The sequence below is a fragment of the Amblyomma mixtum genome, chromosome 9, assembly GCF_055824585.1.
Source record: "Amblyomma mixtum isolate Tamu chromosome 9, ASM5582458v1, whole genome shotgun sequence".
Taxonomy (NCBI): domain Eukaryota; kingdom Metazoa; phylum Arthropoda; class Arachnida; order Ixodida; family Ixodidae; genus Amblyomma; species Amblyomma mixtum.
In genome coordinates, this window is record NC_143020.1 from 101175209 (window position 1) to 101283057 (window position 107849).

The window sequence follows — 107849 nt, forward strand, 5'->3', positions numbered from 1 at the left end:
GCCTGCTTGGTAGAGTCCTTTGTGTACAGCATTTGTATAGGTTTTCTTTGCGATTTTAACGGCGCTTGCTACTGCGCCTGCCCAGAATGTCCCCTTTAGAGCCCTTTTAGAATCCCTCGCTGTAATTGATGGATCATAACTCCAAGATGTAGAGTTACTCGCTTCGGAAGTGCGTACCCCATAAACTAATTTGTTGCCACGAGCAACTACGTCTCTCCAGACATCCACGAAACATGTCTACCTATAGAAAGGCCCAGCTAGCGGACAAAACACCTTCTTTTTATAAATAAATAGTAATAAATAATAAACGCCTTATGTAGCCGACGTCTGATTATTTCTGCTGTGCTTCTCAGGAGCAAAGACTACGCTTTCTTGTACGGTCGGCGTGAAAAAAGCATAATGTGAACACTACGTTGGCGTGTATGTGTAGAGCACATGGAATTGTATTCACTTTCGTAACCATAATTCTCGCGAAATTTCAGCTAACAAATGAGAAGCAGCAATAAAATTGCGGGTACTGCCACTTTCGACATACCAACGCTTTTTCTTATTGTTATTATTATTAGGAGAAATCTCATATGCACTCGCAGCTTTATTGTTCCCTTGCTTCTTTTTATGTTTTTCCTTGTTTCCGAAGATAGTTCAGGTGTTTTTCCGGCTCTGCCAGCAGAGTGAATGAATAATAAATGAGTAAAGCTCGCAGAACACAGACAGAAATGCCTCACCCGCTAGGTTGCGCTAAAAGAAGAAAAAAAAACACACTCTGTTAGATAATGAACCGTCAACAGAGACCGTGCTGTCAGAATGACTGACTTTTTTTCCCCCAAAGAGTAATTAACTGTCATGAGTGAGTATAAATTTGCTTCTGCAGCATTAAAATGAAACTTTTAGAGACATGATTATAAACCATGTGTCAAAACAGGTCTGGCATTCAGCGTTGTCCGACTAAGCGCGGTACTGCGCACATTGAAACCGGAAATTCCAGACAGCCCTGACACATAACCATGATATCGTCATGCATATTTCTGGTACCTCCACTTTAGGAAAGACAAAGATAAGAAATAATTAAAAAACCTAAGATTACGGTTGCCTTTTGGCCGATGAGACAGTTTGGACGGAGTACCACGGCTATGTTTACGACATGTGACATTCCAGAGTCATCTCAAAAGCCTAGTTATGTCAGTTGAACCTGACAGCTTGATCTCTACTTCGTCGGCCACTCTGGCATTGATTAGACAAGTTGAAGTCCACGTGTTCTCGAAATCTGTGGCCTTTATCAAGTGAACAAATATTATGTTCTTGATGCGGACGTTGTTCTGTGGTTTAAAAGCCGGTTCGAAGGAGCTACGCCTTTCTACCAAAGAACCGCATCTGAAATGCTCGCCATAACAATTTTTGTCCTTGCGACTGTTCTTCAATCGGCGGTAGCCGACGTACAGTTCCCTCCGGTGACGCAATGCCCTGGTAACTAGTAATATAATCTTTTCAGCAGCTTTCAATCCTAGCCGCCGCGAGTAAAGCTTAGCTTCCTGGTTGTTTTAAAGTAGTTAAAGTGCGGGTCTGTATGCCCTTAACCTTATGTGCAATGACGCGCGTTGATGGCTGTTTACGCTGTTTATTTTGTTCGTGACATAGTTCGGCTTATTTCATGAGTTATCCGTTATATGAGTTATCCGTTATAAGAGTTATCCGTTAGAAGAGTTCCCTCTTCTAGACTTCCAAATGTTGTTAGTCTCACTGTTTTGAACACGCAACTTTCTTGTAATAGTGTCCAGCGATCAAAGATTCTTTTACACACATACAGATCGAAGCATTCTCAATCGAAAAAGTAACTTCCCTAGAATATTTGGAATCCTTCGTGGCAGTGAAAAAATTTGACTTTGATTGATACTGTTAGGAAGGGCTGAACTACAGCATGTAAGCTTTGTGGGCTTGCATGACAAGAGGATGCTTTGATATAGCTTCTCACGTAGTGTTCAGGGTAACTTTAGCGTTTAGGGCATCGAGTTTAGAACCCCCAAAGTCAATGCTCGCAATCCGCACACCTGCGGACTTCGGGTAACTTTCCACGAGTACGGATACCAAAGCAAATTTGTGGCTCCATGTATGGCCAAGAGAATTCTCATCAGTTTGCTTTCCTGGTCCTACCGTCATCGGCTTTAAAAAGAATTTGGTTCAGCTTCACAGCTGTTTGGCGTTTGCTTTACCTCTGTTAATGATGCCCTCGACAAAGTGAATATCAGAAAGTAAAAATATATAATGCAACGAAGCCTCCGTCGGGATTTGCATTTAACTCCAAAACTGTGGCACAACCTACGGCAAAAATCGTGTCAATAGAAATCGTGTCTGCTAGAAAAAGATGCAATAACATCAAAAAAAGTTCGCTATCCTTTATGTTCGCCATGAGACATATCTTCGAATAGTGAACTTTTCAGAGCCAATAGTGAAGGTAAGGATAACTTATTTTAAAAAGTGTCTTAAAGAGACACTGAGAAGAAATTGATGTTAGCCTGTATCTTAATATTAGGGCTTTCAAAAGACAAAGACACTACTTTAGCTCGAAACGAAGATTTTGTGAGCTAGGCAATGCCATAAATGCAACAGTTGTAGTTACCAGCGGCATATTTTCCAAGTAAACTGCAGTGCATCGAAGCAGTTTTTTCCGTTCAGATCCCAGGTGCTTGGCTACATGGCCGTTCACTTTTAAGCGCTGATCTCGAGATTGAATCAAGTGGTGGGAAAATTTTTTAAACTGAATTTCCTCAGCCACGACTTTATTTTTCGATGTTGGGCAAACACCAACATAAACAAAGCAAGCCATGACTCGATTTTCCCTGCATACAAAAAATAGGATTAAGTTTTCCTCGAAGTAGCTTTTTAAGTTTATCGGCAATTGCATTCAACATAGTAAAACTATACTGACCAGCTTGTCAGGAGACTTGGGTTACTACGTACAAGAAGTTTCAATAAATTTAGCCTTCTTTGATGTAACGTTTTATTGAGCAGGAGAATTCATGTTGCATTAGATATAAAAGTTGCAGCTCCTGCTTTCTCGCGTGCCTATCACTTGGCAATACATATCTGAAGAAAACATACTCGAATTTTATGAATTACTAACAATGTTAGAGTAGAACAGACAAAGCCTATTGAGCACCAATTTAGTCCCCTGCAAGAGCTGTAAGAGCCGAGTTCTGGGTTAATAACACTGCTTTTGTTTCAATGACCAGCCTATTTCGCGAATAACTGAACCATACGTATTTCGCCCTCCTTTTCAGGGCAGGACAAGCCTGTCGTGATCCTGGCCATCACTGTCAAAGGTGCAAAGCTCGGCGAGGAGCTTGAAATGTATGGTTTGGTTCTCATCAAGGTAGTTGTTGGCCAGCACCCGGTCTTGCAGGTGTCCTTCGCCAAGCCTGACGGCGAAAAGCTGCCATGCGATCCGAGCGCCATGCCATGGTAAGTGAGCTACCATGCTATGCTTGAAGCAGCCAGCCACGACTCTCACGGGAAGCGCTTTTTGTGCAGCGATAACGGAGTACAAAACTTACTACCGGTCAAACCACGTGACCACTACTGAAGGGGTAGTATTAGGAATGGTACTGGTAATATAAGGAAAAGCAGCGTAAGAGACAGTAGTAGTAATAGCAGTACTAGCATGGTAATAGGGGCCAATTAGTGAAATATAACTGCAGTTGCGCACAGTTCACTTTTACAGTGCCTTGTTCCTCCTACTGTTTGTACTCAGAAATATTAGGCATAAAAACAGTAACCGTATTTGAAGTAATTAGTATTAAATGTAGTGGCAATAAATGCATGGTATGGGACTATGCTGGTTGGTGGAATATACTGATACATGACTCACATCTTCTGTTCCTCTTCTATGCTGCCTAGCATAAACAGACTAAGATTTCTTGAAATTTGGAACATATTTCGGTCAATTCTGCAGGATCATTTGAAGGTTCTCATATCAGTCGCGAGGAGTTCGGACAAAAGCCCAACCAAAGCCTCGAGTGGACGCTCAGAGGCCCTTTAGTGCTTAAGCACTGATCCAATGGGTACCAACCCCGAGCGAAATAGACCGCGGGCACTTCCTTTGTCTGTTCGGAGCCTGCCTAGCGCGAGCGCTGAGTCCCGCGGCACTGCCGCTTATCGTTGTCTTTTACGTAGTACAAATCCATGCTTTCGCATTGATACGAATGTAGTAATCATTCTGTGTACTTTTTTATCAGGAGGACCAAAAAACACAAGATATTTTAATTACGTTACGCACATGTAATTTCAGACCGCAGGGAGAGGCGCGTTCACGAGAAAATTCACACAAGATAGCTCCTTGGAGTCTACATCACAAGTCCACACTGCGACGAATGCATGCAAACACACAAACAACGGATCCACACACTGACGCCAGGCGCGGGCTTTATATATTGTGGAGTACCTCCCTAGAGTTCCTAGGAGTGCCTATGTCGAAACCGGTTAGTGCATTTGCTTGTGACGACAAGGTATAGAGGCGGTGTGCTCATGGTCGAGGAGGACGGCATATTCTTGGGCCGTAGTCGACGCCATGCTGCTGGCACACGCCTCGCATGCCGCTGTTGGACACTTATATATTGTACCTTTCTCTCCCTATCATTTCTGCCTGTCTCCTCACCTCTTTCATTTCATTTTATGCGAAGCATACTACTTTAGCTACCACTTCAGCCCTTCACCGTGGTTATGCGCCTCCAAATCACGTGATACATGACGTCACGACAGTAGAGAAACGGGGGCCCACCTCGCGCCGTCGCTGTGGTTGTGCGCCTCCAAATCACGTGATACATGACGTCACACCACGTGACACGATGGCGTCACGACAGTGGAGAAACGGGGGCCCACCTCGCGCCGTCGCTGTGATTGTGCGCCTCCAAATCACGTGATACATGACCTCACACCACGTTACACGATGACGTCACGGCAGTGGAGAAACGGGGGCCCACCTCGCGCCGTCGCTGTGGTTGTGCGCCTCCAAATCACGTGACACGATGATGCCACACCACGTGACACGATGACGTCACGACAGTGGAGAAACGGGGTCCCACCTCGCGCCGTCGCTGTGGTTGTGCGCCTCCAAATTACGCGACACGATGATGCTTCGCATTCTCCAGGCTTAACCAAGTTAAGCCTCAGCCATTTTTTTCCAGTCTGCCTGCTATCTCTTTATTTCCGCTGCCCCAGCTCAGGTGTTTCCCGTAGCGATGGCCGATGCCGAGATTAGCAAAAATCTTTTCCTTCCTTTTCTTATTATTCTTAAATGAATCACAACTACTGCTGTCTGCAGTAGGCGACAGTGTCGTGGGTTCCGTGCGCATAAGGCGAACGGCTCCACCCGGGCTTCCATGGCTGGCCCGGTAGTAACGCTTCTTACGTCTCCTTAATCACATCCTGCTTGCAGCCAGTTGAAGCTATGTGACGTCACGACAGAACAGGAGAAGGAACTAAGCAAAGGATGGCGCAGCATCTGTCCTGTGGAACCAGGCGTTTACCCGACATACTTGTCGTTCCTCCTGCCCAAGGGCCAAGACGCCAAGAACTATTTTGGGGTGAGTGCAGCCGAGGATAAGCACAAGATTTAATTTAAGGCAAAAGGGTTGGTGAACCGAAAATGGAGCACTCTCACACGACATTCTGAAAGTGTGCCTGAGGTCAACACTGTGTAAACCTTGCTTGCTTGTAACAAGCCGGTCCGAGGACACCCCGTTAAGCGTTGAAGTAAAACTGATTTCTTCTGGCTGGAAATATATTGTAGTTTATTTTTAATGTTTGCGAAAAAAATAGAAACTCAACCTCATGGGGTTGGCCTATGCAAGGACACATTTTATCTGCTTGTTGACAATAAGCACTAAAAATAATCCTTCGCGCCCAACGCATTTGAGGAGTCAATGGAAATGATTAAATTCCAATGCACTGCAAAAATTCGACAATGCACCTCTTTTTAAATAAATTAAAATGTTCGCGCACTTAGCTTCCAGCTAAGGCTTTGAAGAGATGTGTAGACAATGAGGTTTAGGCGCGTTTAAACTTAAGCATACGGTGGCGCCACTGTACCAATGGTTTGGCAACTATTTGTGGGTTATTCGGTCGCAAAGATAACTGCAAAGCTACCCAAACTCGCTTAAGGGCCGCATTGAGTAGTGGTCTGTGGAGCATGATCGCCAACTTGAATCTCGAGTGTATCCTTATCTCAGGCGCATCTTCATGCCGTGTTTGCCGCCAGATTTTTTTCACGACACTGACTTCGTGCATGCAGTGGCCTTCCTGTAGTTCTTTTTGTCCAGACTTTAGACATCACAGAATGGTTGACGGAAAATGATAATACAGACAGCAGTCCCTCAAGCGCTTTTGCTTCCCTTGACCACCTCACTTACTTGTTTTTCAAAATTTCATTTCCTGTTTTCAGGATGGCGACGTTGTAATCACCTTCAACATCGTGGACGGGAGTGAAGTTCTTGGCTGCGCGTCCATCCCTGTATCTATTGACGTTGACTAAGACACAGCGGTCCGTAACGAATGATGGCACCGTTGGACGCTAAGTACATGGATGACTTTAAAGACGAAGATCGAAGCGTATTGAAACCTACCACGGATCTTTGATGTCCACTTGTAGTCCTCGTACATTTGAGCACTAATAAATACCTCTTGCATGCAAGGCTGGAACTACATTTCCACTGCGGCTGCCTAGGAGACTTCCTTCGAGGTAAACGGACACGTTGTTGCAAGCCGCAATGAAAAACTCTGGCTCACATCCTCGTCAACGAAAATTACACCAAGATTGCAGACGATACAGGGGCAATTAAGGACGGTCAGTAAGGAGGTAAGCATAGAATGAAGATATATAATGCAAGAAGAATTAAGGATGCCATCAGGACTAGTTCATGGGTGCTTCCTATTATGGGTCACCTGGGGTCGTTCACAACCCTGAGCCTTCGCGGCGGTTATTGCGAGAGGAATAACATTTTCGGTTCTGTTACAAAATGGCAATTGTCTCCTAATCTTCTGAGGTTGTAACACGCCTGAAGTTTCTATTTAAACTCTGATTACGAATGACGGCAATGTAATAATTTCAAAACTGTCTTTGGCTTCTCTCAGTCATGTTACGCATTCGTCTAAAGCATGTTTTTAAGGCACCTGCTCTTTAGCGTTAGACGCAACATTAGCCCATGTCAGCAAACATGATTGTTTGTTGTAGAACGTTTACTGCGCACATTACACTAAGGAGCAACGTGTCTGACGACGATTTTGGGAATTGGAATGTATTAATTTGTTAGTCTTCAATGATATATATATATATATATACAGGGTGTCCCAGCTAAAAGTAAGCAAGCTTTTAAAAAAGACGAAGTGTCCTAGCCCTGTGAGACCAACTGAGGGTTGTTGCCAGTCGCGTGTCCTAGTCTGCGGTATTTTTTTTATTGTGCAAACGTAATTAATTAGCACAGATTGATTAGCTAACTTTTTAATTATTGCCTTTAGGAAGAAAGTGTCAAAGCAGGAATTGTAGATCCCATAGAAAAATAACCGGTTGCGGTGTTTCCAACCAAGTACCACTGATACAGCTTCTTTTATTTTCCTTAAAAGAAAGCCCGCGAAATACAAAAAGAACCACGTGATAGGGAAGCAGTTTCAGCGCTCCCAGACGACCGATAAACAACGACATTCGCTTATCTTTGCAACGCTGTCGCGAACGGGGTTCGGCGTTTTGCGATGGTTGCGAGATATGCGCCAGCAACTCTCGCATGGGCGCTAGGGCGACCGCTCCTTCAGCGCGTGACGGTGCTAGTTAGGCGGCACGGCCACATGCCTATCACTCGAGGCGAGGTTTCGCGTGAAAAAGGGCTCCATGCGAGCCACGCTTCACTTCCTTGAAAAGCAGAGCCCGCTTACTTTTCATGACGCATATCTCGCCACCACCTCAAAACGCCGAACCCTGTTAGGGGCAGCGTAGCAAACATAAGCATATGTCGTTGCTTGACCGGTCGTTTGGGAGCGCTGAAACTGCTTCCGTATCACGTGGCTCTTTTTGTATTTCGCGGGCTTTCTTTTAAGGCAAATAAAAGAAGCTGTATCAGTGATACTTGGTTGGAAACACCGCAACCGGTTATTTTCCTATGGGATCTACAATTCCTGCATTGACACTTTCTTCCTAAAGACAATAATTAAAAAGTTAGCCAATCAGTCTCTGCTAATTAATTATGTTTGCACAATAAAAAAAATACCGCGGACTAGGACACGCGACTGGCAACAACCCTCAGTTGGTCTCACAGGGCTAGGACACTTCGTCTTTTTTAAAAGCTTGGTTACTTTTAGCTGGGACGCCCTGTATATATATATATACATATATATATATTTATATATATATATATATATATATATATATATATATATAGTATTCAGTAGGGGTTCCAATGGCCCAGTTTACTAGTTTAGGTACAGTATTACGACAAACGCGACTGTTCTTTTAACGTTTATTTTGCCAACAGTTTCGGGAATGGTATTCCCTTCGTCAGGGCAGGCTTACAATGAATCCGTTTCGTCAATATAAGGACACAGAACAAGCGAGGAGGTATAATCTCCGCCCTCTAAACAAACTTGAGAATGAGGGCAGGGGACCGTATAATAGGCAGCACGACAAGTCTCAAACGGGCCGCGGCTGAACAACAACCAGAAAAAACAAACCGGGAGGTGGAAATGGTAAAGTAGTAGCAAAGAACGAGCCTGAACAGCACAGCGATAGAAGGGGCAAAAGAGCGTTAGACCCGGCTCTCGGCGCACACGGAAGCCGCTACCCCCCCCCCCCCCGCCCCCCCTTTCCAAATACGCGCACACCCCCGCAAGACGCCGCCGGGTCCGAGCGGGCGGCCCGTATCAGGTATCCTGAGACGCTTGCAAGGGACGCGTTCGAGAGACGGCCAACACACACTTGTTAACCGCTGCAACGGCAACTTGCGACTGTGCCCTCTGTGTATTTTTGCTTCATTTCGTCGCTTTGCTCTGCTGTCGGGCCTTTCTACCAGACAATCTGGCGCCCCTTTTCCCATAAATATACTAGGCGGTCCAAAACCGTGTCCCGCAGTGAGCTTCCCGTGAAAAAACAGCGTCCGTCGGGTAAAATACTGAGCTAGCCCGAGCGCGTAATGGGAAGGCAAAAATGAATTTGGGGGGAACAAAACAAAAGAAGGGAAGAGCAGAAAAAAATAGCTCTAGAAATGTTTAAAGAAAATGTAACACAGAAAATGTTAACGCACACACAGGAAGAGAAAAGAGAAAAAGAAAAACTTCTGTTTAAATGTGGCGCCAAACAAGTATGACATGGTGAGAGCACTTTGATAAAGTTGGGCGCAGTGCATGTGGTTTCGAGATTTGCATGCACACGCAGGTTAAATCATTCTGAGATTATCGAGTTGAGTCGATGTTGGTGTAAGTAAATAACAAATGACAAGAAATGAAAATAAAAATGGCACGGAGAATAAAAAATTGAGCACAAGAAGTTATACAAAGGTTAACAAATTAAAAATAATAATAATACATGTGTGCGGAAAACGCGAAAGGTCTGCGGCCCGCGGAGCTGCCGCGTGGTCCCAATGGTCTAGGTGATATATCAAAGGTGTCTATTTGGAATGGAACGTGGATGCTGGCAGGAGGTTGGACAAAAAAGTACTCAGCAAAAAAAGGGGGGGCGGGGGGGGGGGTAGCGGCTTCCGTGTGCGCCGAGAGCCGGGTCTAACGCTCTTTTGCCCCTTCTATCGCTGTGCTGTTCAGGCTCGTTCTTTGCTACTACTTTACCATTTCCACCTCCCGGTTTGTTTTTTCTGGTTGTTGTTCAGCCGCGGCCCGTTTGAGACTTGTCGTGCTGCCTATTATACGGTCCCCTGCCCTCATTCTCAAGTTTGTTTAGAGGGCGGAGATTATACCTCCTCGCTTGTTCTGTGTCCTTATATTGACGAAACGGATTCATTGTAAGCCTGCCCTGACGAAGGGAATACCATTCCCGAAACTGTTGGCAAAATAAACGTTAAAAGAACAGTCGCGTTTGTCGTAATACTGTACCTAAACTAGTAAACTGGGCCATTGGAACCCCTACTGAATACAATTTCTCAACATGGCTGCCAGGAACCCAACGACAGAGCGTCTGATTCGTCATTATCCAAGGCATCCGATCAACAGTGCCATCATCGGTGACTCCCTTACTAAGTACGTACACAACCACTTCACGCCAAGTGACCCAGAGGCCCCCTGCTTCATCTCTTACTGTGGCGCCACGTATGCTGACGTCCCCATGCTGCTGCAATACGTCCCTGCGAGCGTGAACACCCTGATCGTACACGTCGGGACAGTTGACATCGCAAGAAATGGGTCGTCCTCGTCCCTGGAGAGACTGACACTACTCATTGAAGAGATTCGCCAGAACCGACCGGCAATTAAGAAGATAGGCGTCAGCCTTCCTCTTTCCCGTGCCCCAAATCGCCGAAGCAGAGGATCAAATCACCGCTTCGTGAGATGGTTTAACATCCAGTTGTCGAAATTCAAGACCGGAGTTCGTCAGCTATGCAGGCGCAGAGAACTCGGCCCCGGTGTGCGATACATCGAACATGGTTTTACATCGTTGCCTCTGTGGCGCTTCCTCGCCGTGGACGGACTGCACACCAGTTTTGAGGGCGTCGGTTTGCTGGCCCAACATTTCAAAGCGGAGCTCAACTACCCGCTTCACCATTGGCAGCCGACTCCGTTCGTGCCACGCAGCAGAATCCCTGGGCGCCGCTCGGGAGACGCGGCCCCGTCAACACCACCACCCAGTATCCCTCCACCGCCACCCCCAGTGCCGGAGCGACGCTACAACACCCGCCGGACGTACGCCATGGCTGCCCAGCAGGCGGCTTCTGGACAGAGCAACTGACTGCCTGTTACAAAAGGTACGGCCCGCGGAGAGCAGACGTGGTCCCAGGCGTTCCTCTCAGTGAGGAAGATTATTGATAAACGCGTGAGATTTGAGCTTCATGCATCTCACCTAACGTCCTACCTGTCGCAGGGTACTGTTCCAAAAGGTCTTCGTCTGGGCTGTACACTTTCCATGTCCACATTCAGTGAGAGAGAAAAAGAGGACTGGGATAATATATTATTAGAAGCATCGCAAAAGCTCACAGAAACGGTCGTCAATCATAGCAAACGGAAAGTTGCCGAACTTAGAGATGTCGAGGAAGAGCAGAGACGCCTACATGCTCTCTCTACTGCCGAACTGAGCGAACTAAAAAACTACGAGGCAAAAAGAAGAGAGGAAGTAACCAGGGATAAGACCAAAAAGCTAGAACGTGACCGAATTCCGCTGGCTTCAAACAGATATACAGAAACCAAACCGTCCGAGCTAAGCGCTAATGGTAGGTTGGAAACTGTCGACCGTGAGACTGCTGTCCGAGCTCCAGGGAATGACACAACTGCTCATATTTCTCGGGGTGTTGTCGATACGAGGTCCGCGGCTGAGAACTATGAAACAGCTGGTGGAAACACAAACGTGGTTAATTTTTCACAAAAGATTCTCACACCTGCCGAACTCAGCCTCCTTTCCAAAGGTTTAACTTTTTGTCCAGCATCTGGTGGGTTCAATGAGTTTCAACTTTTTCAGGATCTGGACAATTTCGCGCGAAACCTCCGGCTTAGGGAGTATTTCCACGAAAACACCAGCGACAGACAACAAACGATTCCCACCGTGTCAGAGAAGTTGTGGACACCGAGCGAACAACGTGACAGACACCTTGATATGTATATATCTGCGGTGCAGAAGGACATAATAAGGGCGTATGGAAAACAACGTCCGGTTCGCAACAATCTCTCGAACGAAGAACGACAGGCTTTGGAAACGTTGCGTAAAGACGAAAACATAGTAATAAAACCGGCTGACAAGGGTGGAGCTATAGTAATCCTGGACAAATCAGAATATTTAAAAGAAGGCCACCGCCAGCTCAATGATCCTCAGTTTTACAGAAAGCTTCCGAACGACCCCACACGCCAACTGGGGACAGAAATAGAGGACTCTCTTGCTGGACTCGCTAAGGACGGTAGAATAACTCAGGCAATGTTAAAATCAATGTCGCCGAGCAATCCAGCTCCAGGCCGGTTTTATCTCCTCCCTAAAATACATAAAGTTAACCATCCTGGCCGTCCAATTGTGTCCAGCAACGGGGCAGTGACGGAGAACATATCAAATTTCATTAGTTTTCTCATCAAGGACATCCCTCCCCGTTTTCCCTCGTACATCAAAGACACAAGCCATTTCCTTCGGGAGATTTCAAACTTGACCATCCCCACAGGAGGCCTTCTGGCGACCATGGATGTTTGCTCCCTGTATACAAATATTCCGCACGCAGACGGCATAGCAGCAACGCTGGCAGCATTCGAAAGCTCAAACTCTTTGGTTGATTTGGACGGTGGAACCCTTTCTGGCCTTCTTGAACTGGTCCTAAATTCCAACAATTTTGAATTTGATGGCGAGCACTACCTCCAAACAAGCGGTACTGCGATGGGCACAAAAATGGCCCCTAGCTATGCCAGCATCTTTATGGCGTCACTAGAAATTCCCTTCCTTGAGGAACAGCCAAAAAAACCACTTTTCTACAAGCGTTTCCTAGACGACATCTTTCTTGTATGGGAACATGATGAAGCGAGCCTGCTGGACTTCATTGCGCACTTTAATACCCTGCATCCCTCCATTAGGTTTACCCACTGTATCTCCGACTCAAAGATTAACTTTCTCGACGTGGAAATATCGGTAGACGGCAACTGCCTTTCGACTACCCTATACAGAAAACCAACGGATAGGCAGCAGTATCTCCATTTTCACAGTAGCCACCCGAAGCACTGCAAAACAAGTATTCCATATTCTCAGGCTCACAGATACCGAAGAATATGTTCTACAACCGAGGAATTTGATCAGCATACGGGGACTCTCAAGGACGCTTTGTCACGACAAAAATACCCGGGGGAAATAGTCGAAGACGCGATTCAACGCGCTCGCAGCCTAGATCGTTCTTCCATCTTGGCAGAGAACAAGGTGAAAAAAGACAGCAAAACAAACCTAATCCTTACTTACTCCGCAACTGCTCCCAGGGTAAACAACATACTAAGCCGTCATTTTAATATAATCCGACAGAGTAATAGGCTGTCACTAATATTCCAGGAACCACCCCGAGTGGTGTACCGCAGGGACAAGAATTTGAGAGACTTGCTTGTCAACGCGAAAACTAAGAAGACCGCTGCCCGAGGTGGATGCCACCCATGCGGAAAACCCCGTTGCAAGGTGTGTCCGCACATTTGCGACACCAAACTGGCAAAATCCAAGTCCGATGGCTTTACGTTTCACATAAATGAAGACCTCGACTGCGATTCGAGCAATGTTATCTACAAACTTCAATGCGAGGTGTGTGGGGAGGGGTACATTGGTCAGACCAAGACAACATTTCGTTTCCACTTCAACAACCACAAAGCGCATGCGTCATCCCTGCCCAACTTGCCCCTTTCCAGGCACCTGCGTCTGCCCCTGCACAGTTTTGAAAACATCCGTGTAATCCTTCTCCAGTCCGGGTTCCCTAACACATATTACAGGGAACAAAGGGAATCGTACTTCATTCATAAATTCGGCACGTTCTCTCATGGCATGAACGCTACTCCCGGGAGACTTTCCTGCTTAAAGGAGCCAACGTAGGAAATTCCGAAGGTCATAGGCCTTGGACAGCGTTATTATCAGAATACGCCTGAACTTGTTTTTTCTTGACAACTGCAGACACACTTTGAAATGGCAGGGAATCTGGCAGTTTATTTGCTGAGTACTTTTTTGTCCAACCTCCTGCCAGCATCCACGTTCCATTCCAAATAGACACCTTTGATATATCACCTAGACCATTGGGACCACGCGGCAGCTCCGCGGGCCGCAGACCTTTCGCGTTTTCCGCACACATGTATTATTATTATTTTTAATTTGTTAACCTTTGTATAACTTCTTGTGCTCAATTTTTTATTCTCCGTGCCATTTTTATTTTCATTTCTTGTCATTTGTTATTTACTTACACCAACATCGACTCAACTCGATAATCTCAGAATGATTTAACCTGCGTGTGCATGCAAATCTCGAAACCACATGCACTGCGCCCAACTTTATCAAAGTGCTCTCACCATGTCATACTTGTTTGGCGCCACATTTAATCAGAAGTTTTTCTTTTTCTCTTTTCTCTTCCTGTGTGTGCGTTAACATTTTCTGTGTTACATTTTCTTTAAACATTTCTAGAGCTATTTTTTTCTGCTCTTCCCTTCTTTTGTTTTGTTCCCCCCAAATTCATTTTTGCCTTCCCATTACGCGCTCGGGCTAGCTCAGTATTTTACCCGACGGACGCTGTTTTTTCACGGGAAGCTCACTGCGGGACACGGTTTTGGACCGCCTAGTATATTTATGGGAAAAGGGGCGCCAGATTGTCTGGTAGAAAGGCCCGACAGCAGAGCAAAGCGACGAAATGAAGCAAAAATACACAGAGGGCACAGTCGCAAGTTGCCGTTGCAGCGGTTAACAAGTGTGTGTTGGCCGTCTCTCGAACGCGTCCCTTGCAAGCGTCTCAGGATACCTGATACGGGCCGCCCGCTCGGACCCGGCGGCGTCTTGCGGGGGTGTGCGCGTATTTGGAAACGGGGGGCGGGGGGGGGGGGGGGGGGTAGCGGCTTCCGTGTGCGCCGAGAGCCGGGTCTAACGCTCTTTTGCCCCTTCTATCGCTCTGCTGTTCAGGCTCGTTCTTTGCTACTACTTTACCATTTCCACCTCCCGGTTTGTTTTTTCTGGTTGTTGTTCAGCCGCGGCCCGTTTGAGACTTGTCGTGCTGCCTATTATACGGTCCCCTGCCCTCATTCTCAAGTTTGTTTAGAGGGCGGAGATTATACCTCCTCGCTTGTTCTGTGTCCTTATATTGACGAAACGGATTCATTGTAAGCCTGCCCTGACGAAGGGAATACCATTCCCGAAACTGTTGGCAAAATAAACGTTAAAAGAACAGTCGCGTTTGTCGTAATACTGTACCTATATATATATATATATATATATATATATATATATATATATATATATATATATATATATATATATATATATATATATATATATGTATATATATATATATATATACGTGATAACGACGTTGCGTCATGTGATTCAATTCACAGTTATAACGTCAGGTATGGGGTATGTAACCAAAGCTCGACTTAGACGCTATGGAGGAAGGAGAGTGCGCTGACGAGCGCACGTATAGTGAACTACACCTTCGAACATTACATGAAACTAGGTTGGGCAGAGTTGAACCGCTGCCTAACTTTTATGCGTAGCATATTGCAATCACTCAGTTCAGCCCTTGGGCGCGGCCGGGCAGCCACCAAATCACGTGAAAAAAAGAAAGAAAAAGAGAAAAAGTAAAAAAAAAAACAAAAAAATAAAAAAAAATAAAAAGAAACGAAAGAAAAAAGGACGGCTGAGCATGGTGGCGGTTGCCAGCGCCCCGTTTCAAAGGGGGCGCTCCTATCCATCCATCCATCCATCCATACGTCACGGAGGAAAAGCTGCTGAGAAAATCGAGTGCCGCCAAGCAATACCTCGTGCAAAAAGACCGCGCAATATGCAACGCATTCTTGGCTTAACCAAGCTAAGCCTGGGCATCTTTTTTATTGCCAGGATCGACTGCAACATTCTCCTTCGGCGACAGCAAAAATTTTCATTGTTTTAGCTCTTCAAAAAGATAATTTTTCAATTTCCTCTATTTGCCGCGAGGAATACTCATGTCAACCGGTCAACAACCTCTTCGCTATAGGTGCACTGCTAAAAAGAGTAGAAACTCCTCGTAGAATGGTTCTCTATCACCACTCAGTGGACACCGCTGGCCACCGCTCAGCCCAGGTAGTGTCAAAATCACGCATGTCAGAAACATGTTGCTGTGCAGCCTCAACGCAGTCAATAATATTTATGGCGCAAATATGAGCTTGGACTGGCATTTAAAAAAACGTTTAAAAATCGCAGCGGTAAAGAAGGAATGTTTAGCAAGATTTTTTTTGCCACTGTGCGCCTGCTGACCTAAAGTAAAATCTACAGATACAAATCTATAAATTTGTTATAATCAGCTTCTTCCCCCAATGTCTACCTACCATGCTGCTGCTTCTTAGACCACGCATTTCAATGGAAATGCATGAAGAGTGATACCGATAGGAACAGAGACTCTGGAGGAATTATCCTATTACAGAACATTTTTGTCCGTTACTGAGGGTCGAACGAAGTATTTATGCTGTATTGTCAAAGGACGCCTCTAGGGTCGAAACGGTTAATAAACTCATACAAATTTAAGAGGTTCAACCCCCATTAATTGTACCATACCACATTCGTCGGATCTTGACAACTTCAACAGCGGATGCTGCCAGGAACGCACGAAATGAGATGGACGACTTCTTGAAAGTCATAAAACTGTTTTGAAAGAATGGGTGATCCAGGTAAGAGTAAAAAGTATGTGCGGCGGCATTGTTAAGCTGTTCGTTTTTTTTTTCTCGTCTGTATATGAGGCAGTTCGTACATGCAGTAGAAGTGGTTTAAAAAGCAGACACTTTGGCCGCTACCATAGCGCTGTCCTGGTCGGCAGTGAAAGCGGAGATGTTCGTCGTTACTTTTGCCGGCTCTCTGGCTGTTTTCCATCTAGCTGCCTCTTCTACCCAGAATCCTCCTGTGACACCATGTCCTTGTAAGCCCCCGGCCATTTTCAGGGGTATCTCAGAGTCCCGTGAATTAGCAGCAATGCCTCATTATATTCATAGCAAGAGCTACACTGCAGAATTATATTAGGGCAAACAACTTCAGCATCTTTGTAGCTTTGTCACATCTTAAAACTGCTGTGTTCATCTGAGTCTCTATTTCGGAAGTGTTCACTAACTGGGAACTTTCAAATAGTTATCGCTTGAATAGAATTTTTAATGCGCCAATGAGCTGTCTTTGGCCGCATTAGTTGCGCAACAGTTCCCAGCACACAGTTGAGGTCAGGCACAGCCACTTAATGCTGCTGCCTTGGAGCATTGAAATGCGCTTTAATATAAGATGCAAATATTTATACCACACGCTATGCAGTATTTGCTACTGCGCTACAATTATTGATGAAATGATCCGCAGAGTTTCGGCCGAGGGGACGCAACAAAAAAAGGCGAGTCAGTTCTGGGCAACTCCGAATTCGGGACTCCTGTAAATTGCCGCAGACCGTACTGAAATGTCCACTTAGGGCGCTATTCTTTTCGTTTCAGTTCATTTCATTTATTTTACCCTCAAGGCCCGAGGGCATTGAAGAGGGGAGTGGTTGTATACAGGGGTTTAGTACAAAGCATTTGATTTCTAACTATACAGTGACAGCTAAGGCGGAACAAAAACGCTCATGGTCGATGATGGACGCTGTACTTCCGGGAAGGTGGTTCCAGTCCTTTGCTGTTCTCGGAAGGAAAGACTCAGCTGCGGATTTTGTTTTAAAGAAAGGAATGCCGATTTTATGCGCATGATCAACTCGTGATGAAACATATGACGGAGGAAGTATAAGATCGCGGTGCAGTCTGGGGTTATGATACATTATTTTATGAATTAAGCAAAGGCGAGCGTGCTTTCGACGGCTAGTAAGAGATGGTAACTGTAATGTATTCTTCATAGAGGTTACGCTAGCGGTACGGTTATAGTTCTGAAGGATGAAACGTGCCGAGTTATTCTGAATTATTTCGAGGGAACTGATCAGGTTTTCCGTGAAGGGATCCCAAATGGACGCAGCATATTCCAACTTACTACGAACGACAGATTTATAGAGGAAAAGTTTCAAGGAAGTGGGGGCAGAGAAAAAGTTACGGCGAAGGTAGCCGAGGGCACGGTTGGCGTTGTTAATCATTGAATTGATGTGAAAAGACCAAGTTAGATCACTTGTTATGTGAACGCCTAAATAACTGTATGAAGACACTTGTTCTAGTTCGATGTTATCTAGATGATAAGAGGTGGGGTGTGTAGAAATGCGTGACACACGTAGTACTTTACATTTGGTTCTGTCAAGTTCCATTGACCACGTTTTACACCACTCAAGAATTCCATTATGTCTTGTTGCAAAAGAAGAGTGTCGTTAGAGTCGTTAATTTCACGAAATAGTACGCAGTCATCTGCAAATAAATGAATGTGGGAGGTAACAGAAATAGCGGCTTGCGGCTACAAACGCCAATTATGTCAACACGGGTTGCAAAGTAGGCGGTCCTTGAAATATGGTCTTTCGTTGACGTATTATTGTCCGCATGGGGGGTTGACGGAGGGCGTGAGACAGTGTTTGTAAAATTTTCAAAATTATTAGGGACATGTGAAGATTACACGGAAAGAATTCACTGAGAATGATTTAGGTTACTGTTCGATTTATTCATATGATAAGAAGGGTGAAGTTTGGGGACAATAAGAAGAAAATCATAATAACTTTGACATGCGGTGGCCACCGTTAGTCAACCGGCAGAAGCTTTAACGGTAGCCGGCCAGCTATATGATTAATAAGAATAAAAAGATCATACCTAGCGTAGGAAATGAAGTAAATTTCAGCAATAAAAAGGCTTCTTTTCCACTGCTGACATCAGCTGCTGATATACTGCGGTCACGATTTGTGGAGTAACCTGAAATGAAGGTTGATTTGTTCATATTACTTCATTAAAGCGTTTTCAGTCCTATGCAATGAAAAAAAAAACTGCCTTGAAAGACGTTCTAGGGCATTTTTAAAGATATTGGTACCATTGTTCTACAAAATAAATTCAAGCTTTCTCATAATCCTATCCGCTTTTCATGAGCAAAAACTGAATTGCTTCCCAGTTATTTTACCTGTTCCTAAATGTAAGGTATGTAAACTGTTAAGAGATTTCTACCCGGCACATCTTTTGTGTTGCTCTGAGAGGTTTCTTGTTTTAACAAGCAGCCTACTTCATTTTTTCAAAATACATTTTTCTTTTGTTCTGTTAGGTTTGGATGACCCTCCCTTCGAAATCACGAACGTGACCATCAAGAATGCAAAGCTCGGCAAGAAAGTAAAAATTGATGCAACCATAGTTGTGAACGAAGTTTTCGGTGATAGCCCGGTCCTGCAAATCTCCTTTACGAGTTCCGACGGCAAGAAACTTCCCTGCGTCAAGAGCGTGCTTCCTTGGTAAGATTACTAAGCGTCATTCAAATGCATTCGATTTTCAGGAATAATCGATCACGAGACACCCCATGCTATTTATTTAATGCGACATGCATGGTTCCGTGGCGAGTATGACAGACAACCGGTGAGTTTGTCCTTTCAGCGCGGAATATGCCAAACCAGTGGTCTTAGCTCTGTACGGCAGTGACGCACACAAGTGCAGGCTCTCCGCGTTTTGCAAATTACAAAATACCGTTGCCCCACCTCAGTGTGACTTCATCGTGCGTCTATTTGAACTGTACCTTTCTTTTTATGTGAGGAGATCTGAATTTTCACAGTTTTAAGGTTATTTTTTAATTTTATGATGTTGCCTATGATGTTTTTGCTCATCATTGATTTGGCTGCCCCAAAACATCATACCCTCACTTTGATAGCTTAACTCCACATTGAAAGGAAATCAGCGGTAAGCATAGGTTATATTACATTATGAATTTGGGTTCAAAAGTCATGTTACTTGCATTTGCGCATTACTTCCGTATTTTCCTTCTACTTACAAAAATACCCAGCAGTTCTGGACAGAAACATTTCAAACCAGAAAGAGTGCATGATCGCAATTGTTTGGGGTATTCTAAGATTTTTACTATAACAGTCATATACCGCAGACCTCCCGTCGCCAGACTTCTATTTGTATGCTATTAACGTTTTTCCATCGTTCAAAGCGTTCCCATTGTTATTCTATGGCAGTCTTAACTGTTGCATGTGAACAATGGAAGAATGCAACGAAAGAATGTACCATTACCATCAGTGTTTTTATAACCGTACTTTACAATTACAATATTTTTCTCCAAAAATGCCGATCATGTGCCAGAACGACGATACAAATTTTGCCAGTTTTGATTCCTTGGGCAGCAAAAGATAGCTACCGCGCAAATGCAACCTTCACCGCTCGATGGCGCTTCAAGCGGCAAGTACGATGTGACAGAGCTTTCGACGCCCATCAATGAGGCTCGGTACGGCAGTTGTGAACACTGTCAACGTTAGACTGCACGTAACACAAATACACAGTAGACGGTCTCACAGTGCCCATGTAATTACATGGTGGGACAACGTAGAAAATGTGAGTAGGAGGGCACGTGATATCCTTTTGCTGTTGTTTCTGTTAAACCACTTTCCATCTATATAACCATTAGGTCAGAATTTCTGACATCGATAACATGTAGCTTTTTAAAAATATTCCGTGTGCGTTGCTTGATTTCAGTTACTGTAGGCTTCTTTTAAAATGCAAATATCGCAATATTTTGCATTTATTACCAGCTCGTTATAAAAGCAGTCTGTAATTACAAAACACACAAAAATAATGGAAAAGTGGCTTGCGGCCGCGACAATTGCTACCCACTATATTAAGCTCCTGAGCTGCTTCCGGAGCTTGTAGCCCCACTCGTCGCATTCGACACAGCTCATCATCGGAATAATGAAACTCCTATTTTAACATGCATAATAATTGATACATTCGGGCAACTCTTATTGCCGCCTCCCGCCTGATATTTATTTGCATGTCAGTGTGGGACGGTGGAATCTTTTTTAATATCTCTACTCGTGTCCAGAACTGCATCACCACCGGACGTCTTGTGCGCTACTTTCCAAATCTCCGTTCTCAACAATGCGAAGACCTTGGTGTTGCTTGACTTAATTAAAAATGTGATTATTTAAGAGAAATTCTTCGGTGTGTGCGCATCATCTCTCTGCTTTACCCTACTCGCAGTGAATTGAAGACCTGTGGCGGTACCACTCGTACAGAGAAGATACTCAACGCAGAATGGGGCAACAAATGTCCCGTTCAACCGGGTACTTACACCTCGCGTTTGGCTTTCCGTCTACCTAACAACCAGGCGGCGAGAGACTATTTTGGGGTCAGTGGACGTTTCAATTGCCCACCGCCATCTGGGACGTCCGTCTCATTTGATATATGTGCCTGCCATACAGCTGTAAATTTCGCAGAGGACCGAATGGAGTCACTGACATTACCTTAAATAAAAAAATAATTTATGTCATCATGCTTTCAGTTTTACCGGTCGCTCCTTCGGGCTTATTTTACACTGCCAGGCTTGCCTTACATCTTTTGACAGAAGTTAAAAGGCACTAAAAAGTATTCTTTGTAGTCTTAATGGAACACAGTGCTCAAAGATTAATGTTTCTAAAATGAAACACTATAAGGTAAAGATATTAAGCAAACGTAAGCAATACTAAGTAAAGGTTGCTACAAAAAATCAGCACACACTACCGACAACGTGCAAGTTGATGTTGATGCAGCGTTTACTTTCTTTGCTCATATTAACCCCACTTGTCATTCACCCTATAATAATCGTTTCATTCCTTGGCCAAACAAAGGCTCTGAAAATGACGTTGTCTTCATATCCTTTATGCACAACTAGGGCCTCAACTTGAGGAAAGGGTGAAGATGGAGCTTCCCACACAGTTATACGCCATTTCTCTTCTTTGTTATCTTCCCTAGTCTCACTGTCATTTTCATTGTTTTTCAGGACGGGAATCTCGAAGCCACACTAAATGTTGTAGACAACGGCAGAGTCCTCGACTGTGTGTCCCTCCCTTTAAAAGTTGACGTCCAGTAGAATGTCGTGGTCTTCAAAGCCGCAGAACTGCACGGGTGTCCGGCCATCTGAACATTGAATAAACTCTCCTTTTAACGGCGCAATTTTCTGCAATTCGTATTCATTGTTTCTGCCATGGAACTAAGCTAATAAATACGTCACGCTTACTAGGCGGCGTTCTCATAACTTCGAACACTGCGTTGCAGAATTAACCTCCTTGAACTACTTTCTACGTATGCACGGTTGTTGTGCGGTTCCTACATATTGTACCAATTTCTAGAAAAAGAGCGCTGCGTTACACTACATTCCAAAATAAGTAGTTATACGCTTGATTAATTCTAGTAATATCTTTCAGCAGTAACTATTACTTTGGCGAAGTTTAAGAGCAACATTTTTTTGTTATGAACTGACGTCCAGTGCATGCAGCATCTACCCTGAATACCCTGAATAGCCAATATTCCCAAGCATGCTCTTCAGCTCTTTTCAGGTTTGGTATCCTATAATTCGGGTTTCCTGTTTGGACGAGAAACTATATCGCGAACATGTGTGCAGAAGCAGTAGGACCGCGAAAAAATATAGTGCATACATAAAAGAAAGTAGTCATATACACAAGCTTATAAACTTGTGCTTAAAGTGTTTAGCACATTCACTTTAAACGACAGTGAAAAGGTATTAGAATTTATGCGTTTTCCATTGGTAATATATTGTTGACATTAGATAGTGCATGAGTTTGTGTAGAATGAGTGTTACAGTATTGCGTTTATAGCTTATTGTTTCTATCAGCAAAAAACGTTCAAATATGCCAGAAAAAACTTTCCGTGTGTCAAGTTGGCCATTTTTTGGAAAGTATAATTTTGAAACCCTCAGTAATGACTGGACTAAATCCCAATATAAATGCTATTTGGAATTTTTGGAGCAACTCCTCCCAACATATAATAAGTAAATCGTAACCAAAGTTAGCAAAAACAGAAGTGCATTTAGGCAGCCAACCTCATTGTGCTCAAGAATTTATCGTGCGTGGAAATATTTTGGGCACAGAAGTATCTATTCGCTTTATCTCTTCTGAAAAAACGAAGATGAAGAACGAAAACGCAAACTCGAGAAAAAACAGGCAAAAAGCACGCTAACAACTCGTTAGTAAATATGGAAATGTGCCATTTTTACGCAGTGCAAATGCGTGCATGTCGATCAAAACGCAGAAGATACATGCCTTGAAAACAAAAAGCCTCAAGACAAGAGGAAAGATGAAAAAAATTGGTGGAGAGATTTATGCAGCGCCTTAAGGGTATGGAGCAATAGTTAATGGCTTAATGGTCATATATGGAGAATTGGGCATTCTCTACTTAACGCCATTGATCTCTGGGGGTCACCATACCACTCCAAGCGCAGTGGTGCAAACGTTAAGCGATGCGCCACTGTCCTGCGATGGCAGGTGCTGCCCTCTTGTGGGGCTTGTGCGGCCCAGGTTGCTCTTCCCAGCAACCCCTTGCCACCAATGATTAGTTTAACTGCCATCAGCCACGGTGGCAACATCAGCAGGTTGTGATGACTCCATTAGGTTCACGTAACCAAGCTGGCCCCTCTACCTGCTAGGCTGCCTCTCTGCTGATTTTTCGGGGGATTTTTCTGTCACGGTCCACGACGAAGATGCCATCGACGAAGCCGAATTTGCTGTGACACGAACTAATTAGCGCTGTCGCGCTAAAAGATTAGGCTCCGATTCGACTTCGCCGAACCGAGTTAACCGCAACGAAAGCTGCGGCGCGAAGCTCTCCGTTAGAGGTCTCTCGACGCTGACGTCATACCCACACTCCATCACGCCCCAATCACGTGGTATCACGCGCAGTTCACATGACTTCTTTCACACCTCCACAGCAACTCTGAGGTCAAAAGTCAAGGTCAATGGTCAAATGTCAAGGCGAAACGTCAAAGGGCAACCACCACATCAAGTGGTGGTTGGTAATGTGGTCAAGTACAGGCCACATTACTGTGGTCTGTACTTATGTGGCACTTGCCTGTAACTACAGAGAGTTATGCTGTTACTACAAAATTTTCTGTGGTTACTGGAACTGTTTGGTCAAAAACATTACAGATAATGTGTTGTTAGGACAGAAAATTTTCAGTTGTGTTTTTAGAGTGCGCACAGACACTCTAATACGTTGACGTGGTGGAACGAGCGAGGTAGTTTTACTGTTGCACGAACGAAAACTAAAAAATCGCTAGAGAGGCGAAACTGCCACGTATTCCAATAGAACATGCATAATTTTTTTCCGCCCTCAGCGCAATAGTCTATGGGTTAAGGCATAGAATACTGGTCAAGTACGACACATAGTAGTGACATCAGGGCAAAGATATCCACAGTCACTGTTATAACATTGGGAGTATTAATACTCCCTTGACAAAGGAAAACGCTCAGGTTACGAACGCTCGTAAGCGGGTGGGTGGGTAGTGACCGGGGAGTTTAAAACCTGACATGTGAGTTATTTTATAATGCTTGCCCAGTCCGTTGACCCTACGGCTTTAGTGCATTTCGTGAACCAGACCTGCAATAAAGTGTCAAAGAGACAAGCATGTGTTCTCAAAAACTCTGACCCAGGGCTCGTTGACCTATTGTATACGCGAGAAAAACAATGCTTCCGACAAAGTCTTCATAAATAATCATTTGTCGCTACTAAGGGTAATGTATATAGCCTCCTTGACGCGCACTGTATCCGGAGGCACCACGGCATAAAAGGAGGTACCAACTTGTTTCGAGGCAGTACCTGAGTACCACATCAGAAATGTTTGTGCCAACATTCTTCGCCCTCTTGGTTGTTCTTCATCTGGCGGTCGCCGAAAAGCAGTCTCCTCCGGTGACTCAATGCCCTGGTAACAAAGCATAGTTTCGTTTTAATAGCGTTTGAGCTTAATCATCGTGGGCAGTGCTTAGATTCTTCATTATTCGATATTCGCGATAGTGCAACTTGTAACCGCTAGCAGTGCAACGACGTGCATCCATGGCCTTGTAGTTGGCCTTCACTTACGCCATAGAAGCCTGTAGCGATGATAATGTACTATGACGTGCATTGATGGCCTTATACTCAGTTTAGCTGATCAGCAAAATAGTTCAGTAATGTCTTTCTTTACTGCCACCGAAAAGGGATCAAGCTTTGTCTTCATGAGCTCGTCAAGTTCCCCAATCTCTCGATATTTCATACAAAGCCCTCATCGCAGGTTTTTTTTTTTTTATAAAGCAAGCAAACTCTTTATTTGCGCACATTAAGTTCGCACCACCTCTTTGTCGAAGCAGCTAATATGCAGAACAAGGCCGCGAATCTTTCCTCTATATAAAAATTAATGATTTAATATTTAAAATACTTGAAGAACATTGTCGTTCCAATAATTACGAAGAGCAGGTATAAAGCAAACGCACTTTTCATGCTTACATGGCTCATAAGTGCCAATGTGGCAGAACGACCTCGTTAGTTTAAGTGCCACTTTAGAGTCTGCATCATACAGCACAGAACTCTCCAACATCCCTGCATATGCAGTTGGCTGCTAGAAACACTGTTGAAAGACTGAATGCACCTGCGGTTTCGCCGTTCCTTGTATGCCGAGCAAACACTGAAATGGAGCTCTTAATATTAAAGGGTTAAAACAAAAGTCACCTGACGTTTGTTTTGCAGATGCTGTATCTAAGCCACTTTGGTACAAAACAACGCTCGTCAAAGAACATATTGATTTTAATGAAGTCTGCGCAGGTTAAATTTGTTCACCTTAAAATTCGGGCTAAGCTTTGAGTAAAGCTCTTGTCTCTAGAAATATTGCACTTGAAAAAACACCGGAAAATCAAACAGAAGTAAATCTTCAGTGCTATTGTGCAGAGAATGTTTATTTGTGAAGCATTTAAGGTGGAAAGCTGGGCTAGTTGGTGTTTGGATTTGTGAATATTTTCGAAGTTAAGGTTAGAGCAAGTATGCGCTCATTGTCAGTGGTTCTTTGAATTCATCTACGATTCTCTTAAAAAACAGTAAAACATTGTACATCGATTCATGTGCCTCAGAAGTGCGAGACGACACAGAAACAAAGAGCAAGAAAAATAAGTGCTATGCATAGAATATGGCTAAACAGGCCTGCCGCCTTTGACACATTGTTTTATCAGGCAAAAAAAAATTGCTAGGCGTGAAGTTCAAATGAAAGTTTTCAACAGCTCGCCCAATTCTCAACCCTTTTCAACAGCTGCTTTCTTACTGGAGAGCACTTATTAAAAACCTTCAGGCCACAGCGCTTGCATTGAGGTCTCTGTGAAGCTGTAATGCACCTCTGAAACTAGCAGTGGTCTCGGAAGTGCGGACGGAAGCAATCCTCACCTTCTAAAACTCTCGAGATTGAGGGGCTTGAAATGCTTTAATAAAAGGCTTAGAAGAAGACCATGTGACGCGAGGAATTTTGAGCAATGTTGCGCACAACTTTTTAGTACAAATTAAAAGACATTAGCTCTCGATCACAACACTAACTAAAGTTGTACCAGTCTAGGGAGGCAAAACCTATTGAAAGCCTAAGCAGTGATGTACTGAAAGGGTCGTATTCCCAACGAAGCTGTGGCGGGCGATTTGTGTGCTAGCTGATTATGTTGTCTGTAACACAAAAAATATCGTAAATAATAGAATAAAAGGTATTAATCTTTTATTTCTCAGGGAACAATAAAACCATCGTCGAGATCCAGAGCGTCGACGTAAAAGGCGCAAAGCTCGGCAAGAAGATAAAACTCGACGGCACTGTTCTCGTCAAGCAAGTTGTCGACCAACACCCAGTGCTCCAATTGTCTTTCTCCAAGCCTAACGGCAAGAAGCTGCCCTGCGATCCGAGTGTCTTACCATGGTAAGCATACAAGCTTTGAGTAACCGCGCAGGCTAGGCTGTGTGAGATATGTTCTTGTAGCACAGCTCATCGCTTTGGTTCCGGCGTAGTACACCACATTTTTCCTATTTATCGTAGTAATAGGAGTAGCTATAGTTCTAGAGATAATAGAATCAGCTACAGTTGTAGTAAACGTGTTATTTAGCAGTAGTTTTTTTATGGTACAGAAAAAGAATTGTCGTACATTGTGGGCACGACAATTTTACCACGTATAGGTTGTCGCCTAAATTATTGGTTCCTAGAAAGGAAGAAAGCTAATTAGTGTTACGTGGAATCCAGTATCTAGAAAAAAAAGAAAACAAAATCAATAGTTCACGAAGAGGGCACGGAAAGAGGCACATTGAAAATACTCCCGCTCCTACGTACAGACAGGTGAGAAAAATATTCAGGTTGACCGGCGAGCAGCTGCTATAGAAAATGCGATCTGTGCAGCGCGTTCATGTGATCCTTATGGAGTGTAGTTAATGCTGCCTTTCAGAGGGGAGAGGCGAAGATGTTCGAGCTTTCTAAACCAAGTCGCGCTGAGTGGAAATTTAATTAAACGGGTCTGAGAGGTAAGTGTCGCTCATAACATTAAAAGTTGTCCCAAACCTTCAAGTGGCGGACGTGTCCACATTGAACACCGCCTGTAATTAACACATCCATGCACAATGCCGCGTACATGAGGGCGCAGCAACAGGTCAAGAAAACGTCATTATCGAGAAAGGCTATTTCATGGCCAACAATTTTATTCCTGCAATGTTTTCTCATCCCACTCTTAAAATACGCAGTAAGTTTACCGAAGCTGTTTAATTTTGTGCTCATCTGTTTTATAGAAATCTCTTTGAGTTTAAATAGATCCCGTAAGCTCCAAACTCATAAGAGAAAACTTTTCTTACAATTTCATATATATTGATTTTAGGGTACGGAGATTAGTCATCATTAACACTGGCTCACCAACTGGGTAATGGGGCCATGCGATGTGATAACCCGGGACAATTTTGGGTGGGCAGAAAAAAAGCACAATCTCACACATCTTCTGCATCAGAACACAAAAAAACAATCAACGATAAGTTTACATTTGATACAATCTCATGTATATAAATTTTTAGCGTACGGATGTTCGTCATCGTTAATACTGGTTCACCAACCAGGTAACGACGTCATGTGATGTGATTATCCTGGACAGCTTTTATGTGTGCGTGAAAACGCACGATCCGACACTCGGTCAGCACCACAATACGAAAGTACAATCACTGAGCATTTTACACTTGATAGAAAACGATAGAGTAGATAATTCAAGTCAGTTTTATGTGTGCATAAAAACGCACAATCTTACACTAGGTCAGTACCAGAAAACGAAAGTACAATCAGTGAGCAGTTTATATTTCATATAAAACGAAAGAGTATCTGCCTCCAACACGTGCCATAACATTCAGAAGATGATGATCGCTTATGGGTAAAAAATTATTCTACCCAGCAGGTACAATTTCCGCGCATTCTAAGGGCAGCATCCACAGTCACCCAGGCTATAACGAATACTACATTCTTTATCCCATGCACTTTTACCTACGAAAATTTAAAGTTTTGCTCTACAACCACTAAAATAATACGCACTAAATTCGATCCCTCTGCGCTAATAATCTCGTCCGGTTGGCATGCCGCTTTGACACGCAACCCAGTAAAACTGTTCACGCCTATCGAACCTGTCCTTCAATCGTCGGCTTCGACTCTTGTCTACCCTAGCGAGATGCGTGTGAAGCGCGTTTATTCTCAGTCAGTGCCATCAATGCCACGTTTACGCCACGACAGGCACGACGTAATTTAGCGTGGCTTAGATTACTGAGAGCAGCAACCAATGCCAACAAGCCAAAAAATGAAAATGAAATGAATTATCACAGCATACGGCCCCTGGTGACGAATATGAATGTACCCAAATATTTCCGCAAGCCCTATTTCCTTCAATGTTTCTTAATTTTTTTTTCTCCCCTCCAACTTGCAGCGAGCTGAACCTTTGTGACGGCACAACACGCCAGGAGAAAGCACTTAACAAAGACTGGCAGAACACGTGCCCCGTGCAGCCAGGAACATATTCAACGCACCTCTCTTTCCGTCTACCCAAAGGTGACGAGGCTAAGGAGTTATTTGGGGTGAGTGCACTGTGCGCATCAAGTGTATGTATTTGGTTGGTGTCCGCCCATTGTCTACACAGTATGTGATGCTGAAGATGGTGCCCTGGCATGTAACATTCCGAATCGAACGCAGCACGTCAGTCCAGAACCAACTTTATATGCGCAGTATTGCCTCCCTGAAGCCTTACCCAAAAAATTCGAGGGGGCTAGAGCTTCGCCTTTAAAAGCAGAACGTGATATCGTTATTGGGTGCCTTTCGTATCGCCTTTTCAATTATGTAATTCCTATCAAAGTACTCATAATCACTAATGTGCGCATCAGTACACATCACTAGGACGCTTCACCAAGTCGAAGGCCAAATTGAATTCACTGATCCATCTTCGTACAAGTTGATCCAATGGGCCTTCGTGGTCTATGGGTAACTGGTAGTCAGGCCGTCTCGCAATACGAAGGTCGTGAGCTCGATTCCCACTGTAACCGAAGCTAACCTGATTTTCTTTTTAGCTAAGTTGTATTAGCTCTGTACTTCCACCTCGATTTTTCGTTCACGGTTAGCGACGCCGACTATGAACGCAACGACGCTTATTTGTGGTTGAAAAGGGAAACTTAACCCTGTGGCGTTAAAATGCGCGAAAATGTAAAAGTGATGTCCCCATACTGGTGATAATTTCGGCTAGTTATTTACGTTTACGTCTACAAAGCGAAGATGGAAAGTTAACAGGCGATCTCTCGACGAAAAACAGCAACGCTGACCCTTGCCGTAGAAACGTGAGCCATATGTATTAAGCATTGCACCCGCTTAAATAAGAATCCCATCAGAAACAGTAAGGCTGGTCTAATTCACATATGGGTCCTATTTAATTCTACTAGGCTTGTGGTGCCCGAAATACTGACACCTAGCCTTTTCCTACAGAAACCTTCTAAACACAACAGGCCTCACTTCAAATGTATTTGCATAATTGCCAGATTGAAGGTTCAGCATGAAATTTCTGCTATTATTTACCGAAAAGCGTACTATTACTCCGTTCTCCCTCGGTTTAAGCAAGTATGCAGAAGACTTGTGCATTATTTTTTTTACGGCTGACTTTATGACGGTACTTGTGATTTGATGCAAAATTTTACATAACGAAGCCACGTGAACCATGGCTCAGCCTGTTGTACTGTGGGATGTCATTCGCCATGCCTGTGGAGAGCCTTTCCTTGAGCAGCCCTTATTTACTCATTCTGACCTACCACTAAAAAATTCTGTATTATTTTTTATGGCAAATCTTTTAGAAAGAATTTGGCATTGCATGTCACGGTGCTGCGTTCATCAGCTAAAGAAAACGGTCACCATACTTTGTTTCATTACATCTTGGGACAATGCAGCCTGCACACAAATGAGCATGCCAATGGAAAATGAAAGAGCGGCTCCAGCAATGCCGTCTGAATCGTACTGCCGTTTCAAAACCAGACACCACTCGCCATCTTTCCGCTTTTATGAGGAGTGCGACTGCGAGACACTGGACTAAACGAGACACCCGACATATCCACCTTAAAAGGCTGGATCTGACCGCCACCTTTCCCATTACGAGTGGCAGTTCGGGCAACCGTGCACGCCTCTTTCCTAAGCTCAGATTAGGCGTAGCTTTTAAGCAGAAGACCCTGAGTGTAATTTAGCTTGCGTAGTCTTCGGAGGGCTTTTTTGTAACGTCAGTAAAACTGGGGAGCATGTAATTGCTATACAACAGTCATGCGCTACCGAAATATTGGTCTTGACCGCTTAATAGCCGCGTTTTTAGGGCAGGCCACTTTCCGAAGACCATGGCTTGGCAGGAGAGTTTGAACCCAGGCGAAGCAAGCGCTTGTGAATTATTTGCGCAACATGGCCCTCAACCAGCACTTTTGATTACGTGCACTCCTGACGTTCCTCTATATATATATATATATATATATATATATATATATATATATATATATATATATATACATACATACATCGCTGGCCATCATGAGTCTTTTCGTATTCCACACCACCTTTCGCACTGCATAGTAGCAAGCAAGACAATGATCTCACAGGTTGTAAACCGCTCTGGGTTTCTCTCAAGATAAGCCTCTCTTTCGCCTTTGTGCGCCTGAAGTTTGAGAGTTCTACTTTAAAAAAGTTGGTTGTTTTGGTTGGTTTGGTTTATGGGGTTTAACGTCCCAAAGCGGCTAAGGCTATGAGAGACGCCGTAGTGGAGGGCTCCGGAAATTTCGACCACCTGGGTTTCTTGAATAACTGGTGATGTGCTTTCGCTCATGTGGGATTTTTTTTACTTCTTTTCCGATTTTCAGGATGGCAACGTCATAGTCACATTCAAGATAGTGACCGGGAACAAAGTTATTGGTTGCGCATCTATACCTATAGCTATCGACGTCAGCTAAGGAAACAAAGGCCCTATTCTTGACATCGCTGGATGAGCCCCATATGCACGACGTCATGAATAAAGCTCAATGCATCATTGCTTTCCACCTGTTACGGGTTATTGCGGTTTGATTAAAGCAATTGTACTCGTAATCGCCAAGAAGACGCGTTTCTTTTCATGTGATCGCTGCATGGATATGTATACCTACAAGACAAAAGACACCGTTGACGCGTGTTCTCGCCGATTACTCGGCCATTGATCACTTGGTTAAGGACGATTTTAGCTTAATTAGCCAGATGTGACAAGGTCCCAAAAGATGATCACTATGCCGAAAAAGTTCAATTGGAGACAACGTAATGAGATAAGGTTTAAGAATGCCGTGCGCAGTAGTTCTTGGATGAATCCTTCTGGAGCCATCTATGGTGATTTAGCCACTTGGTCCTCAACTTTTAAGAATGCCGTGCGCATTAGTTCTTGGATGAATCCTTCTGGAGCCATCTAAGGTCATTTATCTGCTTGGTCCTCAACTTCGGGCCCATGGCGGTAAAGCTAGGACGCTGCCAGTATTTGTGCCAGCAGAATTCCTGTGATGCATGCGGCGGAGAGCTCTCAAGTGCCACGTTGTGAGCGAGTCACACTTTTTACAATTTCATTTCTGCTCTCCTTCAACTGAAAGATGTCCGGGGGCCTAGGTGCGTAAACTTTCAAGTTCGTTCGTGACATAAGATTTGAATTTGGCAAATAAACACTGCTCGATTTACAATTGGAACTGTGCTGCATCTTTTGAGAGTACAGCCTTGTGAAACCACCATTCGTGTAGTACACCAGGGTACACGACAATGCTAAAAATCAAAGTACAAGCAGTGGCCGAAGAAACAATTTTTGCTCAAGACTTCCCACAGGCGACTTCTTAACGTACTTACGTTGAAATGAAACAGCGGTGCATTTGATTTGACACTCACCTCACTGATCACAGATACCATAAAATTCTGGGCAAGTACCGTTGTGAACAGAAAATATTTTAAGAACGGATTATTTTATGTATATATCATAAGCCTTCACTATAACCACCAATATAACCATAGTTCTGTCCTCGGCAGACGCAATTTTTTGCTATTAACGTTTTTGCTATCATAAAAAAAATGGCCATTTGGTTTTCTATAAGCCAGTTGGACTGGATATGAGCAGTGGACAAACTTTGAAAGAAAAATTTAAAGAAAAACCTAGAGTGCATACGCACCTATACGCGAATATATAGTACACACGCTACTTACACCATATACTATGATAATTTAGTTATTCTGAAAATTGATCGTAAGCAAGCATACAGCTCCCGGAATTATTGCAGTTTTAATATGCCAGTGAAAGGCGGCACAGGAAATGATGGCTTTTAGCCAAAACTTAAAAGCTTATTGTAGCCCAGGTTTCAGTCAGACTTCCTTTGTTCGACGCGTCTTGATATATACTCGTATGTCCTCCCCCGCCGCCATTCCTCAGCAGCCATGGTGTACACCTGCTGGGCCCTATTACAAGCTGGTTAATTACAAGCCGTAGCCGCCACATTTCGGTGAAGGTTAAGCGCTAAAGCGCTCGTGTGCTGTGCAATGCCAGAGCACCTTAATTAAACCCCAGGTGATTGATTGACAAACATCCGGAGTTGTCCGCTACGGCATTCCTGATAGTACACGTGCATTTTCAGAATGCTACACCCCGCAGTATGTGCCATGCCATATTTGTCGGGTCTGAACACATGCATCAGAAGCGGAACGCTGCACGTGATAGTCGCATGCTGTAATTCCTTTCTGAAGTAATAAATGATGCAGGCAGATGTCACAAGCGTTTCTGACTGCGTTAATGAATAGTTTTATTCTTTATATTCCACTAGAATCCACGCATCATTACGCGGAGTGACGCAGTACGCATACACTGGACAGGCGCTTTTAAAAGGCGAGTGAAATGTTGTTATCGCTGTATGGTCCGGAAAGGAGTTCACATTGGAGATGCTGGTCGTCGTCTGTATCGGCTTTCTGTCCGCTATCCAGCTGGCGGCCTCCTCTACCCAGAATCCTCCATTGACAAAATGCCCTGGTAAGAAATCCTGCGCCAATTTTTACCTCCCTGTTAATTATTAATATCAGCAGTAATGTTTCATTATTTTCACAGCGGTAACTACATGGGGGCTTTCGTTACGATAAACCACCCAAGGTTTGTTACCGTTTTTTGTATCTGAAAATTCCAGCGGTCACCTTTTCGAAATGCGAGTATTATCCTGGTGACATTTAACGCGCTGATTAGCAAATTTGGGCCTTCTGTAGAAAGCACATGGCTTAAGCAGGGTGGAGGGGAGGATCTGTTTTGCGGGGTAAAGAGGCAGAAACTCACTAAGACCCTTATGTTGTTAATTAGCAACTTCAGTTGCATCCTCATTGGCACACGACGTGACTCAAGACAGCTATTATTGTCTTGGTGACTTGTTCCTGTCATGAGAAGAGTGATGCAAGGACATTAGCCCACTTTAACCTTTTTAACGCTTTCAGGCTTGCAAAACAATGAAACGAAAACGCAAAGCATACAGAACCTTTGCAACTGCACTTAACTATAAGAAAACGAGGGGTGTCCATCTTAGAAATGATTATTTACGTTAATCTGGCGTTCCTGGCTTGAGACGGTTCTACGCTTCCTGTTGCAACGGGTTTCAAACAGAGGTTGTAGCAATAGGCGGAACACTACAACCCACAAGTTGCCAAAAACTACAACAAACATCAAGAAATTACAGGCACATAGGAAGGAAGACACACTGGCAAAAGGGGATACAAATGGGTCTTGCAGTGAATGTTCTGATGAGTTGCGGGTGCTGCATAACTACCTTTGTTGGTGTATACGCTCCCTACAGAAAATGAATGACACGGAGGTGCCCCATCGCGCTCTCCAAGGCATCATAGGTACCAGAGAAAGCCACATATTTGCGTGTAGGGTCTTTCTTCGGTCGGTAGTTAGAGTAATGGCTTGCTTAATACACTCAAGTTTGGCGGTGGAGCTCACTTTGCTCTAGGCTAAGTGTTATTGTGGTGAATAAGACAGTTTTTTATTCGTACGCAAGTTGCTCGGCTACTCAAATAAAGTTTTTATTTAGAATAATCTCCTGAAGGATGTGTGACGCCATCTGTCCGGAATGGCGGAAGTCAAGTCACAAATGTAGAGCCTGATATAAGAAACTTGTCATAAGCCTGCATGTCCCAGATTGAGCCTTTATGATAATGTGCGTTCAAGCAATAAAGATGGGGCCAAAATCATGAGAACAGTGGCTAGACTAACGAGATTTCGGCAGGAATAGAATGCCAAGGGAGATCGGGGCGTCGGATACCGGCTCCTGTGCAACGCATGCACGCTTTGGAGTCACGTGACTCCGAGACGCCCACGGAAGATGCAGAACTCTGCCTCCTGTATAGTCATTCTAATTGCCTTTATTCTGTGACACGAAGGAAGATGGCAGGAGATGTTTCTTTAGTGAACAAAAAGAAAATAGCTGTAAGTCAAGAACAAGAAATCCACCGAGAATACCTTGATCTGTAGCCGCCACTGTCAACACGGGCGGAAGTTTGAACTGCGGAAAAAAAGAGGCAAAAAGCAAGGTTTATATATTAGCTTATGTTAGTATAGTTTTGAAACCAATTCCACGCATCCAATATGTCTTTTTCTCAAAACTTGTGTAATTATGTCAGAACAGTAAAGCCGGTATCATAGTTGTTTCTTCTAAAGTTTATTAACTGCATGCGCATTACTTTTATGGGCTTCAATAAATTTTATTTTGCAAAAAAACTTTGCAATAACTGCACTCAAGATACCTTCCTACATATATATATCAGCACGTTTTGAACGTTATATCTAAATTCATACTTACGCCTTTTAGATAACACGTTTTAATACAACACTCTAGAAAGGAACTACCAAATGCATTTTACGTTTGAGAGCATGTGAAATCTTTTGCGGCGCCTTTCTTGCGGAAATAATCGTGCTCCAAAAATGGTTTGTGCCCCACAACAAGCATTTTATCTTATGTACAAAACTTGCATTTTTTTTAATTTCAATCATTCTGTCTCTTTAGGCGCAGACGACCCAGCCTTCGAGATCATGAATGTCACAATACAAGACGCAAAGCTCGGCAAGGACGTCCAATTTGATGGAACAGTTGTGGTGGACAAAGCTGTTGGTGTCAACCCGGTCGTGCACCTCTCATTTGCCAGGGCCGACGGCACCAAACTACTCTGCGTTCCGTTAGTGATGCCATGGTGAGCCTACGGAGCGTGGTCCCTGAGTATTCTATTTGCAGGAAGGTGCGAGAAGTTACCCTCTAGAGCATTTAAATTTCCCCGCAATTCCTGATCCCATCAGCGATCTTAATTATATTCAGCAAATCCTGAAGTTTACCGGGAAATGTGACAAAACAGTGATTACAGCGCTTTTAAACATTGCCTCAGCGACACTACTGAGGTAATTTTTATTATATTCTGAGCCCAGGGCTCAGAATATCTATTGACCAAATTTTACTTGCCTCAGTGCCAAATAGAGGGCATTTACTTTGACATTAATTTTTCGTTCATGTGTTGCCAGAGCACCGAAGTAGTCGTCAAAATTCCATCGTGTTCCCTTTTCTGGTTCTGTCCTGAAGAGTTTCGACATTTTCTCTAGCTCGTAATTTAATTGCTCCAACCACTTAATACTGTAGCATATATACCTCAGCTCAGTAGAACGGGGAAAGAAAGCCGCAGACATGCGGCTTCTTGTATTATGTCTTGAACTTCATACATTACACACTTATAGGCATCTCCTAATGGTCTCGCTCATCACTATGAAGATAAAGTACCTATTTACATGTTGAAAGAAATTTATATAAACCTTAAAGGTGCACTAACGAGGAACCTGAAATCGTCTTTTTACTGCGGAAAATCGTTCTACACTCTACAAGCATTCTTAGAAACTTCGAACTATTGTCCTGTGCAGGCGTTTTCCCTATAAAATCGAAAGAAACGTCCCGGCTCCCGGCTTTTTTTTTTTTTAACTCACCACCAAATAGATGTGGAGTCAGCCGACGCGTGAAGTGCCTTTCAGCTAACCGCGTGTCTGCTTGCTGGTGTGCCATCGGTGAAATGATACGTAGAAATCTGCGAAACACAGAGTCCGTACGTATTTTCCGCCGGCCTAATCTGCAGGCAGTAGTCTCCGATTGAAATAATTTATTCACGGAAACCTAAAAAAACAATAAAACCGAGAGCAAAGCCACCACGCGACTGGCTGCAGGGAACTCCACGGGGTGGCTGACTCCTCCTCTTTTCTGAGGTGAGATAAAAAAGAGGCGGGAGCCGCGACGTGTAATTCGTCGGAGAAATCGGGAGTTCAGGACAATAATTAGAGGTTTTTAAGAACGCTCGGAGAGTGTAGATCGAGTTCCCGCGGTAAAAAGACGAGCTCAGAATCCTCTTTAGTGGACGTTTAAAGTGCTATTCATAGCTACAGTGCAAGCGTTGAATCGAGACTTATACTTTTTTATCAGAAGAAAAGCCGCGTAATTTATACAGATTTCCCTGGCACTTAAACCGGTAAACCACAAAGAAAAGACAAACCCTTCTCACCTCACACTTAACCAAAAAAAAAAATCTAGCTGGCGGTTACCACGCCTGTGTCACACAGGAAGATTTATTGATTGTCATTCTAATGTCATTCATTGTCTTTGCTCCATCGAATTTCACTCAGGTTACGCAGTAAAATAATGTCAATTGGAAATAATAATAGCAACGACCGTCAGTGAAAAAATTTTAAGATTTCAGTGACACCGTGCACATAACAGCGTTTCAATTGTTTTGTATTAAGCTGTTTCGTATTCAGCAGATGAGAACATTTGTGTCCGATATTACAGGCGTCAAATATTCTAAAGGCCATGCTGCAGCATGCCATCAAAACCCAATCCAAGTGCATAGTCAACCACAAATCTGATAAGTGTTAACGATCAATATGGCTGACGCGGCAGAACACAGCGAAGAAAGAAGTCCTCTAGTCGACAGGTTGGCGAAGAACCCTAAAATTACTCCTTCCTTGTTATATTAGTTTTGTATTGCCATGAGTCCCATGTTCGTGAACTCTCTCCATAATGAATTGTTTCCCCCTGAACGTCTCCAAGCTTCACAATATCTTATCTAATGGGGCTGGCAAACGACGAAGGCCTACTTCAACTCACGCATTGTAAGCTAAAATCTTTGAACTAATTTATACTCTAAGTTACAGTTTGAGCAACCAAAGTTTTCTAAGGTATGCCATGCAAATATCGGATATTTCCTCTGTCAAGGTGAGCTTGCTGTTTAGTGTAACACCAAAATATTCAGTTTTATTATTTTGATAGGTAGGAGTGTTATACGTTTATAAGATACTGCAGAGGCGGATTCATTTTAGTAACTCTTTTTTTAGCAACGTAGTGGTGACAGTAAATTTATCACCACGTTATAACTGGGCAAGCTTTTTAACGTTCTTGAATAATTATGCATTATGAGCCGCAAAACACGGTTGGGCAGTCCAGTATACATACTACGGTGCGCTTTGCAATATCTAATGAATATGTGTCATCTTCTTTGTTTATTTTCTCCAATTCCCAGCAAGTTGAAGCTGTGTGATGGTACCACTCGGAACGAGAAGACACTGAATGCAGAATGGGGCAACAAATGCCCAGTTCAGCCCGGTACTTACAACGCGCATCTTGACTTCCACCTGCCCACGGGCCTGATAGCCAAATCATTTTTTGGGGTGAGTTCAGGTATCAATGAATAGTCCTCTCTTGGAACAACGGGTTCAGGTGAATTTATACAGCAGTCGTTGTAGTTCTACATTTCATGGTTGTCTCATGGATTAAATATTGGTTACCGCTGTGGATTTCATTTTAGCTCCCTTAGCTATGCGCTGTGTTCACGCTGTCAGGACAATCCTTGTACCTTTCATTTTTAGACATAGGCGTAACATTCACATTTTTTCTTTCGTGAGCTCTGCACATAAAACGTTCAGAAATTATTGTTTAATGAAGAAATTCAATAGGTGATAAATGGAGTGAATGCAAAGAAGTGCGCTCACTCTAACGCACCATGTATTTTAATGCTGAATTTTAAAGGAACTGGAACAGCAAGCAGACACAGCCTGGCTTTTCTGCCTTCTTTCCCGTCTGCTTGTGCTGCCATGTACTTATGACGGTTTTTGCTTTAACTAACATTCCACTGCAAAACTCTTCTTTAGAGCTGAATCGCTGTCAATAACAACGTCGCCCTCTTAGCTATATGCCATGACGTATAGGGGCTTGCGATGGTAGCATAAAGTCCGAAACCATTGTATCACGTCTAATTTATCTCCCACATTACTTTTCCTGCTCTCTCTTTTTTCAGGATGGAAACCTCGTGTGTACAATGAACGTTGAAGACAATGGGCGAGTTCTTGGCTGCGTGTCTTTCCCTCTAAACATTGACGTCCAGTAGAAGAGAGCAGCCTCTTCAGCGGCAGGACAGCACCTTTTGCACACCATCGGATCATAAGCTCTTAGTACTCAGAAAAACATTTGTGTGAAGCTACTCTTCCTTGATTATTGTACGATATTTCAAAATAAATATTCCAAAAATGGGCATCCTTTGATAGCTTCAAATACTAAGCTACGCACGTTTATGCGCTGAACTACAGTTCCACCTTCGTAATGAAGTTTATTTGTAATAGTGTTATACAAACTTGGTTGCGACAGTCTCATGACAAGAGACTTTCCTGCCGTGCTGTATCATCCTAGCTTAACTACGCCTACTGCAGGACACAGGCGTCTGCCACATCTCTCCAATTAACCCAGATGCGACTACTTTATCCAAGTTGGCTTCCTATTCTCCTCTTCCCACCTTACTATCTCATGTCTTCAACTACGCTTGCTCTTTCTTGGAATCTAGTCCTTTACATTAAGGGTCTCTGGGTTACCTTCCTTTCGCACATACCTTGTCCATGCCTGTTCCTTCTTGATGTAGACGACGATATGATTAACTCGCGTTTCTCCCCTCACCAACTCTGCTTTCTTCGTTTGCCATAACATTACCTCTATCATTTTCCCTTCCATAGCTTGCTACTCTGTCCTCAATTGAAGCTCATACTTGTATAGTTAGACTACGCATTTCTGTCCCGTAGGAGAGTGCTGGTACGAGAGAGCTCTTATATACTTTTGTGTTGACGGATACTGGCATACTACCTTTTATTAACTGAAAGCACCTGCCAAGGGCTCTTCAACCCATTTTAATTTCTCTAGTTTTATAATTCTCGTGGTATGGACCTGCGGTAACTACCTGCCCTATTCTTTACCTCTTCCATCCCTTCTCTGCCTATCTAAACTACATTTTTCTTCCGAGGCAGTTGAACTTAACTCTCTGCGGTCACTACCTGCCCTAGGAAGATGTATTGCTTTACCACCCACAAACATTCACACCCTCTCCTAAACTATGGTTTTCTTCCGGCAGTGCTGACATTAGTTCAGTTTTCTGCATACTAATCTTCAGGCTCGCGGTTCTGTTTTGTCTGTTCGGGTGCTCTGTCATGCTTTTCAATCTCTCTGGTCGGTTACCTAGCAAGGCAATAAATGGGAAGCGTTGTGTTTGTACGAAAGTAGCCATAAGCTTCAAAAACCAAGCACCAGCATGGGCCATCTCTTTTTTTTCATTTGTGGTTTTCTTCAATGGGGGATTAATAAAAGCAGAAAAAAAAGAACCACATGCCACCAGTGGGATTCGAACCCTCCGAACAAGTGACCTAACCTTCAGAGTGTTCATCAGTGTGTGTTTGTATATATATATATATATATATATATATAAGGGATAACAAAATCTTCAAGGCAACTGATTAAAGATATAATAAGTTGGGGGAGTCACATTGAAAAACTTAACAGATTTATTCAACGTTTCGACCAGGAGTGGTCTTTTTCAAGAATTATCATACAGTGCATAGACGCGTCTTCTAATAGCAGTGAACACGGCGCACAGATGGCTTGAAAAAGAAAAAGAACATCAAAGGAAAAAGATAAAAAATGAAATAAATGAGCTCAAATCAAAGAGAAAAGAAGAACCGAGCCGAGACACGAAACCCAAGCGCCAAGATGGGCCAGCAAAGAGGTGAAAGAGGTAGGCGGGCCTGGGCGGGCACGCCACTAGTTTGGAAGAGGAAAAAAAAAGCTTGGCGTGGTTAATAAAAGAAAGGAAGTGCCTGCCAATTGTGTGCGTCTGTATCGCTTCTAGCCGCCTGTGGCCCCGCGTGACTTTCATAGGTAGCACGAGGACGCACAGGTTGCGGCTGCGCTAAGTGTCTGCACGCGGTGGCATGTGAGCCTCCACCGTGCTACCTTCTAAAGTCGCGCTGGGCCACGTGGACGCAGCTAGAAGCGACAAAGACGCACACAATTGGCAGGCACTTCTCTTCTTTTGTTAACCACTTCCAAGTTTTTTTTTCCCTCTTCGGGACTAGCCGCGTGCCCGCCCAGGCCCGCCTCCCTCTTTCACCTCTTTCACGCGGCGCCTTTGCTGGCCCGCCATGGCGTTTGGGTTTCGTGTCTGGGCTGTGTTCCCCTTTCCCCATTGATTTTTCTCATTTATTTTATGTTTTTATCTTTCTTCTTTCCTGTTAATTTTCTTTTTTGAGCCCTCTGTATGCCATGTCCGCTGCTATAAGAAGACGCGTCCATGCACTGTGTGATCATTGTTGAAAAAGACCAGACCCTGGTCGAAACGTTGAATAAGTCTCGTAAGTTTTTCAATGTGACTTCCCCAACACACACACACACACACACACACACACACGCACACGCACGCGCGCACGCACGCGCGCACGCGCACGCGCACGCACGCGCACGCACGCGCACGCACGCGCACACACACACACACACACACACACGCGCGCACGCACACGCGCACGCACACGCACACGCACACGCACACGCACACGCACACACACACACACACACACACACACACACACGCACACACGCACACACGCACACACATATATATATATATATATATATATATCTGACCATCCTAAGCCTTTTCCTATTCCTCGAACACCTTTCACACTGCCCAGTAGCAAGCAAGACAATGATCACACAGGCTTAGAAGGGTTTATAGCGCAACCAAAGACACCGACAAGAGAGACCAGACACAGACACAAGCGTCTCTCTTTTCCGTGTCTTTGTTTGCACTCTAACCCGTTCTAGAACAAGAACTACGAACTCGCCCAACAGGAAGTTTTAATGAAATGTCATAGGTTGTAAACCCGTCTGGATTTCTCTCAAAATAAGCCTCTCTTTTTACCTACGTCTGCCTGAAGTTCGAAAGCCAAAGGTCTACTAAAGAAAAGTTATGTGAAGAATTACTGGTGTGCTTTCGCTCATGTGCGATTTTTGTTACTTCTTTTCCGGTTTTCAGGATGGCAACATCGTAGTCACATTCAAGGCAGTGAACGGGAACAAAGTTATTGGTTGCTCATCTATCCCCGTAGCTATCAACGTCAGCTAAGAAAACAAAGGCCCTAAACTATTGCTGACATCGCTGGGCAAGCCCCATATGCACGACGTCATGAATAAAGCTGAAAGCATCATCGTTTTCAACGTGTTACGAGTTATTGCGGTCTCATTAAAGCACTTGTACTCGTAACTGCCTAAGAGACATGCGTTTCTTTTAAAGTGACCGCTGCATAGATATATCCGTAAAGAAAAAAAAAGCACTTTTGACGCGTGCTCTTACCGATTACTCGGCCATTCATCACCGGGTTAATGACAATTTTAGCTTAATTAGCCATCTGTCATAGGGTCTTAAAAGAAGGTCGCTATGCCTAACAAGTTCGGATACAGACAATGTAATCAGTTAACGATTAAGAATGCCACGTGCCAAATCCTGTGGATTAATCTTGCTTGAGCTATCTATCTATGGTCATTCATCAATTTAATCCTCATTTTCGAGGACCATAGCAGTAGAGCTGAGGATACTACTAAGATTCTGCCAGCAGGTATCATGTGGTGCATTCCGCGGAGAGCTCTCAAGTTCCACATTATGGGCGAGTCACAAATCTGACAATCATTTCTTCTCTCCGTCAACTACAAGGAATTCTGGTGCAATATTTTTCATTTGGATAGGTGATTTCTCTTGTATTCCGCCACCTCTGTGCTGGTCTACAACAAGTCGGTCAAACCTCTTCCAGGCCTTGGTGTTACATTTTCAAGCTGGTTCCTGAAATAAGGCTTGAATCTTACAAATAAACACTGCACGATTGATGACTGGTACAGTGCTGTAGCTTTAGAGAGTACAGCGTTGTGAAACTCTCATTCACGTAGTACACCAGCGTGCACGACAATGCTAGAAATCGAAGTACAAGCAGTGGCCGAAGAAAGAATTTCAGCGTAAGCTTAACCTTACAAGACTTCCCACAGGCGACTTCTTAACGTACTTACGTTGAAATAAAACAGTGCTGCATTTTATTTCACACACACACCTCGCTGATCACTCATACCCTAAAATTCTGGGCAAGAGCAGTTGTCAAAAGGAAACAGGCGCAATTTTTCACATATATCTTAAAATTTCACTATAATCAGCGATATAACCGCAGACCTCTGTATGGAAGACTTGCATTCGTTTCCTATTAACTTTATTGCGGTTACCAAAACGTTGCCCATTGGTTTTTTTCTACGCCAGTCTTAACTATTCGATCTGAGTGATGGGCAAAGTTTGAAAGAAACACCTAGAGCGCATACGCATCTATATGCGAATATATAATAGATACGTTACTAACACTACATGCTATGATAATTTAGTTATTCTGAAAACTGATGTTCCGCAAGCGTAAAGCTCCCGGCATTGTTGCCGTTTTAATATGTCACTGAAAGGGGGCACAGGAAATTATGCCTTTTCGCCAAAACTTATAAGTTTATGTTAGCTCGAGTTACAGTCAGACTCTTCCTTCGTTCGACGGGTCCCGATATACTATACCCGTATGTCCTCCCCCGCCGCAATGCCTGAGCAGCCATGTGGTCCGTCAAAAGTTCCCAGGCCACATGGTCCGCTTTTCATCGGTATATCCTGGCACTTAAGATTCCAATAGAGCTATCGAGGTTTTCAGATGGTAGAACCATCCTTCTTCTATTCTCTACAGATATTTTGAGCTTCGAGGGTTTCTCAACAGCCCGACTATGCTGCTCAAAAGCAAACCCTGTGGCCTTGGAAATTTTGACGGACCCTGTACATCTCCTAGCCCTAATAAACACGCCAGCCAACTGCAAGCAGTGGCCGCCACATTTCGGTGAAGGCTAAATGCCAAAGCGCTCATGTGCTGTGCGATGCCAGAGCACGTTAATTAAGCCCCATGTGGTTGACTGACAAAAATTCGGACACGTCCGCAACTGCATTCCTGATAGTACACGTGCAGTTTCACGGTGTTTCATCCCGTAGTCTGTACCATACCACATTTTTCGGGTCTGAACACCAGCATCAGAAGCGGAACGCTGGACGTGAGAGTCGCCGTTCTTTTACTGCTGTAATTCCTTTCTAAAGTAATTATTGGTGCAGGCAGATGTCACAAGCGTTTCTGACTGCGTTAATGAGTTTTGTTCTTTATATTCCACTGGAATCCACGCGTCATTCCGCGGTGTGGCGCAGTACGCATATGCTGGACCGGTGGTTTAAAAGGCGAGTGAAATGTTTATACTACTGTGTGGTCTGGGTTCGCATTCCCATTGGAGATGCTCGTCCTCATCTGCGTCGGCTTTCTGTCCGCTATCCACCTAGCGGCCTCCTCTGTCCAGAATCCCTCATTGACAAAATGCCCTGGTAAGGCCTCCTGCACACGTTTTACCTCTTAGAATTCTTGATATTAGCTGTAATGCTTCATTTCTTTCATAGCGGTAACTACATGGGGGTTTGAGTCACGGTAAACCACCCAGGGTGTGTGATCGTTTTTTGTATCTGAAAACTCCAGCAGTCACCTTTTCGAAAAGCGAGTATTATCCTGGTGACATTCAACGCTCTGATTAGCAAATGTGGGCCTTCCCTAGAGTGCGCATGGCTTAAGCAGGGGGGTGGGCAGGATCTGTTTTATGGGGTAAAGAGGCAGAAAATTACTAACACCCTTATGCTGTTAATTAGCAATTTGAGTTGCATCCTCATTTGCCAGCGACGTGACTCAAGACTGCTGTTAGCGTCTTGTCGACTTGTTCCTGTCATACGTAACCGTCATGCAAGGATATTAGCCCATTTTGAGCTTTTTAAGGCGCTCAGGTTTGCAAAACAACAAAACGAAAGCGTAGAACACACAAAACCAGTGGAGCCATAGAGAACTACATTAAAACGGGGACGTGTTCTTCTTATAAGTGATCATTTACGTTAATCTGGCGTTGCTGGCTTGAGACGGTTTTACGCTTCCTGCCGCAACGGGTTTCAAACAGAGGTTGTAGCAATAGGCGGAACACTACGCCCCCAAGTTGCCAAACACTGCAACAAACATCAACAAATTACAGACACATAGGAAGCAAGATACACTGGCAAAAGGGGACAACAATGGGTCTTGCAGTGCATTTTCTAATGAGTTGAGGGTGCTGCATAACTATATATATTCGTTAGTGTATACGCTCCATACAGAAGATGAACGACGCGAAGGTCCCTCATTGCGATGTCCAAAGCATCATCGGTACCAGGGAAACCAACACATTTAACTGTAGGAGCCATTCTTCGGTCGGCAGTTAGAATGGCTGGCTCAATACACTCATGTTTGGCGGGGCAGCTCAGTTTGCTCTAAGCTAAATGTCATTGGGGTGAACACGACAGTTTTTTATTCATGCGCAAACTGCTCGGCTACCCAAATAAAGTTTTCATTTAGAGCAATAGCCTTAAGACGTGTGGCGCCATCTATTGGAAATGGCGGAAGCCACATACGGTATGTAAAGCCCGAACACAAGAAGATACTTGTCATAAACCTGCATGTCTCCGACTGAGAGAGAACAGAAATTTTATGTTAATATGAATTCAAGTAGTGGAGATGGCACGAAAATAGTGAGAACAGTGGCTAGACTAACAAGATTTCGGCAGGAATCGAATGCCAAGGGAGATGGGGGTGCCGGATACCGGCTCTTGTGCAACGCAGGGATGCTTTGGAGTCATGTGACTCCGAGACACCCGTCAAAATGCGGAACTCCACCTTCTATGTAGTAATTGTAATCATATTTATTGTGTTTCCTGAAGGAAGACTGCACGTGAAATTTCTATAGCTAAGAAAAAGAAAATAGCGTCAAGTCAAGACAAAGAAATCTGATTAATATCATGAGGTGTAGCAGCCAGCGTCAACACCGGCACAAATTTGAACTGCGCAAAAAGAGACAAAAAGTAAGGTTGACATATTATCATATGTTGGTATAGTCTCCAAACCAATTCTACGCATTCAATATGTCTTTTTCTCAAAACTTGTGTAGCTATGTCAGAAAAGTAAAGCCTGCATCATCGTTGATTCGTCTAAACAGTTCATTCACTGCGTGCGCATTACTTTCTCTGGCTTCAAAAAATTTTATTTTACAAAAACACTATGGAATACCTGCACTCAAAATACCTTCCTATTGTAGTGTGCCAACTGTGACAGGTTCCGCTACCGCCATGCGCCGACACTACGCTGCACCTGACGACGACGAAGTTATGCGCCGACGCTACGCTGCGCCTGACGACGACGAAGTTGCCCCGCACTCTTGGTGCTGGCTACGCCCGTCTACGCTGCCAGATCCTGCACGGCGGTTCGGTCTCTTGAGGACGCCTAATAAACGCACCCCTACACTATAAATACATATCAGTAAATTTTGAACATTATACCTTAATTCATACTTACGCCTATTAGTTAGCACGTTTTAATACAGCACTCTGGAAGGCCACTACCAAATGTAATTTACGTGTGAGGGCACGTGAAATCTTTCGCGGTGCTTCTCTGGCGGAAATTTTTCTGCTCCTAAGAATGGCTGTGTCCCACAACAAGCATTTTATTTCATCCACAAAACTTTAATTTCTCTTATTTCAATCAATTGTTCCCTTTAGGCTCAGACGACCCTGCATTCGAGATCGTGGATGTCACCATCCAAGATGCAAAGCTCGGCAAGAACGTCCAATTTGATGGAACAGTTGTGGTGGACAAAGCTGCTGGTGTCAACCCAGTCTTGCACCTCTCCTTTTCCAGGGCCGACGGCACCAAACTTCTCTGCATTCCGGTGGTGATGCCATGGTGAGCCTACGGAGCGTGGTCTCTGAGTATTCTATTTGCAGGGAGGAGCCAGAAGGGACATTCTAGGGCGTTTAACTACCCCTGCAATTCATGATCCCATCGGTGATCTGACTTGTATTCAGCGAATGCTCAAGTTTAGCACGAAATATGTCAAAACACTGATTACAGCCCTCTTAAGCATTGCCTCAACGACACAACTGAGTACGGGCTGGTCCTTGTTGAGCAATACCATTTACAAAATTTTACTTGCCTCAATGCGAAATAGACAGACATTTATTTTTACATATATTTTTTGTTCATGTGTTGCCAGAGCACCAAAGTAGTCGTTAAAACTCCATCGTTTCTACATTTCTTGTGCGATCCTTGATATATTCGATTTTTTTTCTGTAGCCCCTAATTTGATTGACCAAACCACATAATGCTGTCCAATATATGCCTTAGCTTTGTAGAAGCGGGAAATAAATCCGAAGATAAGCGACTTCATGTACTATGTCTTTAACTCCATAGATTCCACCATCTTTCCTATTGCTTAGGTACATCGCAATACATTGTACGCTTAGACGCATCTCGTAAAGGTCTCGCTCATCACATTGAAGCCAAAGTACTTATATAGACGTTGAAAAGATATTAATATAATTGTTAAAGATACACTAAAGAGGAATGTGAGATCGTCTTTTTACCGCAGGAACTCAATCCACACTTTCCAAGTATTCATACCAACTTCGAATTATTCTCCTCGCCGGCCGATTTCCCTATCATATCAAAGTAATGTTCCGGCTCCTCCCGCCTTTTTTTAAAGTTATGTCCGAAAAGAGCAGGAGTCAGCCAACGCGTGGAGTGCCTTTCGGCCAGCCGCGTGGCGGCTTGCTCCTCTGCCATCGGCGGAGTGATACGCTAGGATCAGCGATAGCAAAGAGTCCACGCGTATTATATTAGCGTGAGCCTAATTTGCGGCTATGGAGACTGCGACTCAAATTATTTAATCATGGAAACCTGAAAGAAACAAAAAAAAAAGCGAAAGTGAAGCCACCAGGCAACTTGCTGACAGGAACTCCACGCGGTGGCTGACTCCTCCTCTTTTCGGAGGTGAGTTAAAAAAAAAAGGTGGGAGCCGCGAAGTTTAATTCAAATTAATAGGGAAATCGGCCGCACAGGGCAATAATTCGGTGTTTAGAAGATTGCTCCGAGAGTGGAGATTGAGTTTTCGCTGTAAAAAGACGAGCTTAAAATCCTATTGAGAGCACCATTAAAGTCCTATTCATAGTTTCATACAGCGCCGACAGGCGCGACGGACAAATGACATACAGTGCAAGTGTTGATTCGCAACTTACTTTTTGTCAGAAGGAAAGAAACTTAATTTATATAGATTTCTCCAACGCTAAATTTAATAAACCACAAAGAAAAAACTGTCTCACCTCGCACTTAACCAAAAAAATATCTAGCTGATGGTTACCACGCCTGTGTCACACTTGGAGATTTAATGTCGATCGAGCGGCATTCGGTGCATCGAATTTCACTAAGGATATCCCGTAAAAATAATGCCAATCACTAATAATAACTCTGACCATCAGTGAAAAATACCGAAGATTTCAGTGATACAAGGCGCATAAAATGCGTTTCGATTGTTTTCTATTAAGTGGATGAGAACATTTCTATGGTACATTACAGGCGTCAAATACTCTGAAGGTCACACTGCAGCACTTCGCCATCAAAGCCCAAGCCAACTATGGTTGGTTGGTTTATGGGGTTTAACGTCCCAAAGCGACTAAGGCTATGAGAGACGCCGTAGTGGAGGGCTCCGGAAATTTCGACCACCTGGGGTTCTTTAACGTGCACTGACATCGCACAGTACACGAGCCTCGAATTTCTCCTCCAAAGAAATTCAGCCGCCGCGGCCGGGATCGAACCCGCGTCTTTCGGGACAGCAGCCGAGCACCATAGCCACTGAGCCACCGCGGCGGCCAAGCCAACTATAAGTTCAACCACAAATCCAATTAGTGTTAACAATCAATATTGCTGACGCAGCAGAAGGTGGCGAAGAAAGAAGTCCTCTAGTCGAAAGGTTATCTAAGAGCACTAAGGCTCCTCCGCCCTTGTTATCTTTGTTTTGTGTTGTCATGCGTCCCATCTACGTGAACTCTGTCCATCATTAACTGTTTCCCTCTGCACGCCCTCAAGCTTCATATTATGTTATCTAATGGGGCTCGCAAACGATGAAGGCATACTCCAACGCACGAAATGTAAGCTAGAATCTTTGAACTAATTTATGCTGTAAGTTACCTTTTGAGTAACAAGAGTTTTCTAAGGTCTACAATGCAAATATCGGATATTTTCTCTACCAAGGTTAGCTTGCTCGTTAGTGTAACACCAAAATATTCAGTTTTATTATCTTGGTAGCTAGGAGTGTTATAACGTTTATAAGATACAGCACTGGCTGATTCATTTTTAGTAACTCTATTTTTAGCAACATTGTGACAGTAATTCTGCCACCGCGTTATAACTGGCCAAGCTTTTTAACATTCATGAAAAATTATGCATGACGAGGCGGAAAATATGGTTGCACAGTACAGTGTAAGTACTACGATGCGCTTTCCAATATCTTATGAATGTGTGACATTTTCTTTATTTATTTGCTCCTATTCCCAGCGAGTTGAAGCTCTGTGACGGTACCACTTGGCAAGAGAAGATACTGAATACAGAATGGGGCAACAAATGCCCAATTCAGCCTGGTACTTACAACGCGCATCTGGACTTCCCCCTGCCCAAGGACCTGTTAGTCAGATCATTCTTAGGGGTGAGTCAAGGTGTCATAAATAGTCTTCACTTGAAACAACGGGTTGAGGTGAATTCATACAGTAGTCGTTGAAGTTCTACATTTCATGGTGGTCTCATGGATGAAATATTGGCTACCGTTGTAGATTTCATTTTATCTCCCTTCGCTTTGCGTTCTTTTCACGCTCTCGGGACAATCCTTGTATCTTTCACCTTTAGACACGGGCGTAGAACCACTCATATTTTTTTTTCTTTCGTGTGCGCTGCACGCGATACGTTCAGAAATTATTCTCTGATGAAGCAACAATAGGTGACATACGGAGTTTGATGCAAATAAGTTTGCTCGCTCTTGGACGTAGTGTATTTGAATGCTGAATTTTAAACGATCTTTAGCAGCAAGCAGACACAGCCAGGCTTTTCTTCCTTCTTTCCCGTCTGCTTGTGCTGCCATGTACTTATGACGGTTTTTGCTTTAACTAACACTCCACTGCAAGACTATTCTTTAAAGCTATCATCCAAACGAACGCTCTCAATAACATCGTCGCCCCCTTAGCTATATGCCATGACGTATAGGGGCTTACGATGGTAGCATAAATTCCGAAGCTCTTGTGTTAAGCGTAATTTACCTCCCTCGTGACTTTTAATACGCTCTCTTTTTTTTTTCAGGATGGAAATATCGAATGTACAATAAACGTCGTAGACAACGGCCGAGTTCTTGGCTGCTTGTCCTTCCCTTTAAACATTGACGTGCAATAGAAGACAGCAGCTTCTTCAGGGGAAGGAGAGCACCTTTTACACATCATGGGAACATAAACTCTCAGCACGCAAAAAAAAATAACGTGTGAAATTACTGTTCTTTGCTTTTTGTACGGCACTTTCGAATAAACTTAATATTCCAAAGAATAGGCATCCTTTGATGATTTAAAATACTAAGCTGCGCGCACTCGTCCTGCTTGACTACAGTTGAACCTCGTAACGAAATCGAATGGGCCCCGCAATTTTTTGTCACTTCTGTTAATTCGTAAGAGCGGTACACGGTACTTTCTACCTTTTCATTTACTTTATATATATCAATCTTCCTACCATAGTTCGCTACTTGGCCCTCAATTTAAGCCTAACCTCATATATTTAGACTGCGCCCTTCCGTCTCGCAGGAGAGTACCGGTACGAGGGTGGTCTTATATACTTTCGTCTCAAGGGATACTGGCAAACTGCCTTTTATTACCTGAAAGCACCTTCCAAGGGCACTTCAACCCATTCTAATTTCTCTAGTGACTTAACTCTCATGGTCTGAATCTGTAGTAATTACCTGCCCCATTATTTAATACTTCCATCCTATCTCTCCCTATCTAAATTACAGTTCTCTGCCAAGGCTGTTGAACTTAACTCTCGGTCGTCACTACCTGCCATATGTAGCCGTATTCCCCTTTCACTTACAAGCATTCGCACCTTCTCGTAATCTACAGTTTACTTCCGGGACTGCTGACACACTACTTCAGTTTCCTGCATATTAATGTTTAGGCTTGCAGTTCTGCTTTGTCGGTTTAGGTGCTTTATCGTGCTTTTCAGTTTGACCCATCAGGAAGCTAGCAACGCAATGCCAACAGCCAATCACAAATTGCTCAGGTACTCTTATATAACTTTTATCTCCAAATCTTCTTTAGGCAGATCTCTGAACTCGTCTGTAGACGCGCGGTGAACAGTAATGGAGAAATCTATTCTCCCTGCGCGACATCCTCTTTAATTTGTATTGTGTTACTTTCTCTGTGCAGGACTATGGTGGCAGTGTAGCCGCTATTGAATATTCAAGCCCATCTAGGTACGCCTCCTACCCATCCTAGTTGCGTTAAGCCTGCATCACTGCTGAGCTTTCGACTTCGCCAAATGATTTCTCGTAATATGTAGCGGCGATGAACAGGAATTGGTTACCGTCTAAGACTTCTCTGTCTCCTGATTGAACTGTCGAGTATCTTTTCGACCAGCTGTGGAGACATCATGGAACTCTTTGAGGACATCAGGGAGAATATTCGTGCTAAAAGCGAGGAATTGGTCTGGAGGGCCAGCTGTGTTAAGTCTTCTGTGGTATAAACTCTCATTATGCAGCACAAACTGACTCATAGCAAGGTCAGATGGGCAGGAGGTGAGGCTGTTTGACAATGGAGCGAAGTTTGGATGCCTGTAGCTGTTCTTCGCTAACGTAAGCAATAGCAGAGAACGAGACGAGGCCGGCCTCGCAGTCAGCGGTCAAAAGGTAGTACAACGGAATATCGGGGGACGCCGGCCGAACTTCCACACCACGGTGTAATCGTAGTCTTGCAGGAGTAAAGCCCTACTACCTAACCGGCCCGTAGGATCTTTCAGAGAATAGATCCAGCATTACTAGGCTAGTAGGCCTCTTTTAAAGAAAAACAATGGACACTAACAAACGTTGTTTAGATTTCGGTTCACGGGTGTTTTGCGTCCCAAAGCGGCTCAGGCTATGAAGGCCACCGTATGGAAGGCCCCCAGAAATTTAGACCACCTGGGGTTCTTTAAGGTGCACTGGCATCGCACAGTACACGGGCCTCCATCGAAATTCGACCGTCGCGGCGGGGATCAAACCCCCGTCTTTTGGGTCAGGAGCCGAGCGCTCAACTACTGTGCCACCGAGGGGGGCTACTCACAAAGGTTGTGTCTACCCCTTAAGACACGTAGGTTACCCCTTGAGCAGCATAGGGGCTTACAGGTTTGACGTCAGTGGTTCCTGTCTTACCTTTCCGATCTGTAAGATCTGCCTCCTTTGTTTAGTTTTATATTCGCACCCAATTTATGAATGATATCGGAGGTCAGTAGTAAGCCTGGCTTGGACTCAGGGGCTTGTATTGTAAACTGTTTCATCCCTTCATTCATGATATTGACAGGGATCGCCTGAGGCCTAAGCGGGAGAAATGGGAGGGTTATGTGAAGTGAAGTGCGCCAGACTCCAAAACGAAGTCCAGCAAAACTGTCCTAACTGGAGACCGTCCAGAGATCATGCTTCTTAATATGTAGGGCAGGTATCAAGATGGCGCGGACACTCGCCGTGCAGAGCAAGGTCTAGGTGAAGTGTGGTAGGTAGAATGCGGAGCCACAAGAAAAATTCGGTCAGGATATTACGGTTGGGTGCCATCGCCTTAGGAGGTTAGCTGCGCACGTCGGCACCGCCTGCGCCTTATGAGCAAGAATCTGGCCAGGGGGCGGGGGAACAAAAAAACTCGGAGGGGTAATGTCAGGCACCCGGTCACGCTGAATGCGGGGGATGATGCAGTCACGTATATGGAGGGACATACGTTAGAAAGGGCTTTAAAAAGAAAGTAAAACTGAACTTCACTGCAGCGAGAAAGCAATAAGAATGGCTCAAGATGGACGGGCTGACATGAAGGTAGCGCAGGCGAACTTTCTCCAGCTGCACACCAATAACCCCGGGGACAAGTTTGAATTCCGGTGCGTCGGAAATGAAGGCCGGAAGTGCATGATGGATTGTGCATGCTGGTCTCAGGAAGGAAGTATTCCTCCTGCCCACGCCGCTTCAAGGCGCGCTTGAGTTAAGCATTCGTTTGCTTCATCACTTAAACAAACGCTGCTAAAAATTATTTGGTTCTTGTTTAACCTGCTAATATCAACCTATTATTCTTCACAGAATTGAAGCAATCAAACGTATTAAGCCGTGCCAGGTAATAACGATGCGAGCATATTCTAATACTACGAGTACTGAATTTTTATATTTACTCTCATTTCTAATGGAAAAATTTGTTTTTAAATACTGTATACCAATTTAAAATGCATGAATGCCTGCACGTCGCTACATTTTTAATGAAAGGAATTGTAACATGGTATAAGTAGGAAGAATGCGATATGTAACGATAGCTACTATTAATAGCTACTGATTTTGTTCGTTTGTCTTTCTTTTTCCTTGTATCTTGAGAGCACTAGACTATTTTCCCAGCATTGCGAGGAATTAACCTGAAAAAAATAAATTACAAATAATTTTAGTGCACCCGTAAATTGTCAGGATCAGCTGTTGGATGACGTTAAATACTGCACATAAAGACATAGAAGCTGGAATGAAACGTGAAGAACGTAGCTAAGCAGCAAGATCTCCATGACTGTCGAGTTTATTGAAGAGGAAAAAAATCGATATTTAAAACAATTCGGTGACAGCGAGATTATTTCATGCATATTAAGCTACACAGAGGACGAAAAGCAACAAACAAACATGTGGAGGGGAAAAAGAGAACAGTGAAGCTAATACAACAGAAAAATAAAGAGGCTATCGCATAAAGAAAAGAAAGATGGTGGTAGACAACATAGAAGATAGAGAAGCCAAGGTATGGAGAATGTAAAAGCAGGAGGCAGAAATAAATCGTAAACAATACCGAGATAAGAAAGTTGAAGTCCACTACACTGTGTATGAAACTAACCGGAACGAAAGTAATGCACGGCTGTCAAATACAAGGAGGAATGAGAAAAGCGTTAAAGGCTGAAGACCAGGCCAATAGCTACAGCATAAGCGGAATGGAATTACCCCAGATACAGAAACAGACAGGCCCACAGGCAATGAGATAAAACGCGGCAGTTTTATTTGCAAGAAGGTAAAAGAAGGGATAGCGACTAATGCTACTGAAGGAGCCGATAGTATAGTTTTCGTGCTAACCAACCAGCTTTTACCACAGGGTGTAGCACGCACGGGTGACATAACGAAAAAGGTAAGAAGAAGTTTTTTTTTTTAATCGCTTCCTTTGTATTAACGGATTGCCCTTTAGTCCTTAAAACAAAAAGTGAAGCCTAACTTGGCCTTGCAACGGTATTCACCTGCCCAGCATAAACAGGATATATATATATATATATATATATATATATATATATATATATATATAGTACGATGAAAAAACATGCTCGACTGCTGATAACGTAAGAAAAGAGTTGAAGTACACTTCTTAGAGAAACATTTATTTACCGGCGGTTTCGGACGGTGGACCGTCCTTCATCAGGGCATTCTCTGTGTTGAAGCAGGACATACTTGAGATTTGACCGACAGCCCGGACCCCGTGATATAATTCTAGAGTGACCGCTACAACAAAGCAAAAAAATAATGCCCCTGTGACTGAAAAAAGGACATTTAAGTTACAGGGGCTGGCTGGCGCGCGAGACGCAGGGACTCATAAGTTCCCCTGGAAAGCCTTTAGTTTATTTCAATGCGCAGCGTCTATCCTTTTTTAATTTTCTGAGAGGCGGAGGGGGTTGAAACCGTTTTACGTGACTTCAGTACGTTCAAGTGTTCCAGGATATTGGTATAAACGGATTTCACCGTAAGACCAATTTCCCGTCATTATTTTAGACTGAGTGACAACCAAGCGCTTGCGAGCGGAGTTTGCGTTTTGTGAAAATACCCTGACGGAAATATAAATTAAAAGGTTGCCAAAATGTTCACACTTTCCTGTTTTTCAGAGGAAAGCTGTTAGAGAGCTATTAAGTTTCTGCAAAGGCTTCAAGGTTTTCATTTAGGGAGTGCTGCAATTCCACTCTTCCGCTTTCTCATCAATCCTAATGTTTTCTTTGAAACCAGACAGCATTTAACATTCTGGTTGATGTTCAGATCAATTTCAAAGCCGTTGCTGAGCGCCCCATGACTAATAACCCGTGCGAAATAGCAGAACATTTACGACTGCGTTTATGAAGCGATCTTAGTCAGAAATTCAGGCAGCTATAAACTTTCTGACGCAGTCCTTATAAGGTAGCACCTATAATTTAGGGAGCCAATATCATGCCATATTAATAGCAGGCAGAAATGTCTCCATAAGGTGGGAGGGGAGCAAAGTTTGTGGTAGCGTCACTTGATATCTTCTGAGTAGCAAGGAAAAATAAGGTACAAAGCTTGAGCCCCCTTCCTTATTCCCAAGCGGGATCATCTCCCCTACTCTTTACTCCCTCTGCGCGCGAATATGGCTATGATCGTTATGTGGCCCCGTTCGTTATAAAGAGTGTCAATGGTCGCCTTCACCATATTGGCTTCATGGGCGTAGTTAAGCTAGCAGCCTGCTTAATTCTCTTCTGAATCCTCCTATAACAATGTTCTGGTAAGACCCCCCCCCCCCCCCGCCCATGCTGGGGCTACTTTAAAATCTGGACCAACGGCTGTAGATACTCAACTTCCGTTACCAGGTTTGTCTTAGAGGAGAGTTGTTGAAGAGCAGTTCTTCAGGATGTGTTCAGCTGTAATCCTGACACCATACACTTCTTGCGCGTTAGTTCACTTTCCTTAAACTGCTGTGACGTGGTATGGGGTTGCACGTATGACTAAGTTTCCATGTGAAGTCTTCAGAAATGAATACCTCGAATATTAAGGTTAACACATTCGTTCATCGGTTAAGAAAGGTTTACTATACAGGTGAAAGCACTAAATATTGCCGCGAAGCTTTGTGATGCTTGTTAGTTCACGCGAAACGCCACAGGCACGCGGATTTATCACTCCCAGTGGCGCAAGATAGGACCACATTTATCTCGAGTGATCACAGTGATGCGGAACCAATTCGACTTTGTTCAATACTGTTGTGGTTACTTTTCACGCTGCATATCGAAAGTTTGTTGCCCGGCGGCCATTCTGTTCCACGACCGCCCAACATGCCTTTGCTGTCGCCGCCGCTGGGTCGCTGAGTGTATTATGGGCGCGAGTCGGGCCAATAAAGAGGTTCTCTTTTGGATGCCTTTTCGCTATTTTCCGGACTCTCTGACTACCGCCACTACTACGTGAAAATATCTCCGATTTGTTTTGGTTAGGTTTATGGGGTTTAACGTCCCAAAGCGACTAAGGCTATGAGGGACACCGTAGTGAAGGGCTCCGGAAATTCCGACCACCATGGCTTCTTTAACGTGCTCTGACATCACACAGTACACGGGCCTCTACAATTTCGCCTCCATTTATATTCGAACACCGCGGCCGGGATCGAACCCACGTCTTTCGGGTCAGCAGCCGAGCGCCGTAACGACACGCACACAGGGTCACTGTTACAAAAGATAAAGGAAACTCTTAGGTTAAAAACGCTAGTAAGCGGGTGGGAAGGTAGGGACAGGGGAGCTTCAAACCTTCAAACCAGACATGTGAGTTATTTTATGATGCTTCCCCAGTCCGTTTACCCTAGAGCTTGAGTGCATTTAGTGATCCATACCAGCAATAAGGCGTCATAGTGACAAGTGTATGCTCTCAAAAATTGTATGTGTTCTCGAAAGTTGGCAATTTTTTTAGAAAGTATAATTTTGAAACCGTCCATAACGACTGGCCTAAATACAAATATAAATGCTCTTTGTAACTTTTGGAGCAACTCCAGGTAATATATACAAAGTTAATTGTAACCAAAGTTAACAAAAAGAGAGTTTAGGCAGTCAACCTCTTGGTGACCAAGAATTTGCCCTGCATGGAAATATTTTTCTGCACACAAATACCTCTTTCATTCGCTTTATACCTTATGAAAAAATAAAGATGAAGAATGAAGACGCAAACTCGAGAAAAAAACAGGTGAAAATAGTGCGGATAATTGTTTATTAAATAAGAGAATGTGCCATTTTTACGCAGTGCAAATACGTGCATGTCGATCAGTACAAAGAAGATACATGACTTGAAAACGAAAACTCAAGTCAAGAAGAAAGAAGACAAAAATTGGTGGGGACACTTATGCGCCGAATTAAGGGTATGAGACGCGATAGCTAATGGCTTAATGACCGTATATGCCTAACTGGGCATCCTCGACTTAACATTCATTGATCTCTGGGAGTCATCATACCACTTGCAATTGCTAAGAAATGCTAAGCGATGCGTCACTGCAATGTCTAAGCGATGCGTCAGTGTCCTGCGATGGCAGGTGCTACCGCCGGTGGGACATGTGCGATCCAGGTTGCTCTTCCCAGTAACCTCTCGCGATCAATGATTAACTTAACCGCCACCTGCCACGGTGGGAACTTTGCTCACACTCCAGTGTGCAGGTTGTGAGGCCTCCACACGTTTCATGTGACCTAGCTGGCTCACCTACCTCCTAGGTTGGTTCTCTGCGGATTTTTCCGGGATTTTTCGCTCACTGTTCACGACGCCTATGCCAACGAGGAAGCCGAATTTGCTGTGACAAGAACTCCTTAGCGCTGTCGCGCTAAAAGATTAGGCTCCGATTCGACTTCGCCGAACCGAGTTAACCGCAGTGAAAGCTGCGGCGCGAAGCTCTCCGTTATATACATCTCTTGACGCTGACGTCATACCCACACTCCATCATGCCACAATCACGAGGTATCACGCGCAGTTCACGTGACTTCTTCCACACCTCCACAGCAACTCTGACGTCAAGAGTCAAGATCATAGGTCAAATGTCAAGGTGAAACGTCAAAGGGCAAACCACCACAGCACACCAAAGGCCAAGGGTCAAAGGGCAAAGGTCAAAGTCAGACGGCAAGGGTGTCCCCTGAGTGGATCACATATAGCAAGGCAACAGAGCATAGCGGCATCAGCCATAGGCTCGAAACAGAACCGGACATAAGAGCATAGCAACTCCAGCCATTGCTCAACCAAGGTCATTCAAGGTCGGCGGCTAGGCACAAGTGTGATTTAGGTATATTAGTGTAGCTTGCGTTACAAACGACGAAGATAAATACTACGCTCCACACCTTCTCATTAGTGCAACACCTACAGCATGTCTATTTTAGTTTGTGACAACGCAACGCTGGCGGAGTAACACACGACTTAGACCCGAAAGGTCTAATTGCATCTGCTTTCGTAAGCCTCTATTGGGTTTTATTTTAAGCGCGTGAGCAAGAATGGAAGCTCTCTCCATCGGAGACTTCCAGTCGCAGTGAAGGCAATGCCCTTCCAATCAGCGCGACATCTCCATCATGTCTAGTTGTCATTCTCACAGTGCAACTCAAGCGGTTATGACACAGGTCTCAGGGATGGCCCATTTAATCGCGTATTCCTCTCTGTCATTCTCTTTTCGCATGTGCAAAAATTGAATTCCTATCGAAACAAGACTTCTAACCGCAAATAGAACAATGTGCCGCCAGGTGGCCCTGGGCTGTTTGACAAGCGTTATCTTTTAAGTAATCTTTTTTTAATAAACGTTTTTAATATGACTACCCGTCTGACCCATCTATTGCATGCAGCATAAGAGCGGAACGCAGCACTTTCGCTGTCGGAGCAAACGAAGCGCTCCTCGCGTTATAGTTTTCCGCTACTGTCGATCATAACGACGGGCGTAGATTGCACTGTAATACTTGCAATATACTTGAGGTGTACATCCAGAAGTATGCCAAGCAGACGAGGGAAATGTGGCCGCCGTATCAGTGAGCACTGTTGGGACGTGTCATCGCGTAGCATTCGCCCGCTCAGTTTACGTATTGCGGCTTTTACGATGTGTCTCAGTATAAATATCCATAATAGAGACAATAGCCAATCACGCTGCGAAAACATGCAAAACGTCTCAGAGAGCCATCAGCTGCCCATAAGGCAGTGGTCATATCGTTACGCGCAAGGAGGCTCGGAAGAAAAAGGACGAACCGGGCACGGACTCCAAACCGACCGAGGGAATGGCTCGCCGAATCTAGACGTGCTGGTAGTCTCGGCTGGTTGACATCTCCGGCGCTCAGAGGTCTGAAGGGCGTGTATCCAGCACTTCCACCGAAGATTGTACGCGGCAACGTAGTTGCGGAAAACGCACACGACCGAGCCACAGAGCACAGTCCACCAAGAGCACACAGGGACGACAATGTGTGCGCCACAGAAGCACTTCGTCCACACCATCGCCATGATGATTATCCTTGTATAGCTTGTGCACGAGCCCCTACGACACAGCTGCGGCCACAAATCGCGTTGCGACTCAAGGGCTGTCCAGGATCCCATGCATGCTGAGGAACCTTCGAGAGCAGTGCTGACGGGCATGAGTGCATGAAGAAGACCTATAGCAGCTCTACATGTGACCTCCATGTAAGTCAACGAGCTCGGTAATTAAACAGTGCCTGTACGCGTATGGGAACTTCGGCATGTGGATATAAGCATGACATGGAGCATTTCAGTTCCGCTTGGGAACGCGAAAATTCGGATAAGGGAACAAGAGAACATGGCAAAGAGGCGTAGTTCACAGTCCCCTTGAGGTGACCTTCCCAGCTGTGCTCGGTTCAGCATGCCTCAGTAAGGCATGTTGACGGGCTAGTTGGGTTTTCATCTTGAAACTTGGGAAAAAACCCACCTAGGCGCAAATGATTTCACGACACAAAAAGAGACGAGGAGACAACGGATAGGCGCGAACTTCCAACTATTTATTGCTCGAAAAAAACAGATACATTTATAGTGTCAGGCAACGCCCACATTTACACACCACGTGCCTTATCGCAGCCCTGACTTATCGCCTAGCACGAACATTATTGCTAAGAAAATCGTACTCCGCCGCATACAACTTAACTGACGTGTCACTCACGCACAAGGCTGCCTTTTTCTTTATGTGAAAGGCTTCCAATAAAAGCCTCGCCTGCTTGAATTTGCTTTTTCCCAGAATCCACACCTTTTCCAGTCGAGGTGCACACTTGCACACGTTAACGTGGCTCACCAAAGTGGCGTATTTATCTTTATTATTCACTACCTTTTTGTCATTTTCCCCAAGGCGTTTGTTGATGAACGTCCCCGTTTGCCCTATATAGGACATACCACAGGTCAGGGGTATCTCGTACACCACTCCTTCCATGCAGCGTATGAAGGTGCGCTGATGTTTTATGCTGCACCCAGGGCGCTCAGTGCCACAAATCCGGGATATAAGTTTGCTCAACTTGTTTGGGGCTGAAAAAACGAGCAGTACCTTGTGCCTGTTAGCCACCTTCTTCAAACTGTGTGACACTTTGTGCACGTAAGGCATGACTTCCGGTTTTACCGCAGGGCCCCTTTCTTCAAGGTTCTTTGGACTGGTGCAGCGTTTCGTTTTTTTTGGAGGAGGGTTTCAGCGACAGCAGTCAACACTACCGAGGGGAAGCCAGCAGCCAAAAGGCGTCCAATCTGATTTCTTAGGCTATCGTGTATTTGGTGCGGACAGGACTTAGAAAGCGAGGACTCAAAGCATAACGAGGCGATAGCGCGCTTCACAATTTTTGAATGCGCTGTATTGAAGGGCAGCAGTCCCTTGCTAGTACGAGGAAAATAACGCCAATATAAATGGTCCTCCCGGAACGCCAAGCTTAGGTCTAAAAATTGTAGTTTCCTCTCCCTTGGGAGCTCATGCGTAAAAACTAGGCCACGGCCACGCAAGTTGTATGCGGCGGAGTACGATTTTCTGAGCAATAATGTTCGTGCTAGGCGATAAGTCAGGGCTGCGATAAGGCACGTGGTGTGTAAATGTGGGCGTTGCCTGACACTATAAATGTATCTGTTTTTTTTTTTTCGAGCAATACATAGTTGGAAGTTCGCGCCTGTCCGTTGTCTCCTCGTCTCTTTTTGTGTCGTGAAATCATTTGCGCTTAGGTGGGTTTTTTCTCAAGTTTCAGTATGCCTATCGCCGTATCCCGACCGTGGGCCAAATCGTAAAGCCTGCACCCAGTTTTCTAAATTTGCATGTGTTCTAATAAATTGTCATTTACACTAAAAAATTAATTTCAGTTTTTGACAACTGACCGGCATGCGTTTCCAGTTTTTACGTTTGTAACTTATCTGCGCTGTGGACACCTGCCTGACATGAAAAAAAATTTCCTCATTGCAAAGAGCACAGACCTGACATTAATGCTTGACATGTTCTGTTTGATAAAAATTCTTTTTAGGCGTCCGTCAAATACCACACGTACCATGGTCCAAGCGAGGGTCTAAAGGCAAAGACGTATCGTTCTCAATCAGCGATCTTTTGCAACAAATATCTTTCAAAGTTGTGGCGCTTAGAGACGATAATCGCAACATATGCGTTTACGAGTTTGCGACAGCAGCACTTTTGCGCAGAATATAGGAGTGCCAGACAGTTCCGCACTGGTTCTATTTGTTTTCGATTGCCACTCTGCGAGACTTTAGCGAAATTTTAGGTGACGGCTTTTTGATAGCACCTTCAGTTCTAGATTATTTCCGGAGTATGCTACCGCTCCCCATTTTACCAAGGGGGAGAAGGTGGAACCGCTGGGATTCAGCTGTTTGGTTTAGATTACAGGGTTTCACTTCCCAAAACGACTCATACTAAGAGAGACGACGTAGTGAAGGGCTCCGGGAATTTCGACCACCCGGGGTTCTTTAACGTGCACTGACATCGCACAGTACACGGGCCTCTAGCATTTCGCCTCCATTGAAATTAGACCACGCAGCCGGGATCGAATCCTTGACTTTCAGGTCAGCAGCCGAACACCAAACCACTGAGCCACCGCGACCGACGGTGCAGTATTTGGGTTGAGTTGAATTTTAACGCTTTATAATGAGATGGTGAAATCCTGACAATGTGCTAAGAAAAAAAGCCGGAAGCACAGTCTTTCCGTGCCGCAGCTAGATTTTATTGGAGAGGTCGATCCGTATTTTTGTAAAACTTCTCTCTCCTGGTTCACTCGTTGCCGCTGAATAAAACGAAACATATGTTACCCCAAATGGTTATCCTGCTGCAAAAATTTCACAAACAGTCTAGCCTGCGACCTGTGTCATTAAGAGTCAGTGCCGTTGCTACTGCGATGTCCTAAAACCATCACTGACGCCCTTAATACAATTTTAATGTGGTGTGAGGAGCCACTCGACAGTGCCACCCACATTGAGGGACATAAAGGTGCACTGGTCGCTATAATTGTGATGTCACGGAACGTGGTATTCATTTCCAGCAGCAACCAGTGCTTGTCGGTGACGCCAGCGTCCTTATTATTGTGGCAGTCTAGGGTGGCCGGTCGGCGCTGACGGAAAGGTGCACTCTGGCACAGACTGGAACAAAAACTTCCCGTACAAAATGGCTTGTAATTAATTATTAACGCTGCGCACTGGTTCACTGAGCTTTTTAAAATGACTACTAGGCCTGTAGGTTTGTACGAAGGAAAAAAATTGACACCCAAAAACTTTGTGCTTGTAACCTTTAATGTTTTACCTTTTATGCTGCACTTTTAGATTGTTTCGAGACGAAATCGCCATTTAAACAGCATTTAGACTAGCTGAGAGGGGAGGCCAAACCTGGGGTGATCTACCTTAAACAGAATTACGCGGTCAGCGCTAAGGCTATGTAGCATCCGTATGTTGGTACTCATGCTCTGGGGATGAAACATGTCTCCTGTGCGCGCTGCGTGATGGCGTGACTCGGTTAGAAAATATCCTGTTTCATAATTAACTCCTCGTATGAAGTCATATGCTTCTTATTTGACTTGCCAATAATGATCTCACCATTCTTGCGGTGCTGAAGCAAATTAACGTTTTAAGGCAGCACCAGAAAACCACGAGGCGACCAAGGTTTATTGCAATCTGTGTAGAGCTGCAATAATTTTAATCCCTTACAATAAAAATTATTGCAGCTCTACACAGATTGCAATAAACCTTGGTCGCCTCGTGGTTTTATGGTGCTGCCTTAAAACGTTAATTTGCTTCAGCACCGCGAGAATCGTGAGATCATTTTTGGCAAGTCAAATAAGAAGCAATGACTTTATACGAGCAGTTTATTATGAAACAGGATATTTTCTAACCGAGTCACGTCATCGCGCGGCGCGCACAGGAGACATGTTTCAATAACTTACAATAAGGCGTGTGTCGTAGCCTCGGTCGCTTTGGGACGTTAAACCTCAATAAACCAACTTACAATAACGATAACTTCTTCAAAACTACATTCCTACAATCCAACAGCACATAAAACGCAAAATGTAGAAATACATTCTGCGCGTCTTTATTCTCTGTGAGGCCGAAACTACCCTGGCGTAAGTAGCAGGAACCTGCGCTATGCATTCATAGCTATCCCGTTAGTTTTCCTTGCCCATTTGGTCTTGTACTTTCGGTCCCCTGTAATGCTCAACCGGCATTGAGATGAAACAAACGAGCAATAAACACTTAATTTCTAGCAGAGAGCATAAAGTGGCTGGATTAGCCTCTCGATGGCATCAAAATGACAAAAAAGGACAAGCACTGCGAAGTAATAAGCTCAATATGTCTAATATCAAAGCCCATCTTGTTCGCACCCACTCGAAAAAGCGACAGCACCGTGCCAAAAATGGGACAAAATATTTTGTATTTTTTTCTTAACGACAGATTCTTCTATTATTTTGTAGTTTTTTTTGTAGTACTCTAGTTTTTCTGTAGTACGTTACTGTGGTCTGTACTTATTTGGCACTTTCCTGCAGTAACTACAGAAAGTTCTGTTGTTACTACAAAATTGTCTGTTGGTTGTTACCAGTAGATTTTGTCGAAACATTACAAAAACCTGTTGTTACGGGGGAAAATTTTCTGTCGTGGTTTTCGAGTACGCACAGAGAGTCTAATACGTTGGCGTGGTGGAACGAGCAAGGTATTTTTACTTGTGCACAAACGAAAACTGAAAAGGCGTCAGAGAAGCGAAAGTGCCACGTATTAAAACAGAACCGGCATAATTTTTTTCGTACTCAGCGCAGTAGTCTGTGAGTTAAGGTATAGAATACTGGTGAAGTATGACACGTAGTAATGAAATCAGAGCACAAATATCCAGAGTCACTGCTATAACAGTCAGAGTACTAATACTCCCGTGACAAAGGAAAACGCTCAGGTTAAAAGCGCTCGAGTGCAGGTGGTAAGGTAAGGACCAGGGAGTTTCAAACTTCTGAAATGCGAGCTATTTTATAACCCTTGCACAGTTCGTTAACCCTACAGTTTGAGCTCACTTCTTGGACATGCCCTGCAATAAAGTGTCAAAGTGACAAGCATGCGTGTCTCAAAAATTGTGACCCGGGGCTCGTTGAACTATTGTACAGGCGCGAATACCGATGTTTTCGGCAGTCTTCATAAATAACCGGTTTGTCGCCAGTAAGGGTGATATCTATGGCCTCCTTGACACACACCGTATCCGGAGGCACCACGATATAAAAGGAGTTACCGACATGTTTCACGGCAGTACCTGAGTACCACATCGGAAATGCTTTTACCAATATTCTTCGGCCTCCTGGTTGTTCTTCACCTGGCGGTCGCCTCCACGCAGACTCCTCCGGTGACTGAATGCCCAGGTAACGAAGCATACTTTCTCTAAAATAGCTTTTGATCTCAGTCATCGAGGACAGTGCTTAGCTTCTTTATTACTGGGTATTCGCGATAGTGCAACCTGCTGTGCCCTTTAGCAGTGCAATGACGTGCATGCATGGCCTTGTACTTGGCCTTCTCTTGTGCCATAGAAGCCTGTGGTAATGTTAACGTGCCATGACGTGCATTGATGTGCTTACACGCAGTTTATCTGCTCAACAAAACAGTTCAGTAATGTCTTCATTTACTGTCACCGAAAAAGGATCAACTTTTGTTTTCAAGAGGTCTTGAGGTTCTATGATTTCACACAGAGCCCTCAAAACGCCTTTTTTTTTACAAAAAGCAAACTATTTATTTGTGCGCTTTAATGTTTCACCATCTTTTAGCCAAAGCAGGTACTAAGCAGAACAAGGCTGCTAATCTATCCTGGAAATAGAAATTAATGATTTAATGTCGAAAATATTTGAAAAGTATTGTTGCTTATATATTTACAAGCAGGTCTAAAACACACGAACCTTTCGTGTTTACAAGGTTCATAAGTATCATTGTGGCAGAACGTAATCGTAATTATCAGCTTCACTTTCCATTTAGATCAGACAGCTGAGAACTCTGCTACATCCTTGGATATACACCTGGCAACCAAAAAATCGCTGAAAGACTATGAAGGCACCTGCAGTCGCTAGAAATATGGCATTTAGGAAAACACCAAAACATCAAACAGAAATAAGTCCTTCGGTTACTGTGCGAGGAATATGTTTGATTTGTGAAGCTTTTTGTAGTTTAGCTTAGAGCAAGCATGTGCTCATTGCAGAGGTCCATTGAAATCAACTACTATTCACTTAAAGAGCAATCAAACATTCTTCAACTGCTCAACTGCCTAAGAAGTGCGAGACAACATAGAAGCAAAGCGCAAAGAAGATGCGTGCTATACATACCACATGGCTAATTACGTTTGCCTTCTCTGATAAAATCTTTTATTAAGCTGAAAGAATTGCTAGGTGTTACGTTCAAATGAAAGTTTTCAATGGCCACTTCCCTACAGGCACAACACCTGTAAAAAATCTTCAGGCCCACCGAGTCTGCTTTGAACTCTGTGTGGAGATTCTATGGCACTTGTAAAACTTACAACGTTCTGAGGAATGACGGCGGAAAAAATCCTCACCTTCTAAAAATTTTGAGCTTCAGGCGCGTCGCAAATGCCTTAATGGAAGGCTCTTAAGCAGATCGTGTGGCACGAGGAATTTTGTGGATTTTTTTTTCTGGATTAGCAGGCCAGGGCCTTGTTACCACCGGCCGACCTCTCCACCTTTTGGTCTCATTAAAACTCCTTTCTCTCTCTCTCTAACGAGGAATTTTGAGCGAGGCTGAGCTGAACTTTTGAGCATAAATTTGAAGTTAACAGTTCTCAATTTCCTCATTGAATAAAGTTGTTGCAGTCTAAGAAGGCAGAAGCTATTGAAAGTCTGAGAAATGATGCACCAAAAGTGTGACACACCCAACAAAGCTGCGACGGTCGATTGGTGCGCTAGATGCTTGCAACGTTTTTTTTTTTTTTGTGAGACCAAAAAATTTAATAAACTGCCGATTGAATGGTCTTGCGCCTTTTATTTCTTAGGGAATAACAACACGGTCGTCGTGCTCCAGAGCGCCGTTATCAAAGGTGCAAAGCTTGGCAAGAAGATTAAACTCGATGGCACTGTTCTCGTCAAGCAAGTTGTCGACCAACACCCGGTTTTGCAGGTGTCTTTAGCCAAGCCTAACGGCAAGAAGCTCCCCTGTGATCCGAGCATCTTGCCATGGTAAGCTTACAAGCTTTGAGCAACCATGCAGACTAAGCTGTGCGAGACATATTTCTTGGTGCATAGCGCATCGCTTCGGTTCCGGTGTAGTATACTGCATTATTCGTAGGTATAGTTGTAATAATAGGAGTAGCAATAGTTCTAGTAATAATCGAAGCACCTACAGTAGTAGCAAATGGGTTGTTGGCAGTAGTTTTCGTTTTATGAGAAGGAAAAAGAATGTCGTACATAGTGGGCACTGCAATTTCACCACGTAGCTGTTGACATTTGAACTACTGGAACCTGGAAGAGAAGAAAGCTAGTGATCAGTGGTAAGAGGAATGCACTAGCCAGAGAAAAAAAATAACACAAGTAATTGCTCAGGAGGAGCGATAGAAAAGGAGGCCGATTGAATAAATCTACGACACCTGCCTAAAGTCAGGTGAGAAAGTTATTCACGTCGACCAACGAGCAGGTGCTCTGGAATGCTACTTGTGCGGAGCGGATATGCGAGCTCTAAGAGGACGGCAATAAATGCTGCCATTTAATAGGGAGAGAAAAACAGTTGAATTTTCTAAGCAAGGCGCGCTCGGTGAGAATTTCATTAAATGGGATTGAGTCACAAGTGTCCTCAGAACACAATAGCTTCAAAGTTGGCGTAAACGTTCAAGATGCGAACGTATCTACATGGTCCACCTCCTGCAAACGGCAGCTCTGTGCAGAACGTCGTACTCGAGCGCAGACAGCTCAAGAAAACGTCATTAACGGTAACTGTTATTTCATCGCAGACATTTTTATTTGGGCAACGTTTTCTCATCCCACTCTTAAAATACACAAAATGTTTACCGAAGCTGTTACAAATTTTACTCATTGTTTTAAAGGAAACACTATATTTAAAATACACCCCGTTAGTTCCTACCTCGTAAGAGAAAGCGTTTCTTACAATCTCATATATATTGATTTTTACCGTACAGAGGTTCGCCATCATTAACACTGGCTCACCAACTTGGTAATGGGGCATTGTGATGTGATAATTCGGGACAGCTTTTATGTGTACATAAGAAAGCACAATTCCACACACGGCAAGCACCAGAACACGAAAGTACAATCAGTGACCAGTTTATGCTTAATTGAAAACAACGAAGTATCTATCTTGAACATGTGTCATAACATTTGGAAGACACTGCATGATGCGATGATCACTTATATGTAAAAAAATTATTTTAGCATATACAATTTTCGCGCATTTTATTCTAACCAGCGTATACGATTTCAGCGCATTCTAAGACCCACATCCAAAGGCACTCAGGGGAAAAAAATTTGACTACGTTCTTTGTTCCATGCACTTCTACCTACGAGAATTTAAAGTACTGCTCTATAATCACCAGAATATTACGTATAAAATTCGATCTCTCTTCGTTAACAACCTGAAGTGGTTGCCATGCCACGTAAAATCGCCACCCAGTAAAGCTCTTCATGCGTATCAAACCTGTCCACCTTCAATTGTCGGCTTCGACTCCGATCCACTCTTGATCTGACTGCGTGTGAAGCGCGTTTATTCAAGTCAGTGTCATGAATGTGACGCTTACGCCACGACAGGCACGACGTCATCTAGCGTTGGCTATGTTACTGGGAGCAGCAACTAATGGCGAAGAGCCAAAAAAAGTGAAAACGAAAATAATTATCACAAAAGGCGGCCCCTGGTGACGAATTTGAACTTACCCAAATATTTCTGCAAACCCTATTTTCTTGATTCTTCCTTAATTTTCTTTCCTCCCCTCCAACTTGAAGCGAGCTGAACCTTTGTGACGGCACAACCCGCCAGGAGAAGGTACTGAACAAGGACTGGCAGAACACGTGCCCCGTGCAGCCAGGAACTTACTCAACACACCTCTCTTTCCGTCTGCCCAAAGGCGAAGAGGCTAAGGAGTTATTAGGGGTGAGTGCACAGTGCGCATGAAATGCATGTAGTTGCTTGGTGTCCACCTATTGCCTGCACGGCATCTGATGCAGAAGATGGAACCCTGGCATGCAACTTTGAGCACGGAATGCAGCACATCAATCCGGAACCAACTTTATCTATGCAATATAGCCGCCCGCAAGCGATACCAAAGGGAAAGAGAGAAAGAGAAGGATGGAAAGGCAGGGAGGTTAACCAGGCGATGCCCAGCAAGCTACCCTACTCGTGGGGAGGGGAACAAAAGGGGGGGGGGGGGGGGGAATGGGAAGAGAAAGAGCGGCAACGATACCCAAAAAAAATCTAGGCGGCTGGAGCTTCGCGTTTAAAGAGTAGAACGCGATATAGTTATCGGGTCCTGTTCGTATCGTCTTCATTTATAATTTCTAATGAGCGTACTCCTAATTACTCATGTGCGGATCCGTACACAGATATTTCACCAAGTTAAAGACCAAAATCAATTCACAGGTACACCTTTGTCCATCTTGAGCCAATCAGCCTTCGCGGTCTATGGGTAGCCTGGCCATCTCGCTAGACGAAAGTCTTGGGTTCGATACCCACTCTAACCCAAGCTAACCTAATGCTCTTTTTCAGCCTCAATTTCATTAATTCCATGCTTCCAACACCATATTTCGCTCACAGTTACTGACGCTGATTATGACGACGACGACACTGGCTTGCCCGCGACACGGTGCACTTAACTCTGTGGCTTTAATATATGTGAAAACGTAAAACTGATGTCACAACAAATGTGATAATTTCTGCTTGTAATTTGCGTTTACGTCTACGAAGCGAAGATGGAAAGATAACTGGTAAGCCCTCGACAAGAAACAGCAAAGCTGACCCTTGCCGCACAAACATGAGTTTTAAGTATTAAGCATTGCTCCCGCCTTAACAAAAATTCCATCTGAAGAGATGGAATTGGAATATTGAGAATTGAAAGAGATGTAATATTGAAACCTAGCGCTTTCCTAGAGAAAAATTCTAAAAGCAACAGCGCTGGCTTTAAATGTACTTGCATTGTTGCCATATTGAAGGTTTAACATGGGACTCCTACAATAATTAATTCTAAAGCGTACTGTTACTCTTTTTGCCGCCTTCTTAGGCAAGCACACAGATGACGTGTGCATTACTTTTTATAGAGGTCTCTTTCTGAGTGCACTTGTGCTTTGCAGCGACATTATACTTACGAAGCCTCATCAACCACGGCTGAGCCTGTTGAACTGAGGGACGTTATTCGCCATGGCTGTGGACAGCCTTCCCAAGAGCAGTCCATATTTACTGCCCCGTACCTAGCGCTACAAATTCTTTATTACTTTTTAAGGCAAATCTCTTAGCAGAATTTGACATTGCACGTCACTGAGCTGCGTTCATGTGCTCAAGAAAACAGCCGCCGTACTTTGTTTCGTTTCATCCTGGGACGCTGCAGCCAGCGCGGAAATGAGCATGCCAATGCAGAGTCAAACAGCGGCTCCAGCCATGCCGTCCGAACCATACTGCCATTTTCAAAACCAGGCGCCACCCGCCTTTTAACGGTTTTATGAGGCGTGCAAGAGCGAGGCACTGGGCGAAACGAGACACTCGACATAATCATCTTAAAAGGCTGGATCTGACCGTCACCTCTTCCATTATGCGTGGCATTTCACGCAACAATGCATGCCTCCTTTATAAACTCAGACTTGGCGTAGCTTTTGTGCCGAAGGCCTTGAGTTTAATTTAGCTTGCGTAGCCTTCGGGATGCTTTTTTGTGACGTCAGTAAGACTGTGCAGCATGTAATTGCTATACAACAGGTATGTGCTAGCCAAAGATTGGTCTTGATGGCTTCATTGCCGCGTTTTTAGGGCAGGCCACTGTCCAAAGACCTCGGCTTGGCTGGAGAGTTGGAAGGATTACCAGAAAGGGTTATATATATATATATATATACATAAACAACCACATGCCAACGGTGGGATCCGAACCCACGACCTCGGATCCCACCGGGTCCCACCGGCGGCATGTGGTTGTTTTTCCTTCTGCTTTTCTAATCAATTAGCATTAAGCGATAACATATTCAGCAATATTCTAAATTTATCAACACCACAAATTAAATAAATAAATAAAAAAAATCCTCGGTGCCCTTTGGTTTCTGTGGCTGTTGGCTTCTGTCATATTTATAACGAGCCCCTCATTCCCCTTTTCTTGTTTGCTTAATTGCTTAGCGAGGGCCTCGGTTCTGGAAGCCTTGAAGCCATAGGAGGCATAAGAGGGTTCTCACGCAGCTTCCACCCTCTTCGTTCGATGACGTTCTACGTCACGCCTGCGATAACTCAGGACGTTCCACGTCCGCCGCTTATGAACGTGGGTGGCGCTGATGAACACTCTAAAGGTTTGGTTACTTGTAAACATAAATACCCCCGAAAGCAGATTTGACAGCCGTCGCCGTAGCTCAGAGGTAGAGCACCGGACGCGTAATTCGGAGGTCGTGGGTTCGGATCCCACCGGCGGCATGTGGTTGTTTTATCTTCTGCTTTTCTAATCAATTAGCATTAAGCGAGAACATATTCAGTAATATTCTAAATTTATCAACACCATAAACTAAATAAATAAATAAAAAATCCCCTGTGCCCCTTGGTTTCTGTGGCTGTTGGCTTCTGTCATATATATATATATATATATATATATATATATATATCTAGCAGCACTGCATAGTAGCAAGCAAGACAATAATCTCACATGTGGTAAACCCCTTTGGGTTTCACGCAAATAAGCCTCATTGTGTGCCTGAAGTTTGAGAGCCACAGGTCTACTGAAGAAAAGTGATGTGAAGAATTGCTGATGTGCTTTCGGTCATGTGGGATTTTTTGTTACTTCTTTTTCGGTTTTCAGGATGGAAACGTCGTAGTCACATTCAAGACAGTGAACAGGAACAAAGTAATTGGTTGCTCATCTATCCCCATTGCTATCGACGTCAACTAAGGAAACAAAGGGTCTAAACTCTTCATGGCATCGCTGGATGAGCCCCATATGCATGACGCCATGAATAAAGCTCAAGGCATCATCTATTTCCACTTGTTACGAGTTATTGTGGTTTCATTAAATCACTCGTAGCCGCAATCGTCTAAGAGACTTGGGTTTCTATTCAAGTGACCAGTGCTTATAAACCTCCCTTTAAGAGAAAAGATACCATTGACGCGTGCCCTCACGGATAACTCGGCCATTCAACAACTGGTTGAGGACATATTTAGCATAGTTAGCCAGATGTCATAAGGGCCCTAAAGAAGATCACTACACCCAAAAAACTTCGGATAAAGACAGTGTAATCTGTTAAGGATTCAGAATACCGCGCACAGAAGTTTGTGGATGAATCCAGGTGGAGCCATCTGTGGTCATTCATCCACTTGGTGCCAAGCTTGGAAGCCTATAGAGGTACAGCTAAGGATGTTGCTAGGATGGGGACAGCAGACTTGATGTGGTGCATGCGGTGGAGAGCTCTCAAGTACTACATTATGAGCGAGTCACAAATCTGACTATCATTTCTCCTCTCTATCAACTGAAGGAATTCCGGTGCAATGTGTTTCATTTCAATAGGTGATCTCTCTCGCATTAAATCACCTCTGTGCTGGTCTACAACAAGCCGGTCGAACCTCTTACGGGCGTAGGTGTGTAAACTTTCAAGTTAGTCCGTGACATAACGTTTAAATCTGACAAATAAACACTGCTCTATTTACAATTGGAACTGTGCTGCATCTTTTGCGAGTACAGCCTTGTGAAACTCCCATTCACACAGCGCCCCAGCGTACTCGACTATGCTAGAAAGAGAAGTACAAGCGGCGGCCGAAGAGAGAATTTTGACACGACCTTAGCCTTACAAGACTTCACACAAGCGCCTTCCAAACGCATTTACATTGAAATAAAACATTGATGCATTTCATTTTACACTGCAATTGCCGGTTGCTCACACCATGAAATTCTAAGAAAGTGCAGTTGTCAACAGGAAATTAATTATGAACGCATTTTTTTTGCATATATCTTAAGACTTCACTATAACCATAAAAATAACCGCAGCTCTATCTTTGGCAGACGCAATTTTTCGCTATTAATGGTGTTGCTATCATCTGAAACGTTGTCCATTGCTTTTCTAAGCCAGTCTTAACTACTAAATGTGAGCGATGGACAAACTTTGAAATACAAATTGAAAGAAACACCTAGAGTGCATACGCATCTACACGCGAATATATAATACATACACCACTTGGACTACATACTATGATAATTTAGTTTTCCTGAAAAGAGATGGTATGCAAGCACAAAGCTGCCGAACTTATTGCCGTTGTAATATATAACTGAAAGGGGGCACAAGAAATGATGCCCTTTAGCGAAAACTTAGAAACTTTGCTAAGCCAGAGTTATAGTCGAACTCTTTCTCAGAGCGTCGGGTCTGGATGTATATGCACTACCCCTCCGTGGTGCCCCAGCAGCCATAGTGTAAACTCACTGGGGCCTAATACAGGCCAGCTAATTACAATCCGTGCCGGCCACATTTCAGTGGAAGTACAAAAACGCTCGTGTGCTGTGCGATGTCAGAGCACGTTAATTAAGCCCCAGGTGGTCGGTAAAAATCCAGAGACGTCCACTACGGCATTCCTGATAGTACACGGGCAGTTTCAGAATGCTATGTCCCGCAGTCTGCATCATATCATATTTGTCGCGTCTGAACACTTGCATCTAAAGCGGAACGCTGGACGTGATAGTCACCGTTCTTTTAATGCTGTAATTCCTGTCTGAAGTAATAAATGATAAATGATGATGTCACAAGCGTTTCTGACTGCGTTAATTAAGGGTTTTATTCTTTATATTCCACTGGAATCCAAGCGTCATTCCGCTTTGTGGCGCAGTACGCATACGCTGGACAGGCGGTTTAAAAAGCGAGTGAAGTGTTTCTATTACTGTGTGGTCCTGGTTGGCTTTCGCATTGGAGATGCTCGTCCTTATCTGTGTCGGCTTTCTGTCCGCTATCCAGTTGGCGGCCTCCTCTGCCCAGATTCCCCCTTTGACAAAATGCCCTGGTAAGAAATCCTGCGCATTTTTTGCCTCCCTGAGAATTCTTGATATTAGCTCTAATGTTTAATCTTTTCATAGCGGTAGCTGCAGGGCGGCGTTCATCACGGTAAACCACCTAGGGGTTGTGATGCCGGTTTTGTATCTGAAAACTCCACGTCACCTGTTGGAAACATGAATAATATTTCGTTCTGATGACGTTCTGATGAGCAAATGTGGGCCTTTGCGAGAGTGCACATGGCTTAAGCAGGGGAAAGGGGAGGATCTGTTTTGTTGGCCAAAAATTTCTAACACTTTCAGGTTGTTAATTAAAAATTTCAGACACGTCCTCATTTGCCCACAGCGTGATTCTTGACTGCTCTTAGCACCTGCTCGATTCATTTCTGTCATACGAAGCCACCATGCAAGGACATCAGCCCATTTTAAGCATTTTAAGGCACTCAGCTTTGCAAAACAACGAAACGAAATCGCAAAACACAGAGGCTTTGCGGCCGCACAGAACTCAGGAAAATGGGGCGTGTCCAGCTTAGCAAAAATTATTTATGTTAATCTGGCGTTCCTGGTTTGAGACGGTCCTGCATCGATTGTCGCGACGGGTTTCAAATGGAGGTTGCAGCACTAGGGGAACACTACGCTCCACATGCAGCCAAAAACGACCACTCCAACAAGTTACATAGGAAGACACCTTGGCAAAAGGGGGTACAAATTGGTTTTGCAGCGGATGTTTCAATGAGTTGAGGGCGCTGAATAACTACCTTTGTTAGTTATTATGTGCGCTCCCTACAGCAGATGAATGACGTGAAAGTAGTGATGCAAAACTATCGAAAAATTGACTATCGATAGTATCGATAGTTTTTTTTAAACTATCGATAGTGTAAAAAACTATCGCTAGTGCTGCTATCGATAGACTATCGATAGTATTATCGATAGTACCGCTATCGATAGCAAAACTATCGATAGTGAAACTGCCAATGGTAGGATTATTGCGTAGGCCGCGAAAGCGGGCGAGTCCTCTCGTTACTCAGACCGTCACCTCCATGTCACACACTCAGGAAGCCATGTTTAGGATGCAATGGGTACGAGTGGTTGATTTTATAGAATCGATAGTACTATAAATAACAAATAGTATCGACACGGCTATCGGTAGTACTATCAACAGAACTATCGAAAGTACTATCGATAGTACTATCGATATAGCGCTATCGATAGTACTATCGATGGTAAAAGGACTATCGATAGTTCGATAGTAATTCAACTATTGATAGTATCGATAGTACTACCGATAGTTTTGCATCACTACGTGAAAGTTCCTAATTGCGATCTCCAAAGCATCATCGGTACGAGGGAAACCAACACATTTACCTAAAGGGGCCATTCTTCGGTCGGCAGTTAGAGTGGCTGGCTCAATGCACTCATGTTTGGTGCGGCAGCTGACTTTATTCTCAGGTAAATGTCATAACACGACAGATTTTTATCCGTGCGTAAACTTCTCGGCTACAAACATAAAGTTGCCATTTATAACAATAGCCTTAACACATGTGACGCCATCTATTTTAAATGGCGGAAGCCACATATGTAGAGCCAGAACAGGACATAAACCTGCATGACTCCGATTCAGAGAGAACTTTTATGATATTATTAATTCAAGCAATAGAGATGACACGAAAATAATGAGAACAGTGGCTAGACTAACAAGAATTCGGCAGGAATCGAATGCAAAGGAAGATAGATGGAGGTGTTGGTACCGGCGCTTGTGCAACGCAGTGATGCTTTGGAGTCATGTGACTCCGAGCCACCCGTCAAAAATGCAGAACTCCACCTTCTATGTAGTAATAGTAATCATATTTATTGTGTTTCCCGAAGGAAGGCGGCAGGGTAAATTTCTATAGCGATGAAAAAGAAAATAGCTGTAAGTCAATAAGGCAAAGAAATCCGATTAATATCATGATGTGCAGCAGCCACCGTCAACACCGCTAGAAATTTGAACTACACAAAAAAAAAGAGGCGAAAAGGAAGGTTGATATATTAGTATATGTTAGTACAGTCTCGAAACGATTCGACGTATTCAATATGTATTTTTCTCAAAACCTGTGTGACTATGTCAGAAGAGTAAAGCCGGCGTCATTGTTTCGTCTAAACAGTTCATACCCTGCGTGCAGGTTACTTTCTCTGGGCTTCAATAAATTTTCTTTTGAAAAAACACTTTGCAATAACTGCAGTCCAAATACCTCCCTACAGATATATATTAGTAATGTTTGAACATTATACCTTAATTCATACTAACGCCTTTTAGTCAGCACGTTTCAATACAGCACTCTGGAAAGGCACTAAGAAATACATTTCACGTGTGAGGGCACCTGAAATATTTCGCGTGCTTTTCTGCCAGAAATTCCACAACCAGCATTTTATTTTGTCTACTAAACATTACTTTTTTTTATTTCAATCAACCTGTCCCTTTAGGCGCAGACGACCCTGAGTTCGAGATCATGAATGTCACCATCCAAGACGCGAAGCTCGGCAAGGACGTCCAATTTGATGGAACAGTTGTGGTGGACAAACCTGTTGGTGTCAACCCAGTCATGCACCTCTCCTTTGCCAGGGCTGACGGCAAAAAACTACTCTGTATTCCGATGGTGATGCCATGGTGAGCTTACGGAGAGCGGTCCCAATGTATTCTATTTGCAGGAAGGAGCGATAAGGGATACTATGTTGTGTTTCTTGGATGATTGGAGCAGTTCTGTGCAGCGCGTGCTCCTGTCTCTCTAATAGGAGATCACCATGCATTTCAATTCCTCTGCAATTCCCGATCCCATCTTCATTCTGACTTGTATTCACCGAATCCTAACGTTTAGTGCGGAATGTCAAAAACCACTGATTACTGCGCTCCTGATTGTTGCCTCAATGACACAACTGAGTGCAGTCTACTCAAGGTTCAGAAATTGTAATGACAAAAGTTTTACTCGCCTCAGTGCCAACTAGACGGGGATTCGCGTTAACATTAATTTTTCGTTCATGTGTTGCCAGAGCACCGCAGTAGTCGTCAAAATTCCATCGTGTTCACCTTTCCGATTCTGACGTTAAGATTTTCTATTTTTTTCTCTAGCCCGCAATCTGATTCCTCGAACCACATAATACTGTCGCATATACGAGGGGGTACCCAAAAGAAACCGGACTAAATTTTTTGGTCGGCAAAGCTTCTGTGGTAGCGCGTTTTGCCACTAGGAGCGCATAGAACGAACATTCCAGAGTCAGTAAGCCGAGTGCCGTCGTTGAAGGAGGTCAGACTTGTTTAGGCAGAGTTTTAGAGTGACGACTGTTTTCTGTGAATGTCGTGTTTGCAATGGCTGATTTTCGTGAACAGCGTGCGCCGGTGAAATTCTGATTTTTCCTCGGAAAAAGTTGAATGTAAACTCTTGAAATATTAATAAAGACGTGACGTACAAGAACGATGCTATGGGAACAACTCAAGTATTCCTGAATCGAATCCTGAATCAAAGCAACAATCATGCCAATGGAAAACTTCAAATTCACCTCGCCTCAAGAAAGCTCGTCAGGTGAAACCAAACCTCAAAACAATGCTGATTTGTTTTTTCGACGTGAGAGGAGTCGTCCATTGAGAATTTTTTCCGCAGTGTCAGACAGTTAGCCAGGCTTTCTACTTCGATGTTTTGAAAAGATTGGGCAACAGTGTGCGGTGGAAGCGGCTAGATTTGTGGCGATCGGGTGACTGGTTTTTCCATCATGGCAATGCCCCTGCTCACACAGCCCTGTCTCTACGACAATTTTGGACCAAAAATGGCATGACCCCTATTCCTCAACCCTCATACTCTCCCGACCTTGCCCCGTGCTACTTTCTTTGTTTTCTAGAAAGAAAAAATAGGTGAATGGAAAGCGTTTCGCTGATGTTGCTGAGGTGAAGAAAAAAACGACGGAGGCACTGTCAAGCATCATAAAAGATGAATTTAAACAATGTTTTGAAAAATGGAATGAAAGATTCGACAAGCGTATCATTGCAAGTGGGGAATACTTTGAAAGAGATTGAAGGTATGTGCTTAAAATGTGAACAAATAAGTTCAAACAAAAATAAATCCGGTTTCTTTTGGGTACCCCCTCGTATACTTTAGCTTAGTAGAACGTGGAACGAAAGTCGGCGACATGCGGGTTCTTGTGTTATGTATTTAACTCCATGCATTACGCGCTTATGGGCATCTCCAAATTGTCTCGCGCATCACTATGAAGATAAAGTACCAATTTAGATGTTGAAAGAAGCTAATATAAGTGTTAAAGGTGCACTAAAGAGAAACCTGAAATCACTTCCCACATAGCGCTAAAAAGACAAAGACACAGGGAGACACACAGGACGGGAGCTGTGTCCGTGTCTATTCAACTTTATGTGGCAAGTGAACCGTCACCAACTCGCCCAGACTTCCCCTCTGGAACCTGAAATCGTCTTTTTACCGCGGGAAATCGATCTATATTCTCCAAGTATTCTTGCAAACCTCGAATTATTGTCCTGTGCGGCCGATTCTCTTATTAGATCAAATTAAACGTCCCGGCTCCCGCAGTTTTTTTTTTTTTTTGAACTCATCTACGAAAAGACGAGGAGTCAGTTAATGCGTCAAGTGTATTTTAGCCAGCCGCGTGGCGCCTTGCCGCTCTGCTTCGGCGGAGTGATACGTAGCGATCGGCGAAAGAAAAGAGTCCACGCGTATTTTTATTTGCGCCGGCCTAATTTGCGGCCAGTAATCTCCGACTGAAGTCATTTGTTGATGAAAACCTAAAAAAAAAACAAAATGAAAGCGAAAGCGAAGCCACCACGTGACTGGCTGAAGGGAACTCCATGCGGTGACTGACTCCTCTTTTCGGATGTGAGTTAAAAAAAAAAGCAGGATCCGTGACGTTTAATTAAATTGGTTAGGGCAATCGGCCGCACAGGACAATAATTCGGAGTTTATATGAATGCTCGGAGAATGTAGATTGAGTTCCCGCAGTAAGAAGACGAGCTCAGAATCCTCTTTAGTGCACGTTTAACGGTCTATTCATAGCTACAGCGCAAGAGTTGAATCACAACTTACTCTTTTTATCAGAAGAAAAGCCGCGTAATTTATGCAGATATCCCTGGCACTAAACTGATAAACCCCAAAGAAAAGACAAACCCTTCTCACCTCACTCTCAGCCAAAAAAAATCTAGCTGACGGTTTCCACGCCTTCGTCGCACTGGAAGAATAACTGGCATTCGAATGTCATTCATTGTCATTGCTCCATCGAATTTCATTCAGGTTGCGCAGTAAAAACAATGTCAATCGCAAATAATAGCAATGACCATCAGTGAAAAATTTTGAGCATTTAACTGACACCGTGCGCATAACCGCTTTCAATTGTTTTGTATTAAGCTGTTTTATGTTCAGGGGTTGAGAACATTCCTGTGCGATATTACAGGCGTCAAATATTCTGGAGGTCACGCTGCAGCCCACTATCAAAACCCAAGCCAATATAACGTCAACCACAAATCCGATAAGCGTTAACAATCAATATGGCTGACGCGACAGAACGCAATGAAGGAAAGGTTGGCTAAGAACATAAGGTTAATCTTCACTTGTTATTTTTGTTTTGTGCTGTCATGAGTCGGATATACGTGAACTCTCTCCATCATAAACTGTTTCCCCCTGAACGCCCTCAAGCTTCATATTATCTTATCTAATGGGACTCGCCAACGACGAAGGCATACTCTAACGCACCATTGCAAGCTAGAATCTTTGAACTAATGTATACGCTAAGTTACCTTTTGAGTGACCGCAGTTTTGTAAGGTCTACCATGCAAATATCGGATATTTCCTCTGCCAAGCTGAGCTTGTTGGTGTAACTGTAAAATATTAAGTTTTATTATCTTGGTATGTAGGAGTGCTATAAAGTGTATAAGATACAGCACTGGTTGATTCATTTTAGTACCTATTTTTAGTAACGTGGTGACAATGAATATATCACCATGTTAAAACAGAGCAAGTTTTTCAACATTCGTGAATAATTATGCATTACGAGGCGGAAAATATGGTTGCATTGTCCAGTATAAGTACTACGATGTGTTTCACAATATGTAATGAATGTATGCCATCTTCTTTATTTATTTTCTCCAATTCCCAGCAAGTTGAAGCTGTGTGATGGTACCACTCGGAAAGAGAAGACTCTGAATGCAGAATGGGGCAACAAATGCCCAGTTCAGCCCGGCACTTACAACGCGCATCTGGACTTCCACCTGCCCACGGGCCTGATAGCCAAATCATTTTTTGGGGTAAGTTAAGGAGTTGATAAATGGTCGCCGCTTTAAACAACGGACTGGGGTGAATTTATACAGCAGTCGTTGTAGAAATACATCTCATGGTTGTCTCACAGAATAAATATTGGTTACCGTTCTGACTTCCATTTTGTAACCCATCCCTATGCGCTCTTTCGACGCTCTCAGGACAATCTCAGTAACTTTCACCTTCAGACACATGCGTAAAACCACTCACATTTTTTCGTTCGTGAGCTCTGCATTCCAAATGTTCTGAAATTATTCTTCAATGAAGCAAGAACAGGTGAAATACCAAGTGGATGAAAGGAATTGTGCTTCATCTTGGGCACCGTGTACCTTCATGCTCAATACTTAAAAGATGTGAAACCGCAAGCAGGCACGGCCGGGCTCTTCTTTAACGTCTGCTTGTACTGCCAGGTGCTTATGACAATATTTGCTTCAACTAATATTCCACTGCAAACGTTTTCCTCAAAGCAGTCTTCCAAACCAATGGTGTCAATACCAGCATCACCCTCTTAGCTTTTTATGTGTCGCTGCGAACTCAATTATATGCCATCATATATAGGGCTTTGCGATGGTAGCATAAAGTTATAAACCGTTGTATCACGTCTAATTTATCTCTCACGTGACTTTTGCTACCCTTTATTTTTTTTTTTCAGGATGGAAATCTCGTATGTACAATGAACGTTGAAGACAATGGACGAGTTCTTGGCTGCGTGTCTTTCCCTCTAAACATTGACGTCCAATAGAAGAGAGTAGCCTCTTCAGCGGCAGGACAGCACCTTTTACACCACACCATCGGATCATAAACTCTCAGTTCACAGACAAAATTTGTGTGAAGTTACTGTTCTTTGATTTCAAAATAGATATTCCAAAAATGGGCATCCTTTGACAACTTTCAATACTAAGCTGCACACGTTCATCCACTGAACTACTGTTAAACCTCGTAACGAATTTTAAAGAAAAAACTGGTAATGGCGCAAGAAAAGAGGACACGGAAGGCACACAAAAGACAGAACTGACGCCAACTTGCAACTGGGATTTATTTCAACAAGCCTGCCCCAGTTGCAAGTTGGCGTCAGTACTGTATTTTGTGTGCCTTCCGTGCCCTCGTTTCTTGCGCCATTGCGAGTTTTTTTTTTTCTTTCAACGTGAACCAACTCGCCCAAACTAGAGTTTTACTTAACGAAGTTTATTCGTAATATTGTTATACAAACTTGGTGACGACAGTCCCATGACAAGAGACTTTCCTGCCGTGCGGTATCATCAAAGCTAAACTACGCCTACAGCAGGACACAGGCGTCTGCCACATCTCTCCAATTAAACCAGATGTAACTACTTTATCCAAGCAGGCTTCCTAATCTCCTCTTCCCACCTTACTCTCTACTACCCCTTACTACGCTTGCTCTTTCTTGGAATCCAATTCTTTACATTAAGGGTCCATGGGTTATATTCCTTTCGCTTTACATGCCTTGTCCATGCCTGTTCCTTCTTGATGTCGACGACGATATGATTAACTCGCGTTTCGCCCCTCACCCACTCTGCCTTCTTCCTTTGCGATAACATTACCTCGATCATTTTCCCTTCCACCGCTTGCTACTCTGTCCTCAATTTATGCTTATCCTTATATAGTTAGACTACGCATTTCTGTCCCGTAGGAGACTACCGGTGCGAGAGAGCTCGTATATACTTTCGTTTCGACGGATACTGGCAAACTGCCTTTTATTAACTGAAAGCAGCTGCCAAGGGGACTTCAATGCATTCTAATTTCTCTAGTTATATAATTATCGCGGTCAGGACCTGCGCTAACTACCTGCCCTATTCTTTACCTCTTCCATCCGTTCCCTGCCTATCTAAACTACAGTTCTCTCTCGGGGCAGTTGAACTTAAAGGGCAACTGCATAGGTTTTAGAAATCCATGAGCTTAAAATTCAGGGGGCACTTTCACTGTCTAAACTGCGTAGAGGCGAGAGCGTTTCACGCACCACTTTCACTGCTTCTGTGCCACTGGTGGCGTTACATGTAATTGGGTACTAATTACTAAGTGATGACAAATCACGAATTAATGGTTAATTACTGATTAGTGCCTGAGAACTAATTAACTGCTAATTTTAAGGCTTTCGCCTTAAAATTATGTAATGTGTGAAACATGCAGGTAAAGAATGCGAAGTCCTTTTGGGCTAGCATTTACAATCGTGACGTAATCGCTGATTAAAATCGCGAAGGCCTTCAAGCTTCTCCGCAGCGCACAACGCCAAGTAGCGGTCACATGATGACGTCGTTGAAGTTGTCGGTACATTTCCAACGCATAAATGCCTGCTTTCACGGAAAAAAAACCAACGCCACAGGAGGCAAAGCCCGCCGAGCGTTGTTTGGCAGCATTTAACAAGGCTCGGCAAGGTGTGGCTGACAGCAGCGGCAATTTCAAATCATACCTTCCGTGACGTCACACCAAACTTCCCCGCACTCGTCCGGTGCTTCAAGGAGAAGCGCAAAATTCAATCCTTGATTACGTCGCTATTTCAAATGCTAAGGCTAAAACGCTTGGCATGCTTCACTTACAGCCTACACAAACTTGTTTCCTTAAATATCGCGAAATTCACAAAAAGTGATGCAGTTGCCCTTTAACTCTCTGCGGTCACTACCTGCTCTAGGTAGATATATTGCTTTACCACTTACAAACATTCGCACTTTCTCCTAAACTACGGTTTTCTTCCGGAAGTGCTGAAATTACTTCAGTTTCCTGCATATTAATCTTGAGGCTCGAAGTTCTGCTTGTCTGTTCAGGTGCTCAGTCATGCTTTTCGATCCCTCCGGTCGGTTACCTAGCAAGGCAATAAAAGGCAAGCGTCGTGTTTGTGCGAAAGTAGCCATAAGCCTCAAAAACCAAGCAGCAGCATAGGCCATCGCTTTTTTTTCCATTTGTGATCTTCTTCAATGGGAGATTAATAAAATCAGGAGAAAAAAGAACCACATGCCACCGGTGGGACCCGAAACTACGACATCCGAATTTCGCGTCCGGTGCTGTACCAAGAGATCGACGATGGCGGCTGTCTAATCTTCTGATTTCTGGGGTACTTGTGTTTCAGTGTAAGGAACCTTGAGAGGGTTTACCAGCGCAGCCTTCGTCGATAGCAGCGGACGTGGTTCGTGCTTTATTACAGCGAGTGTTACGTGAAACGTCATCGAACGGTGAGGGCTTAAGCTATGCAAGAACCGTCTTATGCTGGCTATAGCATCAAAACTGTCAGAACCGAGACCCTGGTTAACCAGTTTAGCAGACAACGGCAGAGGAAATGATGGGCTTGTTTGAAAGGAAGCCAACCGCCACCGGAACCAAGGAGCATAAGGGAATGTTTCCAAATTTTGCTTTTTTAAGGCGGAAGCCTTTAATGTCTCATCGTTGGAAGCAGCAGTTGTCGACAGAAATGTCACGCTTTTCATTTGGTCGAAATGGTCATGACGTCACAGTGCACGAATTTCAAACGGGGCCAATTGTACTTTGGCTAGTAACCATGAAACCAATTGAACGGATCGTATAGTGATGCTCCAAGTAAGTGGGACTGAGCTTAGTTAATTGCTTAATTAATCAATTAGCCTAATTAACTTTTCTAGTCAGGCCATATAAATAAATAAAACGAGTAGGAAATCGGTCGAGCTCGGGAATCGAACCCCGGTCTTCGGAGTGCGAGACGAGCACGCTATCCACTCCGCCATGCTAGCTCGATGGTTTGGAATGAACAAAGGCGCGTCTAGTGAATACGGTGTCTTCGCTCACTCCAATCCTCCTCCCTTCCCTTCCGGCGAGGTTTAGGTGTCCACCGAGATATGAGAGACAGATACATTTCCTTACCTCAAAAATCAGTTTACCGATGAGTAGAACCGAATGGGCGATGGCGTTCTATGGACTCCCTGGCAGCGTTGCAAGACACTGTCGCGTTCCACTCTTAGATGCGAAGCTTAACATCTTAACCACACATCAGTGACCGCACTTTAGGTCAAAAAAGTGCCCACCTGAATTTTGGCGGGTGTCCACCGAGATATGTGAGACAGTTACTGCGTAATTTCCTTCCCTCAAATACAATTTTCATTTCCTTCATTACGGGCCCTCTTTGTCTTTCTTCTTTCACTCCCACTTCCTCCCTTCCTCTACGGTGCGGTTCAGGTGTACACCGAGATGACAGAGAATTACTGCGCCATTTCCTTTCCTCAAAAAGCGTTGCATTCAAAGGGCAAGGCATCACGCCGAACGGGTGGTGGCGTTCCGTGGACTCCCTGGCAGCGCTACAACACGCCGTCGCGTTCCACTCATAATGGCGAAGCTTAAGCGTCATTAATTAGCAGTTAATTAGTGTCAGGCATTAATTAGTAATTAACCATTAAATAAACGATTTGTCATCACTTAGTAATTAGTACTCAATTATATGTGACCCCACCAGTGCCACAGAAGCAGTCAAAGTGGTGCGGAAAACGCTTCCGCCTCTACGCACTTTAGACAGTCAAAGTGCCCCTGAATTTTACTTTGTGCTGTTGATCAATGGCAGACTAATATTACAAATCACCTCTCACCTAAAGACAATTAATTGTAAAGGAGAAGAAAAAACAGCCACGCTGCCGGTGGGATCCGAACCCCTCATCTCCGAACTTTGTAGATATATGCGCGTATGTATGTGTATGCATATGTGCCTGTTTTTCTCTTTGCCTCTACCTATCTCTATCATATCTATCTCTCTAACGGCAGACGCCAGAATACAGTGATCAATACTACAGAGCCTGTTCGATTGCACAGAGATCTTTTAGTGTACTGAAACAATTAAATTATTTCATTTATTTTCCCTACAAAATTTTTTATTCCTCAGAAGCAAAAACTTAACAGCCCCAAAGACGGGCAAGGGTCAGTTTCCCACAGGGGTCGCCTTGATTTATTCCCTAGTCGGCACACTATTCTCTGAATTCAAAGAGGACATGCTTGACACTTGACCGATAGCCCTGATTCCTGCGATATATTTTAGAGTGGCCGCTATAAAAAGTGAGAAGTAATGCCCCTGTCAATAAAAAAAAAGACACGAGTTAAACGCTAGTTGGCGCGTGAGAGGTCAGGGACCACGCAGTTCCCGCATAAGTTCCAAACCTATCACTTGCGGTTCATTTTATATTCCCGGCCAGGTCCCTTGAACTTGACAACCTTTGGGCTAGTTCGTGAGCCACAGCGGCAATCAAAATGTCAAAGTAAGGAGCGCGTGTTCTGAAAAATTGTGACCCGAGGTTCGCTTGAGTAGGCAAGAATAGTGACGTTTCCGACAAAGTCTTTACAAATAATCATATTTGTCGGCAGTATGGAAGTATGGATGACGTCTATGGATTCCCTGCCAGCACCATATAAAAGCAGGTTCCGAACGTTTCACAGCCGCACCTCTGCATCGCCTCAGAAATGTTCATCGTGACAATCTTCGGCCTCCTGGCCGTTCTTCACCTCTCGGTCGCCGCCAAGCAGACTCCTCCGGTGACTCCATGCCCTGGTAACTAAGATGGCCTAATTTTCAATAGCATTCGATACTAATCATCATGGGCAATGCTTCGATTCTTGGCTATTCGATATTAGCACGACTGCTACCTCTTTTTGTTCTTTACCTGTGCAGCAACGTGCATCCATGCATAGCCTCGTACGTATTGACTAGTTTTGTGCCCCAGAAGAGTTGGCTACCCCAGCAGCACCGCTAGTCGGCCCAATATTGGAAATGTATCGGCAAAGATTGGTCCTACAAAATACCAGGGTGACACCATCCATTTCTAATACTGGGCCAGTTACCTGTGCTACTTGGAACGTGTACCTTCAAGTTTACGTACAATAACTAGCATCGATGACCTTATACTTAGGTCCTTTGTAAGAGGAGACAAATTTGGTGCAGACACATTTCTGCTACGACCGCAAAGAGCGTATTTCCCTCCACAGCTCCTTAACTTCAAGGCTTGTCCATTTACGCACACAACATTAAGAACATGATTACTCCGAAAATAAATATTCCTTTACCCGCACGTTGACGATATAATTTTCCATTGCAAACGACTAACTTCAAGGGTAAACGATGCAGTCCATCTTTTTAATCCAAATGAATCACTGTATGCACGAAATGAATGAAAACATGAACCATATATTCATCATCAAGAACACATGAAAGACACACACTTTTAATCGTTCATAATTGCCAGTTTAACAGATCTTTCTCGTAATTTTCAGTTAAGGTTTGCAATCTAGAGCACCAAGTTCTGAAATCTGTAATGTTCTGTCCGCACTCCTGGCTCGTTCAATCACTGTGGCAACACTGCGGATGGCTTAGTTGTTTGGCAACTCCTTGTATGCCTAACAAAGTTTAGAGTGGAACGCCTAAGAGCAACGAGCTAAAACAAAGGTTGCCCCATGGCTGCTTTGCCGATGTATTATTCATGCCAGTTTAGTACCACGCAACGGTAACTGAAATTAGAAGAATACTAATTTAAGTCGAGTCTGCGCAGGATAAATTATAGATTGCCTCAGAATCTGGGCTAAGTTTTCCGCAAAGCTCCTATTACTAGAGGTCTGCATGTAAGAGTAGGATGACATATTTTTCAAAAATACTGCCTTATTGTTGCTCTTCAGGGAAGAATTTTGACGCAAAATTTCGATAGCCCATTTGAAGACAAGTGTGCATTCATCATGAGAAGATTTTAAGTTTGTCTATGCTTTCAAAAACATTCATGCGCTGTTCATAAATTTAGGATGTGTATTAGGCGTCCGAGACAACAAACAAGTAAAGCTTGAAGGAAAACTGCTATTCATAAGAGAGGCAGCAATATGTTGCTCCCGCACTGATGCCATCTAAAAGTAAGTGAGAAAACTCATAGACATGAGGTTCAGATTAAAGTTAGAAACCTCCCCTTTAACACTGCCACACCCTTAGTATTTAGACCTCAGGGTCGGCTTTTGATACCGGTGTGCTTCACTTATGGTGCCTATAAAGCCTTCAAATTTCTGAAGGCTGAGAAGGAGATTCTACAACCCCCCTATAAAAAAGTTTAGCTTTAGCCTCTCTTGAATGCCTTCTACCAGACTTGGAAGCAAAGCTTGTGAAACAAAGAAGAGCGACATAGGTGCAGATAATCTTTAAGTATCGATTCGAAAAGAAAACATCTCGCAAGTCCATCGCACGCTAAAACTATTACAGCCAAGAAAGCAAAACGAAATGAATACCAAAGCACAAGATTTATCAAAGGTATACTGCTCGCACCTAAGGGGTTGCACTGTAATTTCTTTCGATTAAAAAATGTTTGTTCTTATTCTAATGAGAGAAAAATTTTCCGAACAAATGAGGAATCACTTGCATCTTCTATTTCCCAGGGCAGAACAAAACTGCCGTGCAGATCCAGAGTGTCGTCGTCTCAGGCGCAAAGCTTGGAAAGAAGATGAAACTCGATGGCACTATTCTTATAACTCAAGTGGTCGGCAAAAATCCAGTTCTGCAGATCTCTATCTCCAAGAAAAATGGCACGAAGCTGCCCTGCGATCCTAGTGTATTGCCATGGTAAGCATACGGACTTTCAGCAACCAAGCAAAGCTTTCAGTTGTCAGCCGTACCGCTTTGTTTACTCTTTCGTTCCAAGCGATATCTGTATGAAAGACCTCCTGCGGTGCAAACATCGTTGGTGTTGGCACCGACGTACAATGTTAAAAGTACTATTGGAAGTAATAGCAGTAGTAGTAGTAGTAGTAGTAGTAGTAGTAGTAGTAGTAGTAGTAGTAGTAGTAGTAGTAGTAGTAGTAGTAGTAGTTGTAGTAGTACTAGTAGTACTAGTGGTACTAGTAGTAGCAGTAGTGGCAGTAGTAGCAGTAGTAGTAGTAGTAGTAGTAGTAGTAGTAGTAGTAGTAGTAGTAGTAGTAGTAGTAGTAGTAGTAGTAGCAGTAGTAAAAGTAGTAGTCGTTGGTTGGTTGGCTGGTTGGTTGGTTGGTTTGTTGATTGGTTGGTTATCGGGGTTTAACGTCCCAAAGCAACTCAGGCTACGAGAGACGCCGTAGTGAAGAGCTCCGGAAATTTCGAACACCTGGGGTTCTTCAACGCGCACTGACATCGCATAGTACACGGGCCTCTGTAATTTCCCCTTCATCGAAATTCAGTTGTAGTAGTAGTAGTGGCAGTAGAACTCGGTAATTACGAACGAGGTTGGTGCTACCGACAAAATATTTATTACAGCGATGGCGAAACATCTGTCATACAACCGCTGTGGCCACACTTTCTGTTATATCGAACTAAGAGGCACCGTACACCTGCCCGCTGTATAAAAACCCGCGGTTGCAGCAAGCGCAGAGGCCGTAGCGCTTCTCTAAACCCCAAGTGGAATTAGCGTCCAGGAAAAATATGGTAACCAAAAAAACGTCATAAAAAGGTAGTTATTTCACTATCTACCCGCCAGCCAAGCGCACGCCAGTAGCATATATGGTACATGTTCAACAATTGTCTGCGGTGTGCACAAAACAACTGAGGTACAAGGATAAGTACTGTGGACGGGAGATGGGGGACGCGTCAGTAGCGACCTCACAGCGTATGGTAAATGATCAAAGCCACAGGGACGCCATTTCAGAGATTTAATGTCCTTATAGTACCACTGGTCACGTGGCATGCGTCGCCTGTCCATACTGTTCTCCCTACTTTGTGCACGAGCATATTCAGTGAGGACAGCAGACAGTGCAGCCGAGGTGTTCTGAGCGCCCGTACGCTGCACCGCTGCGCTACCTTCGTGCGGATGTTGGCGTGCAGATGTCGACGTGAAATGTCGACGTGCCGATGTCGACGTGCAGATGTGGACGTGCAGATGTCGACGTGCAGATGTCGACGAGTAGATGTCGACGAGCAGATGTCGACGTGCAGATGTGGGCACGCAGATGTCGACACGCAGATGTCGACGTGCAGATGCCGGCGAGCAGATGTCGACGAGCAGGTCTCGAAGAGCAGATATCGACGTGCAGATGTCGACGATTAAAAATCGACGTGCAGATCTTGACGTCCAGCTCTCGACATGCAGATCTCGACACGCAGATTGCGATGTGAGGAAACCGACACGACGAAGATGTGCAATAACTAGGCCATCCTATGCGAACTGCGAGTAGCACCGACTCTCACAAATTTCATTATTTCATTTCATTTCATTTATTTCATGTACTGAAAGGACATGAGGGGGCGAGAGAAAAAAGCTGCCTTACGGGCAGCTTGACAAGCTCGCACCCCCAGTTACATATGGACAAGGGCAGACACAGTACATGCGCGATCCTGATCCCGATCCCGATAAGGAGCCCGATCTCGACCCAGCTGCCGTGAGCGCTTTCATCGTGATTAGTTACGAGCATATTGCGCCCCTTAAAAGAACTATTAGCAGCAGTCGTTTCGCGGGGTGAAGTCACCGCGCTGAAGACCTTAAAAAGCGCCGCATTAGAATCTGCGCCCGATGTCGGCAATGATCCCATGAGCCATGAAGTGCGCGCAATTCGTGGCCTCGTGGTCACGAGTGACCTTCTGCTCCGGACCGGATCACGATGAGGGCAGCAGGAGGCACGTGCAGAGGGTGGACGCCAAACCGACAATCGGGTTACATGTCGGTTGTGACTAAAGATGTGCCATTAGCAGCTTTCCCAGTGAAACGTTGTGTACAAATTACTATATCTCCCTTTTTTCACCATACTGAAGTAGTTCATTGTCCATCAAAAGCTCGTTCACTTGGTATCGATGCCCTGAAATATACTCCATAAAAGCTTTTAAGGAGCACACTACACAAGAAAAGGCTTTTCATTAGTAACCAATCCACATGAGCAGCAATAAATGCAGTACCTCGTTTGAATATCTGCAATTTCTCCCTGCATACACTCGAAACAAATGCGCCTACATGGCCGTAAAAAGGAACTAAGCGGTCTTCTACCGCACTGCATTTAATAAAAGGAACTGCGCTAGAGAGCAGCCTGCTTCCTTTTCACTCGTTTCTGTTTACAGTCTACCTTTCATGATGGGGTGATCGCTAACAGGCAAAAGTACACTATGCTCGCCACACCATACCACAAGGAAAAAAAATACATACATTCATACTATATGCACGAACTACTGCGGACATGCTTTGCTCTGTCCCCGCACAACCGAAAAACGAACGCCTCTAATAAAACGTCTGTGGGCTAATTATTTAGTTTTAAAGGGATCCCACGCAGGCAGAACCGTCCCATGTTCAGCAGCTACTTGGGTCTTCAACATTTATATTTTGTTACAATTTAATTTTTTTCAATTCATCATGTATTTTTCAGTCAGCTTAGCACGTCATGTTGTGTCCCTGTTCTTTAGAGCATTTTGAACAATGAAGGAAATGCTTCAACGGGGAGAGGCAAAGCAGCCACGTATAAACCTATAATTCCTCTATTCGTCCTCTAACTCTACACACTTCAGGTAGATTGAAAGCATTCACGTTGTTCAAAGTCTGACCCCGTACCCTCAGAATTGATAGCATCGACTCCGAGTTCGATTTCTGTCATGAATGAAAATTGTTTTATTTTATTATTCAGCAACATCTGCTTTCACTGCTGAAATTATATCGCTGGTCACTAATGTGCCTTTGTACTTCGGTAACTAGTGCACTGAAGTAAAATGAACTTTGGCCCAATGTTTCAGGTTATTCCCCAATGTGGACTAGATTTGAAATAAAACACTCACTGCTTATTCGCATGCAACCAAGCGCAGCCATGCGGCAGCAAAGGAAGCTATACAGATTCAACAGAAACTTAGTAGGCAAAAAAAAAAAAAATTCGTCCGAATCCGGGGTTCCAATCCAGCACTACCACCACAACGAGGGAGTCGCTGTAATAACAGACCTACCCGCGTTGACTAGCATATTATAGGGCAAGAATGCTCCATAGCTTCGAGTTATTGTTTCATGGGTCGGGGGTTGTGGTCAGCCTGGTGATTCTTGAAAAAACTATGACAATGCACGCATTTTTTTGACACGATAGCATTAAAGCTCATCTACTGCACAAAACCCGCCGTCGTCCACATTGTGAGCGAAAATTCGCCTTAGAAGCAACCAAGGTAGTTCATTTTGGTTACGTGACCTTGTGGCGTTATTACAGCCTGCTCACCGTATTCTGAGCAAACTCATCACCGTGGCAGGTGGCAGTTAATGATTAGTCACGAGAGGTTTCTCGAAAAGAGCAACCTGGGCCGCACAAGGGCCAAAACTGGAAGCACCTGCCATAGCAGGGTAGGGGTGTATTGCTTATCCGCTGCACCACTGCTGCAGGGGTAGGGGTGTATTCCTTATCCGCTGCACCACTGCGGCAAGGGTAGGGGTGTATTCCTTATCCGCTGCACCACTGCGGCAAGGGTAGGGGTGTATTCCTTATTCGCTGCACCACTGCGGCAAGGGTAGGGGTGTATTCCTTATCCGCTGCACCACTGCGGCAAGGGTAGGGGTGTATTCCTTATCCGCTGCACCACTGCGGCAAGGGTAGGGGTGTATTCCTTATCCGCTGCACCACTGCGGCAAGGGTAGTGTGAGGACTCCCAGGGATCTAAGAACGTCAAGTCGAGAATGACCAATTCTGCATACATGGGCATTAGGCCATTTACAGTATCGCGCTATACCATTAAGGCGGAGCGTAACTGTCCCCTTCAATTTTCGATAGCTCCTTTTCCCTCTAACACACCCAGAGGTAGCCGCAGGATGAGATTAATGCTCCCTGAGTGCAAACTTTTTGTGAAGCGTTATTGCAATTTTTTAGTAACAACGCCATTGTCTTTCGGAACACCACACCGCATCTCAGACTCAGAATCACAAGCTCAGCGTGCTCACCTCGAAACCACGCCTCTTTCCTGAACTATAATTTCACTTCAACCTCTTGCACGTTAGCGCTCAGGTAGCCTTCCTCTCTCAGAAAATAGGTCACGAACTCAAATTCACCGAAATACCTCAGTTCTTTCGGAGAACTGCTTTGAAAGAGCTTCACTTTCGTTCTCTCTATTCCAACCGCAGCACATTGCATCTTTGTAACGGAACGACAAGACAGGAGAAGCAACTCAACAAGGATTGGGGGAACACCTGTCCCGTGCAACCAGGCACGTATTCGGCGCATTTGTCCTTCAGCCTACCCAAAGGCAAGGAGGCGGAGGCATACTTTGGGGTAAGTGATGAACAGGGTGTATACGGTTGGATTTGACATGCCGGGCTGGACAATTTGCGAGCCCTCAATATCGAAGTTCGACGAGCTAAGTTAATGGGCGAATTGGTGACCATATTCCAAGACTACAGCGTGACGAACGGAACAGTGGTGTGTCCCTGCGTGTTTCCTTCTTCATTGTCCCCTTCGTCGCGCTGCAGTCATGCAGTATCGAAGTCCCGATGTAAAGTATTCTGACGCAATTGAGACCTTACGTATGCAAGATTTTTTGTACGATACAAAAAGCCAGTAGAAGGCTATGCCGAGTGGCTATGCGCACATAAAAATTGACGTGTATCTGCTGAGGAGTAACTTGTGTTTTTTACGTTACGTTTACTAACCGGGATGGACAGTTAGCGTTATGCTGTGGTGCCAAAGCAAGACGCATAAGCCTTCATGCGTCGAGAAAAAGCAAGCCTTACCACCGAACAAACAAAGCTTTAGACCATAATTATCCCAGCTGCAAAACATAGCTGGATAGGCTCATAACCGGAGTCAGTACTAAGAAGTGCCTCTGTAATTCCTGAAGTATTTCACAGCTTGCCTACATTATCGAGTATTCGTAACTATCAAGGGTTCCTTTTCGTCAGTGTACAGGGTATTTGGGTTGAACCAATATTTGACTAGCAACTCGCAGCCTGAATTAGTTGGTCGTGGCGCGTTTTTGTGTATTGATATCACGTTTTTTTTCAAAATCCTGAAGGCAATATTTTACATTGTTACTTTAGGCAATATGCGAAATTTTTTTCACTAATCTCTTTCAGCACGCAAAACGTTTAGTGCAAGGGATGTAAATAAGGAAGGTCATAAACATGTCTCGCACGCTTACTTGCTTTCACTTCAACATGCTTACTCGTATCTTCTTACTTTCAGGATGGAAACATCGTAGTCAAATTTAACATTGTGGATGGGAGTAAAGTTCTTGGATGTGCATCTATCCCCATAGCAATTGACGTGAACTAGGACAGGCATAGGACCGAATCAATGATGACACCGGACAGCGCTCACCATATCCGAGTCCTCAAGGATGAAGTCTGAGGCATCATCTTCCAGCTACCATGAGTCCTGTCTCTTTGCTTAAGGTCCTCGTACTTTCGACCGCCAATAAATATTGTTCACCTGCAAGAATTGCGTTGCGTTTCCTGCGATAGCTGCAGAGTATACTGACTCTGGTGTGAACGGCGCCGTCGGCTTACGCCCTAACCGATAACGCGGCGGTTGGTCTACCGGTCAGTGGAAGTATTAGACAGACTACCCAATGCCATCAGGACCACTCAGAACGATTACTGCTAACCTCTTAACGAACTGCGGCAAACGACGCCGTGACGACTCTGTTATGGATGATTCTGGCAGTCACCCTTTTATGGTCATCTAACTTACCCAAGGCTACAAACGGGGTGTAGGTCACGGAGCCCAAGAAGTGGACACAATCAGGAATATAGAAGGTTTCAAGTCGTCCAGGCAGAATTAAAGGTGCACTGAAGAGGAACCTGAACGCGTCTTTTTGCTGCGGGAACTCGATCTACACGTTTCCAGCATTCATAGAAACTTCGAATTATTGCCCTGTGCGGCTGATTTTTCAAATGCAAATCGGATTGACGTCCGGCTCCCGCCTTTTTTTTTTAATTCTCTGCAGACGGTGGCAGGAGTCGACCAACGCATGGAGTGCCTTTCAGGCAGTGGCGTAGATGCTTTGCTTTTGTTTTTGTTTTCTGTTTAAGGTTTACGTGATTAAATAGATCTAGTCAGAGACTACCCAGCTCCAAATCAGGCCGACGGAAATAAAAATACGCGTGGACCCTGGTTTCGCCGATCACTACGTATCACTCCGCCGATGGCAGAGCGACAAGCCGCCACGGGGCTGGTTGAAAGGTTGGTCAACTCCTCCCACCGCGGGGAATTCAGGAATTCTGTGGGAAATTCGAAAAAGAAAGGCGGGATCCGGGATGTTTATTCAGATTTAAACTAGAGAAATTGGCCGCACAGGGCAAATTAGGAGTTTCTCAGAACACTTGGAACGTGTAGATAGAGTTCCGGCGGTAAAAATACGAGTTCAGATTCCTCTCCAGTGCACCTTTAAACAATGGGCACCTCTTAAGCTCCAGAATGGGGGAGGGGTACAGCTATGGCCCTGACTTCTTCAGCCTAGATAGCTAAAAGAAGTCTGAGACGCAGTATTTTGACTTTAGAAGGCTTTCCTTTTTTCATTCGATTTTACAAACGATGGATCAAGAAACTACTTGTAGCCGAAAATGCTGTACAGGCGGCTCTTGTAAGCAAATGTGGCGTTGGAGTAATATGTCGTAAATTATTACCCAGGAGCTGAGCTGTGGGCTCGTCAAGTTGCTACGCAGTGGAGCCAAGAGCGCCAGATTTGTACAACATGGCTTCAGGGAGGAACTAATCTTTTCGAGACCTTCGAGTGGTACGCGTTCATGTTTGTCGATAGTTACAGAGTTTGGACCTCACAAAGAAACGTTATGGCATTATTGCCTTGACATTGGATGGCACCTCTTGATTGATGACAGGATGTTTTCTAACATGAGCATTCGTGAAGCACAAATTTTGCAGCCTAGCAGCAAGAGATAAAACCTGAAGCTGCAGAATAAAAACATTCTGGATCTCCAGATGTTAACAAAACATGCCGTAAAATATTTCTGAGCACGCCCAAATCAAATGTCTATATAAATGTATTCAATACTACGTTCGCATATGATACTGCTGAGGGTATTGATTCATTTCTCGACCCCAGCATTAAGAAAACAACTTGTCAGGGAGCGGCGTGTACACGGTCCTGTCACAATTACTCTACATTCTTTACTCTGGCAGAAACGTTTCAAAAATTCGATTATTTTGATCCCGCACTTTGCAACTGTTCCATTTCCCTTTTCTTAACCTCCAATGTAGACAGACTTTCGCAGAAGGTATCGCGCTGTAGCTAAGGTAAAAAATGGCAGTATCTTTCACGGATACACTGACATGTGGATACGATAACAATGCCTTAGTCTGCCCTTCGCCATACGGCTGCATGCCGCTCTTTTTCATAGTTGAGTACATTTCTTAGCTAAGTTCCGGAGCTCGACATCTTCTATGATCTAAAAGCACTACAATTTTTTCACTGCTTCTGCTATGACGGCCGGAGCAATAGACATATTGCATGCACTGCAACGAGATGTGGTTGCTGTAATGGGCAGGTCTTATTTTTATAACAGTGTTCTGAAGTATGTTTGATGCCCGGCCGCACTACGAAAATAAACAGATGGGCGCCTGAAAGCAAGCCATACGTAAAAACAGGAAATCCTTTAGTTGATTTCAATGCGCAGCATCTATCCTTTTTTTATTGTCTGAGAGGCGGAGGGGGTTGGAAACATTTTGCGTGACATCAGTAAGTTCAAGTATTTCAGGATATTTATTTGATCGGATTTCACCCTAAGACAAATTTCCGGTCATTATTTTAGACTGAGTGACAACCAAGTGCTTGTAGCGGAGTCTGCGTTTTCTGAAAATACCCTCACGGAAATATAAATTCTAAAGCTTGCCAAAATGTTCACAATCTGTTGTTTTTCACAGGAAAACCGGTACAGAGCTATTAAGTTTCTGCAAAGGCTTTAAGGTTTTCATTTAGTGAGTGCTAAAATTTCGCTCTACCGCTTTCTGATCAATCCTAATGTTTTCTTCGAAATCAGACAGCGTTTAACACTGTAGTTGATGTTGAGATCAATTTGAAAGCCATTGCTGAGCGCTCCACGATAAATAATCCACGCGAGATAGCGGAAAATTTCCGACTGCGCTTATGGAGTGATCTTAGCCAGAAATTCCGGCAGCTCTAAACTTTCTGACGCAGTCATTATATTGTAACACCTTTATTATAAGGAGCCAATATCATGCTATTATCATAACCGGCAGAAATCCCTCCGTATGGGGGGAGGGGAGCAATGTTTGTGGCAGCGCCAGTTCATATCTTCTGAGTAGCAAGGAGCAATAAGGTACAAAACTTGAGCCCTCTTCCTTATTCCTAAGGGGGATCATCGCCCCTATTTACTCTTTACCCCTCTGCGCACGAATATGGCTATGATCGTTGTGTGACCCCGTTCGTTATAAAGAGTGTCTATGGTCGCCTTCACCATATTGGTTTCATGGCCGTAGTTAAGCTAGCGGCCTGCGTAACTCTGAATCCTCCTTTAACAATGTCCTAGTAAGCACGCCCCCCCCCCACCCCTCCCCCCCGCGCCCTTGCTCCAAGCTTCCTTGGGTTGAGAGCTTGTTTCCATGGTAAGCTTTCGAAAAAATTCAGGGGGCGCTTTGGCTCTCTAAGGTGCTGCAATGCGAAAGCGTTACCCTGCGCACTGTGCGTGTTCTTTTTATTATTTTTTTATATTTCATTGTCATTTTATTTTCGCTCTCTTCTTTTTTCAATTTTTTTCTTTCTTTATTTTTTTTTTTTCATTTCGTTTATTTATGAAACCCATGCTTTCTCTAGATGCGCCTTTACTCATGCCCAAACCCTGAGTCTTCGTGGCGGAGTGGTAGCGTCTCCACTTCAAATGCCGAAGGCCGTGGTTCGATTCACAGCCTCGACAGAGTTTCTTTTTAAGTAACGACGGCCGAAACGCGGACACATTTGCTAACGTTCCTTGGTCACGACAGTATGAGGCATTAAAGGCTTTCGCCTTAAAAGCGGTCCAAGGGCATCTGGTTCCTCAGAGCCAAAAGTGACGGCACGTTCAAACACTATGCAATGTAAACTTATCTGGCTTCTTAAATGACATGGACAACCTCACTTTTTACGTACTGAGGCCACTGACGCCTGTTTTTTTGGCTGCGCATTCGTTGAAGTGCTGAGAAAGTCGCAGGTCTGCAGTGCTCCAGCTTATTGATGAGCAGTCATCTGTTAGAAAATGCATGAAAACTAAAAGCTCTGTCTTGCTAACTTTTAGACTCATCAGTTAAGATGAGAGTTGTTAACTGTTAGACTAGTGTAGTCCCAGTGCTCTTCAATATTAAATACTATTTTCTTCTCACCTGTGTCACCTTGACATTGTTCTTGAACTCTCCACTAAGGTGGGTAGTTAGATTACGCAACTGTTTTGTTTTAATAGCTCGAGCTGACTACACTTGGAAAGAAGCTTGCTGGGAGCAACATAGTTGTGTCATTTCACCCTTCTGACACCCAAGCATCTCGACAAAATCTTTCGTATAGTTTACAGATGCATCATCATGGTCAGTATCATTGCATCATTATCTAACCCTGCGTCATTCCTTGAACATGTGTTAAACTTGTACTGCTAGCGCAACGTACATGTGTTATTTTGTACAACGTACATGTGTTACCATGTTAGCCTTATGATTCTGTGTTCATGTATGTATACGCCTGTAACTATTGCGCTGTGTAGGTACAATGTAGATTTCTGTTAGTTCTTCTGAATTCTGCTCTGTTTTGAAACTGATATACCTAGTGTTTGCCTCTTGTTACTGATATCATTTCTGATATTGCAACCCCCCTTACACAATGCCCCTTGGGGCCTGTGAGGTTTAATAAATAAAATAAATATATGAAAAAGTACGTCTTCTCATGTCGGTTTAGCCTCGCGGACTGTTGTCAGGCAGAGATATTTTAGAACGTTCCGAGAATCATTCTGAATCATTGTTTTCGAAGAATCGAAATGAAATCCGCTTGTTTTCCGAAAAAATGAAAGCGTGTATTCTATTGTTTTACAACGAGAATTTTAAACCTCAATCGATAGCGTGTTCTAATACGAGTAGACTTAAAGGCGCAATATGCGTTCATGTATTTCCTACCTAAACAACTCGCACTTAGTCTGGTTAGCAACGATGCAAACGAACTGCTTGCAGCTCTCATGATTATGGAAGCGAGTATTATTGCGGGAAGTCGAAAATTTTCCATGCACTGCTGCAACTTCACACATTTTAAGCCCTAGTGTGCGATGCGTACAATCTTTATTCGAGCCAAAAATATGCTGCGAGTACTATTTCATATTGAAACGTTGAACCCTGTTTTTTACAAAACTCAAAAACTTCCGCCCGGACGATCTAAATTATAGCTTCATGAAGCTAGAGCAGAGGAAGCTTCCTAAGGCCGTATAATTTACTGGTTTTACAACAAACTAAATAAAAACAACCCGCCACAGGTGCTGAACAGCTAAAATAGAGATTGGTTTTTTAATGTTTCTCTCACATGATAGTAAATATCTTTTACATGAGCCATCCTCCTGAATATGCGCGTAAACATTTTCTTAAGTCATTAATCGCTACATAAACTCTCTACCCTGTTGTATTTTCTAGTTTTATTGTCGACGGAGAATATCTAATAGCAGTTTTGTATAGAGTGCTCTAAAAACAGGGTTATCGCGACCTTGTTCTCAAGTGCGAAGTGTTTTTTGTGAAGGTGCTGAAATTGCTTTTGAGGCACTGCAGCTCTGTTTGGTGTTTAGTATTCCATATTCTGCTGCTGCACATGCCAAATAGAGGCTGAGGAATTATGAATCAACAACCCAACGGCGTCTCAACCATCCCCATCCAGTTGTTTGTGAAGAGTTAGATATAGATGCATGTACAGTCTTTGCCAAAAGTAACCAGGCTGCATGGTATGCTTCTCAGTTGTCTATTGAAGCTATTATGCCAGCCCTCAAGCTTTAAATCTCCGTATGGTAAGGAGAACCCCTGTCCTCACTTTCAACTAACATTTTTATCTTTAGGGAAGCCGCAAAAGCTCTACTATACGGATAAGGAGCAAACCATGTAGCCTGCTTACTTTTGGCAAAGACTGTACATATTTAGATGTGTAGTTCACTATACAGCGAATTGCGGCGGCACACTTTTCCGTTGATGTCCCTTACGTTCTTGTGACCAGAAGTGAATATCCTCTCTTGTTCACCCTCCCTAAATGTAACGTGCGCGAACGAAGTAAAAAGCTTGCCGAAACTCTCACATCGTATTTTTTGTGAGTGAAATGGGACACAGGAAACACTACTTTTCGTAAAAGCTTCAAATTTTTTTTTTCGTAGGGATTTTCCGCCTGTTTCTCCCGTTATCTGCTCAACATCAATATCAAGAAGGGGCCACGTATTTAACACTCGAATTCACGTTCACGTGCTTAAAATAGCTGTAACTCTGGGCCGTATGATTAATCGGTGCGGACGAGGTGGCCCAACGCTTCCGACGGCGTTTATAAAGTGCTAGTAAGTGGAAAATCAGGGGTGTTTGAACTTTGTGACGCAGGCTGAATACATAGAAAGAGTTGTTTAAAGAGTCAATGCTGCACCTTGATCGCTGTGTGGTACCCGTTCGGCAGTCAAAGCATAGATGATCGTCGCCACTTGTATCGGCTTTCTGGCCATTGTTTAGCTAGCTGCCACCTCCAAACAGAATCCTCCTGTCACAGACTGCTCCGGTAAGCCCTCCTGCACCCGTATTTGGCGTACGGGAGCATTGAATCGTAGCCTCTAAACGCCCAGTTCCTCTTGCGTGAATCGCTGTGGAAGTGTCCTTAGGCACGATAAAAGATTATAACGCAAGCGTCGTCATGGCGAGCTTTTGAAATCTCTGCTACACTTTTTCCCTAAATTATTGGCTAATTTCTCACGTGGAGGGGGTTACACTTCGCTTGATATTTCTTTTACCTACTCTCAAAGGACGCTTCGGATAATAACGCCAAACAGTCCACACGTCAGCAAAGAAGGACACTTAGTCACTGAGCTCACTAAAATTGTACGATTCGGCTACAGATATTATCACTGCTCTAATGTATCGAGTGGCTCATCATGAAAGGCAAGTTTGTAAACTTTCTTTCAGTCTTATTTATTTGGGCTAAAGGGTTATTTTTGTTCATCCGAAGCTAAATATTGATAATGGTCCTCAGCAGAGGCTAGATTTTAAAGCAGCTATGTTTTTTAAGAATTTTCGGAACCGCGGTATTATACCTAGGCTGCTACCTGAAGGTACGAAAAAAAGTAATCCGTTTAGGAGGCATAATGTCTTGTGTTCGTTACAAGTTTCTGATGTGCTACTTGTAAATTAAGCTTTTGTACCAGTTTGCTTCATGTCCACATCTACGGAGTGTTTATAAGTTGCAGTAGATAGGTCCTTTCGCGTTTATTTTTGGTAAGAGACATGCCTGCTAAAAAGTTGTTGAGTCGTGCTTTCTGCACTGTACATATCTGCGTTGATCTAGCGCTAATACTTAAGGGACTTTTACGCAATGTTCTTCTGCTCCGACAGTTGTATATCTTTATAATCTGCAACGACTCTTCCAGGTAACAAAGGAAATAAGTTAAAAAGATATATTATGTACAAGCGTAGTTGACCATCTTCCTGCTGACTGCAAATTTTCCCACTCAACAAGCAATGTTGTTTCATCTATAGTGGGTCTTCATGTTTTCTAATACTTGCGTGTTTTCAGGGTCACTACACCCTGCTACCTACCTCACGGGCGTCACCATAACCAATGCAGAGCTTGGCAAGAAAGTCGAATTTCTCGGAAACGTTGTTGTAAGCAGAGTTATGGGTAAGAGTCCGGTCCTGCACGTCTCGTTTTCCACGCCTGACGGCTCCGAACTGCCCTGCGCTGAGAGCCTGTTTCTATGGTAAGCTTTCAAAACATCGTTCAAGCGCATTCGGTCCCTCAGAACCAGTGTAACGCTCCCATGAAGCAACCCAGCAATGCAAGTTTAACAGCATTCCAAATGGCGTCAACTAATTCTTCCTATGCGTCTGCGTCATTTTAACTTCCAAGCTGCCTAAGGAGCGAAGCGGTAAGCAAAAGGGCCATTTGGGATTAAATTTTCGCCTTCTGAAATATTTTTTGTGTAATTCTTGGATGTCTTGCCTTGGGGCAAAAAAACGGCAGTAGAATTAGAGTTGCAATTTCAGGAAATTCTTTTTTTTTTACATGTTGTCGTCAAGAAATTGTTCACAAATCGTGCTTCTGATTTTTCCCACGGATCTTGAATTCCGCGCGTTTCCCACGAAGCTGCATCACCATTTTACTATCGCAATTTAGCATTTAGCAGAGATATAAGCAGATAACAGATTTCGTTGGTTCCAATCCTGCACTTCTCTTACCAAAAGCAAAAACAAACGAAGGTGATTAACGAGACAAGAGATTGTTTTGTTTTTAACGTTTGTTTTCTGAGCTTTCAATTTTTCTGTGATTGTTACCACTTATCCCATCAGAATTTTGTACCTGCGAATAGAATGATTCTCTTTGTCGCGTATGAATCCTGAGACTTGGAAAAAAGCAATAGAGCTCTCGTTGTGTTTATTTACCTGTGGGATAGTTTTTCAAAGTTAATTCTAAAATAAAAATATTTATGTAAATATGCATGTTCAAGCGCCTACATCTACTGGTTTGGTTTATGGGGTTTAACGTCCCAAAGCGACTCGGGCTATGAAGGACGACGTAGTGGAGGGCTCCGGAAATTTCGACCACCTGGGGTTCTTTTACGAGCACTGACATCGTAAAAGAACCCCAGTGCGTGTAAATGAAGAATAAAGAGTTTAATTGCACAAAAAAAGAGCATTGTGGACATGCTCACAACTAAAACTAGTGCGCATCATCCTTGTTTATTTGTCGCCCAGAGATGACTTTAAGATGCTTTTAAAACCAATTACTCAAAATCCACACTAGCGAACCTAAAACAAAGGAGTTTTGAAAAGAACAGAAAGCTCGATATCCATGCCAAAACTAGTTATATTTCAGGCAGATAAAGAAAAATACTTTTAAATGCCGTCTTTCCTTTTCACTATGCATAATATCGCATTTCAACAGTGTACCAACCATACAGTGAAGTCGCGTGTAGCCATCTTGTACGTCTTTTGTTATTTTATGCATTTTCTTTCTGCAAGTGCTGTTGGGCTGCTTCACCATTGTAACCGATCCACTCGCCCAGCGCTTCGCTTTGTTAACCATGAATGAATTCTGTGTAATAAATATCTCGCACATCTTACCTGCTCACAACACATTTCAGTTCTCCTTGCGTTGTGTGTTACGAGTAATCATCAGTGTTTATTAATATTTCCTAGCTTCACTTGCTTTTTGTCTCAGCTATAAAATTTGCTTGACCTTTGCACTTATTCACCCGTTCTCTAGACATTATCGTTATAGCGTAGCCTTCTACACAAGTGAAAGTTGTTTCAGAATTAGACTCCTTATCAAACCTCTAACTCGTAGAATTACTCGTATAACATTTTTTCTTCAATTGTTCGAAAAATTTGCGTCCCTTACGGGGCGACAAATGCTCTTTCATCGGGTGGATTAAAATGAGCCGCTTCCTGCAAGTCGTCCCGAGTTCTCCATTTATCTCATTTTATTTGTTTATTGACAGCGAGCTGAAGACTTGTAACGGCTCCACACGGATAGAGAAGAGACTGAATGCTGACTGGGACAACAAACACCCCGTCCAGCCGGGAACTTACACAGCGCCCTTGGAATTCCAACTGCCCAACAGCCAGGAGGCGAATTAATCAACAGCAGCCACTTGAAACATGCGTCATTGGGCTACATGTCTTACCGAACGCAGACTTTGCGAAGTTCGGAAAAGATTTCAAGGATGCAACATATAGAACAAAGAATTAGTGTTCGCCGTTCATAAAAATCTAACTTACTTTATCCTAATCTTGCTCCAAGCTGTTAAGCCACCTGCAATTGCCATTTCTTGTCTCTTGTGTAAAAACATTGATATATTTTTAGTCGTTCTTGAGTGCAAACTGAAACTTCTAAAGACTACGCGAAGAAACAATGACAGTAGATGAGTAATGGAAACCGCACAGAAGTAGTGCAAACTTCAGTCTTTTCATAAATATGAAACAAATACCAATATATGAAAGAAATGGAAGATTAGGCTCTGAATACGTTGGTTTTGTAATCACTCTACAGAAGTCATTTTTCGCTCCGCTTTTCGAAGTTTTCAGAAATGCGCCTGCTAGTTGGTAAGAAAGTGCTCCTGAGTTTATATTCATTCCTCACTCTGCATTGTTTTCCGAATAAAACACAGAATAGAAGATTATAAAATGTGGACAAAACAGTCTGTTCGTGTATCCAGAGCAGGCAGTACAAGTGTATCGTGACGGGTGGAACGAATACAGAAAACAGTTGCCGAAACAATTTTTTTAGCGAATCAAGGTGTACGTTCAGAAAAGCCAAGTTACGATTAAAACATCGAATGCGCTTCAGTTTGGTAGTCTAGTTATTAATGAGTATAAAGTTTAGTTTCACATAATCAACATTTCATCGGCAGCGTATATTGAAATAGTAGATTTCGTCACCTAACTACATGAGCGAGCACAAATGCGCTTTTGTGGTATCTAGGCTGACCCAGATACCGGCATTCATTTATCTTGTTTGCGAACTCTCCACGACTAGTCCTTGGAACATTGTTTATGATTTATGGTTCATGAGGCTTTAACATCCCAAAACGAATCAAGCAGGCTATGAGCAACGCCGTAGTGGAAGACTCCAGAACTTTCGACCAGCCGGAGTTCTTTAAAGTGCACTGGTATCGCGACTTACAAGGGGCCTGGAACGTTGTGAACTCCTTCAGCGCACTTTGAATTATTTTGTGAGTTGTTAAAATGTTACCTGCGTCTGTTTTTGATACCGGGCACCTTCAAACTAATCACCCTTAATTGTTTTACTCGTGGATCGTAACAAGGGTTTCTCCTATCCGTTTTCAGGATGGAAACCTTGTAGCCACATTCAATGTCGTCGACGAAGGCGAGGTTATTGGCTGCGGTTCTGTCCCCGTAACTTTTGAAGTCGACTAAAAGCATAGGCCGAATTCAACCCAGGATACCGAAGGATGGCTTCAATGACGTAGGCTAAAGAAGTCTACCTCTCCCTCCCTTTTCTACTCAATGTTCTCGATCTTTAATAATAGTTATTGCACTCTCGAGCGCCAATAAAGGACATTTCCTTAAAAGACCTGCTTTTCTTTGTGATCAATAGCTGCACAGTAGAACGTTTGATGTATTTCTAAGCTATAGGCAAGACTTGCTGTACATGAAACTGCCAAAAATTACTCCAACTTAGCTGCACGCAAAAAAAAAAAAGAATTACGAAGAGCCATTGGTGCCATAGTTTTGTCTTCTTCATCACATATTTAACAGCACGTAAAAGATGAAAGCTTCCACTGAACCACTATCCACCATCAGATAACAACTTGTTCAAAACATTTCGCCTGGAACAAGTGGCGTCATCGTAACGTGTCAATGAAAAGTTCGGCTCTAACCTCGGGGCAATAACAACGTTATCTTAGTTGGCATTGGCCCCGGTAATTTTGGGTTGTTGCTTCTCCTCACAATCTGCCATCTTTGGTAAAGCGATGCAAGTGGGTCTGTCAACATAGTCAAGTGGGACGGGCTATGTGGTCTAAGATGTGCGTCTTCCAGACAACGGGCGTGAACTCAGTGCGTCAAGATTCTGCCGGCACCTTTAGCTACCAGACAGGAGATTTTTTCTCAAGCGACATATTAACCATAGTATGTTGGCACCGAAATGCCTGACTTTATTGTATCTGCCATAAGATTGTTCTCTACCTAGGCAATGGGTACAGGCGTTATATGTTCTGGGTTTCTGGAGCTTTCTATTGTTTGCCATCTGTTTCAAAGTGATTTCATTCAGTCTCTGCCATGTGAGACACCTTTTCAGGGCAGCGCTGCCTTTTTACAGTGACCGTGACCCTACATTTAGCGCTGCTGCTTAGTTGCGTGCTCTAGCTTTGTGAGAGCAGGGGCTCAGTGCGAGTATCTGAAAATGGGGTGTGCATTGACGTTGATACCAGATAAGAAATGCTTTAAAAGTTGACGTCCACAGACAAAGCATCCAAAAAGAGTTTTAGTTTAGTACTTTTGTACAGAATGGCAGAAAAAAACTAATACTATTTACAACACTTCAAAACCACCGTGCGCCAAAGTTATTGTTTGATTCTCCCACTCTTCGTCGAATCCAATTACGTACTCCCGGACCCGCCGCAAGGTACCAGTGTGGTTCTGGTGTTGAACTGCTGAAACCGAGGTAGCGGTATCGCAGTCCAGCTGCGGCGGCCACATCTAAATGAAGGCGAAATGCAAAAGCGCCCATAATCCGTGCTATATCAGCGTACAGTCATGGCCATATTTTTGGAGTGGATGCCGTACGCATTTTGCATGCAGATTTGGAGCGGATGTAGTACGCATGTCAACTCGTGCTTCCATGAATTTCATTTACTGGCTTCGCTTTGCCATCAGAAATAACTTGTTGTTCACAAACTTCATCCTGCAAACTTTTTCTCTACTGTAGATTAAAGTAGCTTCAGACGGTCGATATTAGTCCTCAATTTTTCATCAGGGCGCCATTAAATGCCAAGTGCGCAGCATCAGGAGGTTCAACCGGAAGGACTATACCGGATCACATAGATGCTATCTGAACGTCTACTTCATCACCGGATGTTTACCACAAAGCTCGAAGTTAGACGCACGTGTTTTTGAACGTTGTAACTATGTTTGAACGAACAAATGCCCTAACCAAATGTAAACGATTCCGAAGGGGGGGGGGGGTGAGGTAAGGTTCAATTTTAAGTTTTTATTTGTTGAGAGTATAAGCAGGGCGAAAAGTCGCCCTGTTGTCAAAAGAAAGCGTCCAGACACGTAGCAAACCGTAAACGTATTCCTTTCCACGTATTTCTTTCTGTGTGTGTGTGTGTGCATTTCTATGTGTGCCGTCTTTTTTAGTTTTGCACTGCAGTGTTCTTCATTAGAATAAAAGGTTCATGGCATTATCTGACGTCCTTATGCGCAGTAAGAGTGGTTTGAAAGGCAAATGTCGTTCTGTTATTGTAGTGTGGTACGTGTGAGCAGTCAGAGCTGAGATGTTTCTCGTTACCTGTGTCTGCCTTGTGGCCGCTGCCCAGTTTTCGGCCTGCTCTATCCAGAACCCACCTTTGACACGGTGTTCCGGTAAGGCCTCCTGTGTATATCTATGGCATCCCGACATTTCAGGCCATCGGTAGTAACATTTCATTCCTTTCATAGCAAGATGTAGACGGGGGCTTTCATAGACGTAAACTATGCAGGGGTCGTAATAACCACCCTTGTACCAGAAAATACCAACTGTAACCCGTTGAAAACGCAAACATTTTCCGAACCGATTAGAAATTGTACATTTTAGGGGGTGTCGAATCTTTCGTGATCAGCTGACCCCTTCAGACATCAAAGTATTGCCTACTGAGTAGTAAGGTGGAAAGTTGGGCGAGTTGAATCTTATTCATGATGAAGTTTAGCGCCAAAAACGAGGACAAAGTAGGAGTGAAGACACAACACAAGCGCTCGTGTTGTGTCTTCACTCCTACTTTGTCCTCGTTTTTGGCGCTAAACTTCATCATGAATTGCCTAGTGAGTGGCGGAAAATGCTGAAATTTTCTTAAGGAACCTCCCAAAACTACAAAAAGAAAACTCCCGCCTTCCAAATGATCATTTCTGAAATTTTCGTCGGGTCCTCGTCGGTACACATTATTACCCAAGACAGCTCTCCGGAACTTAATTTTACTTCTTCTCACTAATCCTTAGCAAACGAATTCATTATGCAAATATATCTCCACATTTAAAATGTTTTCACGAGGCTTTTCGCATTACAGCAACCCAATGAAAATGCGCATAAGAGTAGTCTTACCAGACCTACGGGGAAACTCCAAGGTGTCAGCCGTCATGAAGATCTTACTTGAGTCATGTCATATTCAGGAGACACGAAAGAATGTTAACTGTTCCCTCGAAACTCTTCCCTTCTCGTACACAAGCGGTTTGCGGTCAGTGATATGGCTGCTCTTAGACGAAGACTAGACAGGCGCCAACTCGCCCGCCGTGCCACCTGTTGAAGGTACCGAGTAGGTTCAGAAAGATGTGTTATTTCTTTTTTGGGTAAAGTTCTTTCCATTTGTAAAACAGCGGTCAGTAATAGCATCACTGGTTTAGCTCGGCTATGCTAGGATATTCGTGGCGAAAGGCCTCAACTGTAGTTGCGGCGCACGCGAGCTCTCCTTTTCCATCCTCCGACATGTTATCAGGCATGCGACACCGCTGGCGAAGCGAGTGGAAATGAGCGCAACAACGAGGCAAGTGGTGTGACGTCATATTAAACGGTGGCGACGGCTGCGCGGTGAGGCGCGCGGTGTGACGTCATGCCCGATGGCGCGGCCAGCGGTTGGCATCGGCCAGCTGCGGTGGTTGCTAGGCAACGGTTCAAGGTGGGTCTCTGTGCCTCCTCGGAGCACCTCCACTGTGAAACCGCAAGTTCGTGGCCAATGTACCTTTCGCTACAAAACTGTTTTTGACATTCTTTTAGCATGATCCGCTTGCGATGGTCCTGCTCGGCTTGTCAAAAATGGCCCCAAACATAAATTCAAAAAGGTTTGCGGCGACTCGCATCCCAGATGTAGCAGATCCCAGTTCAGATATGCACAGATATGGAGAAAACATAAAGGAAGCCTGTTAGAATTGGGTGCTGCGGTGGATGTTTCGATGACGCGTAGGTCCTGTAAAACTGCTGTTGCGTGTTCATCTATAAAGGAGATGAAAAGTCTGTGAAAGGTTTCAAATGCCAACTTCATAATAATTTCAATCCTTTTGTGGGCGCTGTCCACTAACAGGCTGAAATTTCAATGGCAGCCGCCTAACTGCGCGCAGCTTAGTAGAAAGAGCGCTTATATGTTAGCCTAGATTAGGTCCAGTCGGACATCAAATAATCATTTTCAAAAGGTTTCTTTCTCGCTACTGTTCACTTGCACAACTCAGCTGCACATGGATACAATAGAGGTTCTTGTACCGTTGTAGGCATGTGTTCTGAAAAGCTTTCCAACTATTTTCTAAGATGCGTTAGTACTAACATTTCAGGAACAACATTTTGTTCACCCTATGCTCAACATTGTTTAGCTCACAGCTGGTGACATTTAACGCTCTGATGAGCAAATGTGGGCCTTCCCGACAGTGCCCTTGGCTTAAACAGTGGGAGGGGAGGATCTGTTTTGCGGGACAAAGAGGAATAAAATTACTAACACTCTTATGTGGCTAATCGCAATTTCAGTTGCATCCTCATTTGCCAACGAGGTGACTCAAGACTGCTGTTAGCGTCTTGTCGACTT

General features: G+C 43.9%; 8 protein-coding genes and 1 pseudogene across 9 annotated transcripts; all 9 read left to right on the forward strand.

Moving 5' to 3' along the window:
• The first annotated feature begins 1327 nt into the window (after nucleotides 1-1327).
• Nucleotides 1328-6695, forward strand: LOC149330369 (uncharacterized). Its single transcript, XM_089559830.1, has 4 exons — nucleotides 1328-1464; nucleotides 3276-3456; nucleotides 5429-5576; nucleotides 6434-6695. Exons 1-4 carry the CDS (start codon nucleotides 1377-1379, stop codon nucleotides 6521-6523), a joined length of 507 nt encoding a protein of 168 aa, XP_089415956.1. The 5' UTR covers nucleotides 1328-1376; the 3' UTR covers nucleotides 6524-6695.
• Nucleotides 6696-10132: 3437 nt separating this feature from the next.
• On the forward strand, nucleotides 10133-11051 carry LOC149330370 (uncharacterized). Its single transcript, XM_089559410.1, has one exon. It carries the CDS (start codon nucleotides 10133-10135, stop codon nucleotides 10925-10927), a length of 795 nt encoding a protein of 264 aa, XP_089415536.1. The 3' UTR covers nucleotides 10928-11051.
• Nucleotides 11052-16690: 5639 nt separating this feature from the next.
• LOC149330371 (uncharacterized) lies at nucleotides 16691-31230 on the forward strand. The gene is made up of 7 exons (XM_089559411.1): nucleotides 16691-16778; nucleotides 19046-19229; nucleotides 20968-21115; nucleotides 24574-24682; nucleotides 26491-26674; nucleotides 28695-28842; nucleotides 31141-31230. Exons 1-7 carry the CDS (start codon nucleotides 16691-16693, stop codon nucleotides 31228-31230), a joined length of 951 nt encoding a protein of 316 aa, XP_089415537.1.
• A 1928-nt stretch (nucleotides 31231-33158) lies between these two features.
• LOC149330372 (uncharacterized) lies at nucleotides 33159-41818 on the forward strand. Of its 2 annotated transcripts, none has more exons than XM_089559832.1 (4): nucleotides 33159-33299; nucleotides 35317-35500; nucleotides 37856-38003; nucleotides 41681-41818. In XM_089559832.1, the coding sequence occupies exons 1-4, from the start codon at nucleotides 33212-33214 to the stop codon at nucleotides 41768-41770; spliced, it is 510 nt and encodes a 169-aa protein (XP_089415958.1). In that variant the 5' UTR covers nucleotides 33159-33211; the 3' UTR covers nucleotides 41771-41818. The 2 variants fall into 2 exon arrangements, with proteins under 2 accessions (XP_089415958.1, XP_089415957.1); XM_089559831.1 differs by lacking the exon at nucleotides 41681-41818 and adding an exon at nucleotides 38630-38889.
• Nucleotides 41819-43905: 2087 nt separating this feature from the next.
• LOC149330373 (uncharacterized) lies at nucleotides 43906-50174 on the forward strand. The gene is made up of 4 exons (XM_089560930.1): nucleotides 43906-44074; nucleotides 46316-46499; nucleotides 49146-49293; nucleotides 49938-50174. The coding sequence occupies exons 1-4, from the start codon at nucleotides 43987-43989 to the stop codon at nucleotides 50025-50027; spliced, it is 510 nt and encodes a 169-aa protein (XP_089417056.1). The 5' UTR covers nucleotides 43906-43986; the 3' UTR covers nucleotides 50028-50174.
• A 14165-nt stretch (nucleotides 50175-64339) lies between these two features.
• LOC149330374 (uncharacterized) lies at nucleotides 64340-71131 on the forward strand. The gene is made up of 4 exons (XM_089559412.1): nucleotides 64340-64427; nucleotides 66056-66239; nucleotides 68010-68157; nucleotides 71042-71131. Exons 1-4 carry the CDS (start codon nucleotides 64340-64342, stop codon nucleotides 71129-71131), a joined length of 510 nt encoding a protein of 169 aa, XP_089415538.1.
• Nucleotides 71132-73106: 1975 nt separating this feature from the next.
• On the forward strand, nucleotides 73107-80313 carry LOC149330375 (uncharacterized). The gene is made up of 4 exons (XM_089559833.1): nucleotides 73107-73221; nucleotides 75674-75857; nucleotides 79355-79502; nucleotides 80165-80313. The coding sequence occupies exons 1-4, from the start codon at nucleotides 73134-73136 to the stop codon at nucleotides 80252-80254; spliced, it is 510 nt and encodes a 169-aa protein (XP_089415959.1). The 5' UTR covers nucleotides 73107-73133; the 3' UTR covers nucleotides 80255-80313.
• A 4623-nt stretch (nucleotides 80314-84936) lies between these two features.
• Nucleotides 84937-92721, forward strand: LOC149330376 (uncharacterized). The gene is made up of 4 exons (XM_089559413.1): nucleotides 84937-85024; nucleotides 86881-87064; nucleotides 91539-91686; nucleotides 92596-92721. The coding sequence occupies exons 1-4, from the start codon at nucleotides 84937-84939 to the stop codon at nucleotides 92683-92685; spliced, it is 510 nt and encodes a 169-aa protein (XP_089415539.1). The 3' UTR covers nucleotides 92686-92721.
• Nucleotides 92722-99045: 6324 nt separating this feature from the next.
• LOC149330377 (uncharacterized) lies at nucleotides 99046-102204 on the forward strand (annotated as a pseudogene).
• The last annotated feature ends 5645 nt before the right edge of the window (nucleotides 102205-107849 follow it).

Coding starts and splice junctions, on each gene's coding strand:
- LOC149330369 (XM_089559830.1), top strand. CDS start 1,377: ATGCTCGCCATAACAATTTTTGTCCTTGCGACTGTTCTTCAATCGGCG. Junction 3,457..5,428: donor GATCCGAGCGCCATGCCATG/GTAAGTGAGCTA, acceptor TCCTGCTTGCAG/CCAGTTGAAGCTATGTGACG. Junction 5,577..6,433: donor ACGCCAAGAACTATTTTGGG/GTGAGTGCAGCC, acceptor TCCTGTTTTCAG/GATGGCGACGTTGTAATCAC.
- LOC149330370 (XM_089559410.1), top strand. CDS start 10,133: ATGGCTGCCAGGAACCCAACGACAGAGCGTCTGATTCGTCATTATCCA.
- LOC149330373 (XM_089560930.1), top strand. CDS start 43,987: ATGCTCGTCCTCATCTGCGTCGGCTTTCTGTCCGCTATCCACCTAGCG. Junction 44,075..46,315: donor CTCATTGACAAAATGCCCTG/GTAAGGCCTCCT, acceptor TGTTCCCTTTAG/GCTCAGACGACCCTGCATTC. Junction 49,294..49,937: donor TAGTCAGATCATTCTTAGGG/GTGAGTCAAGGT, acceptor TTTTTTTTTCAG/GATGGAAATATCGAATGTAC.
- LOC149330372 (XM_089559832.1), top strand. CDS start 33,212: ATGCTGGTCGTCGTCTGTATCGGCTTTCTGTCCGCTATCCAGCTGGCG. Junction 33,300..35,316: donor TCCATTGACAAAATGCCCTG/GTAAGAAATCCT, acceptor CTGTCTCTTTAG/GCGCAGACGACCCAGCCTTC. Junction 38,004..41,680: donor TAGCCAAATCATTTTTTGGG/GTGAGTTCAGGT, acceptor TCCGGTTTTCAG/GATGGCAACATCGTAGTCAC.
- LOC149330371 (XM_089559411.1), top strand. CDS start 16,691: ATGTTCGTCGTTACTTTTGCCGGCTCTCTGGCTGTTTTCCATCTAGCT. Junction 19,230..20,967: donor GTCAAGAGCGTGCTTCCTTG/GTAAGATTACTA, acceptor CCCTACTCGCAG/TGAATTGAAGACCTGTGGCG. Junction 26,675..28,694: donor GATCCGAGTGTCTTACCATG/GTAAGCATACAA, acceptor TCCAACTTGCAG/CGAGCTGAACCTTTGTGACG.
- LOC149330376 (XM_089559413.1), top strand. CDS start 84,937: ATGTTCATCGTGACAATCTTCGGCCTCCTGGCCGTTCTTCACCTCTCG. Junction 85,025..86,880: donor TCCGGTGACTCCATGCCCTG/GTAACTAAGATG, acceptor TCTATTTCCCAG/GGCAGAACAAAACTGCCGTG. Junction 91,687..92,595: donor AGGCGGAGGCATACTTTGGG/GTAAGTGATGAA, acceptor TCTTACTTTCAG/GATGGAAACATCGTAGTCAA.
- LOC149330374 (XM_089559412.1), top strand. CDS start 64,340: ATGCTTTTACCAATATTCTTCGGCCTCCTGGTTGTTCTTCACCTGGCG. Junction 66,240..68,009: donor GATCCGAGCATCTTGCCATG/GTAAGCTTACAA, acceptor TCCAACTTGAAG/CGAGCTGAACCTTTGTGACG. Junction 68,158..71,041: donor AGGCTAAGGAGTTATTAGGG/GTGAGTGCACAG, acceptor TTCGGTTTTCAG/GATGGAAACGTCGTAGTCAC.
- LOC149330375 (XM_089559833.1), top strand. CDS start 73,134: ATGCTCGTCCTTATCTGTGTCGGCTTTCTGTCCGCTATCCAGTTGGCG. Junction 75,858..79,354: donor ATTCCGATGGTGATGCCATG/GTGAGCTTACGG, acceptor TCCAATTCCCAG/CAAGTTGAAGCTGTGTGATG. Junction 79,503..80,164: donor TAGCCAAATCATTTTTTGGG/GTAAGTTAAGGA, acceptor TTTTTTTTTCAG/GATGGAAATCTCGTATGTAC.